Source organism: Rousettus aegyptiacus, unplaced genomic scaffold, assembly GCF_014176215.1.
Source record: "Rousettus aegyptiacus isolate mRouAeg1 unplaced genomic scaffold, mRouAeg1.p scaffold_m13_p_4, whole genome shotgun sequence".
Taxonomy (NCBI): Eukaryota; Metazoa; Chordata; class Mammalia; order Chiroptera; family Pteropodidae; genus Rousettus; species Rousettus aegyptiacus.
Window position 1 is genome coordinate 149,292,459 of NW_023416307.1, and position 110,928 is coordinate 149,403,386.

The 110,928-nt window shown below is 47.6% G+C and overlaps 2 protein-coding genes, 1 non-coding gene and 1 pseudogene across 4 annotated transcripts; 1 reads left to right on the forward strand and 3 right to left on the reverse strand.

Moving 5' to 3' along the window:
* Positions 1 to 3,214: 3,214 nt before the first annotated feature.
* XIRP1 (xin actin binding repeat containing 1) lies at positions 3,215 to 12,793 on the reverse strand. 2 transcript variants are annotated; one of them, XM_016124025.2, is made up of 3 exons: positions 12,006 to 12,793; positions 6,058 to 9,409; positions 5,525 to 5,630 (listed from the first exon to the last, which is right to left on the reverse strand). In XM_016124025.2, the coding sequence occupies exons 2-3, from the start codon at positions 9,403 to 9,405 to the stop codon at positions 5,622 to 5,624; spliced, it is 3,357 nt and encodes a 1,118-aa protein (XP_015979511.2). In that variant the 5' UTR covers positions 9,406 to 9,409; positions 12,006 to 12,793; the 3' UTR covers positions 5,525 to 5,621. The 2 variants fall into 2 exon arrangements, with proteins under 2 accessions (XP_015979510.2, XP_015979511.2); XM_016124024.2 differs by having other exon boundaries at positions 3,215 to 9,409.
* Positions 12,794 to 17,928: 5,135 nt separating this feature from the next.
* LOC107499589 lies at positions 17,929 to 18,812 on the reverse strand (annotated as a pseudogene).
* Positions 18,813 to 56,636: 37,824 nt separating this feature from the next.
* Positions 56,637 to 56,755, forward strand: LOC118602275. The gene has a single exon (XR_004950643.1). It is a non-coding gene; the product is annotated as a 5S ribosomal RNA (ribosomal RNA).
* Positions 56,756 to 59,830: 3,075 nt separating this feature from the next.
* Positions 59,831 to 72,868, reverse strand: CX3CR1 (C-X3-C motif chemokine receptor 1). Its single transcript, XM_016124058.2, has 2 exons — positions 72,746 to 72,868; positions 59,831 to 63,631 (listed from the first exon to the last, which is right to left on the reverse strand). Exon 2 carries the CDS (start codon positions 63,620 to 63,622, stop codon positions 62,552 to 62,554), a length of 1,071 nt encoding a protein of 356 aa, XP_015979544.2. The 5' UTR covers positions 63,623 to 63,631; positions 72,746 to 72,868; the 3' UTR covers positions 59,831 to 62,551.
* Positions 72,869 to 110,928: the final 38,060 nt, after the last annotated feature.

Genomic DNA, 110,928 nt, shown 5'->3' on the forward strand with positions numbered 1-110,928 from the left:
CACACACACACCATGGCTCAGAGACAGCCATCCCCACTATGTTCTGTCCAAATTCCTGACCTACAGAATTCATGAGCGTCAGAAAATGGTTATTGTTTAAACCACTAAATTCGAGGTGGTTCGTTATGCAGGAATAGTATGTAGAACGCTGAAACTAGGCACGTGTATGAACAAGGTAATTTCATAATGTGATGTCACCTCAGGAAAACATAAAACAGCGCGGTAATTTGAAGACCTCTTCAGATGGGGCAGGGGAGGTCGGGAGGAGGCAGAGGAAGTATGGATCAGGAGAGGACTTTCTGGAGAGACATTTAAACCGGAATCTGAGTGAAAAGGAACCCAGCCACTGAAGATCTGAGAGAAGAGACTTCCAGGCAGAGGGTACAGCAAATGCAAAGGCCCTGAGGCAGGAATCAGCTCAGGTGTTCTGTGAAGGTCAAGAAGGCTAGTGTAAACTAGGGGGATGTGGGTGAGGAGGGGAGTGGGGGCAGCGACGTTGGAGGGGAGAGCAGGGAAGACCAGTCAGTCTCCCAGGCTGCTGAAAAGAGTTAGATCTGAGTTGGAGTGGGCTGGGAAGCCAGTAGAGGGTCTTGTACAGGAGTGACTCTGTCGGGTAAGCTCTTGATAAGAGCTTTGGCTGCCAAGGGGGTGACAGACTGTGAGGAAAGACGGGGCAAAGGAAGGAAGACCTCCTGGGAGGCTGTAGTAGTGGTCCGCGAAAGGGGGGATGGATGGCGGCCTGAGGCAGAATGATGTGAACTGATGGACAAACTCTGGACACAGGCAGTGACAGAGAGTAACTGAAAAGGAGGAGGCGCCGGGTCGGCACATCTGTCCCGGGCGGAGCCGCGACTTGGGCGAGGACCGGAACCCGGCATCCTTCTGGTATTGCGGCGGGAGGCTCGGAGCCAGGGCCGGCCAGGACAGCGCGTACTGGCGTCCGGAGTCTGCTGCGCGGAGCCGGCCCCTGGCCGCTTGCCTGCTTGGCGTTTCCCAGCAACGGCCGCCGCCGCCCGAACATTCCGAACCCCGCGGCCTGGGTAACGTCATCGTCACCTTGGCGACGGTGGACGGGAACGCAGTACACTCCCCCCCCACCGCTCCGGGTTCCGGGGGCGGGGCCTCGGCGGGGCGCAATCCGCCTTCGGCCGGCCGGCCCCGCCTGCAGCCCCGCCCCCTCCGCTGCAGGGGGTGGGACGGAGCCTGGGCGTCAGCGGCAGGTGTGGCGGCAGGTGTGCAGGGCGCTGCTCGCCTTGGTGCACGCTGCCGCCCGCGTGCTCACCACCCATCCACCCGCTTCTCCCGAGGCCGCTGCCTCCGGCTACTAGGGCTGGCTACCTCTGTCTTCCAGGTCACCTCCGCAGAGATGCCTTCCCTGACCACCCAAGCTAAAGTACCTGCCAACCTCTTCTCATGGCCTGACCTTGTTTTTATTTCTTTCACAGTATCGCTCTCCTCTAAAAGCATTTACGTTGTCTTCCCTCTTTAAACCTAAGTTTCATGAGGTTAGGGATAAATTTTTCTTTGCTCATCTCTGTTCTCAGCACCCTGAACAGAACCCAGCATGAAGTACGTACTCAATAAATGTTAGTTGGATGAGTCAGGGAATTCACTTAATCATTTCATTCATCTATGTGTTCATTTATTTGACATTTATGGAGTCCTAGGCCCTTGTGATAATCACGAGAGATACTGAGATGAACAAGACAGGGACTCCACCTGGAGGTGAGAAGAGAGATGTTAAAACTCATGATTACAATAATACTGAAAGTGAACATCTTTGAGTTCCAGATGCCAGGCATAGCTCCAAGCACTTTGCATGTATTAATTGACTTAATCTTCACAGTAGTAAGTACCATAATTGTGCCCACTGTACAGATGACGACACTGAGAACAGTCACACTAGAAGACGCTGGGCCCTGTAATCAAGTGAGGTCCCACAAAGTGTCAGGGAGGGGGACATGTGGTTTGTGGCCCAGTGAGATATGGGTATCAGGCCCAGATGTGTAGATTTGGTATCTTAATTGCTCCCATACAGCACAGTCTTCCACAGGCAACGGGCTCCTTCCAGCTCAGAGCTGTGCTGCTTAGGGGAACTGCTCCCCCACCCCCGTATCGGCAGAGCAGGCAATGAGAGGGCCGTGAGGGTGTGGGAGGCTGAGCCCTTGGCTGGCGGTAGAGTAGGAGTTTGCCTGCTCAGCTGAAGCAAAGTGTGGGCAAATTTCCATAGAACCTTGCAGGAGGCAGGATGTGGGGTGGGGTGGTTGCTAACGCCCCTTCCTACAAAGGGCTATCCTGAAAATCCAGGAGGTAAGCTTGCTCCCGCCTCTGGGTTTCTGCAGGTGCTCTTCCCTCTGCCTAGCATGCCCTGCCGCCCCCCACATCCCGATTTTCACATAACTGGCTCTTTATTATTTATATCTTAGAGGATTTTTTATTATTATTATTATCATTAGAGAGGTCTGCCTTGGCCAAGTCCTCTAAGGCAGTCCCTGTCATTGACACATCACTATATCTTAAGGCCCCTACCCCAGAGTGGGAGAATGGCCCAGTCAAGAGCCTCACCCTTATTCCAGTTTTCCCTGGTTATTCATTGTCTTTCTGTCTCCTCACTCTAGAAAGTCAGTTCCCTGAGAGCAGAAGCCCATTAGAACTCAGCGCTGTGTCTCTGCTGCCTAGAACAGGCCTGCCATGCGGCAGGCACTCAATGCTTTTTGAAAGTGTGCAAAAGGCCCTTCACCCAATCATTCTGGCTTTCCTGGCCAGGACCTGTGCCCTCCCAGAAACCCCTGCTCCGCGCATAGCACCTGGCTTGAGCAGGGAGAAGTGGCTCAGCCATCTTGACCACTGGTCACCAGAGTTCTCCTGGCATGAGGCCCTCCCTCCTTCCCGGGCCTGACTGGGCTACTCTCCCACTCTGGAGCAGGATTCTGGTCAGATGCCACTCCAAGATGATGTCCAAGAACTGCCAGGAAGAGAGGCCAGAGGTAGAACAGCAGTGGTGTGTGTGGGAGGGGTGGGGGGAGGTGAGGGGAGCAAGGAGAATAGGGGTGTGGGCAGGCCTTTCTGGATCCCGGCCAAGATGATAGAAGAAGGGGTGGCTTTTCCCAGCCTTCCAACACTGCCATTGCCAGGAAAACAGGGCACCTGGAGGTTGTGGCTCTTTTCCCCAGTGGGAAACCAGATTCTGGAACAGATGCACAGTCAGGCACACACAGAAAAGAGAATAAAACTTGGGTTTATTCAGACTCCCTCCCCCCCCCGCCATTTGGGTGCAGAGGGGCTGGGTAGGCCATCCCTTTGGCTTTTAGGGACATTACTGATTGCCAACCTTGTCTGTGTGACCTTTGGGCTGCTAGGATGATCCTCTGATAGATGGAGATGGTGATCAAGGGGCTGAGCAGGGCCCTCTGGAACCTTCAGTCAAATCCCAAACAGAGACCAATACAGTGTCTAGGTGGCCCTGTCCTCTCCAGGAATTACGGAGCAAATGGCTGAGAACATTTTGACTCATAATGAAAGCAACGAAGGCTGAGGGTGGCAGGTCACTCGGGGGGGCTCCATCTCTGGCAGTGACATGCAGACTCACATGATGTTCAGTCCTGTGTGAGGAGCGCGTGCGTCTGCACGCATCCCCTCCCCCACCACACACACAAGCAGCTGCGAGCCCCCATCCTACTCCAGCGCCCGGGCAACGCGGCGGTCCTCTTCCTGACCTTGCCTCCCTCTTTTGTAAGAACCGGGTCAATCGATGGAGCTGACCAAAGGGAAACCGCCCGCAGAACTCCGAAGATGCCCCTTCTTCTTGGTCCTGGCCTCGCGTATGCGGGAGGAAGGCCCCACCTCAGTCCCCTGGAGGGAGGTGTCCCAGGGACAGATGGAGGCTGTGGTGGGAGGCGGAGGGGTTCACTGGGCTGCAGGGTGGGAGTGGCCACAGGGCACGGGGACCCTCTGGGCTTCCGCCGGGTCCCCACTGAGCCCAGCTGGGCTGTGCAGAAACTGCCGCAACAAGGAGGAGGCTTGGAGCCCGAGGTGGGGATCTGGGCCCCTGGCCGACCCTGCCTGCCCCATGGCCGTGGCGGAGGATGCGAGGACTGTGTTCCTGCTCTCGTCCGCCCCCTCATACTGCTCAGTCCTCAGGGCTCCATAGTGCTGGGAGCCGCCTGGCCCAGTCTGCAGCTCCAGGATGCTCTTCACCTGCACGCTGGGCAGAGGACTGGCTGAGCCAGGGGCCGGCTTGGGCTGTCCGGAGCACTGGACGACCTCCTGCTTCCCCGCCTTATCCAGGACACCTTTCTGGTGGAACAGGACCCGGCTCACATCCTGGGCCAGGTGTGTGCTTTCCCTGACATCTGGGCTGCCCCCGGGGCTGGGAGCCTTTGGGAGCTTCCTTGTGGCTGACTGGATAGAAATGCAGGTTGGGGAGGAGGGCGAATCTCTGGTGGAAGGCAAGACTCGAGGGAGGCTCCAATCTTCTCTCAAAGTCTCCAGCCTCCTGGTGGAAGGAGAGGTTGAGACTGCTTGACCTGTGGCCTCTGTGTGATTTCTGACCTCAGCCTGATTCTGGACCTCAGGATGACATGTAGCCTCCGTCTGACTCTTGACTGCAGTTTGACCCCTGACCTCCTGGCCTGAGCAATTGGGTCTGGCTCTACTGCTGGTTATGACACTGACCTTGGAGGCGCTGTGGTCCTTTGGAGGTCCTTGGGAATGGCCTCTGGCATTAGCCTCAGACTGGAGGTTAGACATGGAGCTGAGGGCCTTGTGCACGGCCTCCTCAATGTCCAGCAGCCTGGCCAGGGTCTGTTCCTTCAGCTGGGCAACCTCTGTGCTGACCCTCCTCAGCTCCCCAAAGGCCTGTTCCACTGAGGCTTCAGGCTTGCGGAGGGCAGCAGGAGGCTGAGGGGCCCCTCCCAGCTCAGGCACAGCCTCAAACAGCCTCCGCAGTGCCCGCACGTCCACACTGCTTGCTGCCTCCTTCTCCAAGGCTTGCACTTCATTCAGGAGGCTCTGGAGCTCTTGCTGGCTTCCCTGCAGAATCTTGGGGCTCTGAGAGGCTTCTTGCTGGGAACTTTCCATGAACTTCTCTCCTAGGGGGCTGGGGCTCTGTTGCAGTGAGGTGGGGTCACTGCTGAGAGCTGAGAACTTGGGGGGCTCAGGGCTCTGGAAACCACAACCCACAGCCTGACTCTTGGTGGGCCTGGAGGCCACGGTGCTGGGGCCATGCTGGGGGCTGGGCTGGTTCTGACCCTTGGGACGCCCAGCCAGAGATTCATGTTCCTGGCTGGCAGTGGTGGGGACCTTGGCCGGCCGAGGGATGGCTGCATCTGTCTCGCTTTGCTTGCATTCTCCTTGGGAGGAGCTGGGAGATCGAGCTGAGGGCTTCGGCAGCCTCTGAGGAGGTGGGAGCTGACTTAGATAAGCAGGTTTGGGGGGCAGCTGGGGCTTCTTCCTTGGGGACATGGTGGGCTCCAGTTTTGGGGTCTTCGTCTGTGATTCCCCAGGCATTCTCTGGCCAGCAGGGCTGGGGTGGGAGTGGAGAAGGGGGCCCTTCAGGGCCTCGGAGGCTTGCCAAATGGAGTCCTCATCATGGTGAGCTTGGGCTGGGAATTCAGGTCCCGTCACAGCAGCTGGGAGAGGAGGAGGAGGAGGAACAGAAGCATTATGGGAGGGCAGGCTGGCACCTGCCGCCCAAGGCCCAGAGGCCAGAGTGTGATGGGCTAGAGAGGCAGCCTTCAGGGTGGTCTCTGCAGCTTGAAGGCCGCCTGGGCCAACTCCTGCCATAGCCTTCTCTGGAGGTCCCCAGGCCTTCCGCGTGCAGCCCCCAGGCTCCTCCCGCCCTGGCCCGAGACTCTGACCTGGGCCTTCCTGGCGTGGGCTGGGAGCCTGGGCTGAGAGGGCAGTCTCTCTGTCCCTTGGCAGGGGTTCCCTCTCAGAAGGCTGGACACCCCCACACAGGTCAGAGGTCCTCTTGGGGTGAGCAGTGTAGTTGCCATCCTGAATAGTCACCCACCCTCCAGACAGCCCTCCGGGCAGTGCTTTCTGTTCCCCACTGACCTTTCTGGGGGCTGCTGGGATCCTGGGGTCCCCTCCAGCCATAGGTCTGGTGTTGCTCTGGGCAGACCCAGTGGCTGTGGCAGGTGCTTGAGGAAAACCATCCTGGAAGGGTGTGGAGGTCGTTCCATGGGTGGGGCCTTGCTTGTGTTTGCTCAGAACTTGCTGGTGCAGGCTTTGGGCCTCAGCTGCGGCCATCCGCAGACCCTGCATGGCTGCCTGGAGCTCTGGGGCCCCAGGCCCCGGGGGCGTAGTCACGGCTCCTTCCGACTTTGCCAGAGCCGCCATCCCTTTCTGCTCAGTGCAACAGTCTTCTTGCTTTTCTTTGCCAGTCAGAGGGACTGTCATTCCAGTGGTCTGTGGGGGACGAAGGGCGACCCCGGGGCCTCTCGGATGCCCTATCCCCATGCTGGGGTCCAGTGGGGGAATATGAATGATGTTCTCAGTTGGGGGGAGCCTCTGGGCCTCCTCGCTGGCTGGCACTGGACTTGGGTCAGCTGGTGGCTCCCACCGCAGACTGTGCAGGCCACTCAGGTCTCCTTTGTCTATGCAGCTGGCCAGCAGCTGCACACTGCTCCTCTCGGGGGCCCGGCTGCTTAGCCAGGGCTGCAGAGAGTAGACGGTCAGTGAGACCAGGCCCTGCTCTGTCTCCTGCATCACCAGCCCAGTCCTCGCCACCGAGGTGCCTAAGCCGCAAGCCAGCAACTGCTGGAACTCGGGGTCCAAGTCTTCAACATTGCTGCTGCTGCCTGGCGCTGGAAGCTTCAGTGGCTTGAGCTGGAGCCGGCCCGCTGGGTCCTCCTGAACCAGCAACCCCTGCTGGTCCACGTCTGGCCGGCGCAACACTTGGCGGACAATCCTAGGAAGCTCACCAGATACCAGCTCCTCCTTTCGTATGCAAGGGCCCCCCTGCCCTGGGCCTGGGAGCACGTACTTGGCAAGACAGAGCTCCCCCGGCCCTCGGACCTCCATGAGGATGCCTCCTCGGTGCAGGATGCCAGGCGTGGCGTGGAGAGTCCGCAGGGTCCCCTGGGCTGCAGTTTCCTGCCTCTCCGGCACCCGGCTGCCCGAGGGGTCCACGGGCTGCTCTTCCTGCAGGTCGCCTCCTCGGATGCTCTCAGCTGCCAAGGAGCCCATGGGGCAATTCTCAAAGAGCCAGGTGAACTTGTGCACAGAGCCTGCAGGGATGGGCTCAGGGATTGCCCTTGACCCCTGGTCTTCCTTCTTGCCTGCCTCCAGGGCCTGGAAAACCTCCTTTTGACGAGACACTTGCCCGGAAGGGATCTCCACTCGACTGCAGTATCGCACAGGCCCTCTCCCGCAGGGACGGCCCGAGGCCGGCAGGGGCTCCGTCTCAAAGACATGCCTGTTGGTCTGCCTTTCTCCAGCTTGGACCTGGCTAACCTGCAGGTGCTGCTCCCGGGAGCCTTCTGGCCTGTCCAGGTGTTGGGACACGAACATCCAGGTGCAGGACCGTTCCTCGGCCTTAGTTGTGGGATCTGTGACCTCTGACCCCTGCCTCCCCACCAGCTCACTCATTGGGCATGTCTCAAACAACCACCGGATGGTCTGCACATCACCCTTGAGGGGTGCCTCAGGCTGGGGACCTGCCTGACTCCCTTCTTCTTCTTGTCGTTCTTGCCGCTCCCGCTGGTGAATTACTTCCAAGGGCTGGGTCTCAAAGAGCCACCGGGCAGTGCCCACGTCTCCGGCCACCACTTCCTGCCGGGTGATGCCCCGCACCACATCGACAGTGCTGGGGCTTCGGCCCAGCTGGTCTAGAGGCTGTGTCTCAAACATCCACCTGTAGCCCTGCACATCACCTCCGACTACCTGCTCTCTGCTGACAGCGGTCAGGGCATGGAGGTGGCCTTTGGCATCCTGCAGAGCATACACCAGGGACCCCGTGTCTTGGGACTGCCCAGCGGAGTCAGTTCCGTCGGCTCTGCTCACACTCCTGGGGGCTGAAGTTTCCCCCTGCCCAATGCTGTCCAGGGGAATGGTCTCAAAAAGGTTCTTGAAGGTCTTTACGTCCCCTTTCACCTCATCCCTCTGGGGGGCAGTCTGAGAGAGGGACAGAGCTGAGGAGCTGTCACTGGATAGGTGCTCAGACATTAGCCCCTCACCCTCCTGGGGACCCACCCGCTGCAGGTGACCCACTTGGACCTTGTCTCTGGGAGCGTCCAGGGGCTTCATCTCGAATAGCCACAGAGTGGAGCGGACATCTCCAGGGACCACTTCCTCTTTGGGCGGGGCCTCTGCCTCAGCCTCTTCTCCCTTCAGAGTGTCTAGTGCTTGGGTCTCAAACAGATGCCGTTGACGCTGAACATCTGGACCAGGAGGGATAAGGTCTGGGGATGGCTGGAAGTCCTTCTCGTCCACCAGGATCTCCCTGATGGCATCCAAAGGCTGCGTCTCAAAGATCCAGCGAGCAGCACTGACGTCAGGCCGGGCTGCCTCCTCCAGGGAGATTCCCCGGATCACCCGCACCTGGCTGGGATCCCGGTTGATGGCATCCAGAGGTTGGGTCTCAAAGAGCCAACGGGCTGACCTCACGGCGTTGCTTTGGATCTCCTCCCGGCATGCAGCCTTGACCTCGTGGATGGCGCCGTCTGCATCCTGGATGGCACACAGTGGCTCCGTTTGGAACAACTTTACTGTCTTCTTCACATCACCCTTCAGCTCCTGGATCTCTGAGCGCAACTCCAAAGGGCTCTGCTCCTGGATGGAGGGGCGGGAGCCCAGGCGGTCCAGCGGCCGCGTCTCGAAGAGCATCCTGGTACCCTGGACATCTCCACTGGCCGCAGGCTCCCTCGCGGCAGCCTCTGGTGCCTCGGCCTGGCCCGTCAGCGCATCTAGTGGTTTCGTCTCAAATAGCCAACGGGCTGCACGAACATCCCCCCTGGAGGGCGGAGGTCCTGCGGGCTCCTGCTCTGTGCTGTTGGCAAAGGAGCCTTCCTCGAACTTGCGAGAAGTGCCCTGGACATCCCCGCTGGGAATGGGCTCCTTGGCAGCTGGCTTCTCGTGGTCCCCAATGGCATCCAGCCGCCAGTTCTCAAAGATCCAGCGCATGCACTGGACGTCGCCCTCGGTGGGCTCCTCAGAGTCCAGGACCTCAGCCAGGTCTTCGGCCACCGCCTCTTCCAGGTTCTTGCGGAGCTCGGGGTGGATGTGCCGGTAGAGGCGACGGAGCTCGTTCGCTTGCCGCTGCTGGTGGAACTTAGAGAAGGACTCCTTGGGCGGCGGCAGGGGCAGGTCCTCTAGAGCTGGCGGTGGGGGGCGGGGCAGGTCCTCCGCAGTTGCCATCCGTGCGGTTGGTGTGAGGGCCACCTGCATCTGGGTGTTGGCCATCGTTCTGAGAAGAAGGGGCAGAGATGAGGATGGGGCTGGGGGCCTGGGTAGGGGAGGGGCTGGTTGCTGGGAGAAATGGCAGGGAGGAGGGTCTAGGGGCAGAGTAGCCTGCAATAACACGCCCTCTCCCGGGTGGGCCTCTGCCATGCCTTGAACTTAGGGCATGTGGAAGCACCCCGCAAGGTGGGTTTTAGCTTCCCCCGGATCACGTGGGTTGCTAGGGAGCAAGCAGGGCACTGCTGGCCCTGAAGCTCTGTCCTTCGGCCTGGAAACGGATCATGAAACCTTCAACGGGCAAACTGGATAGGCCCATCCTCACCTTCCTTTACCGAACTCAGTTTTCCCTGGTGGAGACCCAGGTCAGTGGCCCGAAGGAATCCTGACTCATGGAGTCTTAGCCAGGGAGAAGCGGGTCCCTAAACTGGGGACGATTTCCCAAAGAGAAAAAAATTTCCTTTACTAACACCAGAGGGCGCGCTTGCCACTTTCACCGGGAGTCTTGCTCCGTCTCTGCCCCCACTCTGAACTCACTCTCCAACCTCCGCCTGTCCAGGGAGGCGCAGCAGGGGCCTGCAGTCCACGCTCTAGCAGAAGCAGTAGAGGCTCAGCAGGTATCTCATGGTTAGGCAGAGCCAGATTCTGAATCCCAGGTAGGGGCTTCCTTACCGTACCCCAAGACTCAGAGGTCTGAGCACGGGGGATCTCAGAGGTCTAGCCCAAACACTCACAGTTAAAGGTGAGGAAACTGAGGGCCAGATGGGGTCAGATTTTGGCAAATGAGTAACAAGAAATGCTGGCTTGGGGTTCCTAGACCCTATTTGGAGCCTAGCTGCCAAGGAATAAGAGGGTAGAGAAGTTTTCTTATTGGCCGGGGTACCCCTCTGGGTCCCAGCAGCCACCCCTAAGAGTGTGAGGGTGACAGTTACAGGGAGGGAGGGGTCCATTCCTGACTGCGTGCAACTGGCCGGAATCCGGCTTCACGCTTGTCTCCTTCCTCCCGCTTCTGGTCGATCAGTTTCTGCCAAGGCGCTGCCTCCCCCAGCTCACCTCTGCCCCTCTCCATGCCCTCCCACCCTTCAAGCCTTCCTCTGGTCTCTGTCCTCTGCGTCTTATCTGTCTTGTGACAGGTGTACTAACAGTCCCCAGAGACCAGTAGGGAAAGAATGAGAAGCACGTCCCCCATCCCGCTGCCCCTGACCCACTGCTCTGCTCCAAACTCGGTGCTAAATATAGCTGAGGTCCTGGCCTCGGCACAGGAGCCCTGGGCCTCTCTGGAGGGAGGCTCCGCCAGCGGGACCCTGGGTTCCTCGGCCCACCTCATCCCCTTCTCCACCCTGGGCTCCTTCATCCGGCCCCTGAGTCTCTGAGTTCTGTAGTCTCCGAGTTCTGATGAGGAACTCCTGCCAATGGCGAATGAACCATGCCTGTCCCCACCTCCTCCCTGACTTGTCACAGCCAGTGAGGCCTGAGCAGATGGCATATGCAGGCCACCAACTCCATCCTGCCACCACCCCCAGGAATCTCCACAATCCCTGCTGTGGTCACAGAGCTTTAGAATCACAGAGTCCAGGGATGTCAGACATGAGGACTCTCAGAGGTCAATGAACCTGACTCCCTCATTGTTCAGACAGGGAAAATGCGGCCCAAAGAGGGGGAAGGAGCTGTCTCGGGAGGCTCCTCAAGGCCCAAAGCAGGTTTCCCAACTCCTGGCTGTCTCTTCCCCTCCTTTGCCTGGCCCGAGACTCTTGGGCTTAAGTTTCTAGAAGTCAGGGACAGGGGGGAGGGGGAGGGCAGAATTCAGACCTGGGACTGGACTTAGGGTGTCCAAGAGCTTGGTCTCCTCAGGCTGGCCAGCCCCTCAGGGTGACCCCCCACCTCTCTCCCCAGTCTGCCCCTCCTTGGCCCAGCCACCCCCCCCCCCCCCGCCCTCCTCCCCTCCGGCTAAGTGTCTACATCTGAGCAGACTCAGATCTGCTCTCTCTGACCTTGTGTCCCCCAGATTTGTCCCCAGGGATTTCCCACTGGGCAAGATGATGGCCTGGAGCAGAATCTGAATCCCACCCCAGGTCCTAGACTGTGATATATGGGGTGCCAGGCTCAGGCCAGCCCTGGGGAGACGCTCCTGGGCCAGGAATGCCAGGATTTTCACTCACGCAGCGGGGCATGGGGCTCGTCCTGGCAAGGCGGAGTCGGGCCTGCTTACAGCCCTCCACCTGCATGTCCACCGCCTCTCCTTGCTCCCTTTTTCCTGCCTGGGAGGAAGCCCTGAAGCCTGAGGAGCTCCATACTTGTCTTTTAAAAACCACGACTCCAGGCCACCTCCTCCTTAGAGCCCTTCTGGATTTTTTTCAGACTGGCAAGAACCTGTCCCTTCGGGCCTGTGGCAGCCACTCTGCAATCTCCCGTGGGGCTCATGCTAAATCTCCTTTAGCTTCGTCGTGGAGTCCTTATATCAGAGACCCCTCCACTCGCCATCCAGATGCACGGCCCCTTCTGCCACCCGTAACACCTGCTATCCTGAAAACAATCGGAGGGTCGGGAGGGGACCCCAGCCTAGAGAGCCAGCCCTGCCATAGAAAGACGAAAGGCAGGTTACTCACCTGAGGGACCCGCTTGGCTGATGCGGTGCTCGGGGTCTGTGGCAGGTGCGGCCCAAGGGTCTGTGCTTCCTCTCGAGCTTCTTGCGGCCTCTGCTTTGCTGGCTCTGTGAGATGCCTTTTCGCTACCCTGGCTCTGGGTCTCTGTCCCCTGCCAGCCCCAGCAGCTGCCTTTATCTTGCTGACTCGGGGGTGGGCCAGGGCAGAGGCGGGCGGGAGAGGCTAAGTTCAGAGTATGAAGTGGTTCAGTTATTTTTAGGGTTTGTGGAAGTCACTCTTCCATCCCGGGGAATCGATTGCATGTCCTTTCTGCTGGGGAGCGAAGAGACTTGAGGGGAGAGCTTCATTCATCCAAGTCCCGTCTGAGGATTGGGCTCAGTGACTCAGCCACGGTGTGGGTGCCAGTGTTCCGGACTATTCTGAGGACGTGAATAAGGAGGGGCACCTGACACCTGGACAGCCCTGCTCCCCAGGCCCGCGGGCTCCCGCTCTGACTGGCCTCTGACTGTTCCTGATGAGTGCATGTCCACTCCGCCAGGAGACAGGGCCCGAGGGCGGGCCCCCTTCTCCTCTGTTCCCAGCCTGGAGACCTCTGAGAATAAGGCCCAGCAATCCTTCTCCCTCACTCACCCTGCACGAAACGTTTCCCTCTCTCATATCCATTCCTCCTCATGCCCCACAGGTCAGATCTCCGCGGCCCTGAGTGCAGCTGGATTCAGGGGAGAGGTGTCTGGATTTCTTCACCTCATCTCTTCCCTAGGCCCCTGGTTTATCAAAGAATGCCACGGAATAGTCCCGTGGTTTTCGTAGCTGATTATCTGGGTCCTTGTTTACTTTTGGGCTCTACCCTCTGACTCAGGGCCTAGACTTTCTGGGAATGAAGGGGAAGGGAGGGGTGGCAGGCCGGGAGCTGACGGTGGGCTATTTCTGACCCTGGAGTCATCAGCTTTCTACAGACGGAGAGGGGTGGGTCACACCTGCCCCTCCTTTGGTGCCCAGAGCTTGAGAGGCTAAGTAGGCTCGAGAGATGCCGGCATTTAGGCAAGAAGGGGCCAGTGTGGTGAGGGGCATCGGAGACCATCCAGAGCACACGCGAAGGCAGCCTTTTGCCCAGGTTTTCTGTCTAAGGCCGTGCAGGTGCGTTCTGTTACCTGGCAGAAGAGGGTCTTCTTTCTGACACCCCGAATGCCCTCTGGTGCCAGGGGGCGACCCCAGGCGTTGCTCACTTTTTCCACTGAGTCAACCTCGGTCATGTAGTGTTGGCCTGTGGGTGGGGAGAGGGGCATCTGGGAAACCCACTCCCTGTCCCCCTGTCCTTTTCTACCCCTCTGCCATCTCTCCAGCTCCTGGCTCTCCCGTGAAGGTCAGGGAGATGTGGAGATGCACCGGCCTTTCAGGCCAGGGCGGGAGGATCCTCAGGTGTCTCAGGAAGCCATCGCCCTGGCGATGCCCAAAGTGCCTCCCTGCTCCTGTGGTTTTGAGAATTGAATGAATTAACGTACAAAAAGGTTTTATGACAGTGCATAGCACAGAGCATATGCTATAGAAGTGCCCGTTGTTGTTACACAGGTAAGCAAAGCACCCAGGTGGAATCCACTTTTGTGTTCAAACTGAGTGTGTTAAGTCATGGAAGAAATTTCTCAGGCCTCAAGGTCAGGAAAGAGGCTTTCCCCAATCATCTGGGTTTTTTTTTTTTTTAAACTTATTTTTAATTTTTTAAAATTCCTCCCCTTCCACCCCTGACCTATGGATGTTGGTGTATACCTGGGACCCTGTCCGCAGCTCTGCTGGGACTCGAACCCAGGACCTTCTGCGTGTAAAGCAGACATGCTAACCACTATTCTATGGGACTCTCCTTTGTTTTTATAGATGAGGAAACTGAGGAACAGAGAGGATAATGAATAAGATAATAAGATAATAATAAGATAGTAAGAGGATAATGAATAAGAGGCAGGAATGATTAAGAGCCAGACTACCTGAGCTAATACAACTGTGCTCTCCAATACAGTCACCACCAACCGCATGTGACTAAATTGAAATAAAATGAAATAAAATTTAAAATCCAGTTCCTTTATCCCACGAGGCGCATTTTAGTTGCTCCATAAAGGCGTGTACCTAGTCACTACCCCACTGGACAGTGCAAAAACGTTTCCGTCATTGTGGAAAGTTCTATTATTAGCACAAAAAAAATCTCACAGCAGATGGGATTTCCCTCTTTGTCTTGGCTGTTAGGAAGCTCTGAGATACATTTTTTTGTCTTCTAGTAAGTAGACTTTGTGGCCTGCGTCCCGTGTAATGAAGGTGACCAACTGTCCCTCTGTTGCCTGTCCCCAAGGGGTTTCCCAGAATAAGGGACTTTCGGTGTTAGAAGTAGGAAAGTTTTAAGAAAGCCCAGACATGTTGGTCGCCCTATGCGTAATGATCTAACAGTATCGCATCATCGAGGTGTCAGTCATAAGGCCATTAAGGCGGTAAGCCACACGTTATTTAGTGGACTATCTTTGATGGAGATATTGTGCCTCTATCTTTTCAAGCTCCTTTAAATTATTTTGGGAATGAGGCTAGGAATAAATAAATACACTGAAGTCGAATGGTCGTGCTGATCGAAAGGCAGAGGGGACTTGGGAGTGGGGTCAGGGTGGGGAGAAGAAGGGTTTCCCAGCAGCCAAAGTCCCTCCTTCTGGCCTGAGGGCCTCTTCCCCTGCCAGCTCCTCCTCCCAAGTGAGGTTCCACCAAAGTTGGAAATTCTTTGGAAGTTCTGCCTAAGTCTCCTTAGAGAACTGACACCTGAAGACAGAGCTCAGAGTGAGCAGCTGGCGGCAGACGCACCTGAAATGTCAGGAGACGGAGCGTCCGAGAATGATTAAGAGCCAGACTACCTGCGCTTGAATCTTAACCTGTGAAACCTACTAGCTGTGTGACCTTGGCAGGTTACTTACCCTCTCTGTTCCTCACTTTACTCATCTATAAAATGGGCACAATAACTGTGCACATCTCAGAGAGCTGCTGTGAGGAATATATATTTATTACACACTCTCCCCGCCCCCCACACATAGCATTTACAATAGTGCTTGGCACACTGTAAACTCAATAAATGATTAAATTCAAAAAGTTCCTCCCTGGATCCTGGCCACCCCCAGCTTCTCCAGGTCCCGGACCCCAGTGTGTCCTCTTGATCTGAAGACAAGTGCCCTTCAAGGCACTGGCTGGCAATCCCAGCTTCTCTCCAGCCAGGAAACAGACGCTGGTGCCAAGGGACAGCTCCGGGCAGGCCAGCCAAGCCGGGACTGTTCGGCCTCCTGATAGAATCGTCTGAATCCAGAGAAGAGATTTTCTGTGCCGGAGTCAGCTCAAAGGGCGGGCGGATTTGCAGGAAGAGCCTCATCCTGCTGCCGGGAAGCTGCTGTGGCTGGCGCACGAGAGGCAGCAGAACCCGGCGTTTGAGAGTGAGGGATCTGATGTCAGACGGCCGGGCCGGGGATCAAATCGCCAGCCCGTCTCTTCCTATTCGTATGACCTCTGAGAGTCCTTCGGCTCTCCGTACCCTACCGTCTTAGTGTGGGATGTTCCAACAGCGGGATCTGAGATGAACATTTGGTGCGGGCGGTGTAAGCTGAGATTGCAGAGGTGCGTCGGGGGAGGAAGGGGAGCGGGTGTGGGGGGGGGTACTGCTGTGGGCAACTGGGCTCAAGCCCACAGGGGACCCTCTGCCTCACCTGGGGTGGGGAAGCCGGGGTATTTATCTACCAGTCCTCACCCCCACTGGCTGAGGGCTGTTCCTGGAAGCACTTACTCCCCCATACTTCCGGCCTGCCCCTCAGGCAGAGAGATGGAAGTGTTGGGGAGGCAGCGAAGCTGTGGGCCTGTTCGGGGAGTGCCCACTGAAGGTGCTGGTGGCCCCTGGGAGGGGTGAGGGGTTGCGGGGGACCCTGGCAGCATTGGCTACTTTAGGCTCTCCCATCTGTATGATGATGAGCCTATGTCCTGTGGTTGCCTTGAAGATTTAGACGTGGGTTTCTGGGTGGGCTTGAGCCAGTCGGGGGGCCCTTTAACAGCAGGGTTTCTTCTGGCCGCTGGCAGAAGAGGAGGTCAGGGGCATTCGAAGCATGAGGGGGTTTGAGTCACCATCGCTGACTTAAAGAGGGAGATGGATGGCCCATGACACTAGGAAAGCAGGTTCCTTAAGTGACTGAGAGAGGGCCCTGGCTGACAGCCAGCAAGGAAATGAGGGCTTCAGTCCTACGACTCAGGGAACTGAATTCTGCTGCTGACCTGCCTGAGCTGAGAAAGGGTTTTTCTTTCTTCAGCTTCTGGATGAGGACTCAGCCTCGGGTTGGCCTTACAGTGCTCTGAGCAGAGAACCCAGCCCTGCCTCGCTGGATTTCTGACCCGCAGAACTGTGAGCTAATAAATGGATGATGTTTAAGCTGCTGAGTCTGTAGTATTTTGCTACACAGCAACGCAAAACTACTACAGAGTGGAAACTGGAGCAGTCGAGGGAAGGCCATGCCTGCCCACCTGTAAGAGTTCCCCAGTCGGCCGGGAGCTCGGCCTAAGCATCCTCCTCCAACTGGCTGGCTAAAGGATGCTAGGCAACTATGCCCAGCACCCCCAGGCCACCAGCAGAGAGCCTCAGGGCATCTCCGAATCCAGAAATCCTGGTTAAGGAAAGCCAGAGTGGGAACAATCTGCAGCCTCTCATTCCTCCCATTTTACACTTGAGGAAACTGAGGCTTGTCACAATGCCTGGATGCTGCGGAGTAGTGACAGGAGCTGGTTTCCAATGGTCCCCTTTGGGACCCTAGTTCCACCCCTCGCCTGCGCAACAACCTTGGGCAAGTTATGCCAGCTCTCCAAGCCTCCATTTTCCAATGGGGATGGAATGCTCTGGTCATGAGCAGATGAGAGAAGGGTATTCTGGGCAGAAGGAAGAGAGTGGGCAAAGGCACAGAGGTGTGGATGGTGTGACATGGGCGACTTGAGTACAGGATAGTTGGGCAGAGGGTGGAGAATGGTCTTGAGCAGTGGGGTGTGAATGCCAGACAAGGAATTTGGGCCCCATCCCGAAGGGTTTTAATAAGGGGTGAACTGGGTCACAGGAGTCAGGTGATGCGGGCCTGTCACAGCGGCATAGGTTCTGCATGATGAGGATCTCGGTGGTGGCTGAGAGAAGGGGAGGAGTGGCTGAGTCGGAGGGATGCTGAGGAGGTAGATTAGACGGACCCTAAAAGAACTGCAAGGTGCCCGAGTGCCTGGGGCACTGCTGGAGGCAGTGACAGACAGCTATGGAGTAGACTTGGTGGGAAGGAGAGGGAGCACTCAGGGGCGATCCCAGCCGTGCGGCTTGGGGAAGCAGGTGTGCGGGCATGCTGTGGGGATGCCGTCCCCTAAGCCGGGCAGCGGGAGTGAGAGCGAAGGGCGGGGTGCTTGGCGGAGGGGGGAGACGACAGGCCGACTTTGGACACGATGAGCGTGAGGTGCCGGGACCTTCCAGGCAGAGCTGGTCTTCGGGAGGCTGGACGATCAGATCCGGAGCTAGGAGAGAAGACTGGGCTGGTGACGGAGACGCAGCGGCCTGTTTCTGTGCGGCCGGGAATCAAGGCCGTGACGGGAGGTGACCTCTCAGGGGTCTGGGAAGAGAAACGGGCTGAGGGACAGGCCTGGGAGAAGGTGGGTGGGAGAGAAGTGGCGGAAGCGAGGTACAGCCAGGGAGGCAGGAGGACGAACCAGGAGAGGAGGTACTCACGGGACACGCTGCGAGCAGGACGTACTTTGAGGCGTGTGTCCTTAGTTATTTATGTATTTACAGAAGAAAAGGCATTTTATTATTATTTTACTATATAACATATTGGTGAATATAGCCGATTGCATTTTCTCACATGGCAAATGAGACGCAGGATAACGTTTCTCTTTGAAAACTTCGACATCATCTCTCTTTCGGAGGATTCAGCTTCTTACGACGTCTGCGGTGCCGCCCATGAGGATGCACCACTGGTGCTTAGTAGTAAAGCCCATTTTGCTAAGTTGCCCTATCACGGGTCCTTGCTCAAAGTGTTCCTCTTTTTCTTCTAATCTGGTTTTCAGCACTGGATCCTGTGTTTCCTCATGATTATGTGCAGACTCTAGCCGAGGGGCAGGTTTTGTGTATTATTCATACCGACTATCAGCACGAGGACGGTAGCACACTATTGCCCTGCCATCAGATGTCAAAGCAAGCTCTGCTTTGCGATTATTGTCATCTGGAAGAGAAGACTATGTCGATTTATGAGAGATACAACAGAAAGCTCCATTTTTAATCTGAAATAAATGCTTCAAGATAGAGCTGTTCGATAGTGCCCATTTTACTGCTGCTACCGCCATGATGAATCGTGTCCGGTACTACACAGAGTGAGATGAGGAGTGGAGGGGCTGCGGGTTGAACGAGGGCCCCCCTGAGGACTTTGGCCGAAGCAGCCGCAGTGAGGTGAAGGAAGCAAAGCCGGCCGGGAGAGGGCTGCCGAGGGCTCGGTTTGAGCGTGTGGAGACACCAGGGAGAGATGAGGCTGTAAATAACCGCTCTGGTCCTCACAGCTATCATTGGTCAAATGGGAATCAATGCAGGAGTCACGGTTGTTGTTAAAAACCAAATCAATCACTCACCAGGAAAGCCCCCTGTGAACTGACCGCGGTGTCAGCCAAGAGAGGGGTGCACAGTTCCCAAGGCACGCGGGGAGATGATAGTGGAAGCGGCTGGCAGTACCTCCAGTTCCCAGGAGGTGGCAGCACCTCACCAAGCGGCACTTGATCATGTAGGAACAAGCATTGCATCTCATCGCTTCATAGATTGATTCCACAACTCTCAGCGCAGCTACTGCGTGCTGGGCCCTGGGTTAAGCACTAAAGATTATGTATCTTCATGGAGCCTACATTTTGGTTGAAGAAGCAGTAACACGAATAGGTGAATGATCTTCATAAATGTCGATAAAGCCTCTAAATTCCAAAGCTTTCTATTCTCCACGTTGGAGAGAGACTTTCTAGACATTGTGAACATTGAACAAAAGGTACCGAACAGAACTTGGGTTCCAATACTGGGTCCACCACTAAGTGATGTTATCTGCTTATTCATGGAACAGAATGGATGTATTTTCCAAAGACGGCCATGCTGATATACCCCATCCCCCATGCACGCCTTATAATGAAACTGATATTCTCCCAGTTGAGCAAAAAAGTCTACGTGTCGTCCCCTTGAATCCAGGCAGGCTGGATCGTGACTGCAGTGGAAGGACACTATGCTTTCCGAGACCGAGTCATATAAGGCCATATCGCTTCCACCTGATTCTCTGGGGACATTGAAACCCAGTCACCAGGCTATAAGGAAGCTTAAGCAGCCTGTGGAGAGATTATGTGGTGATGAACCAAGACTCCCAGCCTCCAGCACTGGCTAAGTTCCCAGCCATCAGCTAGCATCAGCTTGCTAGCTACGAGAGCGAGCCATCTTGCAGGTAGAGAATTCAGTCCCAAGATGAGCTGTCCCAGATGATGCTACACTGAGCAGAGATGCGCTGTCCTTGACTGCAGAATTGTGAACAAAATAAATGATTCTTACTGTTTTAAGTCAATTAAAATTTGAGAAGGTTTGTCATGCAGCAATAGATATAACTCAAATTAATACCTATGAAGGTATATTCTGCTGGGCTCTTTGCTAGGAGCTAGAGTGTAGGGTAAACGGGAGACTCAGTCTGTGCTATCAGGGACTCTACTCTCCATCTGGGAAAATAGACTTTGATTAAAGTATAGTCACTTCCTGGCTAACCTAAACTTGAAGTCGTGGCAAGATTACCTGGCTCCAGGTGCCTCACTTCATTACCTTATCTCCAAATATATTCCATGTGCTATGAGCCTCTCTTTCCTCAGAGTCATTGTGAATCTCTACAAGGAGATTGGCTATTAAGGACACACACCGAGCTGGGAGAGGTCCAGGGGCAGCCCTGGGGTGATGGACCCGTGGGCATTGCCATGCACGCCAGCCCCAGCGCTCTGCCCTAGCCCCGGCCACCACTTCCCGCCTCTCGCCGTCACATCAGAGACCCAGCTGCTGGTTGACACTAATCCATAAACTCCCCTCTCCTTGGCCACCCTGCCCCCCACACCTAGACGTGTGTACCATGGCAGAACAGTTTGTTCTCATGCAGACAAACCTAGGAAAGAGACCCACGCAGACCCTAGATGTGAGCTGGAATGTTGCGTAGAGAATCCTGGGCTTCTGGATACTCTGAGATGGGGAGAGACATCTTCAGAGGACTTGCCCAAAGAGGCTGCGCAGAGGGCAATTGGGACCCCTCAAGGGAGTTTTTCTGGTGGTGACATAGGTCCAGTTGCTGGAAGGAAATGGTCAGGAGAAAGCCGGAAAGTGTGTCACTCATGTCTGTCACAGCAGGAGGTGTGGAGCTGGCAGGGTCTGCCAGGGAACCTTTAAAACGCCTACGATAAAAAGAGCCAGCCTTGAACATCTGCCAATCTCGGGGAGTAATGCTCGAGGAAATTACCAGACTTTAGGGCTCCTCCTGCCCTTTTTCACCTTTCTTCCGGCTCCACCCTGACCTTTGACTCCGGAGGGGTCAGAACACTTGAAGGGCAGGCTGGACCGGCAGGAGAGGGGAGCAGGTTGGGCCGCAGAAGGCTGCCCCGGCTCAGCTTGGAGACCCAGTGGGGAAGGGAGGCGCTTCCTTCCTAGTCTCTCTCCCTCCTCTCGGTCCTCTTTACCGTTTCCCTACTCATGACTCACTCCGGACTCATGTAGGGCGGCATAAGGACAGGGAGGAGACGAAGTGGTGGTGGTGGTGGTGGTGGTGGTGCCCTCTGGGGAGACTAGATGTCCAAACGCCGGCTCTTCCTCTTGTGGGCTCTGAGAGTGTATCTGGAGACAGCACCCATGGGTGTGCCATTGTCTGATGAGGGTGACATAACCTCAAGCTAACTTCTCACGACATCTCCTCATCTGCACGAGTGCTTGCCCTGCGGGCACCCTCTTGAATGGGCTCACAGGAGCCCGCAGCAGCCCTCTTGGCTCTTGCTCCCCAGCCATTTCCAGGGCCCTCGGGCCAAGCTTTCTGGGCAGCTCTCCTGAAGCCTCCCTGCCCCCGTCAGACTTGAGAAGGGTGGAAGAACAACTCTTTCCTTCAAGAACCCCTTTCCCCAGTATCGCCTCTCGTCCCATGCTTCTGCCTGCTGGCAGCCGATAGGCTCAAGGTCAAAACCCGGTTTGGTTGCCATCTGTCCGCATGTCTTACACTTCACTCCAGATTGTGGGCACGTTTTTCTTACCTCTGGAGCCTTGACCAAAATCTCTGAGCTAGGATGTGCCCTTTGAAAACTCCTGTTATATCAAGAATGGTTTCCGCACCTGCAGGAATTCAGAACGCACCTCAATGGCATGAAGATCACTTTAAGCTAAAAACACCTGTGCAAACAGCAGCAGCAGCAGGAAAAAGCCTCCAGATTTAAGCAAGATCTTCCCCCAAATTACAGCAGCTGTCGATCCCCTTTCTGTGAGGTTTACAGCCAGAAAGAAGACCAACCATGATCAATGGGGATGAGTAATTGCGTAAACAAACTTTATCTGATACTGTCTCATCCTACTTCTATTTGCTCTTCCTTAGAAGCCCTTTCTTCCGCCTCCACTCCTGCTTCTTAGTCAGCGGGTTTATAAACATCTGTCTTTGGATGTCCCAGGTAAATAAACGTTGTCTTCTCTCCCAGTAACCTGTTTGCTGTTAGTTAGTTCCCAGGCTCCCAACACATTCTCCTCTTGACAGCAAGCGCATGAATGGCCGGCGAAGATGCTCTACCCAGTGCTGAATTCGATCTCCTCGTTCTGCCAAAGTTACCGCATAGCAAAGAGTGCCCTCATTCTCTTCCTCTTTCCCTGGCTCGAATATGTTAATCATTGGATTCGAAGAGTTGGAAAAATAAAAGAGGACATATAAGAGATTATACTGCTGAATTTATTGCTTAACTATAGAAATCATTCTATCTCCAGTTGAGCTGCACATCGCGAAGCAGCGTTGCTGTGTGCTAGGGCCGGCTACACGAAAGGAAGGCTGTCTTGGTTCCAACGTGACCATCACGGGCAGGAAGGAGAGTGGGTGAACTGTGGTCGTTTTCATTAATTCTAGTCTAATTGCATTGGAGTGGAATGTGAACTGTCAAGACGTGGCTGATTACATTGACTAACAACAACAACAACAACAACAAACCACAATAGCTTCTGCATTAGTCAGCTCAGGCTGCTACAACAAAATACCAGAGACCGGCTGGTTTAACAACGGGAATTTGTTTCTCGTAGTTCTGGACACTGGAAGTCTGAGTTCAAGGTATTTGCTGATTTGATTCTTTGGCGAAGGCCACTTCCTAGCTTTCGGAAGCCAGCCTACTTGCCGTCCTCACATGGCTGGGGCGGGGCGGGAGTGGGCGGTTGGTGGTGGAGAGAGAGAGAGCTCTGTTCTCTCTTCCTCTTCTTAGAGGGGCACTAATCCTACCAACGTGGTCCCATCTGCTTGGCCACATCTAAACCTAATCACTTCCCAGAGGCCCCACCTGCAAAGACCATCACTTTGAGGGGTAGGGCTTCAACATATGAATTTGGGGCAGCTGGGGGACACAAACATTCACTCTATAACTGTTTCTTTATAAACAAAGACTAACCAGTTAAAAAGTATGATAACGAACCCCGTGTAAAATATTCGTGTTAAAATGTGTTATTTTTATTTCTCTTTCTGCTTTTCTTTAGATGGATCTTGCCAGCAGATGTCAAACCTACTTTCCGATTCCCTTTCTGCCAGGTATAGAAAAAACATTTTGTGTTTCAGTAGAAAATTGTGCTCCATCTGTAACGCGCCTTTCTGGGTCTTCAGATTCTAGCCCTGTTTGTTGACTTTGAGCTATTTTGCAACTCTATGTAAATTGTAAGTAACTGGTATATGAATATCCTGTCTGGTAGTGATTTTTATTGATTTCCACCCCATGGTGGAAAAGTCACTTTTATCCCTATTTGCAATTCATCCTAACATTCCTTTACTCCATATAAATCCGTGCTATTTTGAACTTTCCTTTGAATTTGTTGTAACATCTGCCTGGCTTTCTCAGATCATATGAGTAAAATAAGTTCCTCGCCATCTGCTCATTATTACATCTGTATGAGAGTCATACACCTTTTTTCTGAAAATTATCTTTTAACACAGGGAAACCTTTGGGAAGAAGTGGCAGGACTCAACTTCCAAAGGAGAACTGGTTGAATCTCTGAGCCCCATGTCCTCTCCAGGGATCACGATCACCCCATTCTTGCAGTCGCTCAGGCCCCAAAACATTGGGGTCATTCCCGACTCTTGCCTTTCTTACCCCCTCATCCAAACCTGTGGTAGGCTGAATAATAGCACCCCCCCCCCCTACCAGAGATGTCTATATCCTAATCCCAGAACCTGTGAATATATTACCTTATTTGGCAGAGTAAACTAAGGATTTCGAGATGGGGAGATTATCCTGGATTATTCAAGTGGGCCTGATGTGATCGCAAGAAAGGCAGGAAGGTCAAGGAAGGCGGGAAGGTCAAGGAAGGCGGGAAGGTCAAGGAAGGCGGGAAGGTCAAAGTCAGAAACATGAGACGTGGGGATGGAAGCAGAAGTTGGAGCCACGTGCTTCGAAGATGGAGAAGGGGGCCATGAGCCCCGGAATCCAGGTGGCCTCGAGTAGCTGTGAAAGGCCAGGAAACAAAATTCTCCCTATGGAGCCTCTAGAAGGAACCAGCACTGACAAAATCTTGATTTTAACCCCAAAAGGCTCTTTTCAGACTTCTGCCCTTCAGGACCGTGGAAATTAACTCTGTGTTGTTTTAAGCCCGTAAACTTGGGGCAATCCGTTACAGCAGAAATAGGTGGCCAATGCAAACACCACGGCACATTACGTTGGTTTTATCTTCAAAACATAATCAGGATCTTCCCAGTTCTGCCACTGGCGTCTGGGCCGAGCCAGTTCCATCGCTTACCTGGGTTGTCGAAAAGCCCTGCTTACTGGTCTCCCCGTCTGCCCTGGACCGCCAGCCTTTTCTGCCCTCTGGATGCAGGGTAGGAGAGTCTTTATATGCTGAGCTGGCGTCCACCCTTGGCCTTGTCTTTCTCTAATGCGTCCATGGTTCCCAGCAGTCGCGGCCATTTCCACTGTCCTTATAACCGCGATTTCTCCAAACCCCCTGAAGTCCTGATGCTTCCACTCACCCGCGCACCCCCATTCTCCATATGTCATCCCAGTTCACCACCAGTGACAGTTTTGACAACTGCACTGCTGCAGCTTGCCAGGGCCTATCCGTACTTACGACCAGCCATGGGAGTCTCGCTGCTAGCTGGCCGACGGATAATCAGCTCCAAAATCCTTTCCAAGACTCTGTTTTTTTTTTTTTAGACCACTCCTGGTGTCAGCTGTTGCAGGTCGGGTTTGCACGCAGGAAGTGTTTTAGGGAGTGCTCATTGCATCAACGCCTGTCGGAGAGGCACAGAAGGAGATGAACTCCACTGAGGGGCGGGCAGACGGCTGAACCGCAATACGGCGGCAACAGGGTCGCAGCTGCCAGTCCTACAAGGAACTCTGGAGCTGGGGTAGCCTTTCAGAGTTGTCTGCATAGGGGGCAAGCGGGTCAGGCCTTTATGTCCCTACCTTGGTGAGTCATTAGATGCGTGTTGGCTCCAGGAAGTGGGTGTACCCTTGGGCGAGGCAGCTTCCTTCAGCCTCTGGCAGCCCTTGCAGAGAGCCTCACCTGAGAGCTTCTGGCCTCGTGTATTCTCAGCAGCGGGGTAAATGAGCTCTGAAAGGGGTGCAGGGCGGGCGCAGCCTATCACAGTGACCTTGCATAAAAGCTGTATCAGATTTTATCACTATCCTGCCTAAATTCCTTCAGTGACTTAACACAAAATTCACGTGCAATTGGCCTTTCATTCTCTGGCCACTGATTACCGCCGACTGTGCTCCCCCTGGCTCACCACGCTCTGTCCTATTAGCCTTCTTTCTATCCATTCACTCAGCAAATACGTATTGAATATTTACCGTGGAATAAACAATGTTCTAGATCAGGGGTTCACAGACTATGGACCATAGGCCAAGTCATGCGGCTGCTTGTTTTTGTCAGTAGAGTCGTATTAGGGTACAACCACACCTTTTAAAGTATTGTCTAGGGCTGCCTTTGTGCTAAAATGTCAGACAGAGAGCTGAACACATGGCTGGCAAAGCCTATAATATTTACCATTCAATCCTTTGCAGAAATAATTTGCCGACATCTCTGATGTGTGTGGTGTGCGTGTGCGCGCGCGTGGCAAGCCTCAAATTTGGGCCACATATATAATTGGAAATTTTCTAGTAGCCACATTAAATAAGCTTATAAAAAATAAATAGCATATCCCAAATATCATAATAACATGTAACCACTATAATAAATTATCAATGAGAAATTTTGTATTATTTTATACGAAGCCTCTAAAATTTGGTGCATATTTTACACTTACTGTGGTCCGCGGTTTGGGTCACTCTTCAGGTGGTCACTAGCTATACCTGGCTAGTGGCTCCTGTATCAGGTTCTAGAAGCAGATGACACAGCCGTGGAAAAGCAGACAAAATCCCGTCCATTGAAATTGGTATTCCTAATTTGGAAGGGAGACAATAAACAAACATATAAAAGGAATTTTATGCCCGATGGTGACAACTGGCAACATAGATCGTGGGCTTTGGCCAAGGGACAGTCTAACAATGAGATTTATGATGCGGACTTTGAGGCACAATCTGTCATTTCTGACCCCTGGAGGAACTGGAGACTAAAGGTGTTCCGCTGACCTCTGGGAGGGGCTGGGGACAAAGGTCAGCTGCATGGGCAGTATGTGATCCAAACCCAGTAACTACTCTGTACTTCAAAGTGTTGCGTGATCTTCCCTGATTGGCAATGCTCTATGCCTATTGTCACATTTTGCGGGTTGGAGGAGGTAACACCATCGTCTGTGGCTCCACAGGACAGGGTGACCGGAGAGTTCATGTTTGGATCCCTCCTGGACTCTGCCCTGAGCATCCCTTCTTTGTTATGTAGGGAGGAGGCAAGAGAACTAAAGTGTTAAATCAAGCTGTATTCAGAGACTGCAATACGCTTATTGCCCTGCGGTCAGACCAGAAGACACCTGCAGAACAAAGGAAGGTTTCTGCTGGGATTGCTAACAACCCATTTGCTATACCCGGAAGGGAAAACAGAGCCTTTAAGTGGTGCCCCACGCGAAATACAATCATTCATTCCCTATGGCCAAAACCATGGGAATCCCTGGACCAGAGGCTGGGAGCTGCCAGCACCTTCACGCCTCATACTCTTATCCTTTCATACTGCGTGTCCATACCATCAAGGGAAAATGGTTAAAGAAAAGTCTTTAAACTATAAATTACAGAAAGCGAAGAAAGATTTATACGCTGAATCCTCGCAACACTCAGGGTCCCTCTCAGCATCTTTTTCAGTGCCTCTCAGTGCCTTTACTCTGTCCCTTTCCCGGTCTCTGTCTCTTGTTTCTCTGTCTGTCCCTCTGAGTCTCTCTCAGGCTCTCTCACTCTCTGCCTCTGAGAGGAGACCACGCTCCGTCTAGGGAGCGTGACCCCTTCTCTAATAAACTTTCCTTTTGACTAACCGTGGTGTGCATGTGAATTCTTTCTTGCGCTCCAAGAACACTGTTCCCTCTCTGTGTGAGGCTTGAGCTCCCTGTCCCCACTTGGGAAATTGGCTCTGACCTGCATCACTTGGACTGCGTTCATCTGGACCCTTTCCCTGGAATAAACCTTGACCATGAGTATGACGGCTTTCAGTGATTTCTGTGAGGCCTTCTAGCAAATTATCAAACCCGAGGGTGGTTTAGAGAAGAGCACTGAACTTGCAGTTGGTGTCAGAAGTGAGGGTGGCCTTGTGGACAACGGAACTCCCTCTGACTGTACGGTCGGCCCTAAACTCTTTGTAGAAGGTGAGTAAAGACCTGAAGGAAGTGAGGGGACCAGCTAGGAGGCGAGAAGGCTGGCGCAGAAGAGGAGAGGGGAAGCGGATTCTTTTTAACTGGCTGCACTGATAAACCACTTTACGCATGTGCCAAATTCTCCTGTTTTAAAATTGCAACATCAGGATTAAGGTTTAGGTTAAGATTTAGTTTTGGTAAAGGGTTGGGGATTAGAGTGAGTTTTACTGTTTTATTTTGTTCAGTCTAGGATTGGAGTCAGGGGTGTGGTCAGGGTGTAGGCTTCTGTGTTTAGTATCCAGTGGTAGGTTATAGTTAAGGTTATATAGTTCATGGTTATAGTTAAAGTTAGCGCTCAGACTGAATGTGTAGCTCATGGAATTCGATATTGGGAGTCCTGTTTAGTTCCTGGTGCACGCGTTTGTATAAATTCTGCTAAAAAGACAGATACACACCCTCTTTCAAGTTAATAAAGGGAGTCAACCGAGTATTGTTTTGGAAATCAGAGGGAGAAAATGTGTAACCTTAGCAATTATACCATATAATTATTAAATTGTGCAAGTCACAGAAAGACATTCTTAGACACAGAGGGACTTGGAAAATATATTATCACCCATGAGCTCTTTCTAAAAAACATAACATGGCTGAAAGGATTCAGACAAATGAAAAATAAATTAGCAGAGAGAGCATTTCTGCAATAAAGAGGCATTTTATGTATGGAGCAGTGGTGAACAATGAAACCAGTTATACACAGTTAAATTTAAATACTCTTGGTAATATGAAAAAGGATGAGATTTGGTTTGAAAAATTAGTAAGAAAGTAAGCATACATAGTTTACCAATAGTTCAAGCCATGTGGGAAGAGAAAGAAGAGAAGTTACAGTGTTCAGGAGGCTGAGGTCAACGTGAAACAGTTGTTCAAACAAAAATGGTTGTAAAAGTGATGAATGCACAAGTTAAAGACATTCAAACCTTGGGAAAGATATTCAATTAAAAGCGATTCAAAGCAAACCTCTCTCGAGATTTCCCTTCGTTGCTCTCCTCAGACGAATTTGCTATTTCTTGCCCTTTTCTTTTTTCAGTTACTTCCTTATTCATTGGCATACGTCCCAAGTATTAGGAAAGGTGTGTTTCTTTACTCTCGTGTTATATTGGTAATGAACTAGGTCTAGAATTCTAGAACTTCGAAGACTTGATTTTTGCCTTCTAGCCTCCTGGGCTGCTGATGACATTTTGAGAAATTTTCCTTTGCAGGTGACAACTTTTACTGCAGCTACTATTTATTTGTTTATCTATATCTATCTATCTATCTATCTATCTATCTATCTATCTATCTATCTTCATACTAGAAGATTTTTAAGATCCAGTTCTTAATTCCCGGTTCTGAAACTTGACCATGAATTGTCCAGTTGTGGGTCTTTCCCCAACCAGTCTCTTCAGCACTTGGAAAGCTTTCCATCTAAAGACTCTGTCTTCGGTCACTTACATGAAGTTACCTAGCCAGACCTTCGTTTCAAACACGAATGGTCAACTAACCACCAGACATTTTTTTCAAAATCAACAGCAAAACTGAGAAGGACCAAGATGAACAGAGACAGACAGATATAAATCAAGGAACTGAAAGTTTCAAAGTGCTGACTGGCTCTCTCCAGATTCATGACTATTGAAACCTCAAGTCACCAAAGCGCTGCTCAGTAATCATCTTTCTTTTCCCTATTCCCCTAACTCTTCCTCCCCAGACAACGGTTTTATATCTTTACCTCTCTTTCTGGATCTCCAATGTGGCTTCCCCCATCCTCAACCTGAGCTGATGACCTTGATTTCCCTGAGAATTAGAAGAGTGGAGGAGAAGCCTCAGAAGCTCCCACACCAGCAGGATGCAATGACCTGATCCATTGCCCAATTACTCTATCGTCCTTTCTATTGCTATAGAGTAATTAATTGTCTCTACTCTGAGCTAAGCCCGGCTCCTCCGCCTATGCCCTAGAAGCCACCTCCTCTCTCCACCTTGAGGACACAGCTTCGCCATTCCCTCCTTTGCTCCTGCATCTTCATTTCCCCTCCTCTATTGTATCATTCCCGTCGGCATGCAACCATGTTATTATTTTTCAAATCTTAAGACACAATAACCCTTTGCTTCCCCCTCCAGCTACTTCTTCTCTTCCTCTCGTTGCAGGTGCACTTGAAAAACTTGTCTATACCTGTTGCTGCTGATTCTTCGTCAACTGCTCTCTCTCTCTCTTAATCCCCACCATTCTACCAAAACAAATCTTGTCATGATCAGCAATGGTCTCCTTACAACTAAATCCTCATCTTACGTGGGACGCGGGTGAACTAAATCCTCATCTTACGTGGGACGCGGGTGATCGATCACTCTGCCTCCTTCGAGCACTTGGTTTCACTTGGCTTCCAGCACTTTACACTTTCCTGGTTCACCTCTGACTTCAGTGGCAGTTTCTTCTCACTCTCTGTTCCTGGTTCTCCCTTAACTGTCCATCCTCCTAATACTGGAATCGCCAGGACTCAGTCTTTGAGCCTCTTCTCTTATCTATACTCTTCACGAACTCTTTCAAAAGACCGTCTATATACAATATCTGTAGTGCTAATTTCTCTCCTCTGATCTCAAGACTTGCATATTTCACTGCCTGGCGAACATGTTCTCTTGGATATAAAATAGACATCTCATGCTTAGCAAACCCAACCCTGAGCTCCCAGTCTCCCCATCCCTACCCGGCCCTCCCCCCACAAATGGCTTCTCCTACAGTCCCCCTCCTCTTTCAGTAAACAGTATTTTACGTCTCCTAGTATGCTAGGAAAACAAGAATTCTCTCTTCCTTACATGATACATCTCATGTGTCATATATTATAGAATATATCCATTATATATCTGGAATATGGCATCTTACAATCACTTCCACCTGGTCCATGCTACAGTCATTTCATACCTGGGCCTTCTGGCATAGCGTCCTAACTAGAAAAACCACCTCCTCCCAGTTTGCTGGGTACTTTCCAGGTTTTCTCATAGAAAGTCCAGTCTCAGCAAACGCCTCAGCCTCTGGGCGAACCAGGATGGTTTTTCATCCTTCTTTTAACTGGGCTCAGCTTTCCCCATGACCTCCTGAGATTCTTTTCTCAATGAAGCTAGGATGATTCTTTTGAAAAGCAAATTTTATCACATCATTTCTCTGCTCAAAACCCTTCCGTGGCTCCCCACGCCACACAGAGAGAAAGCCATTGCTTTCAGTGGGCTCCGAGACTGCAGAGTCCACAGGCTTCTAAGCAAAGATGGAGAGTTCGTTTAGAGCAGGCCGATATTAAGGTACCTGTGGAATGCTCAACTGACAATGTCCAGAACTGAAGGGCGAATCAAGAACACATTCTGTTTGTAAAGCAAGAACAGATGGTTACAGGAAAAGTTGCAATAAAGAATTCTAGGAAATTAGAAATACTTATTAAATTGAAAAAAAAAATCAATAGTAGGACTGAAAGATGAAATTACAGAATAGTGCTCTGGGAATACTAATGATAATAAATGATGATATACATAAATGTTGCTTATATGTTATTTAAAATTCAAGGTATGAACAATACTTAAATATACATATTTGCAACACGATGCTTCCAACTCCCAAAATCTCCACTGTGCACCCTCCCAAACCAAGGACACTCTTCACCATCACCAGCATACAACCTCCAAATCCGGAAATCAGAAATCGGCGTGGTTATAACACTGACATCCGATCCAAGGACTCTATTCAGATTTCAGCTGTCCCAACAATGTCTCTTTCCTGTTTGGTTTGGGATCACACTTTGCACTTACTAATCTTGTCTCTTTAGACTTCTTCCATCTGGGACCGTTCCTTAGTCTCTTCCTGTCTTCACGACCCAAAAAGTTTTAAAGAGGTCAAGCCTTCTGTTCTGCAGGCTGTAGCTCACCCTGGTTTCCCCAGATCGCATTCTTATGAGGGACAGACAGAATATACAGACATTCGTTCTGTTGGAAGCATTGCATCAGGGGGCTTGTGGCGTTGACCTGTTCTACTGTTGGTGAGGTTAATCTTGATCACTTGGTCGATTTGCTGTCTGCAGGGTTTCTCTACATGCGGTCATTGTTTTCCTCTTTGTAATAGACAAGTATTTTGTGGGAATACACTCTCGAACTGCACCAATAACCTCATTAAACCTCCATTGATTTGACTTAGTATCCACTGATGATTCTTGCCTGAACTAGCCAACATGATGGTGGTTGCCAAATGGTCATTTCCTTTTACCTTGATTCTTATGTTGATGAAAAAGAAACCACATACTAAACCTGACAAGGGCAGGGGAGGCCTGCGTGGTGGGCCTTATAAACTGAGAGACTGAAAGTAACCACACAGGATGCTCTGAACATATAAGCATGGCAGAACATATAAGCATGCACACACACACACGTGTGTGTGTGTGTGTGTGTGTGTGTGTGTGTGTACTCTACATACGACTATAACTCTTTCATTATCGATCTATGTAAGTACATTTTTAAAGGCCCATGGGATCACACAGGTACCTTCAATTTCCGCCTAATACTTTAGGATTATTTTTAGCCTTCTCCATCAGCAAGAAAGCTGTCTCTCATTATCGTCAATATGGTTATGTATGTACTCGATCTCGCTGTCTGCAACTAATTTCTCTACCATGCTGGCCACCTCCTTGGCTTCCAAAGCCATCCGCTACCACCTCCAAGAAAAGAGGAGGAAAGGAATGGGGAGGGAGGGACATGGAAGGGAGAGGAAGTGAAGACTAACTGATTCAGCAAGGAAAGAGGAATAATGTGTTTTTAAGTTTTCTTTTTTAACATTATTTTTTAATCCTTCTGAAATTTTTTCTTTACTGTATGAGGCAGGAATCTGTCTCAATCTTTTCCCAAGTATAGCACTCAATCATATTTGTTGAAGAGTTTGTCTTTTCCTCTGCTTTGGTCATAGTTCTTTCGGCTGCAGTTTGTATAAGGACACAACTCAAGAATGTAAGAACAGTTCACGCCTCGTGTTGGTACGAGAGCAGGAAAGCCAGGAACTGAGGACACTCCATCGCTCAAGAGCCAAATAGCTTCTCATCTTTCATGAGCCACAAGGCTTACTCATCACTGCTTCTCTCTGTCCCCTTCTAAAAACCAGCTTCCTCTGCTACACATGGTCCCCACAGCCGCTAGCCTCCGTCTGTCTGGCTTGACCACTGGACTGAACACTGTTATTGGCCATGGAGTCTCTACAAGGCCCATGTTTTGAGAGAGATAACCTGCTTTTCTCAGTCTGGACTACAAATCGGTTAATCTTAGGTCTGGGGGGTCTATCTCTGATCCAATCGCCTTTGGTCGGGGCAAGAAGCAAAGTTACAAGAGTTCCTGGGGAGGGTCCTACAGGGCCGTAGATAGGATGAAGCAGTTTCTTTAGAAGGGTAAGTCATATGTAGGACCTTGAACACATCTGCTACATTATGGTCATACAGTAAGTTCTCACGGGGCAGTTTTTATCAGTTTACAGATTTTAAGAAGTGAGAACATTTGGTAGTAAAGATCAGTTTGGGTTCATGGACCATTATTGGGAAGCACTGCTCTAAGTCTAGCACTTCAATTCTCAAATGAGTAACTGAGATCCAGAGAGGACAAGGAATTTGTCCCCATTTACATGGCTGTCAGTGGCAGTGCTGGGATTAGAACCAGGCTGGCACTAGGGTGTAATGCCTAGAATTTTAGACGATCCTCATTCTCAGAATTGTGTGAGTCCCCTAGGAACCTCCCGTGTCTTGCTCTAAGTCCAGTCTAGATTAGGACATTAGGATCCTGCTCACCAGGAGGGAGATACCATGTCTGGCACGAAGGGTCTGGGTGAGGAGTTACGAGGAGTCTTCCTATATTGTTACCTTAGGGAGTAACTCGTTCCCGAGGACTGCCGGTTAAGCTGTTTTCCCCAAGATGAAGGATCTGGAGCTTTGGGATCGTTGCTCACTAGGGAAACCTGAATTACCTTGCATACCCAGCACATCGAGGGCCCCCAAGAGTTGCTTGCCTGGGCTATCTTTAGCTGATTGCTGAGGGTTGCAGCATTTCTGAGACCTGGTAATAGGCACTTCTCTTTTCTCCCCTCACAAAAATAGGCCTTCAGTCTTCCAGTCTTATAGAATCTGTTCCTGCATAAATGGGGCATCTAAGGTTTGGGTTTCTCTTGTCTCCTGTCTGGTGTCTGCTTCCTTCGTGCAGAACTGCTTACAAAGGATTTTTACCACAGGAGGATTTTAAGTAAGTCAGTACTGGCTTTGCTGTTGAGGCAAACAAGTAAAAAATAAAAAATTAAAAATAAATTACAAAGATGGTCCAAAAGACAAAGAAGAAATAAAGAGGAGAAAAACGAAAGAGAAACATCCTGAATCATCCTGTGACCTTTCCTTTGCTACCACCTGGTCCAGGGCACAGTCTTTTCTCACCTGGACTCTTGCTCCCCTCTCGGTCTGATCTGAGGTACTTTTAGCAAGGCAGCCAGAGGAATTTGTTAAAATATAACTCAGGCAAGAAAATAATATAGAAGGCATTCGATAAAACTATCCATGTTTGTAGATTACATGTTCTTGTTTGTAGAAAACTCCAAGAAATCCACTAAAAACTATTAGAACTAATTAATGAGTTCGCCAAGGTTTAGGATACGAGAGAAGGATACAAAAAATCAACTGTATTTCTGTACACATGCAATATAAAAATTAAATTAAGAAAATAATTTCATTTATAATAGCACCAACCGAAATAAAACACCTGGGAATAAATTTAACGTAAGAAGTGTAAAACTTATGTTTTGAAAACTACAAAACACAGTTGAAAGAAATTTTAAAAGTACTGTATAAGTGGAAAAAAATCCATGTACATTGTAGTTCAGAAGACTAAATGTTGTTAAGATAGAAATACTCCTCAAATTGATTTATAGATTTACTGTAGTCCATATCAGAATCCCAACTGGCTTCTTTGTAGAAATTGATAAGTGGATCCTAAAATTCGTACGGAAACTCAAGGGATCCACAACAGCTAAAATAATCTTGAAAAAGAAGAAAAAGTCGGAGAACTCACACTTTATGATTTCGAAACTTGTTACAAAGAAATAATAATCAAGACAATGTGGTACCAACATAAGGATAGACAGATAGGTCAATGGAATAGAACTGAAAATTCAGAAATAAATCCATGTATCTATGGTTCATTGATTTTTGACAAGAATGCCAAGACCATTCATTGGAGAAAGAATAATCTTTTCAACAAATGATATTGAGACAACTGGGTAGCCACATGTCAAAGAATGAAGCTGAAACCCCTACCTCACACTATGTACAAAAATTAAATCAAAACGAATCAAACGCCCAAATGTAAAAGCCAAAACTATAAACTCTTAAAACATTAGCATAAATATTCATGACCTTGGATTTGGCAATGGATTCTCTGCTGTGCCACTAAAAACATAAGCAAGAAAATAAAAAGATAGATAAACCGGACTTCATGACAATTAAAAACGTTTGTGCTTCAAAGAATATTATCAAGTAAATGAAAAGGTAACCTGCAGAAAGGGAGAAATAGTTGCAAATTTAGTACATGTAAAAGAACAGTTACAATTCAATAATAAAAGATGAGAAACCTAATTAAAATGTAGGTTGAAGGATTTGAATAGATATTTCTGCAGAGAAGACATACAAATGGCTACTAAGCAGTTTAAAAGATTCTCAACATCATTAGTCATCAGGGAAATACAAATCAAAACCACAGTGTGATAGCACTTCGCACCCACTACGACGACTAGAATATAAAAATAATAAGTGTTAAAAAGAATATGAAGAAAGAACTGTCAGTCTATTGCTGGTGGGTGCGGAAAATGGTATGGCCACTTTAGAAAACAGTCTGGCAGTTTCTTAAAAACATCGAACACATAGTTCCCATTTGACCCAGCAATTTCAATCCGAGGTATATACCCAAGAGAAATGAAAACAGATGTCCAAATAAAAATTTATATACAAATGTTTTATAGTGTCATTATTCATAATACTCAAAAAGTGGAAACAACCCAAAGCTCCATGTACTGATGAGTGGATAAACTAAATATGGTATATTCATACAATGAAATATTATTTGGTCATAAAAAGGAAGGAAGTACCGAGAGACGTTAAGACATCGATAAACGTCCGAAACGTGCTAAGTGAAAGAAGTCAATTGCAGGAGACCACGTAGTATATGTTCCCACATATATGAATTGTCCAGAATGGGCAAATATATAGAGACAGAAAGTGGATTAGTATTTACATAGGCCTATGGTGGAGAAGGTGTTGGAAAGCTTGGAGAGTGATATCTAAAGGGTAAGGAGTTTCATTTCAAGGTGAAGAAAATGTTCTAAAATTGACTGTGGTATTGGGTGCACAACTCTGGATACACTCTGAAGCAGTGAATTGTATACCTTACATAAATTATATCTCATTAAAGTGTATCTATATCTATCTGTGTCTGCATCTGCATCCGTATCTACATCTAGGTCAAGATCATGTCCTGCTTCCACCAGTCACCCTTCAAGGGCTCCCATTTCACTCAGAAGGGTAAATTTCAAAGTCCCTCAATGACCTACAAGGCCTACGAGGATCTTGGATCCTATTACCTCTCTGATCTCATCTCCTACTCCTCTGCCCTTTTTTGCTATTCCTCGAATCGGACTTTTCTCCTAGGTAACACCGAAGCTCATTCCTTTCCTTCCTTCAGGTCTCTACTCAAATGCCACTTTCTCAATGAAACTCACTCTGACCTTTCTCTTAAAAATTGCAGTTCTCATTCCTTTGTCTTGGCTCCATTTTTCTTTTCCATAGCACTTACCATTTTCTTAGCAACCTAGGCTATAGGTTCCTAAAATCTTTAACAACCTGGACTATAGGCATAGAACTATAGGGTATGGAACAAGATGCAGATCCTAGAAACCCGGGATCTAGGGTCGCTGGATCACAGGGAGATGTGGGTGGAGGGGTGGGGATGCTGTTCCAGGGAAGGACCAAGGAAGTTAGGGGATGCTTAGTCCTTAGGGCAGCTGTAAGGACACATTTCGACTGCTCTGGCTTGTATACACCTGATGAATATCAGCTCTACTTGTGTCACATTTTGTCAGTTTATTATCAGTCTCTCCCATTAGAATGTAAGCTATATGAATGCAAGGAGTTCTGCCTGCTTCGTTCATTGATGCATCCTCAGCACCTAGAGAAGTTTGTGGTGCATAGAAGGCCTCGATTTTTGTTGTTGTTGGATAAATGAATAACCCACTTAAGAAATAATTGCGTGCAGATTTTGGAAATGCGCGTTGAATCTATATAACCCGGACCTTTGATATTAAGAATTTTCTAGTTGTAACATGTGTCGAAAAGGTCTGTGTGCTGATGGTCCAGGACAAACAACTTGATTCTATTAGTCACCGAACATGCTTAGACAAATTTCTGAGGCTAGAGCTGGGGAGAGAATGAATTAGCCAGGACCCTTGGTTACAAGGAATAGAAACTCAATTATCCAAAGGGAGGAGGGAGGCCCACTGAGTTCCTACCAAATGCTCATGCCTCTCAACCTCTATTGGCTAATGGTCATGACACAGTATTGGATTCTTGACATAGTTTGATGGTACACCAAAAAAGATTTGCTGGTGGATTAAATATGAAGAATGAGAGAAAGAGGATGACTCCAGGTTAAGGATCTCAGCAATTAGAAAGATCAAGATGCCTTAAGCCAAGACAGGGAATATTGAGAAGGGGCAAGTTTTAAGCGGAAGTTGGGTCAGTTTTATCCATGTTACTTTGAGATACGTATTAGCATACAAATGGAGGGAGATGTTAGGGAAACAATGGGATATACAAGTCTACAGTTTGGGAGAGATGTCTAGGCCGGGAATATAAATTTCAGACTCATCAGCAGGTGGATAATATTTAAATCCATGAGACTGGATGAGCATTTGGGGAGTAAATAGACAAAACATTGGAAGGATCAAGGACAGAGAACCCTGGGATGAGGAACCAGAAAAGCGGACGGAGAAAGAGAATGAAATGAAGTAAGAGAAAAACCAAGAGACTGAGGCTTTCTGGGAGCAAAGCGGAGTGTGTCCAGGAGTAGGAAGGTGAGCAATTGTGTTAAATGCTGTTTATAGGTAAAGTAAGATGAGAACTGAGAATTGACCAGAGAAGTTAGCAATGCTGTAAATGACGTTGGCCCAAGCCACTTTGCTGACACCAGGTAGGCAAAATTTAATTGGAGTGAATTTAAGAGCGAATAGAAAGAGAAGAATCAGAGTCAGTGAGCAGAGTAGAAAACCTTTTTTTGAAAAAGAGTTTTTCTTGAAGAAGAACAGAGAAACTGAATTATGATGCAGAAGGGGAAGTGGTATCAACAGACATTTTAAAAAATTAATGCTTTATAATTTTCTCCTGTCAGTTTTCTTTCTTATTATTTTTAATTCAAGTCTTTATTTGGAGGTAATAGTAGACCTGCGTTCAGGTGCAAAAAATAATTCTGAGAGATCCCATGTCACTTCCCCTAGCTTCCCCAAATGTTACACACTACTGCGCACTGTCACAACCGGGAGACTGACATCAGCAGACAGAATACAAAGTATCTTCATCACCATGAGGATCCCTGATGTGGTTCTTTAAGAGCCACACCCTCCCCCAGCCTTGGCAACCACGAATCTGTTACCCATTTCTATAATTTTGTCATTTCCAGAATGTAATCATATAATGTAATCATAGAGAATGTGACCTTTTGGGAGTGGCTTTTTTCCCACTCCACATAATTCTCTGGAGCTTCATCCAGGTTGTATTGAACTGTGTATCGATCGTTCATTTTTTTTCATTGCTGAGTAGTGTTCCGTGGTATTAATGTTCCACAGTTTGTTTAATTCATCTGTTGAAAAATATCTGGGTAGTTTCCAGTTTGGGACTATCACAAAGAAAACTGCTATACACATTTGTACATAGGTATTTGTGTGAACATAAAATTTTCATTTTTGTGGAATAAATTCCCAGGAGTAAAATTACCAGGCCACATGGTAGTTACATATTTAGTTTTTAAAGAAATTGTGAGCTGTTTTCCAGAACGTCTGCACCCCCAGCGATGTGTGGGTGATCCCGCTTCTCCACATTCTTGCCAGAATTTGGTGGTGTTGCCATTTTTTTATTTTGACCATTTTGAGTGATGTATAATGGTATCTCGTTGTGGTTTTAATTTGCATTTTTCTAACGGCTAATAATGTAGAACATCTTTTCAAGTGCTTATTTGCCTTCCGCGTATCTTCTTCGGGGAACTGTCTCTTCATGTGTTCTGCCCATTTTTGAATTGGTCGTTTGCTTTTTCTACTGTCATATTTTGAGTGTTTAAAAAATATTATTGATTTTAATTCTTTTTGGGTAGACAGTTTGCAAATACTTTCTCCCACTCTATAGCTTGTCTTCTTGTCTTCTTTACAGCCTTTTGCAGAGTGAACTTTTTAATTTTGATGATGTCTAACGCATTGACTTTTGGTGTTAAGTTGGAGAAGTCTTTGCTTAGCCCTCCTTTCTAAAGATATTACCCAAGGCTTTTTTTCCCCCCTAAAAGTTGTATAGCTTTCCGTTTTACATTTAGGTTTGTTATCCATTTTGAGCTAATTTTTGTATAAGGTATGAGATTTAGGTTCTACCTAAAGTGAATTTCTTGTCGACAGCATATGGTTTAGTCATGTTTTAAAATCCCCTCCGCCCATTTTTATGTTTTAATTGACGCATTTAGACCGTTTTCATTTAATGTAATTATTGACATGTCAGGACTTAGGCCTATGATTTTATCTCTTGTCTTCTGTTTTTCAGAGTTCTGTTCTTTCATCGCTTGCCTTCTGGCCTTTGGTGCTGTCCTTGGAATTGTTTTTCCTTTCTCTATAAGTCGTTATTACTCTTTTGCTGCTTTCAAGATTATTTCTTCGTCCTTAGTTTTTAGGAGTTTGGCTATCACGTATCTTGGTGTGAATTTCTTTGAGCTTTCCCTTTTGGGGTTTACTCAGCTTCTTGGATCTGTAGGTTTATGCGTTTTGCCAAATTGGGGACATTTTCAGCTATTATCTCTTCAAGCCCTTTTTCAGATTTGCCGTCTTCCTTCTTTCCCTCCATGGCTTCGATGACGTGAATGTTAAATCTCTGATTATATTCCTGCCTGTCCCTGAGACTCTATTTTTCCACTTTATCTTCTCTCTATTATTTTATCTTCACTGATTCTCTTTTTGCCGCTCGCCATCCTTCTGTTTAGCTTATCCAGCGAACTTTTAAAATTCTTTGGTTATTGTATTTCTTCAATTCTAAAATTTTCATTTGGTTCTTCTTCATATCTTTTATGTATTTGCTGAGACTACATTTCTTTGCTGAGGACTTCTATTTTTTTCATTTGTTTCAAGTGTGTTTGGAATCATTTGTTGAAACATGGTGGTTGCTTTAAAACCGTTGTTAGATAATTCTAACATCTTCGACATCGTGGTGTTAACCTCTATCAATAGTCTTTTTATTCAGTTTGAGATTTTCCTGGTTCCTGATATAAATAATGATTTTTTTTTAATTGAAATATTTTGGGTATTATAAGACTTTGGATCTTCTTTAAACCTTCTAGTTTAGCTGGTTTCCTTTGACACTACTCAAGCAAGGGAGGGGATGGGGTTCCCTCACTACTGCTAGGGAAGGTAGACGTCCAGGCTCCCCGCTTGGCCTTTGTTGACACTTTGTTGAAGAGGGATGCTCCTTGTTACTGATAGGTGTGTGTGTGGGTTCTGGCTCCCTCCTGGCCTTCACTGATACCTCTTTGTCCAGAAGGAGTAGAAGAAGCAGGAGTGCCTTATGACTGTTCTTAGATAACCTTCACTGACACTGCAGGGAGTGGGTGGCCTCATTATCACTAGGCAGTGGTAGAAGTCTTAACTCTTCAGTAAGCCTCTACTGATAACATCACAGTAAGGAGGGGGCGGGGCTCATTACTTCCTGTGGGGATTGGATGTTCAGGCTCCTATGTGGTCTCCACTAACCACAGGGTGGAGGGGTTAGAGGGTAAGGCTTGCTTTAACCTTAGAAAGGTTAGTTTAGTCCCCAAAGTACCCCGATTCTCTCTTTCCTGGGTCTTGATTATTTTCCTAGAAATTGCAAACCTTCAGATTCCTTTTACATCTTTGGAAATTGACTAGTCTCATCACAATTCCTGCCTTTCCTCCCGTTACATAGTTATTGGGAGGTGGGAGAGAGGCTGAAAAGAGAGGAAGAAGGCTTTCCTTTTACGCATTCTACCCTTATAATCTTTAAAATTTGGACATCTCTCATTGCTTGCATTGACCTTCTGCCACAACTCTAGTATAATTTTTAGACCTTATGCCAAAAGAGTTTGTGTCTCCTGTGCCTGCTTTGATTTATCTTACAAATCCCCTCTTTATTTCCCTTGGTGTTGCCATCTGCAGGAACCCCTTCTCAACCCCAGGTGCCCCCCATCCCTACAAACAGGAGACAACGTCAGGTCTGTCTACCATGAACAGGCTGTCCTCTCAGACTCAGTGCTCCCCTTATTTTGTCTTCTCAACTTCTACACAACCCTTAATTTAGCTTTTGGGTCAGCTCCTAAAGGCTAGCACTTCTCTTGATCTCAGGCCTCTTTCCCAGTGAGGCTAAAGGCCTTGTCCCCTGTGACATACTGACTCTGATGTAACTCATGTCACACCAAATATAGGTTATTTCTCTTGTTGGCTTCCTCTGTAGATGGTGAACACCTTGAAGGTAGAGTCTTTCACTAACTCTGCCTCCAGGCTTCACACTGTGTGGGATCCATATGAATGATTATGCAACATACATGCCTATTCTACTCTATCTTCCCTTGGGGGACCTCAGGTTGAGATGGGGGACTCTGGTCTTGGATCTGGAGAAGGGACAGAGCACTCTCTGCCAGGAGAGGAGCACTGAGGGATGGGAAGGAGATACCTGTATTCTCAGACTTTTCCTCTCCATCTAAGCAGGAAATATAACTCATGGCAGGCAAGTGATGGATGTGCAAGGACCACAGAAGAACTCGTACTAGGAAAAAATAAGCAAAAGACAGAAAAACAGAAACAATAACAAAAAAAATGTTGACCTTAAGAAGTACTGAGAGATTACTCAGTGATACTGCAGGGCAATGCCTTCTGCTTCGAAGGGTCTGAGTTTACATTTCTTTGAAAAGGGGCAGACCGAAGGAGTGGTTCTATTTCCTGCTAAGGGTTGTATACCTATTGAGACCAGCGGGTGTGTCCTGCAGCTGAGAAGTGAGAAAAACACACCCTACGGTAGAGGACACACTGCAGAGTTGCTGCTTGCCCTTCCTTGCCTGGGTTAGTGTGGCTTTGCATGCAGATGCAAAGTTGGAAGGACTTACGCTGCTGCTCACGCGATGATTATGAATGCAGCTTCCTGGATGAGGCTCTACAGCCTAGGAGAAATGGCATCAATAGTGATCAACAAATTAGAGAAACTGGACACTTAAGGACATTTTTGATAGATAACTGCAAGGGAATAGACTTAGGACATTAAAAAGAGCACTCACCCCAGAAAGGAAATGAAGAATTGATAAGAAGTAAGAGCTGGTGTCATAGTGGACAGCAAATCAGGATGGAATTAATGGTCTGTGATTAGGAATGTGGCAACCAGAGGAGGAAGTGGGATCAGGTTTCGAGAAGGAAGGAAGTAGCTGAAATGTTTACAGATTCTGGAAGGAAAGTGAAAGATAAGGGTTTTCCAAAAATGATAGCCATCTTCAGAGGTTAAGGAAGAGTATGGGATCTTGTGTAATAGTTTTCCTGTTTTTATAGGGGAACCAGCTAAGAGGTGTCTTTTTGTGTTTTTGGCAAAACTGAGGAAGAACTTAGCAGCTGACAGATTATTAGAATACACTTTGATGACGATGGTTTATCATGCTATTTTTTGCATTTCACCTGGAAAGGATTCCAAAAATTGAGTATCATTGCTATTTAAAACAAAACAAAACAAAACAAAACCCTTCCATATCTGGATGGAGTCAGAGGCTGAGACAAGACCAAGACATGGGTAGGAGAAATAGGTCTTTTTACTCTACTAGATCCTTCTATCCTTTCATCCTCTGTCATGCTGTCCTTCTTAACCCTTTTCCAAGTAATACTCATCAGGAGACCATCGGGGAGCCAAGTCGAATTGGACAATGACATTGTGCCAAGCAAGCAAAGCCTCTCTAGGGTGCGTGGTGTGTGTGTGCAGCTTGGAAAATAGGCACTTTGAGGCAAAGGTGGTCGGAGAAGTCCTAGTCTAAAAGAGCTTATGTTGTAGCCTCCAGCCCCCGAAAGACACACGGACCACCAGAACTCAGTGAATTATGGGAAACACACTCTTTATTCAGCCAGCTGGGTCTGCCAGAGGTACGCAGACCCCAAATTAAGCAGCCCCAAAATGTAGAGAGGTACAGAGTTTTTAAGCCCAAAACCCTTTTTCATTCTGTCTAAACACAAAGGTCTATTTTTTTTTTCTATTCATTACCTGTCGACCCACAGGTCGTGTGTGCAAGCAGGGGTACAGAAGCAGAAAGCTTATTGTTAGAATGTTATGTTCCTATGGGTGACAGCCTATGTTCCCATGCCCATAGCCAAGCAGTAATTTTCCAGCCAGCATACTATCTCGGTGAGATTATGTTCTGCGTTCTTTATTGCCCAATTCTTTAAGGTACAAGTGATGAAAATTCAAACCAAACTGAAGTAAAAGGGAATTTACTGGCTTATGTAATGAAAAGCCAAAAGTTTGGGTGTGATGGGATCCAGGTTTTTAAACTATGTCGTCAGGACTCAGTCTCTCTTTCATCATCCTTTGGTTCTGCTTTTCTTTGTGTTAGCCTCGTTCAACAGCAGATTCTTTTCCGATGGTAGCAAAACAATGGTAAACATGCCTAGATTTCCACCCCACCAGGTGAGGTTTCCCAGGAGAAAGAGAGAAAGAGAGGAAGAGAGGAAGAGAGAGAGAGAGAGAGAGAGAGAGAGAGAGAGAGAGAGAGAGAGAGAGAACCTGCTTCCCAACGGTTCCCACAAACGTCCTGAAATTGACTCTCTTATTGGGCCATCTTGGAACAAGTGCTAACCCATGACCAGTCTCTGTGGCCAGAGGAATGGAATATGATGGGTTTGCCACTTGGGTCCACTGAAGCTCTGGCCAGCGGGGAATACATCAACATTCTTCCTGACTTTCTGACATAAAAGAAATCCATAGGAAGTAATGAGTAGATTTATTTAACTGAAAATTAAAAGCATTTAAATGTCAACATTCATGATAAACAAAACAAAAATGAAAACAGAGAATTGGACAAAAATGTTTGCCAAAAATATATGGTCAATAGTATCTTACTATAGTCTGAAAATATAGAGTACACACATTGATAAGAAGAACACTTACTATGACTCAGAAAAAAGGGCAATTGGCAGTAACGTTTAAACATCTCACAGATACCTCAAAATCAGCTTGCAAAATGGACCCCTCATTTATATCAGGTAGAATGCTCTCAGAAGCGAGTTACAGAAAAGCTGACTCCTACCAGCTTAACCTGTAACTATAAAGACCAGAAGTATGCTGCCTCCAGATATGGTTTGATCAGAGCTCCAGCTCTATTTCTCTGACATTTCCTCTGCCCTTTCGGCCCATATCCACCTTCCTCCTCAGGCCGGCTGCCCCCATGAGTTCACAAATAGTAATTCGTTTTGTCCTTCTTGCGCTAGGAGGTGACAAAAAGGCCACAGCAGCTCCAGGCTTCACAGAGTCACACCATACTGTCTAGAATGAGACACTTGATCTTCACGTTGATTAGATTATCTTTGAACACCCATCCATGGAAATAGAAGACCAAAGCACACACCATCCATAGACGTGGACCTGCCCAAAATCGATTGGCTTAGATCTGGTTCTTGAACCAGTCTTTTTGGAAAGAGGTGAGATTATCTTGTTTTGGTGAAGTCTAGAAGGCAAGGACGTGCTCAGATACTGACGCGAAAAGGATGAAGGGGCTCCCACGGGCCACATCTGGGAAAATCTGAGCATCCAAAAAGAATTATGATAGGAAAGGATTGTAACACATTAGATTTTTTTTAAAAATCTGTGAATCCACAGTAATATTCAAGGACGGGGAAAAGGAAAGCATGAGAGAAAGGCATCTTTTACAAAGGAATAACTATCACAGGTTTAGTCCCCCAGGAAACAGACCAGAGAAAGGAGATTCGTGTGCAGGAGGTTCACTAGGGAAAGCTCCTAGGAAGGAGGGAGTTTAGAAAAGCAGGATGGACAGAGGAGGAGGTGAGCCGTAATGTCATCATAGCGGGAGCAGCAGCTGTTTCCACAAGGAGCTCTGGAGCTGGGATGACCCATCGGAGTTGTCCCAAGTTGGGGTGAGGGGCCTGTATTCCTTTCCACTATGCTGTTGGAGATGAGGACCATCCTGAGAGAGTGGCCATAACCTTGGGTAATTCCTAGGGAAGACTCAGCTGAGAACCCTTGGCGGGTAACAACACACTGAGCAGGTGGAGGACTAAGTGGTCCAGTCTTGAAGGGAAAATCAGGAAAGCACAACCCAGCATCCACCACAATGCCAGAAAATGAATGGAGAGTGGTAGAATGAGGACATCACAGCTTTGCAAATCTCAATATAATAATGATTCAAGCAAGGGTCATCAACGCATTGATAATCAATGCTAAAACTATTAGGTGAAAGGTTTTGGGGGAACAAAGTATTCGTGTGGTCCAGAAGTTTCTCCTTGCTTTTTATCTTAATTTAATTACTTTTTAATTACAAAGGCAGGGCATAGAGTGCCTCTACAATGGAGAGGCCTGATGGACACCACCTTAACCAAGAGATCAAATTTAATCTCACCAATAATGAGACAAATTGACCTCCTGGTGAGATACTGTATGAAATGCACAGCTTTATATGTCTTGCACTTTTTGCACAACATTTCTAACCTTATCTAATCAGGAAGAAACAATTAGACAAACCTAGTATATGGATATTCTTCAAGACAATTGGCCTGGACTCCTCAAAATGTGTCAATGTCTCAATAGAGTTAAAAAGGATGGTGGGGAACGCCTTAGATCAGGGGCTGATGAATTACAGTTCACAGGTCATTCTGGCCTATCTTCTGTACTTATAAATAAAGTTTTATTGAGACACATCCTCGCTTATTTGTTTACATATTGTCTATGGCTTCTTTCACACCTCAACAGCAAAGTCCGGGAGTCGAAACAGAGACCTATCTGGCCCTTCACAGAAAAGTTTGTCAACCTCTGCCTTAGATTAAAGATGACTTAAGGGACAACACAATCAACTTCAAATATAATGCCGAACCTTAATTGGAGGCTGGATTAAAAAAAAAAAACTATAAAGAAAAATTTGAGGACAATTGGAAAAAATTTGAATATGAAGTGTACATTAAATAAAATTTTTGAATCAATGTTAAATTTCTTATGTGTGTGATAATGGCCTTGTGGTTATGTGGGAAGAGTCCTTCCTCTCAGAAGATACATGCTGATGTAATCGGGAGTTAAATATCAAGATGTGTGTAGCTTATTGCTAAATGGCTCAGCCAAAGAAAAACCAATCTCTGTCTCCCAGTCTCTCCTCTCTAGCTCTGTAAAGAGAGGTCAAATAGTGTGGCAGATGGTTGAAATCGGTGAATCCAGATAAAGGTTACATGGTGTTTATTGTAGTCCTCATTTAACTTCTTAGCTTTGAAATTTTTTAAAAATAAAAAGTGAGGGAAATAAATGAAAGAAACTGTCTTAATTCTTAGCCTAGTTCCAGTGGTCAGTTTTTAGGCTGCTTGAAATGGTTTGTTTAATTTTTTTTCGAAATCTGAAGATGAAAACATTTGGAGTAACGTTCCAGAGCCCCTGCAGCATCCTCTTTGTATCCCTATAGATAGAACAGAAATTCTTGTTTGAGAGGAGAGGGCTGGGTGCTCTCAGCCCGGGTGAGGCCCGGGCAACCAACCAGAGGGCTGTAAGGGGAACCGACCTTCAACACATCCAGTTACATGCCAGTAGCATGAGAGAGGAGGTGACCTCTCCTTTCAGATCCTAACGCTTGGTTTTGAACTTCAAGGAATGGAAATTTCCAAATTAAAAACAGCTTCGTGGAAAGAGTATGGCCGAGGAGTGAGAGGGTCAGGCATTCAGATCCCAGCCTGGCCACTTTCTGCCGGCCGGCAGGACAAAGCTAATGACAGCCACCAGCCCCACAATTAATATTCATGGGATGTTGACTATGCCTAAGAACTTTATAAATAGTAATTCATGTTATTCTTATAGCGCTAGGAGGTGAGCTGTTATTACCACTCTCATTTTAAAGGGAAGAAACTGAGTCAAAAGTGCTGAGTGGGCCCAAAGTCTCACAGCTGCTGGGAGAAAGAGCTGGGATTTGTACCAGGCTGTGTCCCTCTGGTGCACCCACGTGTCACTGCTGTATCCCACAGTCCTTCACATGTGGCCTTAGGGAGAAGAGTTACGATACAAGACAACTGGCTTGTGGTTTGGTTTTGAGGAGGGGCCATTCCAGATGCAAGTTGACATTTAACACGTCAGGCAGAGCACGCACTAGGTTAACCGCAGTGGTCACCCTTATGATCGGAACCTTCCGGAGAAGGTATCTGCAAGAACAGCTGTCAAGGGACCCAATCTCGGTCCACAAAAAGGAGATCTTTTATAAGGAATGAAATAAAAGTCCATCAAATTCGGTTCCGGGTGGCAGGTGGATCAGCCAGCAGGTCCTAGAAAGCCAACCTTGCCACTGGGGACACGTCCCTGAACCTTCTCCTTCTGAAAGTCTGGGCGCTTTCCCATCTCTGTGTTACGCACTCCCGCACTCCCCCATCGACAGCAGAAAGAGAGCGCCCAGTGGATATCACATCCGCTCAGCCAGAGAGGTTCCTTGCCCAGGGGGCAGGGGCAGAAACCAGTCACAGAAACTCTCAGGGAGGGAGGGCATGAGCTCAGGGGAAGACCATGCACTTGACTTTGTTGACCTGCAGTCTTACCTCCAAAATCTCTTTATTGGCCTCTTGCGGGTGATGGCCAGCATGGTGGTGTGACCCTGACTTGGAAAGGACTGGTATGTCAGACTTTGGGAGCTGCCCTGGAGTTGGGCGTCGATCAGGCCAGGGGCCATGGAGGGCTGCAGACACCCTTGCCATGGTTACCTGGCTCAGCGCCTCTGTGCAGCTGACACCTGCAAATGGAAGTGCCTTTCTTTGAGCTGGTTTGTACTGGGGTGCTGGCGTTTCCATGGGCGATGCCACCCTTCTGGGTATGCGGCATTCCCAGGCTACCCAGCCTGGCCAGGTTCCTTGAATTTAAAACACCAGGGAGCGAGTCATCTTGTCCTTCGGAGCGTTTCCTGGTGCCTCTTTTGTCCCATCAAGCAGAGAGGTGACCTTGCTGGACGAATCTTCTCCTTATAGGGCCCTGAAGACTCATCTTGGGATAAGGCATGGCTTCTTCCCACCCCCACCCCCACCCCCGCCCCGCTGCCCAGTTTTAGAAAAATACTATTTGGATTTTTCGTACATAACTGTGAAAGTAAAAACAGGACTTATAATGCCGAAGATTGAGGAAGAGTTTTGCAACTCGCCCCAAAGGAGAAGTATGAGTTTCCTCGGCCTCCCCTTGACAGTGGGGATTGATGGCGGTCCACCGCGCTGGCGATTGTGGGACATGGGAATTAAAACAGATTATCATTCAGGGAGAAGGGAGAAGGTACTGAAGGCTCCCAGCGCCCCTCCCTTCTGGGCCGAAGGAATGACAGGTGAAGGCCAATGCCGATTGGCAAAGCCTCCCTGTGGAAAACAATCTCGTTCAGCAGCCCAGGTGCGCAAGTCCTGCAAGCTAGGCGTGTGGCCACAATCCTAGAGGCGGCCTGCTGTGTGGACCACGCGGCACTGGAGGTCTAGCATGGGGAGGAGGCAGTGCGTGGGCGGTTGGTCCAAGCCTTCCCTACTCACATTTGGAACATGTGACATTTGGCTATGTGAGCAGGTGCCCTCAGGCTTTCGACGTGGCGTGGGGGAATGGTTGACCACCACGCCCTGACAGGGCTCCCTCCATCCCCCAGTAAGTGTGGCAGGAACGCGGGGCAAGTCCATTCCCCGGAGACGTGACCCTGCGCTGGAGTGACTTTAGCTCTGTGACGCCCAGTGGCCTGGCCACACTGCCCTTTCCTCTCTCTAGCTCCCCTCCCATTTATCTTGCAGGTGTTTAACATATCGTTGGAGTGTTTAATCCCTTCCCACCTTGGCGCCTGCTTCTCGGATGACCTGAGGTAGCGGAAACCTTAACACTGAGTAATGGTGTTATGTGTGTTTCACACCTGAAAAAAACGAATGCACAGAGAGATAAAAGCAAACTGCTTCAAGTTTTGTGGCCAGTGGCGGAGCTGAGACTTGAACCCGCCGCTCAGCCACCATGCTGCTCTTATCACCATTTCACATAGGGGACAAGTTCAGAGATGAACCTACGGTCACTTGGCTATTGTGGCCCAGATGCCCCAGGGTACAGATAAGGCCCAGTGAACACCAGCCCTCTGTTGTCTGGGGCCCTGGGCTCCCCTGGGTGAGGATGACATTTTCTAATGCCTTTCTGGGGTCACAGGGGCAACTCACAGGTGTCAGGGACAAGTCTATGCTCTCTGGCGGCATCCCTCACATTTGTCAGGCTTCAGCTGTCACCGGCCTGGAATCCACATCTCCTTCGGAGCTGCCTGTGGTATGCTCTGCTGCTCCAACAGCCTCAGCCGTGCGGGATCCGGGATGCAGTCCTGCCCCTCGCAGGGTCTGACGAGGTCCCGGGAGGACTGGGCCCAGATGCCTCGCGCTTCTCCTTCTCCGCGCATCTCACATCACTGGGGCCAGGGAACTCTGCAGAGAAGCGGCTCCCGTAGCCACACACCAATCATCCCGAGAAGACGACATCCTACTGACCAGGGAACAGCCCATGTCCGGGTCCCAGGAAGGCTTGGCTGGCATGTCCCACCTCCGTTGGGAAGCACCGCCTCGTTGTACGAACGCCCTGCTCTTCCTGGTATCAGAGGTGGAGGGGCCCGGAAGACAGGGATGAAACAGAAGCCAGGACTTAACAGGATGAGGACCTAAGGACCGCGGTAGGGAGCCAGGAGAGAGGGCGCATCTCCAAAGACGGAAGGCTCCCTCCGGGAGGGGGCATTGGGCGCCAGCAGGCCGGGAGGCTGTTTGCTTGGCTTGTCTGGGCCGTGAGGGCTGCGAGGGGAAACAGCTGGGGGGCTTTGCTCACAGGTCAGCAGGACCCTTCTGAGCCCCCAGGTCACTGCCCTCTCAAGCAGTCGCCAACCCCTCAGTGTGGTGTGTACCCGCCCAGGGGCTGTGGCCTCTCCCAAGAGCCCCCTGGGTTCTCATGGAGTTTCCTTCTTCCTCTACTGTGACAGAAAATCCACACCTCCAGGTGTTAAGCCACCCTCGCTGCCACTGCCCTCTACAAAGCTCGGCCCTCTTTTTGCCCCTAGGACATAGTGTGTGTCCGGGAGGGAGGTGGTGGGGGTTGTGGTTGTCCTTGTGCTTGGGGATTCTTTCTCTGCCGCCTTCACTCCTGGCTGCACAGCCCTCAGGACAAAGAGAGACAAGGTCGCAATGTTAATGGTGGGGTGAAGGCCGCCAGCGCCCGGGGGCCTTTGGAAGAGATGGAAAGAGGGGAGGCACTCTGGCAAAGGGGATCCCCACGTCCTCTCTCAGGCTCTGGCCTCGGACAGGGAGAGCCCAGGGGAGGAGCGGCCATGAGGTCAGTGCTGGGGACTGAGGCAGGGGATTCTGGTTTGTGGGACGCCACCCGGCAGTGCTGGCGAGCGCGAGGCTGCTCGGAGTGGCAGCGGCGAGCGGCCGTTTGTTAGGGGACCGATGGATGCAGGACAGCAGGGAGAGGGCCACGCCGGGGCCGACTGGGAAGGCAGGAGCGGAGAGGCCGTCAGCTGCCGTGTCCGGTGCCTCCGTGACGTCTTGCCCCTCACCCCGCCCGCTCTCCGCACACCAGCGTCTTGCCGGGCACACCCGAGCGGTTCTTCCAGCCTCCTTGGTCTCTCAGGCAGCAACCACAGCTCCCACAATGCGAACTCTTCTTCCCCAAGCCTTCCCACCCTGACCTCAGATGGCCCTGAGGCTCTGCCATGTCCCCAGGTGCACGGTCCTGTTTTCTTAGTCCATCTTTCCAAATCCATGTCTATCTATTTGGCAGATAAAGTTTGAGGAATTTTCATCTAATTTTTTTCTGCTTCTACCTTTCAAACATCTAAATTCCTTCAATATTGGTTAAGAGGAGAATTTCCTCCTTTTTTTCCTTCTAGACACTAAACAGAGTCCTTGGGCAAGAGGAGGGAGTGAGAAGGGGCGGGAGGCCAGGAACGAATGGACTTTGGTGGGTCTCGGAGGACGAGGCCCTGGCCCTGGCCTTGCCCCTGGCCCCTGGAAGAGCCCTGGAGCTGCTGCAGCACCCATGATCCTCTGTGAGCTTCCAGGGCACAGGGGTCCATGCCCTGCCCCGTGGGCAGAGTCTGGGGAAGGAGCAAGACCCTGGAGAGGGGATGGATCTCTACCGACGGAGCTTGCGCAGTGTTATGGGAGGCCGGTGGTGGACTGTGGCACAGAAGCAGCCGAGTCATTCCTGGGCCCACAGCGTGGCGTAGAGAATTAAGGAGAGTAGCTGGGCCTGAGGCCGACTGCAAGGGGAGCCAGGCCATCTGCGTGTGTCAATGGCTGGGGCATAGGGCGGAAGGTGGCTGTCCCGTGGCTACTTGCGTGGAGAGATGGGGATGAATGGAACAGTGTTTATCAGCTTGGATTGCCTGGAGCTGCAGCAGCGCAAAATCCAATCGATGTAGCGCAAACAGGTGGGGGGCTTTTTGACTTTTACACTACGAAGTCCGGGGATGGACGGCCCAAGGAGGATGTAGCGTTGTAACAGTGTCTCCTAGGACCCAGGAACCGTATTTCGTCCTTCTTTACCATCCTTTTATTAGGGGACTAAAAGTAGCAAGCTGTGGTTTTTGATTTAAGAAATAGATTTAAATCATGCAAATGATCCCTCATTAAAAAATGGGTCATAAATATGAAATAAGTGCATTCTTCTTTAGTCATGTTCAAATATAGCTCACAAACATCAGTGCACTGAGAACTGCAGCTACTCTTACCGCTTCGAGTTGCCTCCTACTCAGCCAAACGTCAAGATTTTATCATCGGAAACTTAGTCACTACTTTTTTTGTCTCCTGCCGCTTTATCGAGAAATAATTTACAAAAAAATTGCACACCTTGTCCAATGCAATGGTTGAATACAGGTCTATACTGTCAAATCATTGCCACAGTAAGGTTAGTTAACTCATCATCCATCACCGTACATAATTACCTCGTGTGTGTGTGTGTGTGTGTGTGTGAGTGTGTGTGAGTGAGTGAGTGAACATTTACGATCTACTCTCCTAGCAACTTTCAAGTACACAATCCAGTATTGCTAACTAGGATTGCCGTGCATTAGGTCCCCAGAACTCATTGATGTTATAACCAGGAGTTCGTGCCCTTTGAGCAACATCTCTCCAGCCCCAGGCAACCACCGCTCTACTCTGTTTTCGTGAGTTCAGCTTTTTCAGATTCCACGTGTGAGAGAGATCCTACAGTATTTGTCTTCCTCTGTCTTCGTTATTTCCCTTAGTATACTATCTATCTTCAAGTTTCATCTAACGGCAAGATTTCCTTATTCTTCATAGCTGATTAAATGCCATTGAATACACATTGTCCATCTTATCCATCGATGGACACTTGGGTTAGTTCCACATCTTGGCTATTGTGAATAATGCTGTAATGAACATCGGGGTACAGATATCTCTTCCAGATACTGATTTCATTGCCTTTGGATAAATATACAGAAGTGGGTTTGCTGGATCACATGGTGGTTCTAGTTTTAATTTTTCGAGGAACCACTATATTGTTTTCCACAGTGGCGGCACCAGTTTACGTTCCCAACAAAAGTCCCTTTTCTCTGTATCCTCGCCAGCACTCGTCACATCTTGTCTTTTGATAACAGCCATGCCAACAGGTGTGAGGCGATAACACACTGTGGCTTCGATGTGCATGTCCCTGATGATTAGCGATGCTGAGCGCCCTTTCATGTGCTTGTTGGCCTTCTGTATGTCTTCTTTGTAAAAGGGTCTATTCAGGTTCTTCGTCTGTTTTTAATTGGTTAATTGCTATTTTTCTTGCTGCATTAGTTTCATGTCAGTAAACCTTTATTACTTTGTTAATTTACCCAGCACGTGTCACTAAACACAGACGTTACGTGTTTCCGAGGGCTCACTCATGTTGACTGCAAAGCAGAATAACACCCTCGCTCTCTCCACCCTTCACCTTCTGGCCAGCAAAATTGTGTTCAGGTCCTACTTAGGCCCCAGGTGGCTTCAAATCTGCGCACGCAGCATAAGCACTCTGGGGTATCACCACGGCTACTCAGGACACCTGCCTGTACGCGATCTCAAGCTGCATGCCCTCATCCCATTCCACTCCTGAAGAGGGAAGAGGACCGAGGGGCCCATGGGCAGGTCACTAGACACTAGAATGAAGGCCACCTTGTGTCTTCATGGGCAAGATGGCCTAGGGGTCCTCCTGCTGGTCTCCCTGAAGACTGTAAAGTCAGAGACGCATAGCCCAGTGACCAGCCCATCTGTAATACTTGGAAGGAGGGAGGAGTGTTGCAGGAAGCGGCACCCGACGGAGGAATTTGGACGCTCAGACAACTTTGTTAGAGGAAGGAGAATTTATGAGGCCGGAGGAGAGCATGAGGCTTAACAGCCCTAAAGCCCAAGCTCTGCTCGGTTAGATTCATTACAGCTTTTATACCTCTGCAGTGTCCATGCAAGGGGTGCGTGATTCCTTTGTCTGAGGTTCTATGTGCACTTTGTGACTCAGGACGGGAGGGGGAGCTTCGAGCGAGGGCCTGCAAGGAGGGAGGAATTTCCAGGCCACTGGTCTTATCTATTTACAGGCTATTTTGCCTCGTAGAACCCGTGACCTTGGCGTTATCAGTGCTGTTATAGGATTCTTGAACGAAGAGACCCGTACACTGAAGCTATAAGCAGGAAGTAGCACTTATTGACGCCAGCGCCAGCTCAGCGGATTCCTGTCCAAAGGCTGAGCCCCGATAGTAACATAACAAGCAGTTTTATACGGACTTCTTATTCCGACACAGGGCATTTGGGAATGGACTTTAACCGGCTAAGTCGGTCATTTCTGCAAGCTCTTTCCTGTGCATTTTTCAGATGCCTCCTGGCCTCTCTTAGAGTCTGTGGGGCAGGTGTTCCTTAGCCTGGGAATGGCCAAAGGTGATCAAGGCTGGTGGAACAGAGCTTCCTGAGAGACCGAGATTGGTCACCTGAACTCCTCGTGTCTCTTGAGGTCACCCTGACATCATAGTTAGGTTCTGCAGTGCTTTGAATTCCCCTCTTTTGCCAGTAACGGTACAAGAGATTTCAGAGTCTCAGTTCTCCATCGCAACCGCGCCATCCCACAGAGCATTTCAGAATCCTTCCGTCTGGTACGGTCTTACTTGTTCACACCTCTTCGGCCAAAACACCTGCATGCTTTTAAGAAGTAGCCAAACTGAGTGCGATAAATATTCCAAAGAACTGGCAGTCGGCATCGGCGGCCCGCCTGTGTGCATCGCCTGTGCTCTGGGTACCGTGAAGCGATGCATTAACGACCATGATAAGCATGTCGTAACTAAGAGCCGTTTTCTCCACTTTCAGGTGTGAACAGATTCTGACTAGTGGCCTCTGGGCAGCCCCTTGCTCTATTTCATGAAAATGCTAATAAATACAGAGGAAAAGATTAAAGTGCTCAATAAAAGCCACAGACTAAGAATGAAAACAACCTTGACAGAATGGGGCAGGAATCTGCGTTTTTTACATGGCGGGGTCGTTTTAAAAGAGAAACCACTGTGAGTTTTGCTTTATGAAACAGAAAAATGGGAAAGCAGGAAAAAATATTTGTAATATATATGACGGACAAAAGGTTATTGCGTTTCTTCTATAATGAGCTCTTAAAAACCAATTTTAAAATATCAAGTTCCTTGGTGCAAAAGACACCAAGAGGCAAGTCACACAAAAATATAAATTCATTCGGTCAATGTTCGTTGAGTTCCTACTATGTGTCAGGCTCCATCTGAGGCATTGCGGATCTGATCTTCACATGCCAATACGGAAGATAAATAAGAAGCGGACGAATATATAAGATAATGTCAAGTAGAGATAAAGGGTGAGAAAACAAATAAAGCCAGGTATAGGGATAGGGGGTGAGGGTGGTGGTGAGATCTATGATTTAGATGGGGTGATTCGTGAAGGCCTATCTGTGGAGGTGATGTTGAAACAGAGGCTGTGCGAAGCAATAGGGTGAGCCATGTACATATCTGGTAAAAGAGGCTCCAAGGCAGAGGAAGGAACAAGTGCAAATGGCCTGTGGTAGGGAAGAGCTCAGCCTGTTTTAGGAAGAGCTAAGAAGCCTGGATGGCCAAACGAAGTGTGGGAGGAAAACAAGACTGGGAAAGGGGACCAGGGCTGGATCACATTGGGCGTCGTGGATCCTGGCAGAAAGTTTGTGTTCATTCTAAGGGAGGTGGGAGCGGCTGGAGGGTTTCGAGTGGAGAAGTAACAGGATCTGACTGGAGTGTAAAGAGGACCTTGGGGGCCATGCACTGAATGGATAGTGGGGTGGAAGCAGGGAGAAGAGTGTGGAGTTGTCCAGGGGGAGACGGTGACATATCCCGTGAGGGGACCGTGCAGTAGCCGTGAGAATCGATCTGGTGCAGGATCGGTTTTGAGAGAAAGTGCTAATAAAAAATAATAATAATAAAAGAATAATAACACACACAAGTGCTGCCTGGGACTTGCTTGTGCGTTGGGAATGGAACATCGAGGAAAGAGGGGCATCCAGGGTGACCCCAGGTGTTTCGACCAGAGCAGCTGGAAGAATGGAGCTGTCACTTACTGAGACAGTGATGACTACAGAGTTTCGTAGTGAGTGCGGGGAGGCGCTTATCATCTATCCATCTAAGGGAAATTATCAGGGAATTGGATGTGCACGTCTGGACTTTAGAGAAGTGTGGGCTGGAAGAAAATGTTTGGACCCTGTCAGTGGACAGAGATCGTGTTTAAAGCTTCGTGACTGACTGAGCTCTCCATGGAGTGAGTGTAGGTAGAGAGGAGACGGGACCTGGGGACCTCGCCTTGGGGCCTTGGATAGTTTGAGGTCAGGGAGGCAGAAGGGAACCAGTGAAGGAGGCTGTGGAAGAGCAGCCAGAGGTTGGAGAACTAGGAGAGTGTGAGATATCTCCAGTGCCAAATGGAAAAGGAAGCCATCAACGTTGTCACGTTCTGTCGATGGGTCAAGTAAAGTGGGCCCAATTATGGACCATCATCAGGTTTAGCCACACAGAAAGCACTGGTGGCTTAGACAAAAGAGTGTCTGAGGAAGGGGTGAGAAGAAAGTTCAAGAGAGAACGGGGGCCAAGGAACTGGAGAGAATGCTTTTGGGCATCTCTAAATGAAACATGGGACGAGAGCTGGAGGAGACATGCAGTCAAGAGGAAGGAATTCTGGCCTGCTCGTATGCTCATTGAGAATTATCCAGCAGAGAGGGGAAATGTGCAGAAGAGAGAGGACAGGCAGGAATACAATCATGGGGAGGTAGGAGAGGCTCTAGTGATGGCTTAGATAAGAGCAGAGACATTTCTTCCATCAGACCGGGAGAGAAGGAAGACTGTATGGGCACAGCTGCAGGTAGGTGAGGAGATGTGGGGCGGGACCCCGTGGAAATTCTTTTCTGGGTCCTTCTATTTTTCAGTGTAATAATGTGCTTGGAAATGGGCACATATTCATTACTGATGGAAGTGTAAAGTAGCCTTTTGGTGTTATATTTCCAACTTGGCAGCTGAGCATTCTCTTGCCCCAAGACAGGGCTACCTGCATATGCAGAAGGGGTCCTTGGAACTAGCCTCCTTGCTGACTGGAGCATCACTTCCGCTAGCAAAAGCCTAAGATACAGGGTGTCCATAAGGCACCCTGCTGGTTCCAATGCCAAATAAATTCACTTCCATATAAGGCATAAATAATTAGTGAAATGCAACCCAGGGAAATTTACTAGAGATTTAAATAAAGTTGCTTATGCTTGTTTTTTTTTTCTCCTTTCTTTTATTTTGTAGGTAATGAGCTCTATATTATAGTGATATGGCTGAATCTTAGTGTGTTGAAAATGATGGTGGATACCTTGAAAGCTGACCTTCCTGCAGTCGACTGCATTAAATCTTGAATGAATTCTCTCTGTGTTGCCTTTTACAGATTGTTTATGGTTTGTATAGAAGTGAATTTTTTAAACATCCAAATTGCACGAGGACTTTATGGGTACCCTGTTCCTCTCTGCTTCTCCTCCCTCTAAGATGCCCCTTCTTCCCCAGATCCAGCATCCCCATCTCCTTCTCTTCATAGATTTTGTTGGTTCCCTCCACCCCACTGCTTTATTGTGGTAAAATACACATCACAGTCTACGGCCATGCCACCCTGAACACGCCCGATCCCGTCTGATCTTGGAAGCTAAGCAGGGTCGGGCCTGGTTAGTACTTGGGTGGGAGACCACCTAGGAAGACCAGGTGCTGTAGGCATTTAAAAAAAATACACATAACATAAAATTTACTATCTTAACCATTTTAAATGTACCGTTCAGAGGTATTAAGTGCATTCATATTATTGTTTAATCGTTACCACCATTTATTTCCAGAACTCTTTTATCTTGAAACTCTCTACCCATTAAACAATAACTCCCCATGACCTCCTTCTCCCAGATTTCATATGGTTCCTAGGGCCTCTCTAGTGTCCGCTAAACCCATGTCCTGAGCAGTCTCTATTTCCTGAAAATAATTTCTTTTGTGATGTTATTGGTCACTTTTAAAAAATCTCCTTATCTTTTCTTTTCTCTTCTCTCTGCTAAAGTGCAGCCTTACCACCTTCTGTCAAGAACGGAAGTGTCTTGTTTGTTCATTTTCCCTCTCCGCCTCTTGAAGTCAGCAGCTGGTATTTCATAGGATAACAAAAGTCCACAATGTTCTGACCAAAAAGATTGGGAAGGTGTGGGGGGGTGGGGGTGAGCTGAAGTCAGGGATCGGGGTTCTTAAAATGTCAGCAACACAGTGTCCTCTTTCTGAAAAGTAATTCTGCAGTATCTAGCAAGAGACACAGGTGCTTAAATTCACTGATCTAGTAATTCCTTATATAGAAAAATATGCACAAAGGTTTATGCTAAGCACAGCTTTGTGCATCATAGTTGCATCCATGTCTGTCTATAAGTGCTTGGCTAGATAGAATCGGAACGGACTCCTATGCAACTATTACAAACCACGCTTGAGTTTAATACACAGGAAACGTTTATGCTATAATGAATAGTGGATGCGACAAGATTTAAAACTCGTATGTATGTTATAATCTGAAATCTCTTTTAAAACTCTATCTGCAGAGAAAGACATGCTAGGAAACCTCAGTGCTAACCAATGGTTATCTCTCGGAGGTGGAATATTGTTTAATTTTAAATTTTTATACGTTTCTTTATCTTTTCTATTTTCTATGACCGTGCATCAATTTTATAACCAGAAAAAGATATAAAGAATATAAAACAAACACATCGACAATCTTACACAAACGAAATGCATCTCTTACGTAGTATTCAAAGAAATACAAATTTAAATTTATTTTTATTTCTAGCTAAATAAATGAGGAACTATGAGGTGAAAGAGTAATCTTCCCATCGAGACCGTTTTGGTTTTCTAGAGCCATCTGGGTGGGGTGTGTCTGTGGAGGAACTCAGGCTGTTTGTTGCCTAACAACGAGCCTCATAAAACAGAAATGGAAACATGGTACTCATGGCTTTGAGAAAACAACTGACTCTCCTGTAGAAGGAAGATGTCTTGAAGAGAAACTGGGTGTTTCTAAATTTGCTGAGACCCGTTTTTTTCACTTGCTCTCAAATAACACTACGTTGAGGTAGCCCAAAATGCGGTGCTAACTCAGCAAGTTAAGCAAACAATATCACAAGTCATGTTGAAATTGAAGTGGTCCCCATGGGCTAGTGGGGAGGGGTGCAGGTGGAGAAGAAAATTAGCTTCTGAGTTGGGACACACTGCTAATTTTGAGGGTACTGATAGGACACTACCTAGGAGCCAGATGGTATCCAAGGTGGACCTCTCAGAATTGGGTTGTTAGTGTCCCGGGTGTAGTTGTTGGTCTTGTGGGGCCAGAGGTGAATTCTTTCCCTGGGTGCTCAGGGACAGCATCTCTGTGAGATGATGGATAGCCCACCAGATCCTACACACTCCGGATGCTCTGAATCGTAAGGGGCAATGGACACTTCCAGGTAACCCAAAGTGTATATGCTCTGTTTTCCTTGGTGGCAAGGTCCCCGGGAAGTTGACTTTTCCCATAGATGGTCATTTAATGGATTATTTGGCAGAGACTTGGCATTTCTCCCAAGCCCTAGGGCAGCCTCAGGGTGTGGCTCCTCCTCAACAGCTACCCTTCTTGTCCAAAGCTCTGTCCACCCACCCAGATTCTGCAGGAGGCCACCGATAGCATCTGCCTGTGGGACTCCTGGTATCCTTTGTTAATGAGTCTCACTCTGTTGATCATTTTTCATTAGACATACTGATGTCACAGAACAGCAACGGCCAAAGGCTGCACCACCCAGCGTGCACCTGTTGTCGAGTAGATGGATTCTTCTGTTGTACTCTGAACTCTGGAGGGCAGACCTCGCCTCCCTGCCGAAGTCATCTTCCTGCAGAACTTCTTTCTAGGATTTCCCTATTGGCAGGATTGGTCTGTGTTTTCCCCATCAGAGATACAATTGACAGATGACAATGTATAAGTTTAAGGTATATAGCATAGTGATTTTCTACACATATATATTACAAAATGATTACCACAATAAGATTAGCTAACACACCCATCGTCTCACACGGTTACAAGATTTTTTTTTGTACTGAGAACTTTTAAAATCTATTATCTTAGCAACTTTCAAACATGCAATACAGTGTTATTATCTATAGTCACCATAGGAATGATCTGTATTGGGCATCTGATAAGGAAGGAGTCAGTAGATTGAGAGTCAGGGGACCTACCTGTTTCATTAATTTACCGTGTGATTTGGGGCCAGCCTGGGCCCTCTCTGAACCTGCTTTTCCTTACAAGATGTGAATTTGGATCCAATTATCTCTGATCACCCACAAGACTATGATTCTGGGACTAAGAAAAGCAAGAAGGGGAGGACAAGATAGCATGAGGTTCCTCACTGGGAAAGGTTCCATTTAATAATAACAAAAAGAAAAAGAGTCGAAATAGTCACCACCCTTTATCTGAGCTCGCTTTGCCAGGTCTGGGCTTCATGGGGGTCATCTTACTAAAGCCTCAGAATAATCCTAGCAGGGGGGTATTGCTTTAATTCTTATTTTCCAGATGATGAAACTGAGCCTCAGAAATGTTAAGTCAAGTACAAGATCACAGAGTTAGTACGCTGGGACTCCATTGTAATTCTGTCTTTGGAATCTGCAATTCCCTCTGCTTCTGGGAAGCCCAGAGCTCAGAGTCAGAAGATCTGACCCACCCATGTGCCAGGGGCAACCAACCTTGTCATTCCTGTCTGCCTTTATGTAGACACCAACATCACCACTATTTAGGGTTGGTTTTTTAAAAACAAAAACAAAAACAAATATAATTGCTTTCTCCCTATTCTGTCTTATTTGGCAAAATAAACGAATGAATATTTCCTATAATGCGCATTTAATTTTCTTCCGAAAATGAAAGCATTCGTCCCTCTACTTTGGTTTTCCAAGCCTAAAGAATTTTTTCCTCTCTTCTTGGGAGTCCGGAAATAATAAAAATTTAATGAAACGTTTCATGATTCCACAGCTAGAATGAGAATCAAGTAATAATGGAGCAAACTTGTGAACGTCCTGAGGAGACCGACCTGCTCCTTTGGTTGTTGGAACCAACGTTCCAGAAGGTTCCCACCACCCACTCTGCTCCCAGTAATTCTGTCTTTGGAATCTGTGATCAACGATCACACACTTTTCCCTTAAGATTCCCGTGTTCTCACACAGGTCCTTTAGACATGCCATTCGTCCGCCCTAGAATGCCATCCCCTCCTTTGCCTGGAGAGCCCTTTACCCTTGCAAACTCAAGACGTCGCTGCCTTTGTGTTACTGATTAATGCCAAGTGCGCTCATTTGTTCACTTCTCCACTCTGCACTTGAATATTGAGCACCACTTAAGCACTGAGGGCAGAGGTCTGGTCTCGCCTTTGGAACAGTGCTAGATCTGAGCTCACCTGTTGCATATAATATATGCTTAATAAAGGTTTTGTAGTACACTGCTTTCGTATGTATGTGACTAAAAATTTCCCACGCCCTTTGACCCAGTTATCCCCACGGCATGGAATTTATCCAAAAGAAATAATTGAAGAGAAGAAAGGAAATGACATAGATGAAAGTTCTGTGATATATGTATTCAGTAAATATTGGAAGTAAGTGAAATATTTATCAACAGATTAATGATAAGCAAATAAGTCATCATACATGATTTTGATGGAACACGATTTATTCTCTCATTGATTAAACAAACATACTGACTGCCAAGGCAGTATCAGAAATACAACAGTGAGTCAGCCGCCTTTCATGAGTACACAACCTGGCAGAGTCTTCTAAAAATGATCATCATGAAACTACAAAGAAGCAGAGAGCAATTTCTGATCTAACATTAAAAGGAGAAAAGCAGACTACAAAACCATCTGTAAATTATGATTATAACTCTAAACAGGTAAGGATATGATCAAGGTCTGGAGGGGCCGATGACTATACTGCGTGGCTAGATTACAGATGACCTTTTCTTTAGCATTATTATAATTGTTTTTCAAACATTAAAGTTTTGGACCACCCCAAATGTTTACTGGAAAAAAAAAAAAAAAAGCTGTTCCTGTGACCCTGGTTCTCCAGGTTGGCAGTGGTGTAAATGCTGTGGTTTTCTCCAGATGCGCAGGGCGTTGCCTCGAGATGATTGGGAAGGAATGTTCAAGGCAGCCTGGAGGCTGGGGCAGGCCAGGCTATCGATCTGTATATCAGGAGTATCCACTGAGTGCCACTGTAGGAACCAGCCCTCTCTGTGCCTAAGCTCCATCATACAGCACAGCCTGCAGGCTCCTCCAAGCTCTGTCGACACCACTGCTTACGCACGGCGCCGGGTGGGGCGCAAGCTGACGTCTGGGAACCAGGCAAGACTGTCGGGACCTGTAACAGTTGGTGACTGGTTCCTTACACTGGAAAAAAATGCTAGCGACGTGAAAAGTTCCATCATCTCTATTTCACAGATGAGAAAACCGAAGCTCAGCTGGTCCTCAGCGATCCAGTGGGCAAGTGATAGATTTGGGATTGGAAGCCGTCCCTTCTCGGTTTGGGCCAGGGTTCCTTCTATTTCTTCCCTTGGGCCCAAGAGCATGTGGAGGTGCATAAGTCAGATGGAACAGACCTGGGTGGCAGGGTGGGTGGAGTTCTTTGGGAAGGGGAGGCAATGGGAGCTCTGTTGTAGGGACTTCATGATGGAGGGTCTCAGAGGCCAGGCACTTGAGTCCAGACTTGATGTAGTCGGCAAAGGTTTGGGGACATGATAGAAGGGGTTTAAAGAAGAGGAAGCTGATGATGCACGCTGGCTGGTGTGATTGGAAGGGAGACGAGGGCAGATACATGGTAAAGTTGGTGGGCAGCTCTTGCTTCGTCTGATCAAAACAGCACCCGCCCCTCCAGCTTCTTGGAAATAACGTCCCCCTGAACCTTGAGCCGCAAAATTGAAATGGAAGCTGCCATCTTATCTATGCCTTTCCCATGGAACCACCACCGGGTCCGGGGATGGGGATCCGATACAAACGTAGCCAATCAGAGCCATTCCCTGGGAATTTTGACCTGGAGACCAGAAATGAATGGGTCTCAGTCCCTTTCTGATGACAAAGCTGTGTTACGTGAGTCTGAGAGCTCTGTCACCACTCAGAGATTTGAGAGTCAGAGAGAGGAAATTCTAGCTCAGTCCACGCCCTCGTCTCCCCACGCTCTGCGATCTCACCCACCACCTTGCCTGTGCCACGCGGTGAACATCACCCACCACCCACCTTTTAGCTAAGCTAGTCTGAGCTGAACTGTTGTTATTTGTAAACAAAAAAGTCTTGACTTTTGCAGTAAGAGACATGTCTCCCCTCCATCATTCAAATTTTGATCGCGATTCTCTAAAACACCTTTGGGTTATTTTAGGGCCACTGGGTCCATCATTTCTAACATGTGAGAAACAAACAAACAAGGAATTCTGTCCTCGTGATTCAGCGTCAGACTCAGGAACTCCAGGCTCTACATAGGGACAAAGCTTTAGGGCTCTCTTCAGAGGGGCACAGACTCATCTCCGTCACTGGTGCAGTGAGTCAAATTGCTGCTCAAGACACTTTCCCGCCTGCTCCTTTGTGATTCAGATGAGGAGAAAGTGACATGGACAGAGTGACCACACAGGACAGCCAGGCATTTCCTGTACAGTTGTTGAAGGTATCTTCTGAACTTCTCTCCAGCAAATGCGTAGATGAAAGGATTGAGGCAACAGTGGGTAAATGCGATCGTCTCGGTCACGCTGAGGGCCAATCTCAGGTGCCTCTTCATGTCACAATTGGGAAAGAAGTTGTAGAGGTTGAGTGTCTCCAAGAACATCATAATGTGGTAGGGTGTCCAGAAGAAGAAAAACATGACGACGACCATAAAGATGAGTTTAATGGCTTTAGCTTTCTTGTGGTTCTTGCAGGAAAGCAGTGTCTGGATAATTCTGAAGTAACAGTAACTCATAATGATCAGGGGCAGCAGGAAGCCAAGAATATTTGCTTCCATGTTGCGGAGCACAGGCCAGACATCCTCCAGGACCTCAGGGTAGTCCCCGAAGCATTCGTTTTCCTCGTGCTTGGTGAACATGAACTGGGGTGCTGACACCAAGATGGCAGCTGCCCAGACGCCTAAGCTGATGGTGACGCCGTGCTGCACGGTCCGGTTGTTCATGGAGTTGGCCGCCAGGACAATGGCCCGGTACCTATCGATGCTGATGATGGTGATGAAGAAGATGCCTCCAAAGAGGCCAATGAAGAAGAAGGCGGTAGTGAGTTTGCACACCGCGTTGTTGAAGCCATGTTCCCTTATCAGATAGTGAATCCAGAAAGGCAAGGTGGCTACAAAGAGCAGATCAGACAAGGCCAAGTTCAGGAGGTAGATGTCGGTGATACTCTTGGGTTTCCGGCTGTGGGTGAGGGCAAGCACCACCAGCAAATTTCCCACCATGCCGAAGACAAAGACAAGGGAATATACCGTAGACAAAAAGGTGGTCCCGAAGGCCACGATGTCCCCCATGTCACAAACTTCCGCGCTCGCATCATACTGGAAGTCTTCCAGAATTGATTTAGGAGAGACGGTGGACATGATGAGGTCCTGCAACAGAAAAGACAACAGGGAACAACATGAGTTCTCAGAGAAACAAAGTCAGAATTCTCTCTGGCTGGAAGAAACAAATACGGGTTGGTGCTTAACCGGTCACACGTGCCGTCTCGTTGAATCCCCACGACAGTCTGTAACCATGGAGAATACTCAACCACCAACCTTCTCTGGCAGAAGAGGAAGCCAGATCTCTGAGAGTGACTTGCCTGAAGCTATGTAGTCAGTGCCTCAGCCAGCATTTGAATCCAGGCGTTTCGAAGCCCAAGACAAACCTTTTTTTTCTCCGATTTTCAAAAGTTTCTCCAAAAGCTGGCTAGCTTTACCAGTGTGTGAATGAGGAGAGAGAGCCACAGGCAGAGAGGTGGTAAGGTGGGGGGGGGGGGCAGGTGGGAAATGCAGTCATTTACACTTTAATCCGAAGGAATTCTCCACCCCCTTCTCTTATTCCTACTTCCTTCGCCCTCTGGACCCCAATATCTCCTGCGTGAGGTTGAGGCTGAAGAGAGAAGCCACGACACTCTCCAGAGACCCACACCCAGATACCTTCTTCTCTGTTTCACAAGCCATTTCTTTCCCTCTACCTCTCAGGACCAACGAGCCCTTCTCTTCCTTATGGGATAAAACACAGTCGCATGCTCTATGCTGACCACCTTGCCTTGGTTTGCCTGGGACTTTTCTAGTTTTAGCACTGAAAGGCTCCCACATCGGACCCCTCGCTTCTAGGCAAACGCAGATGGTCGGTCATCCTGCAAATGCTAGTGAGGAAGAGGTGTTGCCACCATCTGGACCTTTTGGTACCATGAAAGGGCTGATGGACCCGGGATGGAGGGCTGTGCTTGGCCAGGCCGAGCTGGGCCGGGGTGGCTAATTAACCTGACAATGCCACCCCCACACTTCACTTTGGCCCCGCCTCCCCCCACTCTTCTTATTTCCTGTTTCCTTCTTATCAAAAATGAAAAGATAAGATATTCCTGCACAGGTCCCATTCCCCTCTCTCCTGCCAGCCAGGGCTCGCTCCTCATTCACTCCAGAGGCTGCCAGGGCAGCCCTTTCACCTCGATCCCCTGGGGCCTCCTCCTCTTCTTTGTGATACCACAGACAGGCACCTCAGAAACCCCAGCCACACTCAGAGCACACCTCCTGGCTGCCACGGCCTGCCTCTCCACCACAACTGACAACAAAGCTCAGCCCCTTTAACCAAGGGAGTTTCCACACTCCACTGCTTCCTTTTCATGCTGGTTTCGCCAAGACCGTGTCTCCGCCAAGGTCAAGGCCCACCCAGCCAGGGCTTTGCTGCTCCCTTCCCAGCCTCTCTGCTTTGTGTCCTGGCCCATCTCTGCATCTGACCCAGGCTCCTCCAGGAAGAAGTGAGCCAAGGGCTACCTCAGGCCGGGACGGCGTTCTCAAAGAAAGTCTACGCTTTCTTTGCTTTAGGCTGCAGTGCCCTTTTCTTTGGCGGTGACCTTAATCAGTGACATTGAAGTGGAACCATATACAATGGCTGATATGCCACCATTCTTGAACTCCACAAACGCCAGTTCAAAATGGCGCGAGCTGCATTTCAAATGAGGAGACAAAGGAATTGCTACTTGGTGTCTCTGGCTTATTGAAGACACATAGCTTCCCAGACATGCAGATAGGAGGGCGAATAGTCAAGTCTTGGTGGCCGTAATTTAGGGATCCTGGGGCTAGCTATCCTCCCCACCTCTACCTCCCCCTTCCCTCGTGAAAGGAGCTGGTAAAGCTGACCTTGAGAGGAGGCCGGGGCCAATAAAACTCATTTTGCATCTTTTCCAGTGCTTGTGCTCAGTCCTGAAGCCCAGAAACTTCGTGCTTTTGGATTTGACAAATCTGCATGAGGTGGGTCTGATTTCCACTCTCGACCCTGTGCCTTACACAAAAAGACCTCCTACACATCTTTAGGCAGGTGTCCCTGGGCCACTGAGGAGGGAGGTGGGCAGGAAGGGTGAGGGGCCTAGACTGGGGCTCTCCCGTGACTGCATCCCACGTCTGCCCTTTTTGGCCGAGCGAGTGACCTTGGGTGAACAGGGAACCTCTGAGCCTCACATTCCTCACTTGCAAGATCAGGGTTCATTCTCATGCCTGCGCAGGGCACTGTTTTGAGGCGAGCACCTGGCACGGTGTGTTGTATGCAGCAGGTACTTAATACATGCATGAGACAAGGAAGCAGAAGCACTTTGAACCTTTCAAATCATCCAGACTGTCTATGAACTCTCATGTTTCACTTCCGCCCTAGGCATTGTGGAAATTTAGTCTGCAAAAGTTTACTTTTTTTTTCTCCCTGAAATAAAAAGTATTTTCTTTTCAAAGTTTTTTCTGGCGGGGAGGAAGCCTCTTTCCTGAGCTTTTATAAGCTGTCAGGCTCATTGCTAAACAGAGGACTAATCCTCTCTGAAGGAAAAGTCCTGTGTTTAATTGACTGCCCTGCTAAATGGCTCCGGAAATATTCGTGATGACAGGGAAGGGAAGGCTACGAGAAAGCACAGAGCGTGGAGAAGGGAGAGATGGTTAGAAATAAACAGGGGACTGCCGGGCGGAGCGGCAAAGAGGTCTTGCTCCCAGAGGTGCTCACAAGGATCTTTTCTAATCAGGTGCCAGGGACTATTAAACTCTGAGAGTTTAGTGGGTCCCTAGTGTGGCTAAATGAATGAATGCGTGAATAAATGAACACGAGTGCATGACTATGGAACACGAGGGAGCAATTTTAGCTCTCTCTTCTGCACAAATGTCGAAGCCTCAACTGTGTGACTCTGAAGTGGCCCAGGGTCTTGCTTGGCTGGGAACGGGATTTGCAGTCTGTCTGACTCAGACCCGGCCTTGTTAGAGGACAGCCCCAGCACATGTAAGGGCACCGTTTACATCTGACATCTGACGTCAGGTAAGGACTTCTCCTTCATGGAGTTATTCCACTGCACTTGACGGTTTAACCATGGGACCTTTTTAGGAAGGGTGGGCCCAAGCTGAGTGGACCTCTTAGTTCTGGATCCTCTGAGATGCTCCAGGATTGGGAGATGAACTTGAAGATAAGGCTTTCTGGCCGCAGATGGGAGCAGGGCCAGTCCTTGGGGGTAACCTTCAGGGCAGGTCAAAGGGTTGCTGGGTGGGGGTCTAATCACTTGCACTTAGCCTGGCCCTTGAGGACACCAGAACCAAATATGTGAACCCAATGAGGCAAGTCTTTGCAGGGTCTCCTCAGCGAGGGTTCATACAGACGGGGTCGCAAGAGGAAGGCTGCATGCCAGGGGGAGGCGCTATGCGGCCACTACCAACCGAGGCTGCACTGCGGGGCTCAAGGCGGAAGCCGGGGCGGGGGCGGGGGGGGAGCATCAGCACCCCAGGCTGTTCTCAGGTCCCCTCTCTCTTTTTCCCCTTAAGTCAAGGTGTTAGTAAATGGCGTTCAGCTGGGAGAGTTTGAGCTGAACCTAGAAGCAGGGTCTTGAGCGTGCGTGTGTTCCGCGCCAGAGTAGAAACGAGTTTTGTAGGACCTGCTTTAGAACAACACCGCTCGTCTCCCCTGCCGATCCTGTTCTACTTCCTCTGGCCCACTTCCTGTTCTCAGGCCCGCTCATTTATTTTTTAACTTTTTTGGGGTCATCACTACCCATTGTTTCCAATTAGCTTCCCTTTTCTGCACTTCCTCTCATTAGGGGGCCCAAATCCACTCTCTCCTAACTGATCTTCTCTTCATGTTGCAACCCCTACACTCTGCTGGCCTCGAGTCTTGCTCCCTGTTTTCTAGATCTACGGCATCATTTTTTTTTTTTTTTTAGCCCTCCTAGGTCTCTGTTTATGGCTTTTCAGGCCCTTGGGTGAAGAAGACTCAGTTTAACAAAGTTCAGCCAAATGCAAAAAAAAAAAAAGCAACGTTTAATTTTTTTTTTCTCCTTGGACCAAAGGAAACTAGAGAATTGCTTGAGCCCCGATCCCCGCTTTTCCGGTGGGGTGCCATTGTGCTGTTGACATTTGGAAACTGAGCTTATCTTCAGGAGGTTCCAGTTTAGAAGGAGCAGAGGCTTCATTCCTGGATGCCTGCTAAGTGTCATGCTCCATACACGAGATCCTGTTGACTTTTTCCCACAAGCCCACATGAGAGCTGACTACCCCCCCAACCCCCACTGTGCAAATTAACCAACGGCGGCTCAGAGAGATTTGAGAAACTTGTCTAAGGAAGTAACTAAGCCAGGATCCCAACCCGGATGCATCTCTGCACAAAACCATGCTCCCTGCACTGCACGATGCTTTTCCTCTTGGATGTGTGTGTGTGGGGGGGGGGCAGAGAGGGGATGTGCAGGTCACTGCAGGCCACATCTCTAGGACTAGAGCTGAAAAATAAGAGACGTGGCACTCCCCGAAAAGAAGATGCTCCATGATGCAAGCCTGAACGCTCCTCCTGGCTGTCTCCCTGCCGGACTCAGAACCTGGTGGGCTGACCTCCGTGAAACACTGTGTGGGAAACGGAGCGGATGCCGTTATTTACTGCTCCAGCCGCAGCTAGGTGGTCCTTCCTGCCAGACGCCCAGAATCCAGCTCTCATCAATGCTGGTGAAGAAATCTCTGGAGAAGAAATGGCTGAAGGCTGAGGGGTCGGCTTATTTGCTGCTTTCAAATACACGTGATGCTTTTCAGAGCCATGTACCTCATAGGCGCCCACACAGCCCACGGATGGCTGGGGACCCTGGGTGGCTCACTTCCCGCTCCACCTTGATTTCTCAATGTATGAAATGAAGGCCATGGAGCATCTCTAAGGGCCTGGCCAGCTCTGCCACATTCAATTTTTCAACAAGAACTGAACAGAAAGAAGTATTTTTACAGAGCAACATGAGTCCTATGCAGTGAAAAGTGTTGCCCAGTGTCAACAGAAGTGGCTACCCAGCATCCTGGGGGTGTGATGCTTCTGGCTCGAAGACTGCCAGCCAGCGTGCAGATGAAGTTCTGCGCAGAGGCGGAGAGCAGGATTAGCCGATTTTGAGTTCTGAAGAGTCTTAAACTTGACTTTGTTCTAGATAGGAAGGCTCTCTGCCTGTCCCCAAGCCCACACTCCTGGCCTGTTGGGCCCCTGCTGAGTTTTACCAGGTCCTGATGGTTTTTCCATTTACAGTAACAGCTGTTTTTATAAGATACCCCCTGGGCTGCAGGGAGAGTTAAGGCTGAGAAGGCAGAAGAGGGGCAGAGGGCAGGGCCTTTAATTCCACGATGAGGAGCTGTTTAGGCACCTCTTCCCACTCTGCACCCCACTCCCTGGGCAAGCACAGGAGGGGATCTCTATTCCTGCAGCAACGAGTCCACCTAAAACAACAGGGCATCACCCCCCCTCCGGCGTTTTACACAGGGCCAAACGCAGACCCCAAGCCTAAACCAGCAACAGGAAAAAACAGTCCCTGAGATGCGGCCCCTCCGTGGGGTGAGCCCCCCCTACAGAACCTGCCTCTTCTGGGTGTGGCACGCCTCCTCTCAGAGTGCTTCGTGGTGTTTCTTTGTGTCTGCCAAAGTAAACTGTGACACGTTGAAGGGAAATGCCTTGTGGCTTCTTTCAAAGTAATCGAAGAGGCGGAATTGTTACAGAATTAATTAAGCCAATCTTAATTAAGTATCTTTACTATATGCTAGTGTAAGGACAAATCAAAATCAAAAATAGAAGGATTCCTCCTGCTTCCTTTTCCTTAAAGTGTTTATCTTAAAAAAAAAACAAAAAACAAAAAACAAAAAACTCATCATGACCCAGGAATGTCTTTCTCAAGGACCTGGGAGTCATCTCTTTGCACTATAAACATCGAGAGATAGAGTCTTCTCTCCCAGCTTCTGTGGAACCTGACTTGAGTGGGTGCCATTGCTCCAAGTTGCAAAAGGACCTCCGATCATAAAGATAGGAGAGATTTATTTCTTCTCTGGAGGAAATCAGTCAGCTAACACCAATGGTGACCCCGATTGCCATCACAAAGTAAGGGTGAATTAACGATGTGTGACTGTCAAGTTCTCTTACGTGAGTTCTAGTTATTTATCTTGAGAACACATGTGTGAGGAGTCGTATGGGCTTGCTATATGATAAGGTAAGATTTTTTTTTTTTGTCTTTACAACCTCTTAGCAGATCACCAAGTGATGCACATCACATTCTAGTTTGATGCTTATTTAATAATAAAAGTGTTTTCTCCCTCTACTTTTCTTGTGGGTTGGAGATTTTGTTTTTAATTATATTTTCCCAACACGAGGTGCTGTGCTAAATTCTGTGGAGGTAAAAAGGTTTAAGATACAGTCTCTGTGAATTTTTTGTTATCATTTAGTAACAGAATATAAGAAAAGTTATGGAGAACCCAAGAATCAGACCATTTAAGCAGAGTCTTAGAGGCTGGGAGGGTCTTCCAGGTAGACAGAGATAAAGATGGGGGTTGGGGTGGGGTTGAAGCCAAAGGCATTGAGGGTCTGAGCACGGGGAACTCCCCTGGGGTCGAGGCCAGGCAGAGAGGGTGTGAGGGAACACACTAGAAACAGAAGGACATGAGGATCTGGGGTTAGGAGGGGCTGGCTTGTCCCTGGGGCATTCGGGAAAGTCTAGTTTAGCCTGAGTGGAGGTCTCCTGTGAGGATTCAGGAAGAGCCGAGGCCCAGAAGGCAGCAGAGGAGTAAGCAGAGTGGCCCCGAATTCCACACTAAGGAACTGTAGGAGAAATTTTCAATGACTTTAAAATAGGTCCCCACCCCGCCCCCCAAAAAAGTCACTGGTGTCCTACTTAGCACACCCTCTGGGGCCATCTTCCCCTTTTATCATCGGAGCTAATTTTCAGCTCCATAAGTTATAGGAAGCTGATAGCAATGCAATGATTCTTGTTCATGGAAACAGAAATCGTGTCTGGTGGAGGGATACTGGAACCAGCTTCGCGTTTACCTGTGAATTCATCTCAGCATTCCTGGGAAGTATCTCACCCATGGTGTTGCTGAGGCCATGGTCTGTCCATTCTCGGGGCAGTATAAGGTGCCACCATGTGAGGGCTCCATGATGACTATCATTCTACCGTTGATGCACGGTGGGGGTGGGGAGGGGTCTCAGTTCGGGGCCACCATGAGCAATGCTGCCATTGACATTTTTTGTGTGTACTTCTACATCCCTTACGACACGGTGCATTTTAAAAATGCAGACCAACAAGCAGACCACTGCATGAATCCACATACACAAAGGGGAGGGAGCAGCTGAACGTCCCTATCCCAATGATAATTCATGTTGCTTAGGGACTCATAGCTAGATGGTAAAACTATAAGAACGATTAAGGAAGTAATTACCATAAAAGCCAGGATTACAGCAGCTTCTGGGAGGGTGGGGTGGTGGTCGGGAAGGGACTGAGAGAGGCTGCTGGGGGCTGGCCCGGTTTTCTCCCGATGCCTGGAGATCAATTTATAGGAAGTTGTTAAGTGGCCCACAACTCTTTGAGTGTATTATGTTTCACCATGAACATCAATTTCAGGAAAAGGACAAAGAGGGCCTGGGAAGATGTTTAAAGAGATGCAATATAGTTTTCTTCCATACCAAGAACCACTATCCACTTCTTAACTTTATACACCACTCCTTAATCCTCACAGAAACTCAACCTGGACCCATTCCTGGCTTTTACCATAATCAACTCATGGTTGATCTTCATTTTAAAAGCAGGACTTGAGGCTTAGCACAGAGCCGAAGTCAAACATAGGTGTGAATCCACCCAACACACACACACACACACACACACACACACACACACACACACACACACACAGTATAGTCCCCTGAGCAGACCCTGGCAGCCCTGGCTCACCAGCGGCTTTTTCTTGCCTGCTTCTTATGTAGCCCAATCTTCTTTCCTTTGGGTTCAAGGTTTGGTTTTGTTTTGTTTTGTTTTGTTTTGTTTTGTTTTTTAACCTCAAGTTTTCTCCCAGGTATTTCAAAAAGAAAAAGAGCGTTTTGGGGAAGGAGGGAAAATCCTAGAAGTCCCAGGCCTTTCTCCGGGCCCCGCTGTGGACTTATGGAGCAGACACCGTGGCATTCTGTGAGGCTCCCAGATCAGAGCCAAACAATGAGAAATGACAGGTTCCCGCCAGGCCCCAGCCAGGGACTCGAATGTATTTCCTCCTGTTGTGCACCCGTAAGAGTATCCGTTCGGACTTTCTCTCTGAAGACTGTGTTTCCTAACAACCCCACACCTTCTGAACTGAGTGTCTTGACAATGATTATAACAGCAGACATCAATACTGAATATCGAACTTGTGCCGGCAATTTATTAATTAAAATCATTTTCATCATAAATGCAATAGATGCTCTTTATGAAAATGCAGATACACGAAAAAGCATGGAAACGAAAGGAAAACAGACCAAAACCACCTACGATCTGAACTTCCAAGAATCGACCACGGCTAGCTTTTCGCTTCTGTTCTTCCAATCTTTATGCATATTTTCATATTCATATGAAGTATGTTTACATTTAAAATTCAAATGCTATTTTAAAAAACGTTTTATTATAGAATTTCCAAGCGTGCAAAAGGCAGAGAGAACCCCCATGCGCCCAGCACCCCAGTTTCAACAGTTAGTATCTCGTGGTCGATATTTCATCTAGTCCCCTCTTCGCATCCTGCTGCATTATTTAAAGATAAATCCAGAAATCATAGCATTTCACCCATAAATAGTTTCGCGTGAGTCTCTAAAGAATAAGGAATAAATCCAGACATCATAGCATTTCACCCATAAATAGTTACGTGTGAGTCTCTAAAGAATAAGGACTTTCAAGAAAAAAAAATAACTTCAGTACTACTTCTCGCCCTAAAAAGTTAACAGTAATTTCTCAAAATCATCCAGATGCATTTTTTAATGATGCTTTAAAAAAAAAAAAAAAAAAAGTTAATGTCAAATCATGAGCATTTCTCCATGCCCCTAAAATGTAATTACTAGGGTTTCTAATCCTCTTCCATCACACCGAGCATATGATAAATGATCTAATCACTCTTGGCATTTGGACAGTAAGACTACAACATCCTCAGGTACATGACCTCCCTTGCTGGCAGGCGTCCTTACCCTGCTTTGACCTCTGACCACAGTGCTCCGCCCCACACACTCACAGGTGCTCCTACCTGGGCTGGGCTTGGCTGGGAAGGGAACGTCAGGATGTGTCAGTCAGCCACTCTGTCCCAGGCAGACTCTGCCAGAGAGTGTTTCCCTTTCTCTCGTGGGCATCCTTATTTGCAAAATTGGCCAATAGTGTCTGGTTTCCTGTGAGGTAAGCTATGTTTAGAAGCCGTGGCAGGCAGGCTCAGAAGCTCCAGCCCAGCGGCCAATGTCAGGAGGATCTGAATTCGCAAACCTGGAAGACCCAGCCCTGGAGGCAGACCGAGAGAGGGCTTGAGAAAGTCATGATTGGGGGCTGTGTTTTTCACCCCCACGTGGTAAAAAGCAGGGAACAGTGCAGTCGTCTTTAATGGCATGACTTTGGGAGAGCCAAGAAAGCCCACAGAAAAGCCGTTTTCCTGCCCATAAAAAAGGAGCCCATTACACTCACTGGACAGCAGATTAAACGAGCTACGGCTTTTCTCCCCACAGTGTGGTCCTAGCTGGGGAGCTCGTTAGAAAGGCAGCACCTCAGACCCCTCCCTAGGCCTGCGGAATCGGACTCTGCATTTTAATGAAATTCTTAGGGAATTGGTGAGCCCGCGGAGTGGATGGATGTTTAATGAGCCTCTTCTTCCCCACCTCCGTCCTTCGAGGCATTGTGGCTCCCTATACCCTCTGTCAAGTTACCGCAAGTTACACATCTTGGGCACGAGCTTTACCCTTCACAAACTGGCCAGGCTGCTTTCCGAGTTCTCTCTCACTGCCGCCCCTGCTCCAGCCGGATGGGGAGCCTTGCTGGGGCCCGACTCCTCCAGGCCACGCTCCTGCTCCCTGTCCCAGCCAGCTTGTTCTGGAGGCAGCGCGAATCTCATCCACCACACCCTCACTGTCTTCTGTAGCTGCACACACACACTGCATTTCTTTAACACAGCTTTTTTTTCCCTCGGATTCAAGCAGGCTTTGCCTAACGCATCATGACTCACTTGTTTTTTCTTCCCTTATCTTTCCACCTTTGCTTCCTAGACCCTTAATCATTCAGCCTTAGGACGTAAGGCTCCAACCAGTGCCAAATCTTTTCAGAATACAGCCTGGGATCTATGATCACAAGGACAATAAATTTCCATTTCAGTCCCAGGCCCGTTTATGACAGGACCAGATGGGATGATTTCAGAACGTGATGGGATGATCAATTACCCCAGCGTGGTTCAATCAGTAGAGCCCACTACTCCAATGTATTTTTCCCCTATATAATCTTTCCCCCCGAGACAGCCTAGGGCACCAGATCTTTGAGCGATAGCTCTCCTGCGTCTCTGGGATTTGCAACTCTCTAAAATAAACCCTTAATTTCTTTGCTGCAAAACATGCCTGTATCTCATTGACTTAGATGTGCAGGCAGACAGAACCCTTTGCTCCGGTAGCAACCCCATCATGTCCTTAGCTGCCTGACTCGTCTTCAAGGCAGACACTACTTCTGGTCCGTCCCTGTCCTGGGGCCCAGGCAGGGGCTGGCCACGATGGACCCTCAGTACGCATTAATTAAATGGTCAGTGACTTCGCCAAGGCCTTGCCCGGCTCTTCCCTGTCCACCTTGCAACCTGCCCCCCAGCACCGCCTTAGCACGGGTCGCCGTGGTCTCCTGAGGTCAGGGGTATACTGCATGCTCCCCACCTTGCCTCTCCTTCAGTCCCCGTCACGGCTCAGCCAGGACAGCGCTCCGGGATGGGACTCCAGGGCTGCAGGCTCTGTGTGACCTGCTGGCTTTTGACGAAGTCCACCACTGGTTTCCTTGCTTTGTCTGCTCCTGGCCCCAGTGTTAGGCCCCCTTTCTCCGCCTTTAACTCCTGGCCCACTTCCCCAAGTGCTCCTTTTGAAGATCTGGCCAAAAACTCTTTCTCTCTTCTTGCCACACACTCTTCCTGGACGGTCTCATCCAAGTGGCCAGTGACCACCTCCGTGATCGGATTCCCACGTCTCCATCTCCAGTGGGGCCCACATGACCTCTAATGTCCATCCATGTCCTGCACACTTCTCACCATTTACTCCATCGACCATTCTCCACCCAGAAGCCGGAGGGCTCTTTCTAGAACTCAAACTGCCGACTTAAACCTTGCAAGGGTTCCGCTCACTGTAGTTCAAGTCCCCGGCTTGTAAGCATGGCCTTCCCCATGACCCGGCCCCTCCGAGCTTGCCCCTCTGCTCTAACCACCTCCAGCTCTTCCAGAGCCATCTCCAGGCTGGTGCACACGTGGCTGCTTTTCCCTTCCCACCTCGCCAGGCTGGCGGGCTTGGAATTCGATTTTGCCCTCCTTCGACGCTGGCGAGTTAGCCTCCGCCCTTCCGCAGATGCCGGTGCGAGACAGGTCTTCGTGACTCACGGCCCGGCCGGCAGCATGTTTGTGTCAGTTCCCTTTCCGCCAGAATCCCACAGAGCGACATGGTGAGCCCAGACGGACACCTGCACGCGAAACGAGGCGGCGTGATGCGAGAGGAACTCAGAGGTTGTGGCATCTTACAGCAGGCAATGAGCAAGACTGCTCTTTGGCCCTGCGGGGGACACTGCCTCAATTCTCAGACTGCAAACGCCACCCTGAGAAATGGCCAAGGAAGGAGGCGGCCGGGGCTCTGCATGCATGGCACTCTCCGCCAGACGGGAGAGCCTCAGCGGCCTTCGCGCCTCCACGGGCCTCGGTCAAGGCGCCTCCGGCTCTGCCCTGGGGACCTTCTCTTCCCTGGACCCCTGTCCACCCCTCCCCAGCCCTCCCACCCTGGGTGCTGCCCCACGCCTCAGCTAAAGCAGTCTTCACTCCTCATCTGCATGGCCCCTTTGGCCTCGCCCTTTGTCTGAGTTTTTCCTTACGAAGGGTGGCAGAACGTGCCGCCCCCGAGTAAAGCTCCGTGGGAGAGAAAGGACAAAGGGAAGTAAGGATGCGATTATGCCTTGAGAGCCAGGCTGAGATAGTCCCGCTTTATGTTCCATGCTCTGGCGAGCTTCGGGGGTGACCACGGCACACTGTTACGGAGCAAAGCTATGCGGCAGGCAATGCTCTGCGCCCTCTGGGCACGTGACCCCATGTAACCTAACAGTTCCAGAAGCAGGTGGGGAGACTGAAGCCAGCAGCGGCTGTGTAACTTGTTGAAGGTGACACAGCTCATCGGTGGCAGAGCCAGGATTTTAATTCGGTGTTTAGGTTTCACGGTCTGTGCCACACATTCTCCATGTGGGGGTGACATTCTCCCCAAGGGGGTGAAAACAGGTTCTTGCGCTTTATGTCTAAAGGCCAATATACATGTAGTACATTAACAGATAAACAGCGTGTCTATGTTGTTAAAACTTTATGAGAGGTGATTAAGAATATAACGTCTGTCCCAGGCGAGAAGAAGCTAAAGGAGTTCATCACCACTGAATCAGTATTACGAGAAGTGTTAAAGAGACTTAAGAGAAGAAGGAAAAAAGATAAAAAATATAAGTAATAAAATGGCAATATATATTATCAAAATTTATTCGAAATGTAAATGGGTTAAATGCTCCAATCAGAAGACCTAGGGTAGCTGAATGGATAAGAAAACAAGGCTTTACAAATGCTGCCTACAAGAGACTCACTTCAGATCAAAAGACACACACAGACTGAAAGTAAAGGAATGGGGAAAAAATATTTTATGAAAATGAAAACAAACAGACAAAAAAAGCTGAGGTAGAAACACTTAAACCAGACAAAATAGCCTTAAAAACAAAGGCTATAGCAAGAGACAGAGAAGGACCCAGCGATTCCACATCTGGGTATTTATCCGAAGAAACCCAAAACACTACTTTGAAGGGACATGTGCTCCCCTGTGTTCATTGCAACATTATTTACAATGGCCAAGACATGGAAGCAACCTAAGTGTCCATCGGTAGATAAACGGATGCCGAAGTGGTACATATATATGATGTACTCAGCCAGTTTTTACTCGGTCATAAAAAAGGATGAAATCTTGCCGTCGGCCACAACACGGATGGACCTAGAGGTATTATGGTAAGGGAAATAAGTCAGACAGAGAAAGACAAATGCCGTATGATTTCACTTATACGTGGAATCTAAGGAACACAATACACAAACAAAAGAGGAACAAACTCGTAGATACAGAGGACATTTTGATGGTTACCAGATGGGAGGAGGGTTGCGGGGGGGCGGGGGCGGGCGGCTAGACCAAAAAGGGAAAGAATTAAGAAGTACAAATTGGCAGTTTCAAAAATAGTCATGGGGATGTAACGTACAGCATAGCGAATGCAGTCAATAATATAATAATTATGCATGGTGTCAGATGGGAACTAGATTTATTGAGGCGATCACTTCGTAAGTTGTATAAATGTCCAATCACTATGCTGTACACCTGACACTAACATAATATTGTATGTCCACAGTAATTGAAAAGTAAAAGAGAAAGTAAAAACACATACGATTTCTAAAAAGACTTATTGGATGATGATAATAATAAAAAAAAATATTGAGAAATCCTCATCTATGCTGTTAATCAGAATACTCTGCTGCGTCTCGTGTTTAAAGCCTGGGGTCGGTGGGTAACACGACAAAAGCAATAGCTTCAGAAAAATAAGCCGACGGTCGGATGGATCTGAGGGACAGCGACTGAAATAAAAGGGAAGGAACCAATATATATCAAGCGCTTCTCCATCCAGGCCCTGGGCTAAGCACATGGCCCGCGTCTCATTTTCGACCCTCATCTTCACGTTAGGTGTTATTATTTCCATTTCAGACGATGACACGAGGCGGGAAGAGCAAAGGGTTCTAGGCCACACAAGCTGGAAAAAGGGTCAGGTCAGGATTTGAACTTCCTGAACTGGACCCTAGGCGGAGAGAGCGGTGAGGAGGTAGAGGAGGAAGTAGACGGCCGGCCGAAGGGAGAGGAGGGGTTTCGCTAAAGGAGGATGCGCAGAACTGGTAAAAGATGGGGCGCACTGAGAGACAAGTGAGCGTTCAAAGGCCTTTCTGCCGTGGCCAAGGCAACAGCAATATGCTAGGACCTTTCGGAAGCGGGAAAAGGGTTCTCTTTCCTCTTCTCCGCCTCAGAGAAGGAAAGATGAGACATAGAAAATTGGCAAATGGGAAAGGAGTAAATCTAGAACAAAATAAACCACGTTTACTATTTCCCTCTGTCCTAATATTTACATTTTTAGCATCGCCTGTCGCGATTTCCTAGGCTTGTTTCATAGATGCTGCGCAATGATAGAAAGCCTCCCCTTTCGTACAAAGGTAACCGGATCAGGCAAAGAGCTCTAAAAGCATTTTGGATAAAGCATTTTTAGGCACCACTGAACTATTTTCTTTGCTACATTAAATAAATCTGTTCCCATACCCTCCCCCCACCCCGCAAATATGGTACGTATTCCCAATAACATAAAAATTACTAACAGAGACCAATGGAAAATGAATAAATTAACTATGAATTTGAATGATAAAAATACTTCCATTTTAGCCCTTTGAATTGCGTAAGTAATTAAAATTAATTCCTAGAATGTCTTTATGTTGCTTTCTGATGTTCTAGAGGGTCTGCTTTAAGAAAAAAATTAAATAATAGTTGCCCCTCGCAAACGATATCCTGAAAGCAGATTTTTTATATTGTCTCTCTGTGGATAATATAATGTTCAATTCCCAGGGACAATAATTTTCAGAACTCCTGCATCCCTATCATTGATCAGCTCTTGCAAATAAACTGTCAGTTCGGCCTTCTGCCCAGGGAATAACCTCATACGTGGCATCTGTGACTCTCGAAGTGACAGATCGCCTCCGCTCATATTTGCAAGAGGATCTTCTTATGTTAAACACTGTCATTCCAACGATAAAAATAACCAAGCGGTCGATAATGAAGTACAAAGGTGGAGGAGCAAACCCAGTGGCAGCCTTGCGCTAATGTGCACAAGGGCGCCAGGTCCACTTGACCCCTAGAAACTAACGATAGATAATATTATGGGCTCATATTGTGCTTTCAGGGCTGAAGTGGACACTGTTCAATGTCAGACTGTAACCGGACCACATCATTGAGTGGGGGCTGGGGGGTCCAGTGCAGCCAAATTGGCTCCTGATAAACTTTCTCAGCTGGATGGATTTGAACCAAGAATTTAAACACCTCAGATACAGCTTTTAATCCTTTAGATCAATAATTTCCCTGATGTGACTGACACTTGTTTCAAAAGTACATTACAAGGTACAAAGATAGCAAAGGCTGTGAAAGAAACATTTGACCAGCTAATTCCTTAGCATGCAAAATATCTGAAATTGGCAATTGTTTTCATTGCTTCTCTCATTGAAACCTTGAACAGTATGAAATTGTAGCTACGGCCACAGAGGAATACAGGCAAACCAGAGTGGGGGACAGTCCGTGAGAAACCCTTCTGGTTGGCACTTTTATAGACTTCTACTCTTTTATGGCAAAAAAAAAAAAAAAAACCAAACAAACAAAAAAAAACTTTGTTGTAATAGAACAGTCTGTATTTTATTTAGGACCAGCTTCTGATCTACTCACCTCTAAAACGAAATATCAATATTTTGCTTGAACCAGCTGCCCAAAGAATCAATGCTACGTAGAGCACAGTTACGTTTGCAGGCAATGACCTGGGTCCCTACATGGCTGTAGAAGATGATTATCTGACCGCTTACTGGCCTGCACATGCAGTTGATAGTTAAGTGACAGGTCCTCGAGTGACAAACTGGGAAGAAGGGAGTGCTTGGTGTCTAAGGGGCAGTGCTGAGTCATTTTACTCTCGACACAGACACACTTCTTGGTGATGGAAACTAGGAACGTTGCGGCTTCGAAAGAGCCCCACGCTGACAGCGGGCTCACTTCAGAGTTTCCAACATTCCTCCCGGTAAACAGACCTCGGTTGCTTTCAATACCGTTAGTGCTTTCACTTCCGACAAATGTGGAATGTCCTCTCATCCGAATGGGAAGCTTGTCTTTCCATATTTCGAATTGCTTAAATGGAAATTTTACTTAAAATTCCCTTTTCAAAAGTGCTTTAGATCAAGATTTTGTAAATCTACAATGTCAAGTCAATTTAACCTGCCTGCAAACGAGGCTAAAAAAGATATATTTCCTGTTAGGGGCGCCACAACCTAAACGGGCCCTTAAGGGTTAAGGATAAAACATGCTGGGCTTGGGCTTCACAAGAACAGAAGACAAATAGCAGCTCAGCAGCCCGTGACACCAACATGTTTGTACAGAGAACTCTGAGAACTTCCTTTGTTTTACACCACCTGTGCTTGACCGATCAGTACATGACCAGTACCCCCTTTCCTCTTCTTTCCTTCCACTGCCCCTTGTCCCCATAGCACCAGCTGAAGACCAATTATATTGTGACAAGTCCCTTTTGCTTGCCCCCCTTTGTTTTTGCTGTATAAATATAGCTGCTTTGTAAAATAAAATTTGAGGCTTGATCAGAATACTGTCTTGCCTCCACTCTTTTCTCTCGTCCGTGTTACCCCTCTTTTCTTTAGGTTGGGTTCTCCTCGGTTCTCCCACCAAATAACCGGTCCCGCGGGCGGGACAGGTGGCGCCCAACGTGGGGCCCGAGTGCAGAACCCTTACCCAGGCGGACTACGAAATAACAGAGGCCGCGGCTCGTTAAGGAGAAGTTTTTCAGAGAAGAAGTTTTTCAGAGAAGACTGCCTTTCACCGCTCATGGAAGGTCCTCGTCTTCGGCTCACCGGAGATCGCCGTCTTCGGTGAGTGTTCATCCGCCTTAGTTTAGTTTCAGCACGGACTGCTAGGATCATAAGTAACAAATTTTAAACGGAGAAAAGAGTTGAGCATAAACTCCCTCTGTCTTCTCTTGGTCCTCTTGTCTTTTCCTTTTTTTCAAAGGATTAGGGACTTTTCTCTCTAGCCCGCTTCTTGGCACAAGCCGTCCACCCCTGAGGTTAGAGGCTGCTTTTTCTGAGTTGGGAAAATACAGTGTGTCAGTCGACTTTAAGGCAGAAGTCGTCCACTCAGAGGGCATCCCGGTCGTAGACCTCTCCCTCCGCCCTGGAGAGAGCGGTAGGTCTGCGATTCGCCTCTTGAGAGCCGTGTTGGCGGATTATACCAACCGACTGCCCACGTCGAGACCTCTGATATAATCCCTCCTCTGCCGCCTCTGTAAAAGAGCCTTGTCTATGCCCAAAGGCACAGCCGGCGGGACGTCCGTAGGCATCGCACCCCCGGGGGGTCCGTGTTAGCGGATTGTACTAACCGGCTGCCCACGCGGGAGAGAAGTTAAGTTCCCTTCTCCTCCTTTTTGCCTTGATACCTATGTTCACTTCCTCAGTTCCTATCCCTCTTTCTTTTTAGATAAATAAAACAAAAAGATGGGACAAACCTTGTCCAGAGAAGCACAATCCATAAAAGACTTAAAATGCTCATTCAAGGAGCGAGGAATCCGAGTAAAAAAGAAGGATTTAGTCAAATTTTTTCTCTTCATTGATGAAGTCTGTCCCTGGTTCATAGTAAATGGCCCTGAAATCCATCCAAAAAAATGGCAAAAGGTAGGCAGAGATTTAAACGATAAGTTACAAAAGGAAGGTCCTGATGCCGTCCCCGTCTCTGCTTTCTCTTATTGGGGACTAATTCGAGACATTGTAGAAACCGCCTCCGATGACCCCGAAAAACGACAACTCTTGTCAGTAGCGGAGTACTGCCTTAAACCGCTGTCTCGCTCAGCATCCGTTGCTTCTCTTCCCACTGAAAAGCCCCCCTCTAGATGTCCCTCAGTCGTTATAGACATGAGCGATCCCTCTCCAACTAAAGGCATATACCCCTCTTTGCCCACAGGACATTCCCCTTCTCCTAAAGGTCCTCTTACCAATCCCTTATTGACTAAAAGACCACTCAATGACCCCTTAGATCCTGGTGATGCCGCCACCTTAGAAGATGAGGCCGTACGATATCGTAACCCAGATTGGCCTTCTACTTGGCCCCCACCCTACAATCCACAGTTCCGTGCGCCTGTTCTGCCATTCCCCGCCTCCAACGGCAATAACGCTTCACAAACCAAAGATAAGCTTGCTGCACAGATGGCCGAGATAGAGAGCAAACTGGCCTCCCTTCAGGCTGCCTTACAAGAGACTGTTCTTACCGCCCAACGCTTGCCTATAAAACCTTCCAAAAACCCCAAACCAAAAACCCTCACTTTCCCTGTCATCACCCGATCCCAGCGACCTGAATCTCCCACCTCTAACACCGCTGATCCCCCTGATGCCCCTGAAGGTGGAGAGGATACTGCTAACAATAATGATGAGGAAGAAAGCAGTGACGACGAACTCCCTTCCCCCGCCCCGGAGCGTAAAGAGTTCCATAAATTACAGTTCAAAAACTTAAAAGAACTAAATACAGCTGTCAGGACTTATGGACCTAATGCTCCTTACACCTTATCTGTCCTCGAAACACTGTCTCGAGGGGGACACCTTCTCCCTTGTGAATGGCTCCGCATAGTCCAGGCTGTCCTCACCCGTGGCCAATATCTAACTTGGCGGGCTGATTTCTGTGACCGCTGCCAGACTATAGCCGCTAATAATCTTAAAAATCCCCGCTCTCATTCTTGGACCTTTGAAAAACTTACTGGTCAGGGGACATATGCCACTGAGGAGCGGCAACAAAATCTCCCTATTGGACTCCTCTCTCAGACACATAATGCCGCTCTCGGGGCCTGGAGGACTCTTCCTAGTTCTGGCACACCCACCACGCCACTCACCAAGGTTATCCAAGGTCCCCAGGAAGATTACAGTGAATTTGTCAGTCGCCTCCTAGAGGCTGCTGAGCGCGCTCTAGGAAGCGACGCCGCTAATGATAGATTGGTCAAACAATTGGCTTTTGAAAATGCTAACGCCTCCTGCCGAGCCGTCCTCAGGGGTAAGACCCGAGACAAGACGCTCGACGAAATGCTTCGCTTGTGCCGAGACGTTGATCCATTTACTTCCAAGGTATCTCAGGCCATTCATCTAGCGGTTGGTGCTGCAATCCAGGCCAACCCTGGCCAACAGAAAAATTGTTTCAAATGCGGTCAGCCAGGACACTTTGCCCGTCAATGCCACGGTTCCCATGACAAACCCAGGGTTCAGGGCCCTTATAATAAAGGACCTTCTCCTCCCTCGACACCTTGCCCCATTTGCAAAAAGGGCCGACACTGGGCTAGAGACTGCCGCTCCACCACCGACATACTCGGTAACCCCATCACTCGCCAGCAGGGAAACGGACAGAGGGGCCAGCCCCGGGCCCCTCAGCCAATCCCTTTTCTCAGGGCCTCGGGGAACAGCCAGATAGAACAAACTCAGCCCCTACCCACCTTTCCCCAAAATCAGTCCATTCCCTTTACAGGGCCACCCCAGGAAGCGCAGGACTGGACCTCTGTGCCTCCTCCGACATCATATTAGAGCCCGATAGCGGGACTCAGGTGATCCCCACAGGCGTTTTTGGGCCCCCTCTTCCTAAAACATTTTTTCTTATCCTTGGAAGGGCCTCCTCTACCTTGCAGGGCATCACCATTTTTCCCTCTATTGTTGACAGTGATTATTCCGGGGAGATAAAGATATTAGCCAGTAGCTCCAGAGGCCCACTTTATATACACCAAGGTCAACGCCTTGCTCAGGCTCTGCCCCTACCCCTCGACACATCTAATCCTTCCCTAGGGCCTTCCCGAGGGGCGTCTACGCCTGGTTCCTCTGATATTTTCTGGATCCAGCAACTTTCTCGGGAACGCCCATACCACACACTCAAAATCAATGGCAAAGAATTCAAGGGCATCCTTGACACGGGCGCTGATTCTACAGTGCTTGCGAAGGCCTCCTGGCCTTCTTCCTGGCCTTGCCAGCCCTCTCTTACTCATCTTCAAGGCATAGGACACTCTCAAAACACCTTTCAAAGCTCTCAACTCCTCACCTGGGAAGACCCTGATGGAAACACTGGTCAGGTCCGCCCCTTTATTGTCCCCGGGCTTCCCGTAAATCTGTGGGGTCGCGACATATTGACCCAGATGGGAGTTTTAATGTTCAGTCCCTCAGCTACCGTTACTCATCAAATGCTAAACCAAGGGTTTATCCCGGGCAAGGGCCTTGGAAAAAATAATCAGGGTATTACCGTTCCCATAGAGGCCGAACACAGGGCCCCACGGACAGGCTTAGGGTACGACATCAAAAATTTTTCGTGAGGGCCGTTGCTCCCCCTGCACTCCAGGCAGATAAAATCACGTGGAAGAGCAACCACCCTGTCTGGATCGATCAATGGCCCTTGCCCCGTCATAAACTTTCAGCGGCCACACAGTTAGTGCAGGAACAGTTAGATGCTGGCCACATTGAACCATCTACCTCCCCTTGGAACACTCCCATCTTTGTTATACAAAAGAAAGGGGGTAAATGGAGACTTCTTCAAGATCTCAGAGAAATCAATAAGACCATGGTTCCCATGGGGGCGCTCCAACCAGGGCTGCCGTCCCCCGTTGCAATACCTACAGGATATCACAAGATAGTCATAGATCTAAAAGACTGTTTTTTCTGTATCCCTTTACATCCGGAGGACAGAAAGCGTTTCGCCTTTAGCCTCCCGGTTGTTAACTGCATAGGACCCTCCCCAAGATTTCAATGGAAGGTTTTGCCTCAGGGCATGGCAAACAGTCCTACCCTTTGTCAAAAATTTGTTGCCCAGGCCATTGATCCGTTTCGCCTTACACATCCCGACCTATACATTGTTCATTATATGGATGATATTCTCCTGGCAGGCTCTGATATTGCCATCTTGCGTGATACCAGCCATAAATTAGTTGATGCCCTTCAAGATCTAGGACTACAGATCTCCCCAGAAAAGATTCAATTACAGCCCCCTTTCCTCTTCCTAGGCTTCGAGTTACACCCCACTAAGGTCCTTTCACAAAAGGTTGAATTAAGGAAAGACTCTTTACAGACCCTCAATGATTTCCAACGCCTGTTAGGTGATATCAACTGGCTTCGCCCATATCTAAAGTTGACCACCGGAGATTTAAAGCCCCTCTTTGACATTCTTCGAGGAGATCCTGATCCCTCTTCTCCACGCACCCTGACGCCTGAGGCAGCCTCGGCCTTAAACTTAGTTGAAAAAGCCATTTTAAATCAAAACATCTCATACTATTCCCCTGCCTGTGCCCTGTGGCTACTAATTCTTCCCACAACATTCACGCCTACGGGTGTCCTGTGGCAAAACAAACCCCTATATTGGCTTCATTTGCCAGCTACTCCTTCTAAGATACTCCCTGTCTACCCTTCTCTTATCGCACAAATACTTAAAATGGGGCGCGAAAGCTCCCTAAAGCTTTTTAACAAAGACCCTGACATCATTGTTGTGCCCTATGAAGCAGCTCAGGTCAAATGGCTACTACAAACATCAGATGAATGGGCTGTCAATTGTATTTCATTTCAAGGAAAGATAGATAATCATTACCCTGCTGACAAACTCATACAATTCCTTAAAAACCAAGCTGTAGTTTTCCCTTCCCTGACCAAGAGCCGTCCTATTCCACAAGCCCCTTCTGTTTTCACAGATGGCTCCTCTTCAGGAATTGCTGCCTTTAGTATTAATGGACAGCTTACTAAGATCAGGACCGACTACTTGTCCGCACAGCTTGTAGAACTTTTTGCAGTTGTTCAAGTCTTTAAGACCCTCCCTAATAGTCCTTTTAATTTGTTCACCGATAGTGCTTATATAAGTCAATCAGTTCCCCTTCTGGAGACCGTCCCTTTTATTCGACCCTCCACTAATGCCTCCCCCTTATTCTCAGAACTCCAAAACCTCATCCTCGCCAGATCTCATCCCTTTTTTATAGGGCACATCCGTGCTCACTCAGGTCTCCCCGGCCCCCTAAGTACTGGCAATGATCTTGTTGATAGAGCCTCTCGAGAAGTTTCCAACCTTGTTATGGCTATATCTTCTACTGACCCCATTCAACAAGCTCAACAGGCTCATCAGATACACCACCTAAATGCCCGGACTCTTCGTCTTTTATTCTCCATTACTAGGGAACAGGCACGCCAAATAGTGCGCCAATGTCAGGGGTGTCTTACTCTACTACCTGAACCCCATCTTGGCGTCAATCCTCGCGGCCTTACTCCTGGAGAACTGTGGCAAATGGATGTTACTCATTTCAGCCCTTTTGGTAAACTGAAATATATACATGTTTCTATAGATACCTTCAGTGGCTTTCTCTGTGCAACCCTACAGTCTGGAGAAGCCACCAAACATGTTATCAGTCACATGATTTCATGCCTTGCCTTTCTACCATTACCTAAAACTCTCAAGACTGATAACGGCCCAGGCTACACCAGTACTTCCTTTAAACAATTTTGTGCTCAACTAAATATCAAACATATTACAGGTATTCCATACAACCCCCAGGGCCAGGGCATTGTTGAAAGAGCACACCAGACTCTGAAGAATATGCTTACAAAACTTCAACACTCCAAAGGTATCCTATACCCCCCACACAACAATAATAAGACCTTGCTAAATCATGCCCTTTTTGTCCTTAATTTTCTGACACTCGACAATGATGGAAAGTCTGCAGCCGACCGATTTTGGCACCCTACTACTGCAGACTCTTATGCACAAGCCCTGTGGAAAGATCCTCTGACATCAAAATGGAATGGTCCTGACCCCGTCCTTATCTGGGGAAAGGGACACGCTTGCATCTATGACAATCAGGCTCAAAACGCCCGGTGGTTACCTGACCGACTACTGAAACTCTATAATCCGTCCAGGGATCCACAGCCCTGAGACCTCGCTTCCCCTCTGTTCTCTTACAGATAACCGCCTCGTCCTCCGGAGAAGCATTGCAGAGGATGGTCTCCAGCCCCTCTCCTCCTCACGGGAATTTTGCTCTTCCTCCTGTTTCTCGTCCTCCTCTGCACTGACTCTAATATTCCCCTTACCCACAGATTAGGATTACTGTTCTTTACACTTGTCCAGGACAGCATAGATAAAGTCAGAAAAAGCCTAGAGGCCAGGCAGAAACAGAGAGAAAAAGATGAAGCCTGGTATAAAAATTGGTTTTCCACTTCCCCACTCTTTTCAACACTGCTCCCTAGTCTATTAGGACCTTTCATAGGCTTGCTCTTATTACTCACTTTTGGCCCCTGGGCGTTCAGGAGAATAACAGATCTAATTAAAAGACAGGTTGACTCGGCGCTATCCAAAGGACCTACGGTATACTACCAACAAATCACAATGACAGAGCCCTCGGAAGAAGTCGGCGCAGCCCTAAATTTCTCCACCTTGGCCCAAGAGGGACCTCGACCTTGGTATAGCAGGTTTGGTTGGTGGTAAATACCCCTCTCCCTACGGGGACGACATAAGGGACAGAGAAATGTCTACCTTCACCTTTGATAGACCAAGGGAAGGTATGGGCATCGAGATGGGTGCAGATGCAAAGCTACTGCAAGGGAAGACCCACTAGAGGGTCCCCTCTGTCCTTCCCTGAGAACATACCTGGTTTGCATAGAGGTTGGTATCCAAATCACAATTTAAAACCGGCTCTGCCTCTCCTCCCCAAAAGATACCAAGAGCCAACAATAGATGGGCGTATATAGCCCACGGGAGGAACCAGGTCAATGTTCCCCCACTCGGTTAAGGCCCGCCTTTCTAAAAACAGAAAGGGAGGAGATGTTAGGGGCGCCACAACCTAAACGGGCCCTTAAGGGTTAAGGATAAAACATGCTGGGCTTGGGCTTCACAAGAACAGAAGACAAATAGCAGCTCAGCAGCCCGTGACACCAACATGTTTGTACAGAGAACTCTGAGAACTTCCTTTGTTTTACACCACCTGTGCTTGACCGATCAGTACATGACCAGTACCCCCTTTCCTCTTCTTTCCTTCCACTGCCCCTTGTCCCCATAGCACCAGCTGAAGACCAATTATATTGTGACAAGTCCCTTTTGCTTGCCCCCCTTTGTTTTTGCTGTATAAATATAGCTGCTTTGTAAAATAAAATTTGAGGCTTGATCAGAATACTGTCTTGCCTCCACTCTTTTCTCTCGTCCGTGTTACCCCTCTTTTCTTTAGGTTGGGTTCTCCTCGGTTCTCCCACCAAATAACCGGTCCCGCGGGCGGGACAATTTCCTTGAAGCCAGTACATATCCTGTAGCTTAGGTGTATGTCTGGATTCCATAAAGAAGCCAACATTTGTTGAAGTCATACACCTAACAACATGGCAATAATTCTGTCTCTTCATATGGAGCATTTAGGATGTGAATTAGGCAATATTTTGGTCATATCCTAAAATGTACGTGTGTGTGTGTGTGTGTGATGAGTACTGTTTTTTTGACAAAGTAAATGATCCCTGTGGTTCATATGTGAAAATGTGTCTGTCAGAGAAAGATACACACTGTAAGATCTCACTTATATGTGGAATCTAAAAACATCAGACTCAGAGAAACAGAGAGTAGAATGGTGATTGTCAGGAGCTGGGGGGTGGAGAAGTGGAAATATGTTGGTCACGGGGTACAAATTCTCAGTCATAAGATGAATACGTTCTGGGGATCTAATGTACAGCTTGGAGACTGTCATTAATATGGTATTGGATACTCACAAGTTGCTGTGGGAGTAGAGCTGTAATGTTCTCACCATAAAACAACAAAACGGTAATTATGTGAGGTGAAGGATGTGGGAAACGAACCACACTATAGTAAACATTTTTGTAACACGGATGTGTATCAAATCCCCACACTGTACACTTTACACTTAACCAGTGTTATATGTCAATTACACCTCAGTAAAGCTGGAAAAAACACTCAGATAAAAGTGTGTCTGCCATTTTTCTCCAAGAGTCTCATTTGGGTTGAATTATTTCTAAACCTCGATAGGTTGAGGTGGATAGGTTAAAGGCTCCCATTAAAGCAAAAGCGCCCCTTTATTCCAAAAAGGTGCATCATTTGCACGTTAACTATTAAGCAGTTATCGATAAGGCCTCCATTCCGCACTGCGTTTTTGTATGTATGCCACGCATCACGAGTCCAACTCACTTGTTCACTCCCTCGCTCACCAGGTATTTATGAAGCACTGACTGCGCAGCATACCTGTGCTCAGGGCTGGTTACTTACAGCACAAAGATGAACGAGGCAGGATCTCTAACCTCACCCTGCGTAGTCTCTGCTTGGCTTCCACTCTTCCGGGTTGCAAAAGAGCACAGGGAATGCTAGGTCATGGGCAGTTATCGGAAGCATACGGGAGTGGCATGTCTTGCCTCTGTCCACTGAGCTCTGTCTTTCCCATGCTGGTGTATTCGCCTGTCCCCAGCTCTCCGCAAGGCCAGGAGCATCAGGCTGGGCAGCCAATCAGCAGACACAATGCAGCCGAATGGACAACGTTTGGCTGCGGGACACCGCGCCAATCACCGGTTTCACTCAAAGCACATGGCTTTGCTGACGAAAATGCCTGCAGGAGCTGCATTTCTAGGAAGGGAGTGGTGTGCACAGGTGAAGCTGGCGGGCCTTTGGGGCAGAGTAACCTGCAGACTCGCGATTGTTCGGAGTCGCATTGTCCTGGTTGGAATCCTGACTCTGGGTGTGGCCTCAGGCCCAGGTATTTCTCCTAGTCTGAGTTTCCTTATGGTGAAAATCAGGATAATAAAACCCACAAGGCAAGGTTGGAGTGAGGGTTAGCAATCACACAGGTGGAGCACATCTCAGATACAGGGACCACGGGGGCCCTCAGGCAATGATCAATTGCCACTCAAAGCAAGAAGGTCCCAAATGGGCTAATGAAGGTAATAAAAATCTGTGTTTGGAGGATACACGGAAGAAGGAACGCTCCCGTCCTCAGAGGTCTTGGTGGGGGCATTCACCAGGCAAAGACATGCCAGGAGAAGGACCGAGAGGTACAAGGGGTCGAGAGGGTGAAGGGCCTCACACATCAGGGAACTGTTCAATGCGGTCCCTTTCCTGGGAACCAGGACTTTGGTGATATGCAGGTGCCTGTCCCCTTGGAACTTTCTGCATTCTCTCTGGTCCTGTTCAATCCCACGCTGGTCCCTCAGCTAGGATTTTAAAGTGATCATGACTTTCTATTTCACCCTCTCGGACAATCTCTTCCCTCTCCTCCCACAAATGACCTTTTACTTATGCTTGAAAAAAAAATAAAACCCAGGTGTTATAAACTGAACATTCGTGTTAAATATTCATAATATGAATGTTCAGAAATAACTATAATTCATACGTTATAGCTTCAACTCCTGAAGTGACTATATTTGGGAATAGGGACTTCAAGGAGGGAATTAAGGTTAAACGAGATAATAAAAGTGAGTTCCGATTCAATTCGATAGGACTGGCGTCAAGACAGGAAGAGGAAGAGACACCAGGGGTGGGTGTGCACAGAGAGAAAGTCACGTGAGGACGCGGCAAGAAGATGGTCAACTGCAAGACAAGCAGAGAGGCCTCAGGTGAAAGCAAACCAGTAGAGACCTTGACCTTGGACTTCCAGCCTCCAGAACCATGAGAAGTAAATTCTGCTGTTTAAGCCCCCTCGGTCTGTGGCTTTTTAATATGGCAACCTGAGCAGACTGGCACACCAAGTTCGAAGCCAGTTAATCAGGGTGGAATTCTTTTTCAAAATTTAAGGGCTGACGACCCTTAGGAACATCGATCGTCAAAAAACTAGGTTTGTTTAGCTCGCTGCAGCAAAAACAGACACACACGGAAGGACCCAGGGAGCATCTCCATAAGGGGGAGCTGGGGGGGGCTTCTTACAGGGTCCGGGCTTGTGCCGGATGAGTCTCAGGAGGGAGCCAGGACACAGGCTCCGTTCTGGATCAGATGCCGTCAACCTTCAGTGACTGGGCGTCTTAGTAAGTTTTACCTGGCAGGAAGCCGGCAGGATCGAAGTGGGCTAAAGTCGTCCCCGGTAACGAGGCAGGGATCACTGACGTCGGTCTCAGGTGGGGGTGTTTTGTCATTTCATGGTTGTGGAAAGGCCTTGTCTGAGCCCCTCTGATGTTTAGGTGGGAACGTCGTGGTCAGGCAGCCAACAGGCAAGTTTTCACTCTCTTTTCTTATATTAGGGAATTCCACATGGCCCAACCCACCAAATGGGAGCCAGGGACAAGTCGGCTACGTGCACGTGCAGCTCAGGCCACGGTTAATAGCCACTCCCGCAGGCGCCCTTTCAGACAAGGAAACTGAGGCCCGGGAAGGTTAGAGGACTAACCCGAGACTACCCAGCTGATTGATGGTGGGGGTTTGGGGCTGGGCAGGGAGTGCACCCCACGTTGGAGTGCACCTCACGTGCAGTATCCAGGGGCTTCTCTGCAGGTTACCAAACCCAGAGCGGATGCCTTATGGGTAGAGTCAAGGTGGGCAGCCACGGCTCGCTCCTAAAGGACTTTCCTCCTGGCCCTGGGAGAGCCGCGGGCAAGGCAAAGGGGAATGATGGCTGGGCTCGTTGGTCAGATGAACCGCCTCTTCAATGGAAGCCTTGGGGCGCCCCCTTGTGGCTGTCACATGAACTGCTGGCCCAGGCCTGAGCAGAGTCGGCGGGACCGCAAGGTTCCTGCCACTCAGGATAGGTGAGCACCTGGGTCAGGATAGGTGAGCACCTGTGCCAGCCCATAGTCAGGGGCTCATTTGACCTTCAGCCCATTGGCTTGTGATCTGAGTGTTCTCAGCTTGTGCTAGAGATGGAAATACAGAGCTGAAGTCAGAGTTTACCCACGAAGAGAAGGTCGAGACTGGGATTTCAGGCCTTGTCTGGGGAGCTATTGGTGTTGCTGACGCCCCCTCCTGATTCTGAATTTGTAGCGGCTCTTTCAAAGTCACTCACCCAGTTTTTTTTTTTAAACAACTGGTAAATATTTTACACACATCATATTGCTTTTGAGACTAGCCGCATATCTCGTGCTCTGTAGCCACACGTGGGCAGTGACGACTGTGTTAGACCGTGCCGCTATAGACGTTGTCGTGTGAAAACGACGGCCCCCGACAGAGGCAGGCCCAGCCGCGCAGGCCTCAGACCTGCCACAGGCGCCCGCCCCTGCGTGTGGTTCCGTTATTCCCTCTTCGCAGAGCTGCTCATACCTCATCGCCGCCGTCCGCCACGGGGAGTGTGTTTCACGTCTGCCTCCCCAGCAAACGGGCTCGGCATGAAGCAGGGACGGTGTCTGCCTAGCGCCGTATCCTGGTGCGGATGGTCAGCTCTCAGGCGGGGTTCGTCATTGACCGCCTGCCCAGGCAGGGGGGCAGTGGCCGTTCGCCCAGCACCCATCCTGTGACAGCCACTTAGTTGTTCGGCATCGCTCCCCATCACGGCTCCCCCCCAACCCCCGGAGGGACCCACGGTCACACTCGTGTCATGCAGCACAGCACCAGCTTGGGAGGAGACGCCACCTGCCCGACATCACCCACGTGGTGAGGGCCCAAGTGCGACGAGAAGCCGGGCCTGGCGGGTTCCCACCCCTGGTGCCTTCCCCCTCACCGAGGACAGGCCCCCGCTTTCGCTCCCATCCCAGAGGGACTGCGCTCATGCCGTCGACGAGGCTCTCCTCTCTCCTTGGGGTGTTTCACATGCTTCCAGAAGATTCCGGCCCTGGAATCTCCACGGGTTCGTACTTGTCTTCATGACCCCACAGCAGGGCCGAGAGGAAGAGATCACAAGAGCCGGAAGGTTTGTGGGTGCAGGTGCACGGGGAGGGGCATGAACCTCAGCTTGAGGCCAGATAGAAGAGGGGAGCAGGAAGCCGCTCTGCTCAGAAGGGCCAGAGGCTGGGTCAGGCTGGGCAAACTCTATAAAGCCCAGTAGGGTCACCCTCTCCTCCCCTGGCGGGGAGAACTGGGGGCCCCACGCACTGTTCTGAGGTGCCCGCCCTCACCTTTCCCAGTCTCAGGGGGAAGGAACCAGTGAGGAGAGCCCTCAGGTGCATAGACAGACCAGGCTGGCAGAAGACACGTTTGACAAGCGGGAGTGTGGATAAGCATAGGGAAAAGCAAACCCCACCTTCAGAAGGGCAAATGCCTCACTCAACAGGACTTCTGGGAGAGAAGGCGGAAAGGGATGCTCTGAGTCTGAGGGAATATTGATGAGAACAAGTAATTAATTCACCTAGCACGCCTCCTGCCCTCCTCACAAGAGGGAGCTCTGTGCATGCCCGCAGACCTGAGTCGATGCGCCTCCTGTAACCTGACGTACGCTCGCAAGTCCTGCCTCGCTAGGGTTCTGCCTCGCACAGAAACACGCATAGACGACAGTGCTGAAGCGCCCAGAGGCGGGCGCTGGGTCCCACTGGGTGGCTTCCTTTGGAGTTGTACTGTGAGTGAATGACACACAGTGTGTGGTCATCTCTCCACAGGGAATAAGAGCTCTACCTAGGTTGACAGAGAGTGGTCATTGACAGCTATTTTAAAACTGCTTCTAGTCGCTCTTTCAACCACCGCCCCCCCCCCCCTACCTCCACAATTGTGTGAGAAGCAGGTTCTGGCTGGCAGGAGAGCTGAGCCCTTATCTGTTGTGCCTCGGTTTCCTGCTCTGCACTGTGGGGGAGGAGGAACCACGTCCTCCCCAGGACCCGACAGCTCTATACAACCCGCGTGCTTGCTACTCTGTGTCCGACGACCCAGTTTTGGTAGATTTATAAAATTCTCTATGGATATACAACATGGAGCCCTGAGCCGGGGCGGAAGCTGGGGTTGGGGTGGAGGATACAGAACTTTGAATCTCAGAGATTCAGTCTGGAAGCTTTGTGGACACATACCTGTATCATAATCTGGGACGGATAGAGGACCACGGCTGAAGGGGGGGGAGGGGTGGGGAGGAAGGAGAAAAGAAGCAATTTGCAGTTAATATAGGTCACAAGACTATCCAGAGGCACCTTCCTGAGACAGAGCACCGAAGATGCTGGATAATTATCTAAACACACCTTTCAAAATACAGCAGAAATGTAAAGGAAATCCTCAGTGGCCAGGGTGCAAATCCAGAGAGGCGAAGGAAGGCTGGAGCCTGCACTGCCCCGGGCCCCCTTTGGTCACTAAGGCAGGAGCCTCATCTTTAAGGGTAACACCCCTGCATCAAGGAGGATGGAGACAAGGACTGGGTGGGAAGGTCCGGGGCCCACACGAGCGGGTACCCCCTCAATGCCTGTTCTGCTCCTTACCTAGAACACAGAGGCTGCAGCAAAGCCCGTATAGTAATGCCATGTTGGGATGTGTGATTTAAGGGAATGAAGGGAAGGAAAAAGGAAGTGAGGCTGGGAGAGAGGAGAAGCAAATAACAGAGCAGTGTTGCTGTGGTAACCACAGCTTCCTGAGAAAACAGGTGTGACCTCTGCTAAAGCCCCCTGGGACTGTTATGGAAAAAGACCCAAAGCTCCAAAAATCAGAGCAGCGAAAATCCAAGCAGTAACCCAGAGAGAAAGAGAACTCAGTTTATTATGCCGGAGGTCCCCAAAGAGCTAGTGCTCTGAAGATCTGGGCGGTGAGCTTAGGGGCAATTTCGCTTTTACACCCGCGTTGTTATAGTTGGTGCGGGCTGATTTACCGACCCCTGACATTGCTATAGGCTACGGGCAGTTACAGAGCACGGGATTTTTCAAACAGGCGCTAAGGCAATACATCTTAAAGGAGAGGGGATACATCTGTCTAAACACTAAAAGCAATACATCTTTCGACTCCAAGGTCCTTGGCCTATGCAGCAAGCATGTTTACAGAAGCAGAACAAAGAGCTGATTAGAAATTTTGGTCATTTCAGTGGGAAATTCCTCTTCAGAACCATTGCCTCTTGGAACAGCCAGCGGTGGGGTCAAGGGGTGAGCGGTTTAACCTCAGCTCTTTCTCTTTTCCTCTGTCTCTTTGGTAAGTATTTCCCTTGTGGGGGCATCAACTTTCCTGCACTTCTGGGCTCTCCGACTAGCCGCTGGGAAAGCCAGGGGCTCCGTGGGCGCAGGCAGATCAGACCGAGAACCAGAGCTGCGTGTCTCCCGGTGCTGGGGGCATGATGGAGGCTGCCCAAAGCCTCGTCCCCGTCCCTGGGGAAGCGGAGACATGGCAGTGTGAGGAAGCCCAGGCCAAGAAGGCGGCAGGCTAGGCTCTACAAGGGTGGGATTGCACCGGCCACCGCTGGGGGCGCTCTTGCTGGAAAGCAGCCAGTGTTCAGAAGGCCGGGTGCACGGAAGAAACTTCCAGAGAATTTTTAATGAGCCAAACTGTCGACCATTGCCAGGAAGCAAAATCTCAACGAATGGAGAAAATGCTCCAAAGGATGGCAGTTCTGCAGCTTATTTTAAACATTAGAATCAAAGGAGAAAATATCAGGAAAGTTGCATGAAATCCATTGGCGGAAGATTAAGGGAGAGGGAGAAAGCAAAGAGGAGGAATCTCTGGGGTTGGATAAAAAGGCAACACAGAGAGACACATAGTTGTTTTACGTAGGTGAGCACAGGATAGTTCACAATGAGCAATTACGGCACACAGAGATGGGATGTGGGAAGCAAGATAAACATAAGGGCTCTGCGGTCTCGTGGTCTCATGCTTTGATGAGTCAGCTGTGCCGTTAAGAGTCTGGGAAAGATCACTTAGACATTTCAAAAGTATGTTATCTCCGATTCAAAGACACACTAGACAGGTGAAGACTGACCTTTGTCAAGGAAGCTACAGGCCCAGGACATGAATACTCGCCATGACTTGCTTTCAGTTAGGAACTTTTATGTTCAGACCGTCCTGCGTGCTTATATTCGGTCTCTGAGTTTATAAGGCCCACCTCGCAGGCGGGCCCTGAGCGCGTCACCAGCCAGCATGGCTGAGCAGACCCTGCAAAGCTGTAAGCTGGGTGCAGCTTGAAGTCTCAACCAGAAGAGAGACAGTTTGTTCATAAAAGCTATTTACAAATGTATGGCCCAGGAGAGGCCCCAGCAGTGATTTAGCCCCGACTACTATAACAGCAAAAGGAACTGCTACCCCTTTTAGGTTTACAAGGACAAAGGGAGGGAGAAGTTTCTGGAAACTAGAAGCAGAGACTCAGAGTAGTAGATATTTGCATCTCAAAAAAGATGGCTCCCAGGTCACTGAGGAAAACTGCTTCGTGGTGAGATTGGCCACTATACAAATTTACATACCTTTGAAAGGGACAAAGCAATTCTGAAACAAAAGGGAGAGTGGAAGGAAGACTTCTTATTTGCAACTGGGAGAATTGAGCCTCTTATTTTTATTTTGTGTTTGCCCTGACATCATCCCAGTTTGGGCTATCTTTTAACCCCAACCTTGACAAAAATACTATATATAGACTTCTAAGCCCTAGAGGCATTTTTTAACTTTTTTAACTTCACTGTATATTATGACCATGTCTTTTATGCCATTGAAAATTTCCTCATATATGCCATTTTAAATACTTTTTATTAAAGTATAATAACCATAATTACTATATTATATTAATTTCAGTGTACAGTATAGTGATTCGACATTTACATACCTTATGATGCGATTTCCACACTTAGTCTGGTAACAGTCTGTCACTGTGCAAAGTTACCACAATAGTATTGACTATATTCTTCATCTTTTTCTACCCGTCCGCCATCCCCTCCCCTCTAGCAACCATCAGTTTGTTCTGTTTGCATAAGCCTGTTTTTGTTTTGTTTGTTCCTTTGTCTTGTTTTCTTTAGGTTCTACATATAAGTGAAATCCAGAGATATTTCTCTTTCTCTGTCTGACTTATTTTACTTACCATTATACCTTCCAGGTCCATCCATGTTGTTGCAAATGGTAGCATTTCATTCTTTTTTATGGCTGAGTAATATTCCATTATATATATATATATATATATATATATATATATATATATATACATCTATGTATCACATCTTATTTATCTATTTGTCTATGGATGGACATCTAGGTAGCTTCCATTTCATGTGTTGTAAATGATGCTGCAATTGTTAAGGGTGGAAAATTTTCAAATGGCCAACTTCTGCCTCTATAATCTGCTTGCTTGTTTAATGTTAACCAGGGTATAGTTCTAGGAGATATCCTGTACAAAGATATGCTAATAGCCAGTTTATGCTAATGTTAACCAGGGTGTAGTTCTAGGAGCTATCCTATGCAAAGGTATGCTAATGGCCAACTTCTGCTTCTGTAAACCTGCTTGCTTGTTCAATGTGGTTTTAGGCTGTATAAGCTACCCGGTCTGGAAGCTCGGGACTGATCTCCTCTAACCCCGCGTGGTAGAGAGTCAGTCACTGGCCAGCTAATGAAGGCTCACAATTCATCTCAATTGGCTCCATGGGTCTTAGATTTGAGTGAACCACAACACAATGAACATAGGGGTGTGTATATATTTTCAAATTAGTATTTTTGTTTTCTTAGGATAAATACACAGAAGTGGAATTGCTGGGTGAACTGTAGTTCTATTTTTAGTTTTTTTTTTTTTTTTTAAGGAATCTCCATACTGTTTTCTATAGTGGCTGCACTAATTTACATTCCCACCAACAGAGCATGAGGGTTCCCTTTTCTCTGCATCTTTGTCAGCACTTGTTATTTGTTGATTTTTTGAGACCAGCCATTCTGACAGGTGTGAGGTGATATCTCATTGTGGTTTTGAATTCCATTTCCCAATGATTGGTAATGTCGAGCATCTTTTCATGTCTGTTGACATCTGTATGTCTTCTTTACAGAAATGTCTCTTCATGTCCTCTGACCATTATTTGATCAAATTGTTTATTTTTTGGTTATTGAGTTATATGAGTTCCTTACATATTTTGGATATTAACCCCCCTATTGGCTATATCATTTATAATTATCTTCTCCCATTTATTAAGTTTTCTTTTCATTTTGTTGGTGGTTTCCTTTGCTGTACAAGAGATTTTTTAGTTTGATGTACTCCCATTTGTTTATTTTTATTTTTTGTTTTCTGTGCTCAAGGGGATATATCCAAAAATATATTAATAAATGTTTTTTTAATGCATAATATTTTACCATCCAGAAGTCTCTATTTAACTGCCTCCTTATTTTTGGATTTGGATTGATTTCATTTGTTTTCTATTGTGAATAATGTAAAAATACATTTGAATGTACATTTTTAAAAACACGTTTCAAAATCTCCTTGAGATTCTTAGACATGGAATTAATGAATCACGATACATATGTGATTCTAAGATTTTTGATACTCCTGTCAAATTGCTTTCAGAAAAGTTGCAACAGATTTTGCTCCCACTAGATGACCTAAAACATTGACAGTACTGAGAATTATCAACACAGAAGTTTCAACATCTGACTAACAGGAATTCTAGAAAGGAAAAAGAAAAAACAAGGGAGGAAAATTCTCAAAGATATTGGCTTGAAAAACATGAAATTGCTATTTTCATCAGTTCAAAATAGGTTAGATCTGAGCAATTTTTATGTGATTCAACATAACATATTACAGAAAAGATTTTTCAGAACTAAAAGGCATGAGCTTCCAGATTGAAAATGCCAAATGAATAAGAGTTTGAATACTAGAAGAATCACACCAAGATACGACCATATGAAATTTCAAAACTCTATGGATAGAAAAAAGATACTGGAGGAGGGGGAGAGAGTGGCAGGGAGAGAACTGGAGAGAAGGAGGAAGGGAGGGGTCACTTTAAAAAGATGATGAATCCTAATGTGGAGCAGTGCCTTTAAAATCTAAGAGGAAATGATAGTCATCGTACAATTCTTTACTCAGAAAATGATCAACCAAGTGTAAGAGTAGAATAAAGACTCTTCAGATATGTCAAATACTGAATGAAACTACCTCCCAGCTGTCCTTTCAGAGGAAGTTATTGCAGGATGTGCTTCAGCAAAACAGAGAGGAAACCAAGAAACCAAGACATGAAGTCCTCCAGCTAAAAGGGTAGAGAAGGAAAATCCAAGAATATTAACTGTTGGATAAAGAGCAGATTGAGGCAGAAAGAATGAGGGCTGAGCATAGTTGGTCTGGGATAGGAGAGGACGGGGGAAGGAACCAAGGAAACCTGGGCATTTGGAAAAAAATATTGAAAGTCTTGGGGCAAATCTATAGGAACATTTGGAAAAATTAATTACAGGCACATCTAAGACTAAACAAATAAGTAAAATGAAATACTTAATAAAGGAAAAACAAAAAATAGTTTAAGAAAGGAACGTAATAATACTTTTTGTGTTATAGTTATTTCGAGAGGTTAAAGGAGGGAGAAGGATAAGAGAGCTAAATCTTCCACCGTAGCAAATCAATCAGAAATAAAAGTTATGCACTCAGAAGTAGCAGGATAAGCACATTATTCAGAAATTTTTGATGGTAGGTACCAGAGGGAAAAATAGTTAACAATCGTTTTGGTGATTTTTCTTGAGTGTGAGACGAGTGTGGGGGTTGGGGACAAGGGGTAGCTATACTTTATTATACACTTTAAGCACTGTTAAATTTTTTTGCATACATTACTGGGATAAAAATAAAATTAAATTATAATTTTAAAATCCCCTACATACCACCTCCTCTCCCCACCCCAGGAAAAACATATGAATTAACCTTTATGTGTTTCATAGATCAGATAGCTATTTTTATTTCTGCTCTGATGTTTATCTGGAAATAAAACCATTTTGATGTTCTCAATGAATCTTTGACTCATACCTGGAGAAATATTAGCATTTATGACCTCAGAGATTTCTAGATCTCTTCTCTTCATGTAAAGAACTTTGCAGTTCTCTGTTTTTTGAATTTCTTACTTCCTGGCCGTTATCAGGGGCTGGAGAGAATGTCCATGCCGCACCAGATAGCAAGCATCGTGTTTTGGTAAGAGTACCGAGATATGACTTAGTTATAAAATGGTCGGTTAGGATGAAGGCTCTGTTAGTCGCTTGCCCTCAGCACATCAAACCAAAACTTAATTGCAATTTTAGTCCCTCTGAGAATGTGACCTTAAACAACTTTTGTTCATTAACAGTTCTGATCTGTAGCAGGTACCCCAGTATTTCCTGAAACCTGGCACTTTCATAGAGTTTTGGTGCTTAGGGCAGCTGGGTTCGAGCTGATCTTGCCATTCATTAGCGCTGTGACCTCGAACAAGTTATTTAACTGATTTAAACTTCTGTTTCCTCATTTACAAAATGGGGATGGTCTTAATGTCCCTGTTTCTTACATTTTTAGTGAGGATTAAATGGGACAATGTATATACGTGATAAAGTACGTAGTATTTACTCGGACTGGTCAACAAATTAGCTATAATTAATATTATTTATAAGAACGATGTTGATCCTATGCAAATCACCTGTATACGCAGTTAGCATAAGTGGTACCACAAATATCACACACTAAAAAATAATATTCATAGAGTCATCAGGTAGATTGGAGTTCAGATCTGAGCTCACTTACTTGCCTTCGATATGATTCAAGAGGAGTGATCAAAGAAAGGGGGGCTGGTCAATGCACCCCGCTGGGGCTCATGTCAGTCGGCACCTCACACATCCGTCTCTAAGATGACCAGATAAAGCTTACTTCCTCAGTTTTTTTTAAATTTGATGACTAGAATTTGTAAATCAGCTCTCTTCTCAGAGGCATGTAAATAGCATATATAATGCAATAATGTCTGTGATGTATAAAGGCAACCGAATAGAAAAATTGGCAGGGAATATGTCAGAAGAAATAGAATAGAATGCTACTTGTATGAAAAGATTTCCAACCTGCAATACGCAAATAAATGGAAAAATTTTAAATGATACAACTGGTTGTTTTGGTATGTAGGAAATAAATCGATATGGGTGTTTGTGTAAAATAATTTTTTCACTTTGAGATAATCATAGGTTTACATGCAGTTGTAACTAATAATACAAAGAGATCCCATGTACCCTTTACCTAGTTTTCCCCAATAGTAATGTCTCTCAAAATTGTAGTACGATGTCACAGCCAGGATATTGACATCCATACTGTCAAGACACAGAACAAGTCTATCACCATGGTGATCTATCATGTTGCCTTTTTAAATCTACACCCATGAACATAATATAAATGGAATTATACATTCTGTAAATTTTGGGATTGCCTTTTTGTTTTTTTACTCAGTCTAATTTTCTAGAAATTCATTCCACTTTGTTTGTGTGTTAGTAGTTTGTTCTTTTTAACTGCCAAGTAGTATTGCGTGGTATGGATGTACTATACTTTAACCGCCCACTCACTGAAAGGTTGTTTACAGTTTAAGGCTATTGCAAATAAAGCTACTACGGACATTTATTTTCAGGTTTTTGTATGAACTTAAGTTTTCATTTCTTAAGTAAATGCCCGGAAGGATAGTTGCTGGGTTGTATGGTAGTTGTATATTTCTTTTTTTTAAAAAAAGAAATTGCCAAATTTTTCTGAGTGGCTGTACCGTTTTACATTCCTACCAGCAATGTATAAATGATCCACATCCTTACCAACAGTTAAAAATTTTAGCTATTCTGACGGGTGGGTGTGTCGTGGTGTCCTATTGTAGCTTTAATTAGCATTACTCTGCTATCTAGTGATGTTAACCATCTTTATGTGTTTATTTGCCATCCATTCATTCACTTTGATGAGAAGTCTCCTTATGTCCTTTGCCCACTTTCTAATTGGGCTGGTCATTTCGAGGGATCTTCCTATATTCTCGATACGAGCCCTTTGCTGGATGTGTGGTTTGTAAATATCCTCCCTCCTTCCACCTGTTCTTTCCCCTCTGCCTTTCACGGAGTTAAAGTCTTTTATTTTGATGAAATCCTATTTTTCAATTTTTTAAGTTGTGCTTTTTGGTGTCAAGTCTAAGGACTCTTTGCCTAGCCCCACGCCATAAAGGTTTTCTTATTTTTTTTTTTCTAAAAGTTTTATAGTTTGGAGTTTTGCATTTAAGTCCGTGATACATTTGAAGTTAATTTTCCATGAAACGTGAGCATTAGGTTGGTGTTTACTTTTTTTTTTTTTCCTATAAATGTTCCATTTGTTGAAAAGGTTATCCTTCCCTTCAAGGAATCGTTTTTGCAGCTTCGTCAAAAATCAGCCAGGCATATTTGTGCGAATCTCTCTCAGTTCTTTAATCTGATCCATTGTTCTATATGTCTTTTCCTCCACCAACACCACACAGTTTCGATTTTCGTGGCCCTATCAGTCTTAAAATCAGTCTCTTCTTGTTTTTCCAACCTTCTTTTTTAAAAATTGTTTTGACTCCTCTAGTTCTTTTGCCCCTCCATATGAAGTTTAGAAATTAGAGTTAAACAAACTTCAAACAATGAATTGGGAAGTGGTCCCTCTTACGTTCTATCAGAGATTGTTTAGAAGTGGTGTTAATTCTTCTTTCAACATTTGGTATAATGTTGAAACCATCATGGTCTGATGTGAAAGTCAAAGAAAGTCATCATGGTTTCAATTTCTTAATTGGGAGTTGTAAAAGCATAAATTTAATTTGCTTAATAGTTATAGGTTATTTCATATTGGGTGAGTTGTGGTAGTTTGTGTTTTTTGAGAAATTAGTCCATTTCTTCTAAATTATCAAGTTTATTTGTGTACTGCACATAAATTTTTATAGTAATGCTTTATTATCCTTTTGATAACTTTAAGGCCTGTAGTAACATTCTCTGTTTCATTCCCTATATTGGTGATTTGTTTCTCCTCCTCCTCTTCCTCCTCCTCCTTCTCCTCCTTCTTCTCCTTCTTCTTCTTTCTTTTCTTCTTCTTCTTTTTCTTCTTCACCTGATAGAGAGTTGCTAATTTTATTCATCTTTCTAAAGAACTTGCTTTCCTCTTGATTTTCTCTATTATCTTTCTGTTTTCAATTTCACTAATATCTGCTCTTATATTTATAATTTATTTCCTTCCTTCTGCTTGCTTTGAGTTTATTTTGCTCCTTTCTTTCTAAGTTCTTGAGATGGGAACTGAGATTATTGATCTGAAACTTTTCCTCTTTCCTAATGTAAACATTTAATGTTTAAAAAAAGTTTCAGCACTGTTTTTTTTGATGATTTTATTTTTGCTCAATTTAATGTGTGGGCTTTAAAAGTATATATATATTATTTCCTTTGAGACTTCCTTTTTGACCCATGGGTTATTTAGAAGTGTGTTGTTTAGTTTCCAAGTGTTTTGAGATTTTTCTGATTTTTAATGTTACTTACTTCTAGTTAGATTTCATTGTGGTCAGAGAATACACTCTGTATGATTTAAATTCTTTTAAATTTGTTGAGGTTCATTTTCTGGCCCAGGATATGGTCTCTATTAGTATTTGATCTTTATGTACCTATAAAGAAAACGTATTCTGTTGTTGTTGGGTGTTCCATGAATATCAATAAGATTCTATTAGTCGATGGTGTTGTTGAGTTCTTCTGTATACTGATTTTTGTCTAGTCGTTTTATCCAATGTCGAGGGAGAAATGTTCAAGTCTACCATTGTAATTGTCAATGTGCCTTTCCCCTCTTAGTTCCGTCAGGTTTTCCTTCACATATTTTGCAGTTCTGTTGGCTGGCGCACGCACAGTTCCAAATGCTATCTTTTTTGGTAGATTAACTCTTTATCATTATGTAAAGTCTCTCTCTGTCTCTGATCATTTCCTTTGCTCAGAAGTCTACTTTATCTGATATTGATATAGTTATTCTGCTGTCTTTTGATCAATGTTTGCATGGGATATCTTTATCCATCCTTTTACTCGCAACCTACCTATACCATTATATTTGAAATGAATTTCTTATAGACAGCACATAGTTGGGTCATGTTTTCTAACTTGTCTTTTAATTGATGTGTTTAAACCATTTACATCTAATGTAATTATTTTGATATTTTAAGGGTTAAATGTTTATATTTATTAAACATTTTATTTTTTGTTTTCTGTTTTCTTTTATGCTGCTCTGTTTTCTTTTTTCTACCTTAATTGAGCATTTTAAGAATTCTGTTTCAATTTACCTGTAGAGTTTCTGCGTATATCTCTTTGTATGGTTTATTTAGTGTTTGCTCTAGGTGTTATGCTTTGTGTCCATACCATCAGAGTCTACTGGCTCAAGTGAAGTGTAGGAATCTTATTTCCCATTATGGTCCCCATTTATAACATAATTGCCTTAAATAGTTCTCTACATACATTTAGAATCACACTGGGAAGTGCAGTAATTTTGCTTCACTGTCAAACGACTTAGAAAAGTCAAGAGGAGGAGAAAAATGTATGCATCCATATTTTTACTCTATCTTTCTTTCTTCCTAATGTTTGAAGATTTCTCATTTTAGAGGCCTTTTGTTAGTTATTCGTTCAGGATAGGTCTCTGCTGGGAGCAAATTCTCTTAGTTTTCCTTCAAAAAAAGTCTTGATTTCAGCACTTGAGAAATGCCATGCTACTTCTTCCTGGCCTCCATTGATTCTGACGAGAAATTCACTGTGATCTGAATTTTTTTTTTCACTATAGATAAGGTGCTATTTCTCTCTTATTGCGTTTAGATTTCTCCCTTGTTTTTAGTTTTTAGAAGTTTGATCCATGATGTGTCATTGTAGTTTGGATTTATTTGGTTTTATCTTGTTTGGAATTCACTTGGCTTCTTGAATATGTAAGTTTGTGCCTTGCCAATTTGGAAAGTGCTCGGACATTACCACTTCAAATATTTTTTCAGCTCCCCTCCTCCCTGCACTTTCTCCTCTCTTTTGAAGAGTCCGATGACACAAATGTTAAATATTTTGTTATTGTCCCACACGTGTCTAGAGTTCTTTCTGGGGCTTTCACTGTATCTAGTGGGAGGAATAGGGAAAAGGTACATTTATTCTATCTTCCCTGAAGTGGAAATCTAGGTTTGTTTGTTTGTTTGTTTATTAACTTTTTTTTTTTTTTTTTTAGGTAAGGCAACCTTTGGTCAATCTCACAGATTGCAAGAAACTTGACAGTTTACAATCCCTTATCTTTTTATTTTGTATGCCTACAGCACCTGGTCTTCCTAGGTGGTCTCCCATCCAAGTACTAACCAGGCCCGACCCAACTTAGTAGGTATATTTATTTTTAAACAGGCCACTTTTCTTAACTCTTTTACAATAATAGGAAGAAGATTCTAAAGAAGAAGGATGGCTAATAAACAGTGAATGCTTTTCTGTAGCCAACAGCTTAAGATATAGGGACGCATTCATTTTACAGGTGAGGAACATGTGTACCAGGTCCCATGGTCCCACAGGTAGTAAGTAGCAGGGCTGGGAGTCAAGCCCAAGTTAAGTGTGCCTACAGCCGTGACTCCTAATTCCCATCTCTTTTCTTATCCATTCTGGCTTACACTGCCTCTCTGAGAAAACAGCCTATACAGTAGACAGTAGACCTGTGTCATAGGATGGGGGCTGTTAAGGAATGAACAACTGGGAAGAGTCAGAAAGCAATCATAACAGCTCAAGTGAGAGATGCTGGTGGATCCGGATATCTTTTGAAGGTAGAAGCAACAGGATGTGCTGATGGATTGGATGTGTGGTGTAAAGCAAAGGGAGGAGTTAAAAGTGAATTGTGTTTTTGGCCTGAGCAACTGGGGCATGTAGATGTCGTTTAATGAAGAGGTAAATCCCAGGGGAAGCCCAGGTTTGTGGAATGTACATCAAGAGTTTCACTTGCGATACATTACACTTAGATTCCTCAAATGGAACTATTGAGTAGGTAGCTGGATGTATGAATAAAGTTCAAGGAAGAAATATGGGCTAGATGGGGAATAGATGTGGGCATCGCCAACCTGTCGATGGTATTAAAGCCGTGGAAATGGACAACTGTACTTAGTAGGATAACAGAAAGGAGAAGAGGCCCAAGGGCTGAGCTCGAAATAAATAAAGGGCAGCACTCTGTGAAAAAAGCTGCTTTGATTAATTCTTGTTTGTTTGTTTGGTTTTGGTTAAATAAGAAACAAGGCCATTGGCTGAGAATAAGAACAGAGGATTTGGGGTGAAATGGTTGTCTTGGAGGCTGGGAGGCTGAGTTGACCAGGGACATTGAGTAGAATCTCCTAGAAATGTGGAAAGCCTGCTTGCGGTTTATTGTCAGAAACCAAATGCAGCTGGAGGAGAGGCTGTGTGGGTGCAGATGTAGAGGAGGCAGAAGGTGGGTTTCAGAGAGTTGAGGTTCAGTGAGCAAGCATGTGTGAGACAGGTCGAAGGTGGGAGGTTCGAGTCTTCCTGGAACCAAAGTCTTCTCTCTATTCCCCCAGACCGTAGTCCTGTTTTCAATGCTGGTTGGGTTTTCACTGGTGCCTTCCCTGCTGCTCTGCTCCTTGTTCATCTCCCTGTCCTGCCCCCTACATGCACCCCTCTGGGCCTCAGCCTTCCTCCTCCTCTTCCCCTCCTTGCTTGGTTTCTTCTCCTGCCTCCTTTTTTTTTGGTTTCTCCTCCTGCCCACAAGCCAGCTCAGCTAGAAGAACTGGAACCCGTATTTCAAAAGGCATAGTAATAGTGATTGTTTGTATTTGACCAAGCAGTTTGCCAAATCAGTCTGAACTGATTTTCTTAGAATGCAGGCTTATTGAAGTCAGAGGAAATTCAGCAACTGCTCTGTCCGTCATGTGCTCTGACCCTTGCTGTTTGTTCACTCCTTTGTGAGGTGTGGAGGTAGCCTCTGAGCCATTGCTTCCACTGTCTTCTGTAATAACCTTTTTGCCTAGCAAAGAAAAGACTGACCCAGGTGAAAAAGACTTCAGTGGACGTTAGGATACACCCCACCCCACACCCCACACACCTGCTTCCTTTCTGACTAAAGGATTTATTCTCCCAGCTTCTGAAAATGCTGCTGGCAGGTGGCTCCCGGCTGTCGACTCTCTCGGGAATTGTTTTGGCTGAAGAGAGCCCCTTCTTGGGACAGCCTACATGCGAAGACTGGTCAACGCCAAGTTGTAAAGTCTTGGCTTCTTCAACCCAAATTGAGACATCTCGGAAGGGTCATTTCATCTTCAGAGCTCCCTGTGTGGTGAGCCGAGGCTTTCGTTGAGACTGTACCATAGCTCAACTTCCCCCAATTCCCCAGTGCTCGCCTCCTTCCCCTCCCTTCTGTAGATGTTGATCCCCTTAAAAAAAAACTCTGTGTACTCTAATCTTCATCTCGGAGTTTGATTCCTGGGGCACCCAGTTTGCAACAGTTGATGCCAGCAGTGGTCCAAGAAAGCAGATGCTGGGCTAGGGTTTCAGTGCCTTTAGAAATTTGTTTCCTTGGCATAGTACTAAACCCACACCAGTGTTCTAAAATAATTTCTTCACCAGAGTCCTCATTTTCTACAAAATCATAACTGCATCTGTTATCTTGTGGGTTCCAAGACCAAATCCTTCATCAAATGTAAGTCGTACCCACAGTTTCTCCTCTATTGTCCCAATCTCCAGACCGAGACCCTGCTTCTTGGGTTAGCGTGAGGACACTTGGTTGAGCTTGCTTCTGTCTTGCTATCATCTTGGGTTCTGGGTTGAGGGACAGAGGTCAGAATTCTGGGTCAGGCCCATCCCCTGTGGGATGACACTAATTTCAAAGCAAAGGGGATCACTGGGAGCTGAGCAGACACCCAAGTTGTGCCTGCCGCAGCCTCTTCCCCCTCAAAGAGGTCTCAGAGGTTGAGATGGAATCACAGCAGCCAAGATAGAAAGCTCTACGAACCAGAATATTAATAGTAAGACCAAAATTGATATCGACCAGGGCACCATGGTACTGCTGTCCCAGCTGTCAATGGCCAGCAGAGTTATTGAACAGCTTGCACATCATCTCGGAGAAGAGCTGGCCCCCACATGCTTGTTGATGGCTGGTGATGGGTGGTAAGGAATTTCTCTAACCTGAGGAGACAGAAGGAAGGGACGGTCCACCTCAGGGCTTGCAAATTTAATGTGCACACATATCACCTGTAGATAAAATGCAGAGTCAGCTTCACCAGGTCCAGAGTGGCACCAGGATTGTGCATTTCTAGTAAGCTCCGACATGATGTCGATGCTTCGGTCCAGAGACCCCATTTCCAGTAGCAAAGTTCTAGAACAGTGGTTCTCAACTGTAGCTGCACCTGAGACTCACACAGAGGAATCTGCAAAACACTCAGGGATTTTGATTTCATTGGGCTAGAGTGGGACCCCGATGCTGATATCTATTTTTAAACTCCCCCCATAATTCCATAAACTGCTAAGATTGAGAAATACTTATTTAGAATGCGTAAGAATTGTAGCTGTTATTTATTTCGTAACTGTTATGCATGGCAGACAAATGGGTTTGAGGAGCTAATGACTGCATTGACAAAAGATGATAATCAAGTGGATTCTCTCTGAGTGAGGTTGGAAACATCTAGGAAGGGCCGCTCCACCTGCACCCCTCGCCTCATGCCAGTGCATGAGAAGGCTGCTGGTAAAAGCGCCCTTGCACTCTAACCACTAACCTAGCCGCGGGAAGTACAATACCAGGAAGGCTAGGGCAGGCCCCATTGAAGGGATTGTGGTCGCTCTGAACTATCTGTGCAGAAGGCAAAGAAGGGTTCGGGTCGAATGTGAATGCAAGCAGACATCGCCGCACCTGTAATGGAAATACTGCATAAACATATCAACCGAAATGTCCCTTGGTACTCAGACGAAGCTTTCCTCCCTCTAATTTCACATTTCAAAAGTAGTTTTCTTTCTCGTTTGACACAAGGCAATGATGGCAATGCCTTGAGACCAGTTGCTCTGTAAAGTTCTTAAGTGTGTTTCATGTTCTTTTCCTAGGGCTGCCATTACAGATCACCAAAAACTGGGTGGCTTAAAACAACAAAAATCTATTCTTTCGCAGATCTAAAGACCCATGTCCAAAATCAAAGGGTTGGCAGGGCTGTTCTATTTCTGAAGACCCAATGGAGAACCCGTTCCATGCCTGTGTCTCTCAGTTCTTGGCGTTGCTGGCCATCCTTGGTGTTCCTTGGCGTGTAGAAGCATCACTCCAGTCTTCTGCCTCCATCATCACATGGCCGTCCTCCCTATGTGTCAGTATCTCCATGCCTCCTCTCTTTTTCTCGTAGGGCAGCAGTCATATTTAAGTAAAGGTCCACCCTACTAAAGTGACCTCACCTTAGTTAATAGCATCTCTTACAATCCTATTTCTAAACAAGGTCATAGTCTGAGATCCTGTGAAGAACCTGAATTTGGGGGGATACCACCTAACCCAGTATACTTTTTTTTTTTTAACCTAAAGATGGAAAGACTCCTAAGACCATCACAGGTGCATATTGGAAATGCTTTGCCCAAACACCTTGTCAAATGACCCTTAAATATGAGTCTTCTACCTAACACCCAGCCTATTCCATTTCCAGCAACTTCTCAGGCAGTGCTATGTGATGGAAAGAATGCAGAACACGGGGCCCGGGGGACCCGAGATCTAATCTCCACGTAGCCGTGTGACTTTGGTTAAGTGGCTTAAACTCTCTAACGTTGCATAACATGTAACATGGGGGCCTTAGAGGAGACAATTAAATGTCTATTGGACACTTTCTTTTGTGTGATTCGCCATATAAGGAGCTTTATAGTTGCTTGATGAACAGAAATATTATCTGCATGAAACCGTGAGGATAAATTAGTTAACATATAGCCCGATATCATCATTGTTGGTAATGAACAAATATTCGTTCTTTTTCTATTACTCCCCTCACCAGGTGCTGGCAATTTTGATACTCCGTCCAGCCCATGCCACACCCCAGCCTCCATAAGCAGAGGCACCCGGGTCACCTGCCCATGCATTTCTGATGGGCAGCATGGAGCTGAAGACTTGGGAGTCGGCTCTGTCAGGAACTCCCATTGCAACTCAGACAGGTCATTTAAACTCTTTCTATCTGGTGGTCCACTCTGTTGCCTACTCAAGAGTGAGCAGCATCTGACGGCAACATGCCAGCGTAGAAAGTGCAGACCCAGGGCCTGGGAGGCAAGAAGGCTCTCAGATGCTGGCCCAGGCAACAGTGAAGTGTCTGTGTCCTGAGTTCAATGCCAAAGTGGTCCTGAGCTCACCTGTTCTACCTTACCATTTTTCCCCTTTGTGTACCTGTCTCAATCTTTCCTGGGCTATGTTTGAAACTCCATGTGGAGCTGCCAGGAGTTAATTGGTTTCTAGCCTTTTAAAGAAAATATGAAACAAGAATCCCTCTCTGGGTGTGGACAGTGTGCATGTCTGTGTTTCCTTGCTCTTTTGCAGGACTTCCTGTTTCTGCAAAGATTCTACCGCCACCCCATCAACTTTAAAAGTCACTGGGCACTTGTGCAAGTCTATCAGCCACCACAGAGCACCCTTGCTTTGCCATCTCTCTTTCTTTTCCAGGGACCTCTCCACTGAGTGCTGTTTGAGTGACATTGCTCATGGGCTCAGCTGCTATGTCTGCTAGGTGTGGCCATCTCTTCAGGCATCAAGCCGTGGAGATACAGGGGGTCACCCTCCCAGTTTTTTGGACAAGACATGAACACCCTATCTCCACAACAGTAACAATCCATTACATTTTTAAGACACACCAAAGCTTTCCAAGCACTTTCACACGTATTATCTCATTAAATCACAACATCCGCATGGAAGCTTATGTTTATTTTACAGGATCCTAACCCCTTGTCAACATGTGAGCTGCAGGCAGCGGTATCTGCATGTCTGGGAGCTGGTTAGAGAAGCAGAGTCTTGGGCTCAGACCTGCTGAATCCTGCTCTGCAGCTGGAGAAGATTCCCAGGTGATTTGTGTGCATCAAAGTGAGGAAACACTGGACTGGGATTCAGGAAGGTTCGGTGGCTTTCTCAGAGTTTCAAGGCAACTTGGTGATGGAGCTGGGATAAGAACCCAGGCTCTGAGACACCCAGAAAAATGCTTTTCTTACAATAATGCTTTACTTTCTGCTCAAAGGCACATCTATCCCTCAAGGCCAGCTCACGGGCCACCTCCACATGCTCAGCCAGAAGGCCTAAACAGCATCAGGCACCATTACTTTTGCTCCTGAAGCCTTGGATATGGTCCTCTGTCAGGGGAGTGAATGCATCTGGCCTTGCAATAAGGTAGAGAAAATGGAATCCCCAAGCATCCTCTTGGGGTGGTCATTGGATTTGTCGGGAAGAGCTACATCACTTGAGGTGGACACCCCTGAGTGATGGGGGTGGGGTGGGGGCAAAGGAAATGAACTGCTGTGCAAAAGGAATAATTTGTGTTGATCCTGAGAATGAGGAAGACCAAGGTGCAAAGAGAAATTTGGAGGAGGAAAGAGGAGGAAAGAGTACCAAAACTTCGTGGGAGGTGGTACAGTAGTTTCTGAATTCTTGGTGGGAGTGAATTGCGTTTTGTTTTGTTCTTTTTGGATGGTGGTGAATAGGCTG

Coding starts and splice junctions, on each gene's coding strand:
- XIRP1 (XM_016124024.2), bottom strand. CDS start 9,405: ATGGCCAACACCCAGATGCAGGTGGCCCTCACACCAACCGCACGGATG.
- CX3CR1 (XM_016124058.2), bottom strand. CDS start 63,622: ATGTCCACCGTCTCTCCTAAATCAATTCTGGAAGACTTCCAGTATGAT.